The 144179-nt window shown below is 31.1% G+C and overlaps 7 protein-coding genes across 7 annotated transcripts; 4 read left to right on the forward strand and 3 right to left on the reverse strand.

Moving 5' to 3' along the window:
• Positions 1-3481: 3481 nt before the first annotated feature.
• On the reverse strand, positions 3482-25861 carry LOC134710635 (uncharacterized). Its single transcript, XM_063571019.1, has 16 exons — positions 25804-25861; positions 24602-24652; positions 23197-23401; positions 22198-22521; positions 20899-20983; positions 20542-20621; positions 15338-15430; positions 12803-12892; positions 11069-11101; positions 10289-10558; positions 9030-9347; positions 8096-8146; positions 6581-6606; positions 5849-6214; positions 3954-4431; positions 3482-3489 (listed from the first exon to the last, which is right to left on the reverse strand). Exons 2-16 carry the CDS (start codon positions 24635-24637, stop codon positions 3482-3484), a joined length of 2463 nt encoding a protein of 820 aa, XP_063427089.1. The 5' UTR covers positions 24638-24652; positions 25804-25861.
• A 2719-nt stretch (positions 25862-28580) lies between these two features.
• Positions 28581-38181, forward strand: LOC134711196 (sarcoplasmic reticulum histidine-rich calcium-binding protein-like). Its single transcript, XM_063571650.1, has 5 exons — positions 28581-28757; positions 31497-31568; positions 32776-32830; positions 33818-33854; positions 35461-38181. Exons 1-5 carry the CDS (start codon positions 28608-28610, stop codon positions 35543-35545), a joined length of 399 nt encoding a protein of 132 aa, XP_063427720.1. The 5' UTR covers positions 28581-28607; the 3' UTR covers positions 35546-38181.
• Positions 38182-44705: 6524 nt separating this feature from the next.
• Positions 44706-52861, reverse strand: LOC134709335 (CAAX prenyl protease 2-like). The gene is made up of 9 exons (XM_063569501.1): positions 52725-52861; positions 50942-51047; positions 50096-50170; positions 49278-49338; positions 48036-48094; positions 47627-47735; positions 47062-47133; positions 46578-46640; positions 44706-45089 (listed from the first exon to the last, which is right to left on the reverse strand). The coding sequence occupies exons 1-9, from the start codon at positions 52838-52840 to the stop codon at positions 44890-44892; spliced, it is 861 nt and encodes a 286-aa protein (XP_063425571.1). The 5' UTR covers positions 52841-52861; the 3' UTR covers positions 44706-44889.
• A 7208-nt stretch (positions 52862-60069) lies between these two features.
• LOC134711198 (carnitine O-palmitoyltransferase 1, liver isoform-like) lies at positions 60070-90275 on the forward strand. The gene is made up of 19 exons (XM_063571651.1): positions 60070-60532; positions 67136-67248; positions 68417-68533; positions 73243-73319; positions 75944-76034; positions 76859-76939; positions 77433-77519; positions 77842-77957; positions 78761-78822; positions 79733-79831; positions 81013-81062; positions 81956-82040; positions 83051-83157; positions 83753-83819; positions 84260-84349; positions 85025-85095; positions 85669-85918; positions 86507-86660; positions 87264-90275. The coding sequence occupies exons 1-19, from the start codon at positions 60212-60214 to the stop codon at positions 87368-87370; spliced, it is 2145 nt and encodes a 714-aa protein (XP_063427721.1). The 5' UTR covers positions 60070-60211; the 3' UTR covers positions 87371-90275.
• Positions 90276-98410: 8135 nt separating this feature from the next.
• Positions 98411-104031, reverse strand: LOC134709338 (trans-L-3-hydroxyproline dehydratase-like). The gene is made up of 4 exons (XM_063569503.1): positions 103577-104031; positions 101885-102034; positions 100979-101124; positions 98411-99648 (listed from the first exon to the last, which is right to left on the reverse strand). The coding sequence occupies exons 1-4, from the start codon at positions 104025-104027 to the stop codon at positions 99388-99390; spliced, it is 1008 nt and encodes a 335-aa protein (XP_063425573.1). The 5' UTR covers positions 104028-104031; the 3' UTR covers positions 98411-99387.
• Positions 104032-124455: 20424 nt separating this feature from the next.
• Positions 124456-127469, forward strand: LOC134709341 (uncharacterized). Its single transcript, XM_063569507.1, has 4 exons — positions 124456-124547; positions 125383-125465; positions 126216-126309; positions 127209-127469. Exons 1-4 carry the CDS (start codon positions 124496-124498, stop codon positions 127442-127444), a joined length of 465 nt encoding a protein of 154 aa, XP_063425577.1. The 5' UTR covers positions 124456-124495; the 3' UTR covers positions 127445-127469.
• Positions 127470-133931: 6462 nt separating this feature from the next.
• On the forward strand, positions 133932-137739 carry LOC134709339 (uncharacterized). The gene is made up of 2 exons (XM_063569504.1): positions 133932-134003; positions 135973-137739. The coding sequence occupies exon 2, from the start codon at positions 135983-135985 to the stop codon at positions 137654-137656; it is 1674 nt and encodes a 557-aa protein (XP_063425574.1). The 5' UTR covers positions 133932-134003; positions 135973-135982; the 3' UTR covers positions 137657-137739.
• Positions 137740-144179: the final 6440 nt, after the last annotated feature.

Here is a 144179-nt window from a genome sequence, read left to right on the forward strand (position 1 = left end):
GGGGTATCCATCCATGACACAAAATACAAATAAAGTCTACTGGCACCAACAAATTATACTGGCAAAAAATGATTGTATATTTAACATTAAATATCTTACATATATTTTAGTTTTAAACTCATTTTTAGTTTAACTATGTTCAAACTAGAAAAATAATTTACTTTTTAGTAATTGCTTCCTTCTCATAAAAATCTGGTGGTCACAATACACATGGGTCTGTCATTTCAATGAACTATTATCTGATTGAACATGTTATACATGTGCTCAATATCCATGCTTCTTTGTTAATTGTTTACTTTAAATTGACAATCATTCAACTCCAACACGAAAATTAAGTAGCTGCCATTTTTACACACAATGACTGACAGAGAGAATAAAAAATGACAATTACACCAAATATTTGCCTAAAAAATGATAAAATCTTGAAGACTGGGTTTATGATATATACATTTGGATGGAGAGTTGTCTCATTGGCACTCACATCACATCTTCCTATATCTATTCGTTTAGGAATTGGATAAACATTATTTTTCACCAGTCACTCTTTCATACAATTTTAAGTCCAATTTGCTTATCAATAAGCTCTGGAAAAATCTTTTCATTTATAACAATTAATCTTATTTTTTTCCAAACAACTGCTTGCAAATACTTCTAACATGTTTAAAATGTATGAATTTAATAGAAGTCACCACGTTGGAGCATTTGTTTGGTTACAAACTTGCTACAAGTTGAAAACAGTGTTTTTGAAAAATATTATGCAAATAATGCCTATAAGAAGATCTTATACCACATCATAATTGAAGTTCTTATTATGCAAATCATCAAAATTTATCAGAAAATATTGAAGGTTTTAAAAACAACAACCAAAACAATAAACACAATAAACTTAACTATCTTCATTCAAAACAACCATATATAATAAAAAAATAAGTTACAATATTCATAAATAATCAATCCATATTGTTATGATGATGTCCACATTGTCACAACTATGAAGTATTACAAATGACCTTTAAAAAGTATAAAATTGTAGAAAATTCTTTGGAATCTGTATTTGTAAAGCAAATCAGTACAAAAATTAACTAACCTCACAACCAGTTTTTTTTATTTTTCTATCTCTTTTTTAATAGTGTAACCTGGTTGATCTGACCCCAACAACCTGCTTTAACCCACACATTTTCATAGTCCCAAAATATGCCTTTCCTTGCAGAAAAAACTTAAGTTTTCCGACACCCTGCTTTATCCAGCATTTTTTTCTGGTCCCTTAGTGTGTCGGATTACACAGGTTACACTGTACTGATAGTTATAAAACAGTCAACAATACATACAAACAATTAATTTTAAAATCTTTAAGCTACTGCATATTCTCTTCTATGGCACAAAGTTAAGTATAAAAATATTTCTTTCTCCTATTGATAAATAATTTATGGAAACATAACTGAACCAAATTCAGTTTAATGAATTTCAGAACAATTGAGGGAAATTGACAGTAATAACAAATATTTGATGATACATCTATTAAAATTCATTTTTTAAGAGATCAATAAAGGCACATATAAATGTGATAAATATAAAAGTCTCCTTTTTGCATAATTTTCTTCATTGTTAAAAAAATGGTATGATGTTTTCTCTTTATTTACAAGAAATAATTCTAAAACCACCCATGAAAAGTTGAGCTCTAATAAAAATCTTTGGGCAAATGTATTGAATACAGGTTTGGCACTTGTTATTGAGCAATGGTATCAAATACCATCTTATTATCTACAAAACTCTTTAAACTGTTCTTTTACATCTAGATTAATACTAAGTTAGAGTGAAAATTCTATTCACTTTGACTCTCTTGCATGGTAAAAATTAAATTGATTACAATAATTGATTATCTAAGGCTTAATTTTTTTTCTTCATTTTAATGTAATCAAACTTATTTTCAATGAAGATCACATGTTTCCCTACAAATCTGTAAAAATAATAGTGATTTAAAAAAAAATGTTAAATGGTATTTTTGGCATAGATTTTATGCATATGTATATATTGCATTTTAGTTTTTCTCACAACCTTTGAACTTTAAAATATAAAGTCATTTATAAGAGAACATGTATGTACATTTGTTTTTAAACAAATGGTTTTAAAGCTCTGTAATCTATGGTCGTCAAATGTAAAAATTCAAAATAAAAACTTTATGATTAAATTAATCTAAAAATCTGTTAAGATTATATAAGATGAATAAGAATACAAAATTGTGCAGCACTGCAAATCCACTTATTGCATATTTTCTATTAGATCTAAAATGAAGTTACAATGAGCAGTTAAACTTTGTTACACAAAGTCATGCATATTCATGAGATCAGCAGTTGGCAGTGTGTTTGACACTGGGTAATTACACAATTAACACACACATTCATATCACAACTGTTTAATATAATCTTGAAGTAACCTGAAAAACAAAAAAAATAATATACTGAAGTCCAATATTTCATATTATCTTGTAGTACTAAGGTTTTTTTCCTACTAATTAATTAGAAATGTAACTGAATATCATAAAGCTTTAAAGAATGATTACCATGCTCGTGCAGAAACACAAATCAACCAATCAAAATACTGGATTTAGTGTTTTGAGCACAAATTTTGTACCAAGTCAGGAATTTTTCGTTTGATGTGTTTGAGCTTTTGATTTTTCAAATTGATAAGGGACTCTTTTTGGTATTTTGTATTCTAGTACAAAGTAACATGTTTTCACCAGGTACATATTTAACTGTTGACACAGAAAGATGTCTTGCCTGTATGTAGTTTTGATAGTATAAAGCAAATATTTAAATAAAATTGCATCACTTTAACATGCAGAACTAAAAAAACTACAACTTAGGGTGGAGGGACTATGATATGCCACCTGTAATAAAATTGCATACCAAATATCATTCATTTGCTGGTTCAATTTGACGACAAAATCATAAACTATTACAAGTAAAATAAACAGAAGTTTCAAAGTCCTGACTGAGGGATCAGGGCTATATACTGACCATATTTATTAAAGGTGCACATGCTAATACAACAGCATGTTACATATCACTAAATTATCATTAATGGAATCAAATAGAATTAATGGAATCAAATAGAATTGTATGCAACTGTCATACAAGAGAGAGGTTTAGCTACCTATATAACTAGATTTAATCCACCATTTTCTACATAAGAAAATGCTTGTGACAATGTACCAAGTCAGGAATATGACAGTTGTTATCCATTCGTTTGATGACGGTTTGAGCTTTTGATATTCCACTTTGCTTAGGGACTTTCCTCAGAGTTTGGTAATTTTATTATTTACTATTTACATACTCAATCAAATAAAAGTTTCATTAACTGTATTTACTGCATAGAAAACTTCAAATCATCAGAATGATTGCATTTTGAAATATATCACAAATTATTACCTATATATTAAAGTTATCAAACTTGTGATTGTGTAGGGTAAAGTTTTGCTGGATCATTGTTCTGAAACAGAGAAAATGATAAATAAATAAGCAGTATATAATATGGATATACAATTTGGCATTGGCAATAACAAAAAAGTTTATTTGTGTCAATTTAACTAAAATTTCTTTTTTTTCTTGAATTTCAGAGAGCCTAAAGAGTACAAAGAGAAGTTAACGTAATAAACATGTATGTTGTACTACTTTGTGAACCATAAAATAAATCTATACTAAGAAATAAATAATGAGATATGATATGATTTCATATGAGATAGCTATCTACCAATAGACCAAAGGAAACAAATGTAAACTTCATGTCACAACACTACCTTCCATAATGAGCATATTACAAAATGTATAGAAAGTTATAAAAATGGTATGGGTAGTTTATAAAAAACTGTAAAGTTGTGGTTTTAAAAACTGTACAGTTAGTTATAAAAACTATAGGTAGTTGTATAAACTGTATATAAAGCTATAAAACTGTACCTTCTTGAGATAATAATCTAACATAGTGTAAACTGTCATGAATAAATCCCAGATATACTGTCTCAGTTGAGCTTGCAGCAGGGTATTTGATAAAGTCATTGGGTGTGCGAGTTGAAAGAACCCAAATGTTAACATTAAAACAATGGCTGATAGCTCTTACAATGATTTCATCCCCGTATTCTCCTAACTTACACATTCCTTCTAAATACTTTGTCCATTCTTCAAGTCTTTTGTTTTCGTTACATGACAAAAATGAAGAATAGCTTTCTCCATTGGGGGTCTTATCATTGTTTTTCAAAAAGTCTACTATTTTTTGTCTCAGCTCCTTCGATTTTTCCAAAATATGTTTGCTGATCAACATAAAACAGAGTTGATAAGCCACTGCATGAAACAAACAGTTTCCATCAGCTTGTACATTTTTCACAGTAAATTTCTTTCTTTCTGCTATCTGTTTAATGCTTGTTATGTCTATATTATTCTACAAGGGAAAAACTTCAATTACATTTTATTTTAGGGTGGTATTTAACACTACAGGGAGGTAACTCTGTAAATGTCAGCTGAATGCCTTAATCATATTCTATTGTTAATGGAAATATTAAGCATCTCAATGATCAAAATTTGGATTAAATATTTTGTAAAAATTTTATGAAAATTAAAAGATCCAAATCAATTTTAGTCAAGGTGTTTGGTACAACCTTAAATACTAACATACAGAAAAGATAAGATTTTGTCATTCAAGGGTCTTTCTAACTTACTATACTGTATGGAATTTACTCATTGTTAAAGGTCTTTAGGTGAGCTGCAGTTCTTCAAGTTCTTGCCCTATGATCTTTGGTAGATAGTTGTCTCACTGACATTTTTTGCATATCTCCTTAATTTATATAATTAGCTATTGTGTGATGAAATGATAACTTTTAAAATGTACAAATGCCAAAACTTTCTATTTCTTTCAAATGTTTGAATTTCAAAATTGAAATTGTCTAATAATAACCACTTTTTTCATTACATCATCCATATATTTGGATAAGATATTTATGTAAAGAATTATCTACACCATCAATAAATGTGTGCCACAAGTGAGCATGTTGATGTTGTTCATAAGTATTTTCTTTTTTATATAGATTAGACTGTTGGCATAAATCCTGGGGAGAACACTGCCATTCCTGTTTGAAAGGTTTTACACTGGTAATTTTTGGGGCCCCTTTACTTGCTGTTCAATGTGAGCCAAGGCTCTGTATTGAAGGCTATTCTTTTACCTATAATGGAATATAGGAAGATGTGGTATGAATGCCAATGATACAACTCTCCATCCAAGTAACAATTAATAAAAGTAAACCATTATAGGTCAAGGTACGGCCTTCAACACGGAGCTTTGTCTTACTTTTACAAATGGCATGGATGGAGAGTTGTCTCATTGGCACATCTTCCTAAATCTATGTTTTACCAGTGATAGCTTTTCATTTGTGTTGAAATTGTTTCTACTATCCACTAAATAGATGATGCAACCCGCTTGTAGGGACTTGACTCAAGAACAATAAAACTGAATTCACCAAGGTTTGAATATTGTGGTAATAAGCATTGTGTATAAGTTTCATAACATTTGGTTGAGGCTAACTAAAGTAAGGGAAGAGAAACCAAAATTTTAGCAATTTTTGTTTGAAAAGGTGCATAACTCTAGGACAGTATATAAGTGATGCTACCCTATTTCAAATAAATCTGTGTTTAGTGGTAATAAGCATTGTGTTTGTGTTTTATAAAATTCTGTTGCGGCAAACAAAAGTTAGAGAACATAATCTAATTTTGAGGGTTTCATACAGACGAACGAGGGTAACACTAAATGTTCCCTTAGCTGGGGCGGGGGCATAAAACTTTGTTATTACACATCACATACTTACTGTGACTGGTATTTGAGATAGTAACGTAGATCTTGGTTTATTTACATCTAACATATTATCACTGTTTGTAGCCAATTGATTGCCGCCTGCTGTTAAACCTGAACTGTTTGTATTGACCATCTGATGACTGCCTACTGTAGAACCTGAGTTATTTGTATCAGCTGCATTTTTTTCATCAGAATTGCTTCTGATCAATCCTTTCTCACTAGAATCTGATTCATTGCTATCACTTTCAGAACATTCACTTCCTGAGGAACTGCTTTTTTCACTGACGCCACCTGGGTTGCTGGATCCACTGATGGCTTTATTAGCACTACCATTACCCGTACTGTTTGTCTGCATGAGGTTAACATTTGTATCATTTCCCTTAAAAAGAAACAAAGGTGATTATACAGGGGCGAATCCAGCCATTTTAAAAAGGGGGGTTCCCGACCCAGGACAAAGGGGGTGTTCCAACTATATGTCCCCATTCAAATGCATTGATCGGCCCAAAAAAAGGGGGGGTTCCGACTCTTTCGCAATGAAATATATACACACACTATGTAATACAAAAAGAGTATGATTAAATATTCTGTACTTATGGGAATCACAAATCCATGAAGTAAATTTCTTCACATTAAAAATCATTAATATTTGACCTTGACCTTTGACATACTGACCAAAACTTTAAAAATGTCTTGTTCTTTCCAATTGTGTTTTCAAGCTATGTAAGAAAGATCAAGATTAACTTACCAGATGTACGTTTTCTGCCTGGTTAACTGCAATTAGAAATAATAAAATGAAATTCAAGTTATTCCTCTGTATCAGTGTACATGTTTATGGTCTGGGGACACAGTTATCTTACTTGATTTTTTATGTCTACAAAACTTCATTTTTACCACTGAACCATGAAAACGAGATCAAGGACAATATATATTATATATGACAGACAGAAACTTTTATTTAATACAATGAAAATTAATGTTACAAAGCTCAGAATTTCAAATATTCTAACAAACTGAAGACTCTAAAGAGCTTGTGTCACACACCTTGATCTATATGCATCATATTTAAGAAAGACCACTCTCAAACATTATACACTTGAATGTAATTTATGACCAAGGTATCTTTTTTGTTGATCTTGTGGTGCTAATAATTTTTTCTATACAGAGTTTCTCTCTAGCTACTATATGGTTTTTGCAAAAAAATGATAAAAATAACTTTTAATGGAGAGGCCTTGGTGGCTAAGTGGTTTAAGAAGTTAAACTGCTGAAATCACTAGCCAGTCAACACTGAGGTATTGAGTTTGAACCCTGTCCTTGAGGATGCACTTGACTCTAATCTTAATTGACTATGATTGTCAGTTTTCCTATCGAAGGTCGATGGTTTTTCTCTGGGCAGTCCAGCCCTCCTCACAAAAAAGACCTTGATTGGCACAAAATGGCCCATAGTGGTGCCTAAAGGTGGTGTTAAAACACCAAAAAATCGATCAATCATTTAATGGAATTACCTCCAAAAGGAGTCTTCAAATGGTTTTAGTCATAGAGACATGTTTGAAGGTCTTGTATTTCTTTTCATTTCTGCTGTTTACAGATTTAATCTTTCAATTATACTTCTTGAGATAATAGGCAAAAACAAAAATAGATACTTACAAGAATGTGTCCACAGTACACAGATGCCCCACTTGCACTATCATTTTTTATAATAAGTGGACTGTAAAATTGGGGTCAAAACTCTAATTTGGCATTAAAATCAGAAATATCATTGGGTACATGTGTACTAAGTTTCCAAGTTAATTGAACTTAAACTTCATCAAAAACTACCTTGACCAAAATCTTTAACCTTAAGTGGGAAACACAGGCTAGCAAACAGATGGATGAATGAATGGACGGACGAACTAACAATTGGACGGACGACCGGATTAACGAACGAACGAACAAACAAATTGACACACAGACAGGGAAACATAATGCCCCTCTACCATCATAGGTGGGCCATAAAAATCTTTTTTCAGGACAATAACTCCTAAATGGGCCATCAAACTGTTTGGGTCATACATATTGTATACACATTTTTGCAGTTCTTGTATTTTTTACTGTTTACAACAACCACCTTTATTGACATACCAAAATGAGAAATACAAAAAATTTTGAAACACAAAAAAAATCACCCCTACAGTAGTGTGGTAGAAACAAACGATGACAGACACCAAGTGACAGCAAGCTCACTTGTACATCTGAAACTAGAATATATTAATTATTATCTTACTAGTAACATCTGTTTTCTTGGCTATATGCTGATGAACTATTCCACCTTGACCTGAAATAAAAAAATAGTTTTTACTGCTTTACATGCCACATTTGATTAAACTATTCTGTGTCAGAGATGAGTAGATCTTTTCATAATAAAATTTACATCTACAAAGTTCTGCTATGAGCTATCCTAAAGTTACCATGATTTATTTTTCCTTCAGAATTTTCGATGACAGATTCACAGACATCATGGCCATTTACTGTAAATTTGTGTTTGTTCCGCCAATATTTCCTTCAACTGGCATTGTTATAATTTTTCGTACAATGTATTTAAATTATATTTTAACCATGTTGCCTTTTTCCACACGTATGTCATGTAAAATTGAAAAATACATTAACTTATCATAGAAAACTATGTAGTGGACCTTTAGTTTTTTGTTCTTACTCTTTATGTTTATGTATAGAATAATGTCACATGTAACATCATAAAAAGACTGACTCTAAATAAATGTGTGTCCTTCCATATTTTAGAGGAAAATAAGTGAAACATTGATACAAAATGGATTGATATGTGACATTTTTTTTGTATCTAGTCAAGGATTCACTACTAAGTGATAGGACAGCAGTGAATAATCAAACAAAATTATCATAACAAGAATGTGTCCATAGTACATGGATGCCTCACTCCCGTTTCATTTTTCATGTTCAGTGGACCGTGAAGATGGGGTCAAAATTATAATTAGAAAGATCATATCATGAGGTAAATGTGTACTAAGTTTCAAGTTGATTTGATTTCAGCTTCATCTAAAACTACCTTGACAAAAAACTTTAACCTGAAGCGGGACAAACGAAAGAACGAAAACTGAACAAACGGACGAACGAACAGACACACAGACCAGAAAACATAATGCCTTTCTACTATCGTAGGTGGGGCATAAAAAAATATTTACCTTTGTTCACGTTGACCTTTGTCATTATTATATTATCTATGTCAGCAGGAACTTGAAAACTTGTTCCACACACTTCATAAATAATCCAACATGAATAGTATCCTTCATCATCTTCACATATGTTAGAAATAGTTAGATATTCTGAATCTGTATCCTCATATTTATCGCTAGGTTCTAAAATCTGGTCCTGATCATTACGTCCTTTCCTCTTTTTCCAAAACACTATATATTTTGAAGGACGATGTTCAATAGTAAAACCAAGAGTTAGGTTGTCACCACAAATAGCACTGTGGATTTTTGGTAATGTTATTACTGGTTCTACAATGGAAACAAATTCAGTTCAAGATCAATAGCCCATGAATCGACATATTAATTGTACAAGACACATTTTTTTTTTATCTGGAGATATTTAATTCATAAAACATTTCTTCAATTCCTAGTAGATGGTAGCAGATTATTGATGTATTAAAAACTTACCATAACTATTATATAAATAACACAAAGCTGAGAGACAGATAGAGCTAATTGTTACCACAAGGAAACATTATCAACTGAGGCCAAGCCAATGTTATCAATGTTATTTTGAAGGATAACAATCTTCTCTATCACCCTCTCAGCTATGTGTTATTTGATTTATTATACTGAATGTCCTATCATTATTGTCTATAACTGTTGAATATTATATTCAAAGTATTTTACTATGACTTCACATACATGACAAATTTACAGAAAAAAATCAACAGAAGTGAAATAAGATGTGTATTTATCCTGCAATTGGGTGTCCTATAATACAGATACAGCCCTACAGATATTGCTATGCTGTATCTGTATACTATACAGATATTGCTTTAAAGCTCCACCCACTGCTGGACTGAGTATTGTATGAACTTGTGTGACCTAAGAATGTGTATTGCAGTTGCATTCAAATGACTTATTGTTTGAACTTATGAGAATTAAAGATTACTTTTAAACGTTCTGTTTGTTTTCAAACATTTCTTTATAGCAAAAAGAATCACACCAATTTTCTGATAACATACACACATGATGATGAACAGGGGTCTTTTCTACGATGACAATTATCCATTTCAAAACTTGAATGTGTATGATTGTGTAACAAAATCAACCATGACAATTTCAGCATGCATGTTTAGTGAATGTCAAGTCTGAAGTCGAACTGAAAAAAATGGCAGATTATATTTAGGAATTTATTTCGATGAACAACAAAATATAAGTTACAAAAATGTCAAAAGTAATCTTACCTTTTACTGTCACTGTTATTATTGAGCTTTCAGTCCCATCAACTATAATGCTATAATGGCCAGTGTCATCTTTAGTGATATCATTTATGGTCAAAGATGAATTTGAGGTGGTTGTAGTTTTTTTATATTTTCTAGACCGGCTAGTCTCAACTGTGTTTCCATCTTTTAACCACTCCACTTCAAAAGATGAAATGTTATTTCGACTCCCAATTTTAAATTTCAGAACAACTGAACTTCCAACCATAGGTTCATGATGAAGCAAAGCTGGATCTGAAGAAGATTATGAATAACTATAAAAGTCAAACAGTATTAGAAAACATTAGATATTGTAAAGTGGGAAAACTGCAAAGACCTCAAGGAGCAATGTATCCCTCATCCTTCATTTCTAAAAGCTTGGTTATTTAGTAGAATTTCAAACTTAAGGTTCATGATAAACCACTACATAGGCCATTATGATCTTTTTATATTTATAGATTATCATTGGTCATCTCAAGAAGATTGATTTTCTGGCTTGAGCTGGTGGGTAGAAAGTGAGACAAACAATCAAGCTGAGATGACCAATGATGATTTGTTTATTGCTATTTTACCTATGACAAAATTGTTATTTCTTTTGACCATGGCACATGTGCCCTAAGTTTCATAGAAAAAAAAATCATATCACTCTACCGTGCTGAAAAAGGAAATTATCTGTCATTACTTAAAATAGTGAAATCTTGTTAAAATCCTGAACAAAATAGTAACTAAAGATGGCTATTTTTCTTTATTATACATTGTACTTACTTATTTCTTGTATTAGAGGATAATTAGTTTCACCTGTAAACATAATTAAAATCATTCAACTATTTTCTATATTATAATGTAAGAAAAAGTTAGTGTACTGTATTTATGCCATAATGCAATATTACCTAAAAACAATTGACACAGTATACAAATGCTATAAACTTTCTTACTAAATTCTACTAAATAGTGGTATGAAATCTGTTGAAAATATGAGAGGCACTGGCAAAGACACTGATATATATTTTTATGTGAGGCAAAAAGACTGATGCACCTTTTTATGTGAAACAAAGAGACTGATGCACCTTTTTATGTGAGACAAAGAGACTGATGCACCTTTTTATGTGAGACAAAGAGACTGATGCACCTTTTTATGGGAGGCAAAGAGACTGATGAACCTTTTTATGTGAGGCAAAAAGACTGATGCACCTTTTTATGTGAGGCAAAGAGATTGATGCACATTTTTATGGGAGGCAAAGAGACTGATGCACTTTTTTATGTGAGGCAAAGAGACTGATGCACTTTTTTAAGTGAGGCAAAGAGACTGACACCAGCAATTAATTCAGGATAATTTGCGATGGTGATGTTAAAATCCAATCATTATGGATTTTGGTGTGCATTTTTGTAAACCAATAATAAAAAGAAATTTTGACACAAGGAAACAATCAGGAATCACATATGTCTATATCATATATTAATTGTGAATGGCATCCTACCAGATACTTCTTAAAATTTGTTATATCTTAACTTTCAAGTTTTTTTCAATTTTTTTTAGTTTGTCATTCTAATATGATGCTCTTTTTTTTATTTGGGTAAGATCCATGTTCTATTTCCAATAAAACATGGGCTGTTTGATTGATGTCACAACTAAAATTGCAATGTCAGTTGAATTTCGATTACAACGCCAGAGATGAAAATGGAAATTTTTGTTGCTGTTGCTTCCTAGGAAATTAAATAAAATCATTCTTAAAGTAAGTTTAAATGTACCTGTTCAATTTTTATCGCTAAACAGATCATTTTCTATATCATTTTTGGTTCATTAAATCTATATGGCTGCTTCTCAAGCAATTATTATAGGTTCTCTTTTGAGTACAAAGTTCAAAATTTTCCTATTAGAATCTATAATACCATGCTCTCTGCCCATTTTAACATGGTCAGCATAATACTTGTCATTACATTTAAGACCCTGCTAAGGCTTGATATTAAGATATTGCCAAATATAATGCATACTCATGTTCAAATAAGAATAGAGCATGGCATGAAAGAATAATTTCTTAAATCACTTTGAAATAGCTCGATACACCTATATATATATCAGACATTTGATAAAATTTAGGATTTTTTAAATAAAAAACAAATCGTTTTTTCATTGTTTTAAACAAACAATGAGTAGAATTTTACCAAAATATAATATGCATTCAACGTGCTATGCAAAAAAGCTGTCCAAAATTTCCTTGGCTTCCTATCTTCACTTTTAGCGTTGTGTTTAAAATAGACCATTCTCAAAATTTGTGATTTTTTTTTTACAAACACATGCATAAACACATAGATTTTACCAATGAGCAGAATTTCACTAAAATATCATATTACACAACAACTGTGCAAAGATTAATTGAATTATATCTAAACTTTTAAACATTTTTTTTCATAAAACTTGTGGATAATCAGTATAAACAGACAGACAGACACATGGATATTATAAGTGAAAAATGTAATTAATCTCAGCATAATACTTACTAATTCTATTTTTAGAACCTATTATGACATTTTTCAAATCAATATCAGATGTACTTGCATCTGTAAAACAGCATTTAATACTCTGTGTTTCTAAAAAAAATGATAAAACTGTTATCAAACATACTGTGGGTTCATTTATGTTGTCGATACATTAAAGAAAAAAATGTTTTCCCTAAAGTTAGCATACAAGCATATAGAAAATAGAGCTTTGTTAAATATTTATTTTTGTGGTGACCCTCTTACCATAATTTTTACGAAAATTGGTATACCACAAGTAATGACCATATGTAATAAGGAATCCACAGTAAATTCAATGCATTATTCACTTAAATCGCATCTGCTGTGGCTGATAAAACAGCCACTGTGGAAATGGCACACAAGTGTGAATAAAACAAACAAGAGGCTCTCAAGAGCCTGAATTGCTCACCTGTAATTTTTTTCAATGATTGATTTTGCTTCAATATATATATATATGAGTGGCTTAAAAATTCCATTTATTGCAAAGCCTATCATAGTTTTTCACAGATTCACCTGCAAGTTACCTGTCGATTTAAACTTTTGTAAGTTCTATTGTCCCATCTAACAAATACAACAGGTATTGTTCTCTGTATAGTTTATTCACTGGGACCTTTAAATTTCTTCTAGGAGAAATATATCACTCATTGATTAATTTACCTGAACAAAAAAATGAACTGACAATGCTGGAAATATATGTACAAATAAGTCATTATAAAACTGCATATGATGTTGTATTTATTCAATCAATAACACATTTTCAATTTGTTTGATAGAAACACTGATTTAAAGTTGATTTCTGATCAAATTTCAACATTTTACCTATTAAAATTTGCTATTTTTTAGTCTGTTCACAAATAAAAACTTAAAATGAAAATGTTTAAATAAAGGTCTTCATAAATGTATTCTTTATAACTGAAGAATCATGAAAAACATGCAGATTCTTTGAAACATAAATGCATGCAGTACTTAAAAAAAATCAGAAATCAACTTTTTATAATTAAATCAGTGCTTATATTGAACAGATTGAATATATATTATTGATATTGAATAAATACTGTATCACATGCAGTTTATGTGAGTTTATACATGTATTTCAATCAACAAAGAAGATGTTTTTTTGGTCAAGCAAATTAATCAATGAGTGATAGATTTCTCCTAAAAGAAATTTAAATGTCCAAGTGAATAAACTTCACCAAGAACAATAGCTACTGTATTGATTCAATGGGACAGGTAAACTTGCAAAAGTTTAAATACCTTGGTAAAGAGCAGACGACTCTGTGGAAAACTTTCATTTGGTTGGCTATAAATGTTCTTTGTATCTGTTATATTTTTCTTCAAAAGCAAAAAATTGCTTTTTGTAGGTCTTACTTTGCTGAACACTTTTACTGTTCACCAAAAACTGCAAAATTTCCTTAATATTACCAATTTAGTGACAGCAACCTGATAATGGGTTGTTATATTCATCAGAAAAATTCAGTGGTGATAGAACTTAAACCTAATGAACATTTTTACCTCACATCCGATTTGCTCTTAATGCTTCAGTGTTCGATTTTTAAGTCAAAAACTGCACTTTACCCCTATGTTCAATTTTTAGCCATTGCTGCCATGTTTTTTTATGAAACAGAAAATAAACAAAAACTTTAGATAAACTAAGGATCATTCAGCTTCAGTTTGGTTGGAATTAGTTCAAAAGTTTCAGAGGAGAAGATTTTGAAAACATGATAAACAAATGGTGTAAATTGTACATGTCCTAAAGGACAATAATACCTTAAGGGGGTCAATAGATAATTATGGTCATATAAACTAATTTGTAGCAGCTGTTTGTAGATCTTACTTTGATGAACATTTTTTCTGCTTACAGTTTATGTTTATCATTAATTATATCAAAGATGATAATCAAAACTGCAAAATGTCCTCCAAATTGCTTATTTAGTGGCAGCAACCCAACAATGGGTTTAAGATTCATCTGAAAATTACAGGGCTGATATAGAACTTAACACTATGAATACTTTTACCCTCAAAATGCTTTGGTTTTAAGATATAAGCCAAAAACTGCATTTTACCCCTTATTTTCTATTTTTAATCTTCAAGCTATATACACTAAGGATCATTCAGCTTAAGTTTGGTTGGATTGGTTTGGTTCAGCAGTTTCAAAAGAGAAGATGTTTGAAATAGTTTACAATGTACAGATGACAAGGAACGATGACAGACAATGACAGACGACGACGGACACCAAGTGATGGCTTAAGATTGAAGTTCCTTCAGATCTGTGAGCTAAAAAGCTATTTCAATGGCATCTTTGACTAAGAATTTACAAGCTTTTTTCGAAAGATTAAAAACATGGAAACCTAATCAAAATACGATTTTTCAGTTTTGGAAAATTTCATGACTTGTCTGAGAAGTTGGCTCCACTTAGTGTTGCCTAATAAGTTAAGTAAACACAAAAGTATTTAAAATTTGTGTCATTGGCTCTACATTTTTGGAATATTGGTCTAAATGTATTCAAAATGTACTTACTACCAGTTTTGATGAGTACTACCAATACAGCCACAATTACAATCAATAATATTAACATGATTGATACTCCAACTAATGTAGTAATGTTTAACTCTACAATGAAGATAGAAAAAATATTTCATTATCTTATTCTAAAAAGCATGTTTGAGTATATATGTACAGTAAACCAACTAATTTCTCAGGTCATAAGCTTAAGAGTCTGTTTTTAGTAAAAACAATTGATTACAGGTGTCTATGTGACATTATATGTTGTCTGAATCGGAAGAAATCTGTACTGCATGAAATCAATCCCAAAGTATTAAGAGTGCAGCATGTTCTTCTTTGTAACTTTTGCAGAAAAATAATAATAAGTGGGCGGATGAATGCATTGAGTTAAGCCTTCCAATTGATATTTAAGTGTGTCTTTCTATGTTATGATGTTATACTGTTGTTTCAGAAAAGGGAGAAGGTTCGGTAACACTAAAACGTTTAAATTAATCCCGCTGCAATTGTTTACACCTGTCCTAAGTTAGGAGTCTGATGTTCAGTGGTTGTTGTCTGTTTATGTGGTTCATAAGTGACTGGAAAAATTTCCCCTTTTTTAGGAAGTCCCAATACTCCAAAATGTTAAATCAGAAACTTTTAAAAATTGAAAGTGAACTTATGTCAACACATATAAACAATTTACCAAACTTTTATGAGTTAAAGGGTTACTAGCTGTCAAATTCATGGTCACCGATTTGACTTAAATTCTCATATTTGATTTATAACAATGTAAAACATTTATCCAAACTACCAAAAATCTAAAATTAACAGTATACAGAGCATGGTATAGATAATATGTAGGTTCGTTTCGTGTGTATGTTAGTCCAAACACCATCTAATTAACTATTGATTTGACCTCAGATGACTGTATAAGCGATGTAAACATAAATAACAATATGAATAGATTAAACTAACACTTGCAATTGGATTTTTATAGGTCTGTTTGATTTTATCTTATAGATTAAAAATTTATGTGTCTCATTGTTTTTAACCCTATAAGAATGATTTTATATAGATCAAATCAGTAATCAAATGATTTACCGTAGTTTCACTTTCATTGTTGACATTCTTTTTCTTTAAATAACCTGTATAGTATAATGCATACGTTGTCAATCTCTAGCGAGGGGTTAAATTGAAGTTCACATGAATACGGATTTAATGAGGTCGGCTAATTCACTTGCAAGTGAAACAGTAATTATCAATGTTTCATCGCTTAATTTGACAAAATTAAACCATTTTGGCTGCTAAAAGCGAATTATCATTTCACTATTTCACTTTCATTATTGATTGAACAAAAAAAGTCTTACTTAAGACTTTTTATATATCTCGTAGGTAGTGCCCTTTTAAAGTAAAAAACTGGAAAATGCTGCATTTTCTATGAACAAAATACCAAGGAGGAATCATAAAATCTAATAAATTGCTTTGCTGAGCGCAGCCTGATGCGAAAACAGATGTTAAACCCTGAACAGTATGGGCAAATTTGGAGACAATATATTCAAACTTGATACTGTCTGAATTTGGATTGTGATCACAAATTTTCAACAAACATAGTATAGGTTTCTGAAACATAATAAATGTCAAGATCTTACAAATCTATTGTGCAATACTGTGCAATTAAAGATTCTTCTTGAAAATTTAAAAAAAAAATTAATTTGAAAAATTTGGATAAAAATATTTGAACCCCTTTAAAGAATTAGAACACCCAAGCCCCCCCTAACTTTTGAATCTCCCTTTAATCAATTACCCCCATACTGAATGCCAGTCTTTCCTTTCTTCCTTTGTAGTATGGAACCTTGTAGTACAATTTCAGAGATATCCATACTCTTAAACACTAGTTATTGTTTCGAAACTAGAAAGGTGCTTGTTTTTTTCCCTTTTTTGGCCCTTAATTCATGCATGAATTGGGCAATACCCCCATACTAATTCCTATTCTTCTTTTTGTGATATGGAACCTTGTGGTACAATGTCAGAGAGATCCATCAATTTACACACAAGTTATTGTCGTGTAACTACAAACATGCTTGTTTTGGCCCCTTTTTGGTCCTTAATTCCTAAACTGTTCGCACCATAACCACCAAAATGAATCCAAAACTTCTACTTGTCATATCAAACATTCAGGTACAATTTTAGAGCAATTGAAATACTTATACAAAAGTTATTAACCTGAAAGTAGAAAAATGCTTGTTTTGGCCCTTTTTGGCCCCTAATTCCTAAATGGTGAGGACCATCATCCCAAAAATCAATTTCAAACTTCCTTTTGAGGCATTGAACTTTTTCTTAAATTTCATAGAGATCCATTGACTAAAAGTAAAGTTATTGTCCTGGAAACCATATGTGTCTCCGGACGACGCATACGACAAAGACACAGACAACGACAACATCATTCCATCATACGATCCCAAAACATTTTTTTGCGGTTATATAAAAATGGAAGCTTATGAATATAGATATAAACAATTCACCAAAGTTTCTAAAAAATCGGTAAACAAGAAACTCTGTAATGAAGTTGATCTATTATCAGAAAATTAAACTAGAGGCTCTAAAGAGCCTGTGTCGCTCACCTTGGTCTATGTGCATATTAAACAAAGGACACAAATGGATTCATGACAAAATTGTATTTTGGTGATGGTGATGTGTTTGAAGTTCTTACTTTACTGAACGTTCTTGCTTCTTACAATTATATCTATAATGAACCTTGCCCATTAGTAACAGAGAAAAATATTTGGTAAAAATTTACATAAATTTACCGAGTTAATGAAAATTGTTAAAAATTGACTATAAAGGGCAATAACTCCTTAAGGGGTCAATTGACCATTTAGGTCATGTTGACTTATTTGTAGATCTTACTTTGCTGAACATTATTGCCGTTTACAGTTTATTTCTATCTATAATAGTATTCAAGATAATAACCAAAAACCGCAAAATTTCTTTAAAAATTACCAATTGGAGGGCAGCAAGCCAACAACCCATTGTCCAATTCATCTAAAAATTTCAGGGCAGATAGATATTGACCTGATAAACATTTTTATCCCATGTCAGATTTCCTCAAAATGCTTTGGTTTTTGAGTTATAAGCCAAAAACTGCATTTTACCCCTATGTTCTATTTTTCGCCGTGGCGGCCATCTTGGTTGGTTGACCGGGTCACGCCACACATTTTTTAAACTAGATACCCCAAAGATGATTGTGGCCAAGTTTGGATTAATTTGGCCCAGTAGTTTCAGAGGAGAAGATTTTTGTAAAAGATAACTTAGATTTATGAAAAATGGTTAAAAATGGACTATAAAGGGCAATAACTCCTAAAGGGGTCAACTGACCATTTCGGTCATGTTGACTTATTTGTAAATCTAACTTTGCTGAACATTATCACTGTTTACAGTTTATCTCTATCTATAATAATATTCAAAATAATAACCAAAAACAGCAAAATTTCCTCAAAATTTCCAATTCAGGGGCAGCAACCCAACAACAGGTTAACCGATTCATCTGAAAATTTCAGGGCAGATAGATCTTCACCTGATAAACATTTTTACCCCATGTCAGATTTCCTCTGAATGCTTTGGTTTTTGAGTTATAAGCCAAAAACTGCATTTTACCCCTATGTTCTATTTTTAGCCGTGGCGGCCATCTTGGTTGGATGACCGGGTCACGCCACACATTTTTTAAACTAGATACCCCAATGATGATTGTGGCCAAGTGTGGTTTGATTTGGCCCAGTAGTTTCAGAGGAGAAGATTTTTGTAAAAGTTAACGACGACGGACGCCGGACGCCAAGTGATCAGAGCCTGTGTCGCCGGACGCCAAGTGATCAGAGCCGGACGCCAAGTGATCAGAGCCTGTGTCGCTCACCTGTTACTGTATTTACTGATCTCGGTCATCTTGGTTGGTAGGTGGGGTCATTAGACACTTTTTTTTAAATAGATACCCTAGTAATGATTGTGGCCAAGTTTGTTTAAATTTGGCCCATAGTTTCAGAAAAGAAGATTTTTGTACAAGTTAAAAAAATGACGAAAAGTTGTTCAATATTGACTATAAAGGGCAATAACTCCTAAAGGGGTCCTCTAACAATTTTGATCATGTTGACTTATTTGTAGATCTTACTTTACTGAACAGTATTGCTGTTTACAGTTTATCTCTATCTTCTATAATAGTATTCAAGATAATAACCAAAAACTGCAAAATTTCCTTAAAATTAACAATTTTAGGGCAGCAACCCAACAACGAGTTGTCGGATTCATCTGAAAATTTGTGAGGGGATAGATCTTATTCTGATGGACATTTAAATCTTGAAAGATTTGCCCTAAATGTCTTAGTTTCAAAGATATAATTCAAAAACTGCATTTTACCGCTATGTTCTAATTTTAGCCATGTCGGCCATTTTGTTTGGTAGGCGGGGTCATCGGACACATTTTTTAAACTATATACCACAATGATAATTGTGGCTAAGTTTGGTTAAATTTGGCCATGTAGTTTCAGAGAAGAAGATTTTTGTACAAGTTACAAAAAATGACGAAAAGTTATTAAAAATTGACTATAAAGGGCAATAACTCCTAAAGGGGTTGACTGACAATTTTGGTCATGCTGACTTATTTGTAGGTCTTACTTTGCTGAACATTATTGCTGTTTACAGTTTATCTCTATCTATAATAGTATTCAAGATAATAGCCAAAAACTGCAAAATTTCCTTAAAATAACCAATTCAGGGGCAGCAACCCAACAACAAGTTGTCCCATTCGTCTGAAAATTTTAAGGCAGATAGATCTTGACCTGATCAACAATTTTACCCCATGTCAGATTTGCTCTAAATGTTTTGGTTTCAAAGATATAAGCCAAAATATACATTTTACCCCTGTGTTCTATTTTTAGCCATGGCGGCCATCTTGGTTGGATGGCCAGGTCACCGGACACATTTTTTAAACTAGATACCCCAAGGATGATTGTGGCCAAGTTTGGTTAAATTTGGCCCAGTAGTTTCAGAGGAGAAGATTTTTGTAAAAGTTTACGGACGACGGACGACAGACGACGGACGACGGACGACAGACGACGGACGACGGACGCAGGACGACGGACGACGGACGCCAAGTGATGAGAAAAGCTCACTTGACCTTTCAGGTCAGGTGAGCTAAAAATAGCTTTCAATCACATACATTTGTATCTTAACAGAGTATATATATACTGGTACCTGTTGGGTAAATCATATTACTGCTCATATCATCCTTTATATCTTTGGTTGTAACGTCATTCTTAGTGGATGTACTTTGTCTGTAGGTAAAATGTACTAATAATATTATTTCTAATGATTAAAAGGGTAATTTTTTAAAATTTGTATTTTTCATTGATCATACCATTGCTTAACAAAATCAAACAGAAAACGTTGTTGTTGCATCTATTTGAAAATTTACGATTATAAATGTTTTAAAACCACATCAATTTAATTCATTGTTTATTGGAATTTCATACATTACAATAAAGTTTATTATTTTTAAATAAAGTATATTTTCAAGACAAAAACATAATTTTTAAAGCTTCTTGAACTTACGAGGTACTTTCAGGCACTACTTCACAATCCATTGTTCCTTCTGGTCTATAGAAGCCTGGTTCACAAACTTTAACACAGTTGTATTCTTGAAATACAATAATAGATTAAATTAATAATGAGATTTATAATAATTGAAGAAGAATGTATTTCAAGACAATATTGCCCCCTCTAAAGCTTACTTTTCAGACAAAAATGAAATAGAAAGATGAAAGGAAGGAAAAAAAGACAGAATGACAAAGAAATAAACAGCTGGACTGTTAAGGGTAACATTAAATGACCCCTCCGCCTTATGGCAGGGCTTTAAAAAAAATCCCTGAATTCTGGAAATAAATCTCCTTATACAAAATTATATGAAAAATAGTTCAATTATAAAAGCATGACCAGATTCAGGATAAGAAAAAATTGACATAAGTTGGTACAATGTATTGTCTAGCTGCAGATTCATTTATTTTTCATGGTCTGAGGAAAGCTTAGCTTGCATATTCTTAGATATTTGATTTCATGGTTTTGCCTTTCTCTGCAAACAAAGCCTATATAAAATTTGTGATTCTATAAACATTTGAATTTGTGGTTCTCATGTACCCATCTAATTTTTATATGTAAAACATTTAAGAATAAAAAACGAAAAGAGTCTAATTAGCAAGCCAAAACAGTGTAAAAGTCACTAAAAGAGGGACGGAAGATACCAAAGGGATAGTCAAACTCATAAATCGAAAATAAACTGACAATGCCATGGCTAAAAATGAAAAAGACAAACAGACAAACAATAGTACACGTGACACAACATAGAAAAGTAAAGAGTAAGGTTCTCCTTTCATTATCCTGTCAAGTTTTACACAAATATATATTCTACAATTGAAACAATATTTCTCCACACGATATAGTTAAATTTGCAAATTTAAATTTGTGAGGCTTGCCGAGTATTTCAAATATCTAACATTCAACTGTTAATTAGTGTGGAGAAATATCATACTGCACAAGATTTGGTGGTAGAATCTGTTTCTCTAATGATTTTTTAGAGGGAAGGGATCTCAAGACAAACTTAATACTTCTTTTCAAATGATCAACAAAACAATGTGCATTTTATATGAATGGCCTTCAGGCATGGTCACTTTGTTTCAAGAAGTTACATAATATGAAGTTCAGTGAAAAGCAAGAAAATTTGACATCATAATGAAATTTTGATCAAAAAGACTTGAGATCAAATGAAGGACATGTTGTTTAAATAAAAATGATCAACAGGTCAGAAGAAAGATAAATCTGAGAAGAATTAGAGAAAAATATATCTTTATAACTTACTCATGTTTATTTCTTCATTTAAACCCGGGCATTCCATTGTTGGCAAGCATCTAATATCTCTTTCGTCAAAGCATGGTTCAGTGATTTTAATGTCTGGTACATACTTGTTCATATAATCACATTTACATGTTCTATCACTTGTTGTATTTCCGTCTGAACAAATTTTCATGCCCATCATGTTACATTTACTTTTCTCATATTGACAATGTCTAGGTCCATTACGGAGAAATTTATTTGAGGGCCATGCTGATGGCATATAATAATCAATTTCACAGTCTATTGCCTGAATCTCATTTTTTATTGTGTTGTACTGTGGATACTGACCTGAAATAGAAATTCATGTATTAAACTGTTTGAAAATATTTGTGCAACATTTCGTGATATATCTGGTCTTTCTGACACTGATAAACTGTGTGAGCTTCTTTCTAAGCACAAACTTATCAAACTCGTGGCAAATTTTATAGCAGACTGTTATCATATCAGAGCCTTAACACTATGATCATTTGATTTGAAATTATTTATCTTATCTTTTTTGGCAATTCCCTTATATATATAACATGACACTAAATGTTATGAACAATGATAAAGTCTCTTAATTATATGTATGTTAAATAATGATTCAAACAGTTCATCATAAGCCTATTTGGCTGGCTGAAGTTTTATATTCTGTATTTAATGTAACGATATTCTTTATATTCAGGTTGCACTATAATAAACAATTCTTCTTCATCTCTATTAGTTTCAGATTCGGGCATCCTCAATTTTTGAGTTCTTTAATTTTTAATGTCATTTTTCTCTACTCGTTACATTTTTTGTCCATTATTCTTTATTCTCTATATTTACACCTCCTTATTCGCTTTGATTTTGTTTGTCAGCCTATTCTAAAACAATTTTATTAGTTGATTTTTCTCAAAATTTGATCTATTGTTCTCTTTAAGAGGCTTCAATATTCTGACACATATTTCAAATACTCAAATATGGATGTATTCTAAATTTTACCTGCTCCGATAGTCTTTGGAGTCATGCAACATTCTACAAGCGTGTCTGTTTGTGTAACTAAACAGTGATACAAATCAACTTCATGTTTGCAAAGATTCTTTGCTTTTAGCCTCCATATATGGGTATTTTTAGGGCATGATGCTAAAGGCAATGGCGTTGTACAGTTTCTAGATCCATCAATGACACTTATCAAAAATACAAGAATCTGAAAAATTATAAAATAAATTATAATGTTTGTTCACTCTCAACTCCTAATGCATGTGCTGCTCGAAAAATGCAAGTACAGTAGTTTAAGTTCTCAATTTTTCAAAGGAGTGGGTTGGATGAGACCCTAAAACTGCCCTTATTACTACATGTAGCTAAAATTTCAAATTAAAATTCATTGCCAAATATCACAATGATTCATAGCTTAATTCTTAATACAATGATACAAAAATATGACTTTTTGTTGAAAAGGAGTAGGTACGATTAAGACCCCTTTTTGGCCCCAAAATATAACAGTTTTACAAAACTGTTAAAATGTGAACTTTTAGTTATTTATTTGACAGTTAAATGCTTCTGCTACATAAATATGGGCTGTTTTTGACAATACAATGCACATATATCAGGTTGTAGCACCATTAATTCATGCTAAATTACTGAAATCTTCAAAATTCTAGAATTTTAGTTAAAGTTTAGACGGTTTCTGTGTAAAACCAAAGTGGCCGCATTCATGTTCGTCCTTAATATTGAAATGTAAGTTTTATTTTATGATAATACATAACATATATAAAGGTTGTGGATGAACACGGATGCGGCCACTTTCATTTTTGACAAAACCATCTGTAAAGTGAAATTTTTCAGCATATTTGGTAGATTTTTCATATTTGAGCTTGAATTGGATCGTTTTTAATGACTAAATCAGTTGAAATCTTTCACATAAACTAATTGAATCAAGTAAAATAGACACTTAGGTGTTTAAAAAGTGGTCAAAATCGTTCGTTAGATGAACCTGAAATTTGAGGCCAAAATGAGTCCTTACTGGACCTACTCCTTTGATTACTTGCATTCTATTCATAACAGAACAAATAGTACTCACTCATTTTGATTTTTCTTGAAACATTCAATAAATCAGGTGAATTAATTTCCATAGAATTTTTGTGGACAGGAAACAAGATGCTCATGGACAGAAAAAGATCTTTCATCATAGTTTTAGTTTTAACATTTTGAATATATCTAACTTGAATATATAATGGGATGTAAAAATACATGCTCTAAAATGCATCTTTCTTATATATCTTTTTATCAGCTTAAAACACTTTTTATTTTGAAACATTGAACTTAATTATCTGAGCCATATCTTGCCTGTACTGAAATTATTCTTCTCAAGTCAAAGTTAAAACCATGTAAAACATTTTTTTCTTACCAGCAAGATATTCTTTCTTTCTTGGAAGATCATCATCTGTGTATTTCATACCTTAAATCAAATTTGATTCTATCAAAACTATGGATAAATCAAATAACACAATCTGTAACAAACGATTTAAAGATATTAAAAATGTACAAGAAAATTAAATGCTCATCTTATTATATATAATGAATGATTGATTGATTGATTGGTTTTCATTTGCTTAATACATCCAGTCAAGCTTGTAGCATATACATTGTACATTAGAAAAATAATTTTGGTTAATAATGCTCTTCAAATTTTGGTCACCCAAATCAAAATTGGTAATTGATTAAATAGTATTGAATAGACAGAAATCTTCTTTCACATGTTCACAAAAATTCACTTACAGATGAAAAACAAAAAATGAATTATATGATTATTATTGTGTGTAAAATTGAGAATGGAAATGAGGAATGTGTAAATTGTAAGAGATAAAAACCTAGCTGAAAACAGGTAACCAATTTGTCTTCCAGGCAGCAAGGAACTTGTACCCAGAGGCTTTTGGACAAGCACAAAAATGGAACGAAGTATGTTTTAAGCGTTGACTGAGTCTCAACATGCTGAAAATTTACTCGAATCTTTTTTCTTTCAAACTTAATCCAATAAAAGCAGGAGTAAAAAATTTCTAATTTACCTTCAACATTCTTTAAGTTGTATATATATATATCAATCAATACACATGTAGCATAATTAAACTACATTACTTACACGACTTAAAGTCTTTTCAAACATATATATACTTTATTGTTCTTAGAATTTGATACTAGTCTACATTATCATATTGTCAACACAAATGTAACTGTTGTCACTAAAGTGAAAGTAATACATAACAAATTAAAAGTTTTGACTTCTTAAACATGTCAAGAGTTGTTCGCAATTTTTTTCTTATTCCGCATACATACAATCTACTTTTCTTCAAATATTTGGTGCTCTTTAGACTTATTACTGGAAATCAACAAGTATATATAATGCTGTTTTCTGTGTTTATATGAGTCAATGACGTTTCTGGGTACTATTTTTAGAGGTGTTTTTTTTTTTTTTTAAGTAGCAGCAAAAATTCAGAATTTGGACCTTTTTTTTTGCTTGAATCGATTATGTCATGAGTATATGGTAATCTTGTCTGTATGTAACATCATAACAACACCATTAAACTTTCATTAAATTCATAATATTCTTACTTCAAATGGTTTATTTCATTAGATATAATCGACACTCACTTTCATTTTGTTTTCCAATAGCTACTTTCGTTTTGATAAAAACCCGGTCTCACTAATTAGCGACAAGAAGCGTCCAGAAGCGACAAGAAGAAGAATATTAGCGAGAAAGCGACAAGAACACTTTTTTTTTTTATATTCAAATTACTTATTCCAAATAAATAATAAAAGAATATGCAAAATGCATTATGTGTGTGCATCATTGTCCTAAAAATACATGCACAAATCGTGAAATACAAAAGAACTGAAATCAACCAAGAGGAAAACATTATATTTAAAATGTGAATATTTTTCATCATTTTATATAGTGTAGTGCCTCATTTAACGATATTTATCATGTTTATGCATATTTGATTGAAGATTAAAGGAAATCAATGACAATCTTGAGTTTTCAATAGGTGTTCACTATTTACAATGATTGTATTTTCTGGCACGTGTAATTGTATAGTCTGACGGGTGTACAAAGTTGAAGGTGTTAATTGGATGTTATTGTAGCAATAAAAACAAGGGACACGCTCCTCGATCGTTAATCTCATGTCATGTGATGTTCTACATTGTGTATTACCTTAGGGTGAAGTCACAGCTAACGTTGGTCCTATCAGGAAAAAATAATTGACTTTTGTACAGATAGAAAGGAAATGATATTTCATGTTTTTGTTTCAATAAAACCTTCAAAGATCTTCAAAGGAAAGGTGAAAAATCTTTGTTTTTTATTTTCATTTTATAGCGTGCGCATTTCCTTTGCGCTTACAAATGTTTAATTTCTTCATAAATAATAATAATAATTTATTTTATTAAAGTGTCACATACTTGTCTACAGATTTTTATACATTGCACAATAATAAAATAAGACAAATACCCAGCCTAGAAAGGCTTATGAGACACTATATATACAAATATATATCTATTTAACAAATACAAATAAAAAAAAACATAATAAAATGTTAAAAATCTTTAAAATTATCCGGATATTTCACATCATAAAAAAAATTTAAATAGGTAATTAAAAAAACATATCTTTTAAAAATAGAAATGACAAAATTAAGTATGACGTAAAAAAAAAATGATATGTGATAAAAAGAATATATTTTAAAGAGGATATAAACAGATTGCGAAGAATAAAATGAAGTTATCTTGTTGTTTTATTAAAAACCTCTCAGTAAAACAGTAAATAAATAGAACATGATTGAAATGAATTTAAAAAATATATATATAAAAAATTAAATGTAACTTTGACTTTTACGGAAATACACAATCATGAATAAAAAAATAAAAAAATAAAAAAAAATAAACATTAGCTTTGACTTTTACGGAAATATACAATTAAGAGTGTAAATTGCTTTTCATTGCACGACGTCTTCTTATCATATTATGCACCAAGATAGATAACTTTGTCTTTATTACATGTAATATTTCTTGTACTGTTAAGTCAGGGTTTTTTTTTAAAGTTATTCTTTTGAAGTGACTCTGTGGTTATGTAAAACATCATACTTTGAACGACAAAATTATTTCATTTATTAATAATACTTTTACTTATGGATCTTGACATACTATGAATGACAAAACTATTTTATTCAATAATACTACTTTTTCTGTTAAGTCTGTTTTTTATGATATACATTTGACGTGAAACTGTACTTATGTATCCCGTCATACTTCGAACCACACTGTTATTTTATTAATTATTATTACTTTTACTGTTAAATCTGTTTTCTGTTATATCTACTTTACGTGACTCTGTATTTATGTATGCCGTCATATACTTTGAACGACAAAATTATTTTTATGTCTACCTGTACGAATTTCAAACGCGCAATTTTACACAAGTACTGAAAACCTTCTATCCTTTACGGGTAGACTTTACATAGATAAATTAAGTCATATAAGAAAAACAAAATGAGTATGTTAAATTTGATGTATGCCTTTTTGTGCTTCTTCGTTACATTTGTTGTTTTTACAGTGATATTAAGATGATAACACAATATTGACTGCTGTACCCCTATTTTTGACATTTTTACTCTTTGAGTATGTTTGTTTTGTTCATGCATCGTTGAAAATGTAATAGAATTTGATGCGACTGTCATACAAGTGAGAGGTTTAGCTAGCTATAAAACCAGGTTCAATCCACCATTTTCTACATTAGAGAATGCCTGTACCAAGTCAGGAATATGACAGTTGTTATCCATTCGCTTGATGTGTTTGGACTTTTGATTTTGCCTTTTGATTTTTGATTTTCTTTTTTGAATTTTCCTCGGAGTTCAGTATTTTTGTGTTTTTACTTTTTTCGTATTGTAATTCAGCATTCTGAATTAAAAATACAAATTGATTAAAATCTGACTTTGTACAAAAAGAATTATCCATGACCATAGCTCTGTGAAACAAATTAAACCTTAAGTCACTGTAAATGTCACAATTAATCAAAAAGTGTATCTCATATATTCATATAATATACTTCATATATTCATATAATATACTTCATATATTCATATAATAATAAAAACTACACAATCCCTTCATCATAAATGTTTAAATTCTTCATCTATCAATATAATAATAAAAATTATCAATTCATTTCCCATTTATTAAAAAAGACTACATGCATATTTTTTTTATATTTAATAAAAAAAAAAAAAGTTTTCTTGTCGCTAAATAGCTTCTTGTCGCTAAAATTATTCTTCTTGTCGCTTTTTGACGCTTCTTGTCGCTAATTAGTGAGACCCTAATAACCGGAAGCAGCCACGTTAGATAACTCCGTTTACTAAAGGAAGATGGCTCAGAATTTTTTCATTTCCCTACTTTTTTGTTTATTTGTTATTGCTTGTTGTATAGCAGACAGTCCAAAAGAGGACGTGAAGGTTGATGATGAAAAAGTAGAATATGCGAAGGGATCTGTCTGTGGATACTGCAGTTACTGTAAAGTAATTGATATTGAAATTTTGTATAGAAGCAGTACAAGGAGGAGACAACTCCAGTTTTTCTAAAAAAATATATAATTTGTAATTACTGTCGATGTTGTTATGTTCCTAAACTTCACCCTCAATTATAAAGGAACATCATCCTCAATCTTAAAATTATTTGCACAATTGATGCAGGTTAGACCAAATCTTTTTGGGATTCTGTGTCCTGAGCCATTTTCTGATTTGGTCAGCTCTCTAACATCATGAACATGTAATGTCATCATATATCACATCATGTATTTACAAATTCCAACCCCATCCCCCTCCCCCTTGCCCGACTCAAAATTTCAAATGGGATGATGATTGACCTTCATGTATATATGAGTTGTTTTATCGCTAGTTTAGTATTTGTAAAGGCCACACCAATTTAATGCCTTGTTTGATGGACCCGCCCACAGACATTTTTTTCAAAACGTTATTATTTTTTTTTATATTCCCGCTTCCCACATTCAAAAATCAATTTGTGTCTTTTTCCTGCATCATTTTTTGTATGCATTAAAAAGATAAAAACGATAGCAAGAGGGTTTTAGTCAATGTCAAATGCGACACTTTAAACTGTTTCAGACATTAACACAAATTTATAATCAAAATCAACAAATAATGCCGTCAGGTGTTTGATAAAAGAATACAGTATGCAAAAGGAGAAGTGTTGCATTCAATTGCAATATCATTTGCCAGCAGAACAAAACTATCCACACCCGCTGCATGTTTATGTACATATCCTGAGTCAGGACCCTGTTGTTCAGTATTTGTCGTTTGTTGGTGTGGTTCATAGGTATTTCTCTGTTGGTATATATATTTACAATCGTTGGTTTTTCTGTTTGAATTGTTTAACATTTGGTGTTCTTTATAGCTTGTTATTTGGTGTGGGCCAAGGCCCTGTGTTGAACTGTATAACACAAAAAAAACTAGAAAGTACACACATTTACAAATACATGTAGCTCTACCCTGCCCCCCCCCCCCCCCCCCCCCCCAAAAAAAAAAACCCCACATGGCTGTGTTGCTAGGTAATGGTCATGTCCTGGCCTAGGAAGAAAGAAAGATATCTATCACATGGCCCGAGAACACAGTTATTTCGTAGTGCATTTCTTTTAGACAATAAATTCAAATTAAAAAAATCACACCTGCTCTTTCTCGAAAATATTTTTACAGTGTAGTGTACTACCAGTGAGACAAATAATATCAAAATTATAGAAACTTCTCCCAGCTCTAACTCAAAATATAGACAATTCTGTGTTAAGGGGGTGTAAAATTCAGTTCGACAGCTTCAGACGTGATAAAATTTGACCTTTTAGAACTGGACCAATTCACTACTTAACATAAAGTTTCAGCACCCAAACTTTTTTGACATGTAATTTCATCCCCCTTCTTAATATTTCATGCATTTAATATAAATAAATAAATTGGGAAAGTGTATTAAATAAAACATGCAAGTTATACACTGTTTACACTAGGGACTATATTCGTAGACAACGAAAACCAAAGGACGATAACTGTGTCCTTGGACCACATGACAATGCAATGGAGGTCAATTAAAGCTGTTGAAATAATTATTCAATTCAAGATATGATACCTCACTGGGTCAGAAACTAAAATTAAGAGAACTACCATTTGAAAAAGGGGAAGGGAGTATATTTTTTTAGAAAAATATCCTGATCCCCAAGTTGATGGAAAAAATTATGAATCGAGATTTCCCCCTACCTTATATTGATAAATATTAAAAAATACAGTTTGATTGAAAAAGGCATTGAAAAACTTTATTGAACCCCATTGAAGTTAAATGGTTGCCTTATTAATACATGTAATACAAGAAGTCATACATGTGCTTCAATATTAAAAGTAGACAATACATGTATTATGTATTGGTGAACAGGGGAAAAAAAGCACTTGGCAGTTCAGATAAAGTCAAGAAATGTCAAACACAAGTGTGATCAAGTTTTATACCATCTTATTTTGATTATTGTCAGAACCTATAGTTTTATGTTTACGAAAAAAATATATAATTGCTCGCCTTAACTTTTCAAGCTTCGCCTCAAAAGTTTGTAAATTTATTTTATTTTTATTTAGATTTTCAAATCGCTTGCTCGCCCAAATTTTTTTTGGGGAAAAATCTGTAGAACAAGAAATTAAGTTGGTTTTGGCCTAATACTATTTGAAACTTGAACTGTTCAACTTCATGCCATACATGAGTCAGGATGCAACATTCATATTTGTTGCGTCAGACATTTTCTCTCTTCTAATGTCAAATTTTTGGGAATGCGTTGATTGTAAGTAAATTAATGGCAGTCATGGCAGTTTAATGAGATATATTCTGTACCTATAAAGGTTGCCAAATAAGAAAATAGCTAGGGCTCAAAATAAATAAATTACATGCCAGGGGACAACCATTATATTTAAGAGATATAGGATGGGTTGAGGAAACTAATTTAAGCATGTATCATGTGTATAGCAAAAGATAAAAAAGTTTGATTGATGATCGTCGATCTGGAAAAATCTTCACTTTCATCATGTTTATGTGAGTGGCAAAATGACTGAAAGGGAGCTTGCAAGTTTAATAAAACACTCAAAGGATCAAACAACACTGTCATAACTATAGATTACTTTATATCAATAAAATGAGCTGTAATGGTTGTTCAATTGTATGGTCCAAACTAGAAAAGATTTTTATTTCAAATATATATATATATATATTTATTTCAGTTCTGTAAATTGTGTGAAAAAGATTGTCCATGTGAAACAAGTGCATCAAAACCCAACTGCAAAATGTGTAAAGTAAGTATTTTTGAAATTGTTAATGGCAATGTGGAATGAGTGAAAGAGAAAACAACCCGACCAAAGGGCAGAAAACAGCTGAAGGCCAACAAGGTTGTTAAAAAAAGCAAGAAAATCCAGCACCAGGAGGCTGGCATACACATTTCATCATATTAATAACATTCATGTAGTTTCATAATTTTGAAGTAAACTGGGTACATCAACAATAATCTTTCAAAAGTTTATTTTAAAAGATATAAAAAGTAGAAATAGTATGTGTTAGTACCAAACAGAAAAAAGTATCAATTATTTTTAAAAGTTTATTATTTATAAATGGTTTTTTTCACATTCTGCTACTTTCATAACTATATGTTATAACCTAACAAGTAATATTATTTGATATTAAAAGAACTAATGAGGATGGGATCAATGAAATCACTTCTGATCTGTGAGATCCAATATTTTTTTTATAACAGCTAAAACAAGCACTGTTCCCCTGTTAAAATAAAATTTGTCACTTGTATACTGTTTATAAGTGGTCAGTATAGTCAGGGTAGTACATTGTATACTGTTACTTGCAAAACTTTTGTAATGTTTACAGTTGTATATAACAGGCTATAGTTGCGATAGGTTTCTTCTGCTGTTGTTTTTTCTATGGTCGGGTTGTTGTCTCTTTGACACATTCCCCATTTCCATTCTCAATTTTATTCACAAGTATTTGTATGCATTTTTGGGGTGAAGATTGCAGGAAATGCTATTAAAACCCTATGTGACTGACTCAATATCTAAATCTTCTTAGGCTGATCACTTCCTTTTTTGATACAGTGGATACACAAAATATAGTGCATTGATCATTACATTCTATCATCCTATACACGAACATTTCCAGGAGTTTGTCAATGTAATACATATGCTCACATATTCAAGTCACAAAACCAAATCTACTGAATTTAAGGGGGTATGTGGGTAAACTTTGTTATTCATGGATTTTGCTCAGTCAGAATTTTGGAAAAAAAAGTTTTCTTACTGTGAAATGTCATGAGATGGACAATGAGGCATGTTTATCTTTTTGGTGTCACAAAAATATAAATATATGAGAAATTAGCAACAAAAACCCTGTCCGCATCAGGAATTAGCTATTTCTAAGAATATTATTGGACTTTTGTCTTATTTACCGCAATATCCTTTTTTTTTTATTTCAATGTAAACATCCTTTTTTATTTTTCAGTACTGTAAATACTGTAACCTGTGTTCTGCAGTCTGTGATACTATATGTCAACCAGGTAAGTCAGTCTGGATCAATAACATTATATATAGAATAATAGGTAGTTTCATTTTTGTAAGATATTTCAAATGATATAGTCAGTATCAAAAACGAAACTACCTATTATTCTGTTTATCGGTAATTATGACGTCACACAATGTATTGTCTAATATTTTCAGTGATACAGCCAGTACGTTGATATTCGAAAATATTAGGCAGTAAGATCAAAGGAAAAATATATGAATGACCGATATATACATTATACTCAAAAGTATTTTAGATAAATACAGTAAACATGAGCTTTAGAATAAATTTAGCAAAAACTACATGTAGTAAGACATATATCTATTTGTATATTGAGTCCTTAATGTAAATTATAGTCTCGACATTTTTTGTATTTTATCTCAGTAATTCTATTATTTGCAAGGTGTTGGTTTCACCCTCATCTTTGAGAAGTATTGGGTTATTCAGTAACAGGTCACTTTAGCTGATGGTTATTCACTGCGAATCAATCTAATTTCATCATGCTGATTGTGATTGAACTCTGATTTACAACCATAAAAACTCATCATTGTTATGGAATTTGATCTGAAAAACGCTGTTAGTACTTTAATAATATGGTAACCAGTGGTTCACCAATTGTGCATTTTAGCATGAGTAAAATGTACAAAAAGAAACATCTTTTGTCAAATAAAAATATAACAAACATTGAGAATTAAGTTAAACCATTAACATAATCATAAACAATTATATTATAATGTATAAAAAAAGATGTAGATACATATGATTGTGTATGAGAAAAACTCTCCACGAGAGACCAAATGACACAGAAAATAACTATAGCCTATAGGTCACAGTGCAGCCTTCATATTCACATAAGATGATATTTTCTTTCAAGCAAGCATTCTACATGGTATAATTTTAACTATCTATGTTCATGGCCTAGATCATAACATATATAATGCACTGACTGATTTCTAAATGAGATTTTTCTTTTCTTTTTTAGGAGGAATTTTAGATAAAGTATCAGCTGCTATTGTGGGGTAGGTTAAAATATTTGTAAGACACAAATCACTTTTGATGAAATATGTTAAAATGCACATGTATGTGTATGCTGCATAAGCATACACATCTTACACCAACAGACTGAATAAAGTGTGTGTACATGAACTGTAATGTATTCATTAAAAAGTCAGCTTATTGTATGACTATATTCATTTATTTTAACAATGTTTTTAACAAAAAACAATCTAAGTCTGATAATGGATTTTCCATTAATGCTATTTCTTGCAAAAACCTACAAGAGTGCAAATTATTAGTTTTCTCCTTATTCTTTTCTTAATAATGAAATTTGTAAAACATCTTGGAAATATTCTTTAATAGCTTAAACCCATACAGGTAAATCTGTAGACAAGTTTAGACTTTTGTTTATTTTTAAAATGGGAGTATGGTACATTAGTTTCTCTCTATATACTTGTAATGATAAGGGAAGAATGATTGCCAATGAAACAACTTCCCACCAGAGACCAAATTGCCTTAATTGAGGCAATGATAGGTCAATGTTTGACCTTTAACAAAGAGCAAAACCCATATCTTGTAGTTAGCTATAAAAGGCTTCAATATGACAAAAGACAAAACTATTTAAACAAGGAAAAAAACAATGACCTGATCTGTATGAACAAAACAGGAAACAAAATCAAATATAATAGATTGCAATGCATTCAACAAGATCCACACAATTGTCCCTGATCCCGGGGCAGTTGGGTAACAGCACAATGCAAAGGATAACTGCTAAGTATGTTAGATTAACTTTACTGGATACCATCCCAGACTATGTAGCTTTTCTTCACAGTATATGAATGTCTAGATTTAGCAATCTTTTTGCAAGAATGGATTTGCCTTTCAAAGTCATGAATTTTCTAAATTATATATTCATCTTACTGGTAATTTTGGATTCAGTAGTTTATTTGGTGATTTGGTGATGGTTCAAATGTTGTAGAAAAAAGTGTTAACATGCTGACATCTTATCAAAACATTCAAAAGTTGATACGAAGGAAAATTTTATACCAAAAAAAAGAAGATATCCTTTGAAAATAAATGTCATAGAATTACTTAGTTATTCAGACAGTGAAATTCATATTCAAAGTAGCAAAGGACATGTGCCTATGAAATTTATTTTCATGTACATTGTATTTATAGCCATGATAGCAAAGATATTTGATTGACCATATGCGCTTACTGTAGAATTTCCACAGTCCTTCTATGCCCAGGCCAAGTAAATGGACATTCGGAACTGCTTTCGATAAGGTCACAAGCATTCAAAACAAAACAAAATGACAAGTAAGATGCTCTTTCAAAGTGGAATAACGACACACTAGAATTCTTATCGCAAAATAAAAGAACACTAACATTAAAAGAAGACCCCTCATCTTGCAACAGTACCTGATGCTATAAATATGGGAGTCTCTAGATGAGACCAGGGCTAATTTAATAAAAACACAAGTAATAATCTTTAAAAATAAAGACTTTCAAAAGAATAATTGAACCTTTGCTGATAATTGCCTAAACCAACTTCAATGGCAATCATGCCACATTTTCTCATTTTTATAGCCATGTTCAGAAATTACAGAGTTTTGATTTTATTTTCAGTGCTCTACCTAGTCACGATCCTGATGAAATCAACAAAGATATAGATTCTGTAAAGGAATATATTGATAGGAAAGATGAGCTATAATCCAAGAAACAACGACCACTGCAGCAGTCTCCTCATAATTTCCTACATTTTGGATATTATTCAAGAAACAAGAACAAAGACCTGGCAGCAGTCTCCTCGTCATTTTCTACATTTTACTTTACTCTTGTTTAAAACTCTTTTTTCTAACAGTGAGTTGTCTCCGATTGTTGCAGTGGTGTAAATTTTGAATAAATACAATTACATAGAATTTTATAGATTTTGGAAATATAAATTATTCAGTCAAATGCAGATTAAAATAATTGTAGCAAAAAAGAAAAATAAGCACAGTCTGGCTTCATAGGGGGGAAATGATTAAGAAAGACAATAGAATGAGTCTAAAATTTCTGTAAATAACTATCATAATGGGAGATAACTCTTATGCTTCATCCTTTTTTTATCTAATGCATAATGGTTACTGGTTTTAACTGCATACATCAAAATATTGTGATTTGTTGATCCTAAGCAGTTAATTACATCTTTGTTTATTATTGTGCATGAAAGACTAAGTTATCTTGGAACTGGTTCTTATTGTAGTGAGACTTTTTTAAGTAGATTTTTTTTTTTTTTTAGATATTACAAAAAGTTTGAGGAGATGGATTTTTCTTATATTTATCTGTATGTTAGATCTTTATCAAAGACATAATAGTGATTCCTCTGTTAATTTTGTGAATTCTGATTCTTATAGATTACTAATGATTATTTTCATGTTGTTCAGTCTATTTTTAGATAACTGTTTATATGGATGTCATTCCATAATAAGAAGATTGTGAAGTACTGACTAAGTCACATGTATCAAATTTTTAATTTAATATCAACATTTTGATTTACATCAAAGTATACACTTCAATTTGTACATATTTAAGGATGAATTGCTCCAAAAAATCAAACAGCATTTATATGAAATGAAATGGTTTTAAGTGTGTTCATAGCTATGGAAGATTTTATTTCCTGTATTTATTCAGATGTTTATATTGAATGATGTGATCCTAATAGTTTTATATGACATGAAATTAGTGTGTAAAAGTGTATCTGGTGAACTTAAGTCCCTCAAGAGTTGTCTAACATGATGTTTAAGTGTATGCTTTAACTATAACGGATTGTGCAGGATCTAATACTAATAATTCAGAAATTATTGCAAACATTTATTATTGCCATATTTGCAGAATAAACAAAAATGTGAGTTTAATTATTACAACTGAAGAAAAAGCTGCATACAGATGGCATGTGCATTTGATGCAAGTTATTAATATGGTTATTTGTTGGACTAGTCTACTCTTACAGTACTAGTAGCAAGCAAACCAAATATATTTCCTTTGGTTACACACTCAATGAAGTCAGCTGTAAAAAGTTCACATTAATCAAAATTTGCAATCATTTCTGAATTGCAGTTCTGAACAATGTTTTGATCCTGATTCCGTATTTGTAGATTAGTATTGTGTTGTGATCTGAGTACATTCCTAAGATCTGCTGTGATAATCCATCCATTATACTGTGGATTCATTTTTATTCGTTGGAAACACATTTTTCGTGGGTTTTGTGTGTACAGGTGAACCATGAAATCAAACGAATATCATATTTTCAATAGGCTTTGTATACAGATATTGGCAAAATCAAATATCCATGAATATGCAAGTTTTCAGCAATCCATGCAAATTGATACCCATGAAAATAAATGAATCCACAGTAGATCTTTTATATTTATACATGTAGTGCTGTCTAATGACAAGTCTGGCCTTTTCTACAAACATACCATATTAATTCTATTCAAATCAACACTTCTTAAATTCATGTATATGAAACTCAGGGCCTGGTTGCACAAATGTCATTATTGTTTGATAAGGTTTAAATTGTTGGTGTTGTTAACAGTTGTTGTATTTGTTTATGGTTTAATTAAATTTAAAAATTAAATTGTTCTTCAATGTGAACTGACATTTAGAAAAACTCAGTCCAGAACAACACGAAATATTTATTCACAATTTGACTTATAACTTTTATCTTCAATCACATATTCATATAAGACAATATGTTGTTTATTTTGAATTTACAACATAACAATATGCATTATTACAGCTTGCCATTTTGTTTAGTTTAGATTTTTTCATTGATGATTTTTTTTTTTTTATAAATTTAGACTGGTGATTGTTAAATATTTTTCTTAATCTCTTTGGTTAGAGATAATTTGTCATACAGTATTCGTTATTCTTCATTGTTTTGACAATTTTAATTTCTATTTACTATTTATGTTTCAAAAAAATATCAAAATGTGTATGCATATTTTCTTACTCAAAACAACCATAATTTTTGGCTTAATTTAAAAAAAATTGTTATTTACATATTGCAGAAATAACTTGCAAGGAAAAAAGTCTATCATGCATTACGGTGTATATTGAAATATTAAGGGGTGCCAATCAAAAAACTTTTGTCACAAATGGTAACAGAATTATTTAGGTCTTAATGAATATATAACAAACTATTTATCTAAGTGACCAATAGCTGGATTTATATTTATATACTTTATTTTCATTTGTTCATTATTTTCTATTTTTATAGTGTATGTCACTGTTTGTATGTGAAATCCTGAAGAACAACTAACGTGTGTTAATGTGATGTAACATGGAATAAAAAGTTCTAACTAGTCTTAAGTGTTATGTTCATCAAAAATACCTATAACCAATATTGTTATAGATATGCTATTGTCTTCTCTGTGAAAGATGTCCCTTATGAAGTACATTAAGGAATTAAAGAAAAGGGTGTTATTTATCCAAACAAGAGTAGCAGACTGAAATGTTTCTCGAGTGCTACTTAAAATGATAACTCATGGTTCCGTCAAGTATAAAAAAAAATATTCGTCTGACTATTCATCAGTCTGCCTGTCAGTCCTATTCTTGTCATCGCAACTACTCAGAACATGCAAGACCATTGCGAAAAAGAATTAAAACAACAGTTTTTCACATCAATTTTAATTTAACATTTCATAATAGGTTTAAAATAAAATAGTCATACAAACAAAGACTAAAAACAACTTACAAAGTATTAAGAAGACATTATAGAGTCATGAATATATGTAAAATTACCAAATGTTTTCTCTTAGATGCTTAGAAACAAGTAGAAATGGAAGCTCCCTTTAGTCGTCTGACATGTGTCTTGCAAAGTAGAAACAAAATTTACATCCAAGACATTCCCTTTTTGTCGAGCCTTCGACTTTAGTCGAAAAAGCAAGACTAAGCGATCCTACTTTCCGTCGGCGTCGTCGTCGGCGGCGTCCACAAATATTCACTCTGTGGTTAAAGTTTTTGAAATTTTAATAACTTTCTTAAACTATACTGGATTTCTACCAAACTTGGTCAGAAGCTTGTTTATGATCATAAGATAGTATCCAGAAGTAAATTTTGTAAAAATAAAATTCTATTTTTTCTGTATTTTACTTATAAATGGACTTAGTTTTTTCTGTGGGGAAACATTACATTCACTCTGAGGTTAAAGTTTTTAGAATTTTAATAACTTTCTTAAACTATCCTTGGTTTGTTCCAAACTTGGACAGAAACTTGTTTATGATCATAAGATAGTATCCAGAAGTAAATTTTGTAAACAAATAAATCCATTTTTTCTGTATTTTACTTTTAAATGGACTTAGTTTTTCTGCAGGAAACATAACATTCACTCTGTGGTAAAAGTTTTTAAAATTTTAATAACTTTCTTAAACTATCCTGGGTTTGTACTAAACTTGGACAAAAGCTTATTTATGATCATTAGATAGTATCCAGAAGTAAATTTTGTAAAAAGACAACTCCATTTTTTCTGTATTTTACTTTTAAATGGACTTAGATTTTCTTCCAGTGAACATGACATACAGTCTGCAGTTAAAGTTTTCAAAACATTTATTAGATTCATTAATTATTCTAGATTTTTACCAAACTTGGACAGAAGCTTCTTACAATCATAAGATAGTATCAAGAGGAATATTTTTATTGATTTTTTTTCCTCATTTTTGTTTAGCCTGTGATTTACAGCAAAAGTAGGCGAGACACTGGGTTCCGCGGAACCCTTACAAATTTTATTATGCAAAAATTACTGGTAATCATTTTTGAAGACCTGCTTTCATAATATTTCTAGATCTCGGGGCCTTTAACTTTTGTAGACTTCATTTGTAAAGGTTACTGTAACACAGATTTTATGTTCAACAACATTTGATTTGAATAAAGAGCAGAACTTGTAAAAAGTATTAAATCAACTAACCATGAAAACTTTTTTTTCTTATTTTTTTTCCCCAAAAAATTGGTAATCTTTAAAATTTGATACCAATAAGTCTTTACTCATTCATAACAGAAAAATCTAATGTAAGATTTTGTTGGCAAAGTAATAGCTTTTTAGCAGTCGGTGACTTATAACAATATACAATTGTAAATATATTAAGTCAATATTGAACATTTAAAAACAAACACAGCATGGTTACAGTAAAAGTACATTATGCATAGAGAGTTATATATATGATATGATTAAAGAAACATGAAAAGCACTGGGTTCATTACAATATCGATTGATAAATAATCTGTCAGAATAAAAGTACTTTTGGTATATATCAATCGGACAGCAACCCAGCTAAACCCTTAAAGCCCTAAGAAGATACAACTTCTTCAAAAATGAAATATAGATTTACTATTGGCATCTTTTATACATGGATAAACACAAAATGTATTGTCAAGATGCTTAACCAAATTCTATACCATAAATTATTTCCTTTCAACATGATGTCACAATTTCATTTATTTCACATCTTTAAATACTGTGGAAACCAATTTTTGTGGATTGATGAAAACCTGCATTTTCATGAATATTTGATTTTGAGTTTTAGCAAAAGTATGCATACATCTCTATAGTAAATTTGCATTTCGTTTAACATTTGAATTTGTGGTTCACCTGTTCCCACAAGATCCACCAAAAATTGGTATCCAAAGAATAATAATGAATCCACAGTATACACTGTTATTTATCATGCCAATTTATTATCATGTGATATGAAATGCATAAAAAAGCCATTCAAAAAAATGAATACATAGTTGGAATTAAATATTATGTCTAACATTTACTCTAAGAAACACTTATTAACCTACATTTTCACATGAAAGCTCACTGACACAATATGGCAATAGGACGGAGACAACCAATCAAATGATGTACAAAATAGCATGTGATGAACAATAAATTAGAAGCACTAAAGATGGTTACTAGGAGGTAAATCTAATTTCACAACATTGATGTTTCTTAATAAGGTACATTTATTGGTTGTTAATATTATACACTATTTTCTAAGGTCAAAAACAGTTTCTTGACAATTTTAAATACTTTCATAAAAAAAAGGACATTACAGTATTTTCAAAACCAATGAAAAAGTGCATCCTGGGTAAAATTCTGAAAGCATACACCAAAAAGTTGTGATTAGCTTACAACATTTAACATTGATACCATGCAAACAATGAAGTATCATTAAATTTTCAATTTATCAAATTACACTATTGATATATCAGTTGACCTCTGTTTATCTTGGCACTAACCCATCTGTGAGAAGAGGAAGATTGATGTATAAAAAGTGCTGACCATTGGCCTAGACTTCTCACATTCATTAAATAATCTATAATATTAAACAGAAGCAAAAGTGGTTCTATATATTCAAGAGACTTCAAAACAATTTTCAATTGGACGAAAAAACACATGAAAAATGAAAAGTATTGCAAAGACATCTTGTTTACTACTGGAAGAAAATATGCTGAAAAAAAAGAAGTATATATTTGGCATTCTTTTTTTTCTAAATATTTAATCGTAAACTGTTAATATAAAGTTATTGTTTGTTTACATAGACAATTTCTATACTTAAAATTAGAGTAAAACAGACAAAATTTTTAAATATTCAAATAATTTTCCAAAATTTCAAATATTGGTATATTTGTATCATAAACTTATAGTGAAAGTTTTCAAAATATTACCTAGAATGCATCACAAAAGAATGGATTTTCAAATATAATTGTAAAAGCTATTTAATCTTGCATATATTACATCATATAGTTGTCTTAATTAAGGTCATAAATTCCTTGTCCAGAAAATATTTTCTCAAATTTTGTATTTATGGAGAAACTACCTTTGAAATATGAATAAATTCAATAAGATCATAAAAGGGGTTCTTCACTGAAATATTAGGAATAATTTCATAACAATAATAGCACAAAGGAATGTCAGTATGGTTGAAAGAAATCCTTAACAATATCTTTTGTTAGTAAAATGGAAATTTGTTAGGATAATAAGAATTTAAACTTTTAAAACCACCATTCCCAACCAATTCCCATAATCAAAACTAGCTTTAAATTTAAATTAAATAAAATACCAATAAAATCAAAAAATCAAAAAAATCATATAAAGTATACAATTAGTTGTTTGCTTACAACATATATTTACATATATGATACAACATTTAATCTTTTGCCAACAATAAATTTACTATTAGAATGAATAAACAACAAAGCAATATAATTATGTTGACCTTAAAATGAACAATGATCTTTCAATGGTACTTTTAAATGCTGTGAAATTTCATTAATGCTGATTATGTTTTTGATCTCTCTTTCTACAATTGCATATATTATCAATTTGTCTCTCTCTTATAAACCATGATTTAAGAATCAGGAGTAATTATATGACAATAATATTGTACCCTATTAAATCAGTAATATCTACCATTGCAGTCTAGTATGTCATTATTGAGAACTAATTTTATGCTTATGGCACATGTTTTGGTTTTGAAAAATGTCAAGGTTTTTTTTCTTCAAAATTTAACACATTATGAAGAGTCAGGTCAAATTGTGATTTATGCAATTTATGTTCTTTTAAAGTATTCTGTCATTTAACTATCTATAAACTGCATTTCAGACACTTAAAATAATATCACATTTAAATTTCACTTCAGATATATAAATCAACATGATCAATATCTAAGTCACAAACTATCAATTTACATCTATCAATTGTTTTAAAAATGATTAGGACTGTTCCATCTAAACATACACAGTACACAGGGAAGGCACATTCAAAATGGAGTAACCACCCATAGGTTAGATTTTGAATTTTAACTTTCACTGAACTCGACCTCCATCCTCTACCCCTAATTAATTTCAAAGTGCCTTCCAAGGGTCAATTGTATGTGCAAGTGGAACAGCCCTGGCAAGCATTTTGACCTTTCTGAGTTTGATATCCTATAACTGTTCATCATGGAATATCATTTGATTTTTCAATATTAAGATCTACAAGTATTACACTTAATAGTATCTAATATGTAAGATGACCAATTTGCTAAACCTGAGAAGCTGCCTAACGATGTGAAGACTTAAATTTATCTATATTTGCATTCATTAAATAATGAAAATACACTGATTTCTCACACACAAAGAACCAGAATTTTTATATTATTACATCACACTTTTTTCATAATATATAAACTAAGTATTGATTCATCAGAAAACATCATGGTACAAAATGTACTATGCAGAAATATTCAGAGTGGTTAAGAGTAAGTTTTTATCATTCCAAAGTGTGAAAGTTGTATTTTAATCATATTCTTACGTCTCAATAAAAAAATTGCACCAATAAGGAGGTTGGTTCAGGCTTAGGGATGTTTCAAAATAAGACATTGGGGAGAGGAGGCACTTTTTTAAGACCCTGACCACCCATAGTTCATTTTACCTACAATTCTTAAAGAGTTCTAAATAAAATGCAACCATCCATTTTTGATAAACTTGAGTCCTCCCATTCCCCCATCTGATAAATTTGGAAACAACCCTTTTTTCGTGTAGGATGATGAACAGATTTTTTTCCTTTACATGTTTATATTGTAAATCTTAAGTGATTCTTTTAAATAGCCAAGAAATATTTTTTGATGACTATGGAATCATTTTTATTTCATTTCCCCTCTTTTTTACTGCTATCATTGTAATTCCATTTAAAACAACTTTCTAAAACCACCAAATCGAGATGATGAATTATGAAACACACCTTTTTTACGAGCGTACACATGTTTTTTAACAGTATGTATAACTTTTGACAACAGCATTGAAATGTTTGAAAACAGAGTGATAATTTCTAATTAACATAAGTAACAACACCATACATTAAATAATTGGTTTCATAATTATTATACTGACACACAATACAACATATCTTAAAAATCTATAAATATAGAAACAAAATCTACCCATAATCATACACATTTTTGAACTAGAAACAAAACACATTCAAACAAAATGTTACTACAACACAAATTTACAGTAAATTGCATATTAACTCAACTTTAAAGCATAATACTTTAACACAAAATACAGGGTTACTGCAATTATAATGAAATAAATGTGCCAAGGAATATATCATATTGCATAAATTTGCTTTTTTTATATTTTGCACTATCCCATTCAAAATTAAGTACCAAATTGTTCATGCAACTTACAGACAATAAGAAACAAATTTTTGGTCCAATATAATTGGTAATTCTCATTTTCCTTTTTATGTTTTTTTTTATGATTTGTCTCATTTGAAATTTTTAATAAAAGAAACTATCAAAATTGCATTAGCTACATAATCCATTGCAATGTGATTTTCAAACATGGTCACACAAATCAAAGCAGATCTTCAAAATGCTTTTTGTTTCTCTAATTTTGCAGTCCTTTTCTTATTGTTCGTATTATAATAAGTTGCAATGAACCTCTTAAAACCCTACCATATATTGAATCAAAATGAAACTATGGAACTATCCTTTCAGTGTGCAACATTTTTTATCAAATAGGAAATACTCTAGCTTCTAGGTATTGTTAAAAAGAAATGACAGGTATTATTGTTGAATTTTGTATCGTCATTCAACTAAGGAATTTTCTAGAAATATTTGGTGCAATATAATTAGAAAAACAAATTCAACTTTGATATACAAATATTTTTTGGTTCACAGTTTCCTATTTCTAATTATCCTTTTTCTAACAGGGAAGGTTCTGTACCCCTCTGCCCATTTATCCCTCAAATTTGGTACATTTGTTTTCTAGAAAGAAAATACTTTTCTGTTCAGTACCACCCAAAAAACATTTTAACTACACAAAATACCATCAATCCAGTAAAAAATATTTCTTCATTCAATTCATTTCAATTTTTTTTTATCTATCATGTCTATACACATGGTCTAGTTTCTCTTCTCGAACAAACAATCACACTATAATATGCTCTTCATTTTAAACTGGTACCTTTAAATTCTAACTAAAACACTGATATCTGACTTCAATCATGACTGCTAAAGGCTTTTCACAGAACACAGTTCACTACTATGAATCATAAATATAATTAGAATACAGAAAAGGAGTAGTAACTGGATAGAACAGTACAATCCACATGAACAGTCCCAGAATAAAACTAGCAATAAGTTTGTGTTTAACAGGCTGTGGATGTCCCATCACTTCACCAAACGATGGAAATCCCATGTGATTACAGAAAGCGTGGGCTATCACAGGTGCTATCAGGTGACCTGAAATAAATATCATAGATATTAAATTTAAAAGCAATTAAGTATGTGCTCAAATAAATATTTCACAGAAGTCAAGTAATATCAAGTGGTCTAAACATAGAATATAACAAGAATGTGTCCTCAGTACATGGATGCCCCTCGCACTATAATTTTCTATGTTCAGTGGACTGTGAAGTTGGGGTAAAATCTCTTAATTGACATTAAAATAAAAAAGATCATATCATAAGGAACATGTTTCAAGTTGTTTGGACTTCAACATAATGGAAGCACAGACAAGAAAACATAATGTCCCTCTACCATCATAGGTGGGCATAAAAAAAACATGGTATTTTAATTCTTATGACTCTCGAAGTCACTGCTACATCCAACTTTGTACAACTTCTCTAATTCTAAATGAGGATACCTGTTTTGATGTGTGTCAGTTCTCCTTTTTACAGATCAAATGAATTAATATGGTTCTCTACCCTTCAAATATGCAAATTGTAGATTGTTTCTTCATGATTGATTGTTGATGTGAAATGCCTTTCAGCCCTCTTGGTAATAGTTTTTGATTGGTCATTGTGAGAATCACAATATACTGCAGGAAAAACAAGCAATCTAAGTGAGTTAAGATTGAATTTGAGTGCACCTATCACAAGTCCAGTTCAAACTCACAGATCAGGAAATAATTGTCTTTTCTATCATTTTTCTATGACTATGTCAAAAGTTATATTTTACAACTTTGACTTTAATATAATTAAACATAAACTATTAAGGCTTTTCAATTTATAAATTTAAGAACATTCAAAACCCTTATATACAATGATATATATTATTCCACTGCATGTTGATTTTGATGGTAATATCAACATTTGATTGGTTGAAACTATCACATGTGATGTCGAACAAAACTTCATATTCCCCTCTGAACATCATATTCCCCTCTGTAGATCGGGACCTCAAGAAAACAAACGTATACAAATTAATATAGTATACTCAGTAAGTAAACGAAGCATAGGCAGTGGAATAAAACATTCATTTCCCTAAGCTTCAAGAGATATGAAGATTTGTTCACCCTCGAAAAATCACATTTCCTTCGGGCAAAGCCCTCGTGAAATATGAATATTCTTGGGTGAACAAATCTTCATATCTCCCTCAGGAACGGGAAATAAATGTATATTATTGCATAGCAATATAACATTTCCAACAGAAAATAACCAAAAGTTAGCATGCAATAAATCTTCAAAAATTACTGACATCATCAAAGACATAATCATAGTTTAAACCAATTTTTACTTTCAATTATCATATTTCTTTACAATAAAAGGGTTATTGCATGAATATTGGGGAATATTGTCCCTCGTAGAACATATATTGCACTCACAAGCTGGAACAATATAAATTTCTACTTGGGACATTATTCCCAATATTCATGCAATAACCCGATAATATTGCAGATACCACACAACTAAATATTTGCAAAAATACAATAATCAATATAAATCTTACCTGTTCTTAGGAATAAGAATGCTGAATAAATACCAAATAGGGTTGTGTATGTTAACTGGAATACTGAAAAATATAATTCTAAAGTATTGCAGTGGATTTCAATTATCAATAAAACACCTATTGCAAATTTGTTTAAACTTTGAACACCTTTATTCTATTAATGGATATTGCTTATTTTACACTTTAATACTTACTTATTTTTTTATAAACAAACATGATTTAAAACAATGATTAAAGAAGAATGTATCAATATAATAGTATTCACTTACAAATATATGTAATACATGTACATATTATTTACATTTTACTCCAAGTTGTCCATAAAAGGTTATCCTTGTTTTAAAAATTCCAATAGGGAACATACTTTACATATTGGTGGTATTAAACCATATTTTAAGACATTTCTTATTGAAACGTCTTGAAAAATGGTTTAATACTACAATTACATAAAAGGTTAATAGAAATAATACACATTTATACTTACATGACTGTTTACAAGCTGTTTTGACATCTAATCCACCTGTTGTCACTTTCTCTATCATGTGATGAACATGTGCTAAAATTATATAAATCCTAAATAATTATGTTCATTAATTTTACAAGGGTATTTTCAAATGTGTTTTAATTTCATATCCTGACTTGTGTAACTGATTTATTTCATTATTTTGGCATTTTAGTTCCACAATAAACTTGAATTGCAATAGACCAAAAAACATTTCAAGAAATTAGCAGCATAACAAGTGCTACTAGTGAGACAGGAATTTCTCACCCTCCAGAATACCTGTGTTCAAAACCATTTTATTTTAGTGTCTTGTGTGAAATGTTGACTCTGTCTCTTGTTTTTGGACAAAATGTGTGTCTTTGTTTCAAATTGATAAATATAAAACTTTCTTTATATTTAGTCATTGTGATACCAAATTAAACTCTTATCGTAGTTGTGTAATAAAACTGATACTTTTATCATTTTCAACAAATCAGAGGGTCTGTAGTTACTAAGGACAATACCCTAAATAGATTTTTGTTTCCAAATTTATATTTAATATACCTACCTACTCCAAAGAACAGTGGACAGAGGAACACAGATAATCCTTGACCAAAACAAGGAACCAGTAATGGCAGCATACAGGCTCTAAATATAAATTCTTCTGAAAATGGAGCCTGTAATTTAAACATATTGATGTTCTAAAAACAAAAAGATTTTTTAGTAAAGTAACCACGTAAATACTGTGTCTTTGCAGCCTATACTTTTATATACTTGATCAAATAAACAGTGAAACAAGCTTTAAGGTCATCTTCCTTGAACAAAAAAAATCAAATTTATTTTGTACCTAATATTAAAGGCTCTCTTATAATTTCATTTTATAAACCAAACTTTTGTCAAGTGTTTCTATGTTGTGTTGTTTGTTTGCTGTCGTGTTGAAGCATACCCCTGTTCTATTCTATTTAAATTATACTTACGACTATATGGTTTCTTAACCAGACTAGATTTGTGGCACTTTGTGTCCAATACTTTGGCTCTGTTGAAAAAAAAAAAATACATTTGTCACAATTATTTTTGAGTATTTATTATTCATCATTTGGTTCCATTTTTTGTGAATTTCAAGGTAAAAGATTTTTAATGAATAAATGCATGTGTTAAAAGAAATACACATTTCTTTTAATTAAGATTAAAATAAAAAATAATAATTTCAAATGCCAAATAATAGCATAATTATGTTTCAGTCATTTTATCATTTTTGATTAACTGAAACCTTAATATCTAATTTCTATGAAGTTTTACATATCTTCTAGACACTTGCCCACTGTCAAAGATACATTTTATGTAAATGCTACCCAGAAAACAACAGTTTAGGTTTAATTGTGCTATTGGGTTGCTGTCTTGGAGATGTTTATCCCAAATGACTTTTCATCTATGGTTGAAGTGTACTTATAAATTTTAAAAACAAATTAAACTTTACCACATCAATTAATTTGTTATTTTTTGTTATCTTTAACCCTTTCCTCCATTGACATTTTTTTTACACATACCTGATTCGCATAGGATTTTTTCAATTTAAAAAAATCATCAGGTTTAAAGTATCAATGCATTGAAAAAAGGAATATTTCATCAATGAAATTCCAGTCAAATATTCTCTTGAATATCCTTGTTATATTAGATACAAATTTTATCAGGTCTGATAAAGATTTTTCCTAGGTAAGACATTTCAACTGAGGCACTATACAGGCGTCATTATGGAGTAAAGGGGGTGGCGTCAAAAAGCGTCATTATGGAGGAAAGGGTTAATGACGTTTCAGTATGCCACGTTGAAATAATCAAACATTAAGAATATTACCTTTCAGTATACATGTATATGTGGTACTCATGGTAAGCCATTTTAAAAAGATAGTACCATCTAAAGAGGTAAGTACCAGGTAATAATTTCACTTACATTTTCATTGTACTAGCCTTGACTTATTAACTTTTACATCATTTGGTCTTGGTTGGAGAATTGTCTCATTTGCATTCATACTATATTTTCTATTTTTTTTATACAACCCAATAGTTGTGATTTCATATCGATCAAAGTGCCTTCCCTGAGTCCAATATATGATTTAATGAAAAAGTCAATATAACTTTGAGTTATTTTTTTACTAATTTGTTCGGAACTTCTGTGTATCAGTACTATCTATCTCAATTATGATAAATAAATCTATTCTCACCTAAGTACAAACCGAATACACCATCCATGTAATGTAAGGTTAATGGTCCTGTGAATAAAATCTAAAATAGAAATATAGAAAGTTATTTAACTGCTGTATGATTTGATACTCTTTGTCTTCATATCAAAAATGCTTGCTTCTAAATGTTCTTCATTTTTTATACAATTAATAAAACTTATCACAGTGTTAGTTGTAAAGATCATAAATTTGAAAAACAGTTTAAGATGCTAATATTTTGCACCTACATTTTATACATACATCACATACTTTTTAAAACAATCCATTTTCAAAAGAAGAAAAAAACTGTAAATTCAGAAATTATTGCATTTATTATTGTGATTTCCCCCCTCTCCCCCACCTAAGATTGATATTTGCTGCATATGTTATTATACAATTATTGACTTTTGATGAGGTTGATACAATGATTTATCAACCCCAGAGATGTGATATTCACCAAGGCCAACATCCCTTAAATAGCTAACAAGAATTCCCCGTTTCTTTATTTAGGTACAAGGACGCTGTTCCAAATCTTATATTAACCTCTCGAGATTTTTGCCGCGGTGAATATAATGTTTTATCAAAGACGATTTCCTATGCTTTTAGCCAATGAGAAAACAGAAAATTTATAGTCATATAATTTAATAATGTACTTGATAATTAACTAGATGTGTAGTAATCTGTAATCTTTCACTATATATAGTGCCTAGAAAATCAACCTAACGATGTTAGAGTAGATCTGATTCATAACTTCCTCCCATATATATACATATATAGAAAATAATAAAATTAGTCCATAAGACAGATTATTCATTCATTACCATAGTAAGACCAAGTGGAATCAACAATGCTGGAAAAAATCCTCTGAATCTTATTCCCATCCATTCTAACAAGGTCTGAAAAAAAAGGTTTTTTAGTTTTATATGTGCATACGGTATGCTATCATAAAAACAACTGTGAAAAGTCAAAATAATTCCACTGCTGTATTGTTGCAAATATAAATATATATCATTATAATTAAAAGTGTAATGATATAACTAGCATTTATCAAGACTGATGATTATTTTTTGCTAAATGTTCAAAGGCTTTTTTGCTAAATGTTCAAAGGCAAAACATTTTATGTGTTTTAGGACAATTGTAAAATTATGTAAATATACAAAATGAATTATATCAGTTATAGTGGTTAATCAATTGCAGTTGGTAAGGGATGGGAGGCTATATGCTATTAAGTTAAAAGTCTATTTTCCAAATTTACCCTGTAACAATGTAAACTAGAGATCCATTTTATGAATGGGTTACCTTAGGAGGGTCATAAATTGTTTTAGAAGAAAAGTGATATCTATCATGTCTATCTGTGTCTAATGTGTGTTATCTTTATAAGGTTTCCATTGCTCTTATACCATGTATACCTTACTGTATAGTACAAGTTTTGTTCATTATTTAAGGCAGTATATGATCTACATCATTTGGACTCTGGTGGACAGTTGTCTCATTGGCAAACTTATCACATCTTCTTAATTGTGTTGTAGGTGAAGATGTAGCTCAGATATTTGTTTTCTTCTTATTCTAAAAATGTATATCTTTCTAGCATCAGAAATGGCCGACTGACTAGATATACATGTATATCATATAAGTTTTGCAGTATTGTAAGGTTTTTGATAAGATACCTCCCCTTTGCTGGATTCTGTACCAAAACAACATAATAGTAGTGGAACTATGACAGATATGACAGCAACACTCATAAATCTCCTTTTAATAACATCAGGATGGTCTCTGAAAAAAAAGATACAAACAATAAATCACTTAAATAGGAACAACATTTGTTCATGATCATTTCAGGAGTGCATTAGGTGGCCATGTGGATACTGGAACAGAAAATATAATTGAGACAGGGACTTTCTATACTTACAGGACTGGTGACTTATAACTATGTCTATACAAATTGTCAGACCAAACTGTGCGGACGCTGGTGTCACATGGTTTTATAGCAAATCATTTGTGTTCTTCATACATTGTCATAACTCTATGTTCAAGTTTTAATAATGAAGTAACATTTTTATGAAATTTAATACATTTTGTCATTGCAAAATGCTGTTTTTGAAAACATTCCTCAAATAGTTTTTAAAATATAGATCTTTGAACTTTGGGGCAATGTGTTAGTGAATTTCGAGTGGCTGCCATCTTGTTTGATATGTAACCCCTTTTGCAAGACTGGAGTGTTCTTTATAATATGTCTCAGTTCAATCATTTAACATTCTTAAATCTTTTAAAATCTTATATTTTTTGCCATGATAGATGGATATAAATAAGATTTTATATCAATGGGTTATTGCATAAATAGTGGGATATATTGTCCTGAGTAGAATTTTATATTGCACGAGATTGGGAGTGCAATATATGATCTACGAGGGACAATATTCCCCAATATACATGCAATAACCCTTTTATTGTATAGCAAATTTATCATGTTTATTTTGGCAATATAATATTTATAAGTAAAAATTAAAGATTTTGACATTGATCATGTTGATGAAGTCATTAATTTTGAAGATATATTGCACTAGTACAATGTTGGAATTTATTGCACGCTAACTTTTGGTTACTTGCTATGCAAAAATAACACATATTACACTGTATTAAATTAAAATATACTTTGAAATACGCAAATAACTTCTAGCTTCATATATATATATCTAAGTTTATTGTTGGGGTGTAGCTTAACATGAGCGGCTTGGTAATATTAAGGTAAATCAATAGAGACAAGTCCAGTTTGTATAGAAAGTCCTGGCTGAGACAACTCTCCATAAACATGAGATGATATATATGCTGTTGCATTTGAAACAGATGAAATAAACAAGAATAACAATCATATGATTCACAATAAAGATAATGACGAATGGCTGTTTTAACATACAGTGCCAAACTAAATGCTTACTAGGGGTTGCAAACATGCATATCATCGTGTAATAATCTTTGTCTCCACTGGGACTTAGCACAGGACCTCTGAGTTACAAACATGACAAAGGAGTGCATATATAGACTGAGCTATAGAACTTCTTCCTTAGCTCAACCACTTACCGCTGACTTAGTATCTACTTCATTTTCTAAGGGAAGCAATCCTGTCACTCAATCAACAAATAATTCATGTTGGAAGTAAAACATGAAACATGATCTCTTTCCACATGTTACATGTTTGATTAAACTTCCTAGATTTAAATTGTGTTTTAGAATTAAACAGATAACCTTGTGTATACATCAATCAGTGTGCATGGGTTGAAACGTCGAATCAATTTAATAACAATGAAATTTCGAACAGAAATCTAGGTAGTAAAAGTTAAAAAAAATGTTATATGTCCCTGTATTTTTTTTTTGCCAAATTTTGGAGTGAATTTGACTTTGAAACTGCATGTTGAAGGATCCCAAGCTCTTATAAGCTTTTTAATTTATTACCTTGTTTTATTTCCAACACTTGCCCAAACATATAAACTCCCTACATAAATCAGGGCAAACAATAGACACAAAAGAACTGCCTGCCAAGAGGCAAGCGAAAATACAACCAGCGCCATGAATCATTCTTCCTTCAACGACGTGAGTGAAATAAAGGGGAATAACTTAGGTGCGTTCGATTTACCATCTTTCGACATCCGACACGACTGTCGGATTATCAAAATCTATATCTACCTTCCAAATGTTCTCCACAATTATAGTATAGCAGATCAACCCTATACATTTTCAAGTTTCACGACTTTAATTTATAATAATGTAAATCAGTACAGAAATGGAAATTCAACTTATTCAGAAAAACATGAAATTCTTTAGCTATCAATTTGTTTTATCAAGTTTTTTTATTAGCCTAAATTAATAATGCCAATCCCAACCAGGGACTTTAACTAAATAGTTTAGGCTGTCCCTGTCCTAATAAATAACATCCCGCCGGTCCGGCGAATTAATTGAAACCCGTTGACATCTTCTTCTTTTTTTTGGAATAGCAATAACTGAAAAGGCTTGGTGTTGAATAATTAACGTTTTAATCAAACCCATGCAGCCAAGTGGAACCATATTGAAACACTCTCTGTATATTTGTGCAAAAACGAATGTCTATGATCTTATGATAGCGTACATGTGTTATATAATTTCAGTATCGTATTTTTAATGAGTTAAAACAGAGACACATATATATAACATCTACATGCCTAATATATCATGTACTGTAGTACGCCGCTAGATTAAAACTGACGTGGAAAGGTAACACATGCCGCGAAAGCATATTTACAGATCTAACATTGTTGGGTTGATGTTTAGACGAGTTATATACACATATATATATATATATATATATGTCTCTGGTTAAAACAAAAAGACGTAAATAATAGATACATGAAAAAAACAAAAAAACAACACCAAACACTGTCAACAAACAAAACTAAAGACTAAATGAAACGAAAACCAGCAAAAAAAGAAAAGACTTCTTTGATACAACATTAGAAAGAACTAAAACTGGTGAAGACTAATGTGAAAGCGCTTAAAACAAAAACAAAACATTATCAGGGTGTTACTGTATTGATTGGTTTTTAGAGTCACATTAATCAGTATTGTGCTTTTTCGTGGCGCGGTCGGTTTGTATTGGCGGAGAAAGCCAGAGTGCTCTCAGAGAAATTCAAAGAATCACCGACCTTCCGTCTTTTCAACAAGAATTTTCCTGATAAGTATATGTTCTGTATGTATGTACTGTCCAAAGTCAGTAGCCTGTTATTCAGCGGTTGTCGTTTGTTGCTGTGTTACATATTTGATTTTCGTTCATTTTTTGTACATAAATAAGGCCATTTTCTTGTGTGGATTGTTTAACATTTGTCATTTCGAAGCCTAAAAAGTTACTTTGCTCATTATTGAATACCGTACGGTGTCTTATAGTTGTTAATTTCTGTGTCATTTGGTCTCTTGTGGCCGAGTTGTCACATTGGCAATCATACCACATCTTCTTTTATATATATATATCTTAATTATTTATTTATTTTTCTTTAGCTGTGACATGATTGCCAAATAAGAGAACTATCCATCAAAGACTTAAGGACAAGAGCTTAATGAAGAACCTTCAAAACATAACACGAACGAAACAGATTTAACTATATCTATAATATAAGAGTTGTCTCTCTTTTTACAGATACAAGTGAGAGGTTTGGCGCTATAAAATCAGGTTCAATCCACCATTTTCTACATTTGAAAATGCCTGTACCGAGTCAGGAATATGACAGTTGTTGTCCATTCGTTTGGTGTGTTTTATCATTTGATTTTGGCATTTGATTAGGGACTTTCCGTTTTGAATTTTCCACCGAGTCTGAGACTACTATAACATGTATATATGTGTTATAGTAGTCTCAGACCGAGTTCAGTATTTTTGTGATTTTTGTTTATTTTGTGCATTATTTAATAATAGCATCATGATGAATAACTGAGTTTTCTGTGAAATATGTGCAAGTTTTTTTCATATTTTTTTCATTTCTCTTGATTTAATGATTGTTAACAGCTCTTTGTTAAGGTTACTGAAAAGTTTGTAGTTGGTAACAGACATTTTACATTGTCTTATCGGGGCCTTTTAAAGCTGACTATGCGGTATGGGCTTTGCTCATTGTTGAAGACGGTTGTACGGTGACCTATAGTTGTTAATGTCTGTGTCATTTTGGTCTGTTGTGGATAGTTGTCTCATTGGCAATCATACCACATCTTCTTTTTTATATCGTGGTAATATTAACCAATATAATTCAATTCATTCTATCGCCGTATCTGAACTCTCGTGCATGAACATACAACTAGACACGTGTTAAAAACATGTGAAACAATTCAAAGTAGACAGCTAGAAAAAGTGATGCCCCCGTACTCCACTCCGAAGTAATTGTATTATAACAAAGTCAATGTAGGACTTATTAAAGAATAATATTGTGTTTGAGAGACACAAATAATGCCCGCCCTGCAGATGCAAAGTGTTATTTTTAAATACACCAAGTGGAGTATGGGAGCATGTGATCTATGTGATCTATGGTGTCTATGGTTCATTGTACGATGAGTTATCCGAAAACGGTACATGCACCGGCTTATGCAAGTATTTTATATTTTATACTCCAAAAGTTTCAAACTTCAGCTATCTCTCCGAAAAGAGCAAATATTAATGAATATCAAAACCCTGATCACATGCACACTTTCAATATATGTACTATAAAATATTAGTGAAAACTTTCTAGCATTTTAACTGTTGGCAGAGTTATCTGGAAACACTATGCACCTCTTTTGAAAGTATATACTCCAACAATGACAAACTTAAAAATATCTCTCAGAAGAGCAAATACCAATGAAAATCATGGCTAAACCTTGAGCACATGTACACCTTCAACATATGTAAAAACAGCCAGCAAAGTGAAATCGTCCTAGCAGTGAAGTTAAGGAAAGTTCTCTGAAATAAAATTGAGAATGGAAATGGGGAATGTGTCAAAGAAACAACAACCCGACCATAGAAAAAACCCAGCAGAAGGTCAGCAACAGGTCTTGAAATACCTATATACCAAATTTTGTACGATTGGACGGAAGGACTGACGGACAGTGGTAAAACATTACCCCTCCCGAATTACTGTTGCGGGGGCATAGTAACTACTTTCCTGTGAACCAAGACTCTGTGTTAAAGACCGTACTTTGACCTTTAATGGTTTACTCTGACGGCCACGGCTGGTTTGTGTTTACGTTAGATGATCTTGGTTGTTTTCTATTTTGTATCCATCTGATGAGTTAAGCCCGTTTTAACTGATATCTATAGTTCGTTCACGAGTATGTCGTACTGTTAAACCTTTGTACATATGGCTTTTCTTTTTAAAAGATAAATTTGTTTTTGTTGTTGGCGAAACAGATATTCTATAACGGTCAACCAACTCGTGATGGCGTCTGTGAAATTTTGAAAGAGATGACTTCAATTTTACCACCTGTTACCGGCTTGGTTCAATGGCGTCAATATAAGCAGTAATCCTCTGTCAACAAATCATGATAGGAAAGGCAAGCTTTTGGAATATCATAACCATGTAGAATAAGTTTATCATGATAGGAAAGGCCAGGCAAACTTTTGGAATATCATAACCATGAAGAATAAGTTTATCATGATAGGAAAGGCCAGGCAAACTTTTGGAATATCATAACCATGTAGAATAAGTTTATCATGATAGGAAAGGCCAGGCAAACTTTTGGAATATCATAACCATGTAGAATAAGTTAATCATGATAGGAAAGGCCAGGTAAACTTTTGGAATATCATAACCATGTAGAATAAGTTTATCATGATAGGAAAGGCCAGGCAAACTTTTGGAATATCGTTACCATGTTGAATAAGTTTATCATGATAGGAAAGGCCAGGCAAGCTTTTGGAATATCATAACCATGTAGAATAAGTTTATCATGATAGGAAAGGCCAGGCAAACTTTTGGAATATCATAACCATGTAGAATAAGTTTATCATGATAGGAAAGGCCAGGCAAACTTTTGGAATATCATTACCATGTTGAATAAGTTTATCATGATAGGAAAGGCCAGGCAAACTTTTGGAATGTCATAACCATGTAGAATAAGTTTATCATGATAGGAAAGGCCAGAGGCAAGCTTTTGGAATATCATAACCATGTAGAATAAGTTAATCATGATAGGAAAGGCCAGGCAAACTTTTGGAATATCATAACCATGTAGACTAAGTTTATCATGATAGGAAAGGCCAGGCAAACTTTTGGAATATCATAACCATGTAGACTAAGTTTATCATGATAGGAAAGGCCAGGCAAGCTTTTAGAATATCATAACCATGTAGAATAAGTTTATCATGATAGGAAAGGCCAGAGGCAAGCTTTTGGAATATCATAACCATGTAGACTAAGTTTAGCATGATAGGAAAGGCCAGGCAAGCTTTTAGAATATCATAACCATGTAGAATAAGTTTATCATGATAGGAAAGGCCAGGCAAACTTTTGGAATATCATAACCATGTAGAATAAGTTTATCATGATAGGAAAGGCCAGGCAAACTTTTGGAATATCATAACCATGTAGAATAAGTTTATCATTATAGGAAAGGCCAGGCAAGCTTTTAGAATATCATAACCATGTAGAATAAGTTTATCATGATAGGAAAGGCCAGAGGCAAGCTTTTGGAATATCATAACCATGTAGACTAAGTTTAGCATGATAGGAAAGGCCAGGCAAGCTTTTAGAATATCATAACCATGTAGAATAAGTTTATCATGATAGGAAAGGCCAGAGGCAAGCTTTTGGAATATCATAACCATGTAGAATAAGTTAATCATGATAGGAAAGGCCAGGCAAACTTTTGGAATATCATAACCATGTAGACTAAGTTTATCATGATAGGAAAGGCCAGGCAAACTTTTGGAATATCATAACCATGTAGACTAAGTTTATCATGATAGGAAAGGCCAGGCAAGCTTTTAGAATATCATAACCATGTAGAATAAGTTTATCATGATAGGAAAGGCCAGAGGCAAGCTTTTGGAATATCATAACCATGTAGACTAAGTTTAGCATGATAGGAAAGGCCAGGCAAGCTTTTAGAATATCATAACCATGTAGAATAAGTTTATCATGATAGGAAAGGCCAGGCAAACTTTTGGAATATCATAACCATGTAGAATAAGTTTATCATGATAGGAAAGGCCAGGCAAACTTTTGGAATATCATAACCATGTAGAATAAGTTAATCATGATAGGAAAGGCCAGGCAAACTTTTGGAATATCATAACCATGTAGAATAAGTTTATCATTATAGGAAAGGCCAGGCAAACTTTTGGAATATCATAACCATGTAGAATAAGTTTATCATTATAGGAAAGGCCAGGCAAACTTTTGGAATATCATAACCATGTAGAATAAGTTTATCATGATAGGAAAGGCCAGGCAAACTTTTGGAATATCATAACCATGAAGAATAAGTTTATCATTATAGGAAAGGCCAGGCAAACTTTTGGAATATCATAACCATGAAGAATAAGTTTATCATTATAGGAAAGGCCAGGCAAACTTTTGGAATATCATAACCATGTAGAATAAGTTTATCTAAATGTATAGATATTCATATAATACCGCTTGCTCAACATGAAAGCGGGTAACTGGAGACTTATTTGTGTACCTGTTATTTGTACAAAAGTGAGCTAGTGGCAGGATAAAAATAAATTATACTGCACTCGTTCTATTTGAGCAGTCAAAATGCGTTGACTGTATATTTCTACAGTCACTGACCCGATATCACTTTTCCTCATGAATATTCAAATAGAAGTTGCCGAAATCATATCCTTATTTGACATTGTTGCTATAAGATCCGTATATATATAGTGCATTGACTTGACATATCAGTCGGCACAGCCTCGCATTTCCCCGTTTCTAAGCCTCATCATTATATTGTTGATATATGTCAAGTCAATGCACTATATATATACGGATCTTATAGCAACAATGTCCTTTAAGGATATGATATGCCGTTTGTATGAAAAGCTTTTCGACATGTTTCCAAACTGTATCTCCATATATCTATAACAGAATTTGGTAAAGGTTTTAACAGTACTAACTTTGTTGTGATGAAAATCCTAAACTTAATTATTCACAAGTGTTAAAAGTGATTTACTCATCTCTTCACACTTCACGTCACTAGAGAGACAGACATATCGAACGAATTGCATGCGTGGGGTTCGATATTTATACACAGTAAGATGGGGACAAAAATACCACCCTTAGGAAAAGTAAAGTGAACAAAAGGAAACAAAAAGTCGACTCTTTCGTCGTAAATTTTAGAATGAAGTTTCCCGTATAAAGCAGAAATATATAAATCTAAGAAATGTTATAGTTATTTAAGCTAGTTCCGTTTGGTAAAATTTCGGTACAGTATAATTTGCGATTCTTGTGTGTGGGTAGGACTTAACTGTGTAAATAGTCTCAGCACTGCAACATATTTGGTGGAGGCATCATTGTATATAGAAAAGATCACTAGTTACACATACAAGCGTGTGGTTCTTCTACAAAGGGGGTTAAAGATACAGAGGTAAGCTAAGGAATATTTATCGAAACAAATTCAAATGCACCGAATCGGAAAATTAAAAAAAAAACGATTTTGGGAAAAAAACGTAGCAACGGCCGAAACAATGTGTCTAATTTGTTAGTAGATATAAGAAGATGTGGTATGAGTGCCGGTAATAAGACAACTTTACGTCCCCCTAAAAAAAATCCCCCCAAAAACACATATGATATAATCCACCAAAGAACACCACACCCACACATGTACAGCTAGGTTTCATACCCCCCCCCCAAAAAAAAAAAAAAATAAACCCAAACATTTTTTGAAGTTGAATATAACACAGGCCCTTGTCTCAGAAAAAAATAATCCTATAGGTGGTTGATAATGATTGTTCAAACTTTTCTTGTACAGTTGTAGACTACATTAACGTTGCCGTAAGTCCCCAGACAACATTTTCTTTTTTAGCTATTCAGACACTATTGATTTTAATTTCTTGACCTAGTTTTATTTCCTTTATCATAAGATTTCTCTCATAACATAACTTTCATATCTTATCCATGAATGAAGTGACAAATTTACGTCACACTAAAATTCAGGTCAAATCTATAAATAAATCTGTAATCGCCAAAGGTGTGTTTTGTTTAACCAATTGCGCCGTAATAAAGAGGGCGTTGTCTTCACTTTGGATTCCAATGTACTGGTTTACTAATTCTATTCAATGCTTTCCCTAAAATCTGATATAATCGTAACCAGTCTAGTATTTACGTCAACAGCGGAAGTTTATTGGAGCACCTCGGAGTTTTACTCTAACCCTGGGATACCAATCAATAAACAGCGAAGTTGTCTAATAAGAAGGGTTAGTTAGGACTTGCGTCTGGCCGCGAAAAACCAAAATGCCTAGTCCAGCAATAGCACCGTTTCTTGGTGCCACTGGTAGAATGATGCAGTATAGAAAATACAGTGAAGCTTCAGCAGTTGGCTTTTTATCCGCAATATTATTTACAGTTTTCTCTGATCCAGTCAGAAGTTACGTTGATTTTGGCGAAAAATGGCTAGAACTGTCTGGACTGCCTTATCAGATGAATACCGCATTGCTTGGTTTTATTGTTGGGTTTGGCACTGTGAGGATACTGCTATTGATGCGGCTACAGCTTTTCAAAATGTTGTTGAACTATCGTGGCTGGATGCATAACCCTAAATCAACCACAACAAAAGTAAGAATATGTCATGTATTTGTAAATTATACTTATAATTTGCCCTTCTTTGTAAAATGGCCTGTCTGTCCTGTCTTTAGCAATAATTTACCTGTCATTGGGAGATCTATATGACAATTGTCTTTTTAAACATTATTAAATTGTCATGATAGTTCAAATAACATGATGACATGGTTATCATACATGTCATTTATGCATACATGTAGTAACATTATAAATACTTGTCCAAATAATTATGCGGTCTTGAAAGGGTATTTTAAATTGTTTTTTTCTGTGGCCTTTATACAACCTATTTTAATGATATTTTCTTTAAACCAATTAACATGTTACAAGGGAAAGAATGCACTTTACCTTCAGGTGTCAACCAGTCATTTTCAGCAACTGTTAGCGGTCAATTTGTTAAAATCATACCGTTATTCCACAAAATGATAATATCCTTATCTTGATTCATCCGAGGTCTCATATAACATGAATAATAATTGTTTCTGTTTAATATTTAATTGATGAACAAAAATTAGGTGTTATTGGTCAAAACTAAAAGAATGTGTACATTTTATGATCATCTACCAAAAAATATTGTTAACGTCATTTGGCAAGATTTTTTACCGTTATTTATACCCCCATTACAACCTGCACATACATTACCATGTATTAGTCCAAGTACATGTACATGTATTTACATTTATGTGTATATTCTTATGTTGGTGTTGTCAGATCCTTATTATAATAAATAAAGAATCCATGAAAATATATGAGTTCCATATTTATAAAAAATTATTATGATATATACCAGTTAAGTAAGATCTGAGAGGATATACATGTATCACAAAATGTATCATGTACAATTGAATTCTTACATTCTCGCGTAAAGTCATAGTTTTCAAACAATGCAGATTGATTGTGAAACAGGGGTCTCTTCATGCTCCTGGTGAAAAAAATTCTTGTTGGTTAAATTATCCCTTAATAATGCCTAAATTTCATTTTTAAAGTAAAGATAATGATAGATACAACTTGTAAAAGAGGAAATGCAGTGAAACCTTGAAGTTAGTTTATTATATTGCTAATCTTTTTGATACCAACATTACAATTTATCATTAAGTTGTACTTGGTCATGTTGATAAACCAGAATTTGAATGACTTAGCTTCAAGTCCAAATTTCATGGGCAGAAATAAAGATATAAATGTACACATATAATACTATTTATAATTATACATAGCAATTTTAAAATTATACAAAGTTGTATTCATACATACATATCAACATTTCACTTTTGTCATATGGCAAACTTATATTTTCAACAAACAGTGCATCTTAACTGAAATTTCCTTCCTGAAATTATTTATCATACAAGAATTGTTTAACATTATTTCTTACCCTAATTATATACTTCAACAATTAATTTACATAGTAGAATTTGTCGGATTAAAGACGACCAGTTTATTTCTTACTGCATCTTGAACATATATATTGGAAAATATTATACATGTACATGTAGCAATTAGGCTTAGGTCTGGTCAGGGATCAAATTTGGATTATGATATATGAGAAATAGTCAGAAACACCAGCTTATTTTCTCCTGAAGTTTTATTTTGATCTTTTAAGCATTGAACTAACAAAAAGTAATTATAACAATACTAGATGACTTGTAAGATTCCATGGAGTATGCATGTACATGTACAAAAATGTATGTGGCCTATTTATTAACTCCTTCAGCCAATGGAGATATGTATGGAATTGTTAGTTTTGATAATGTAGCAATTCAATTCATGGTTATACAGGGCTTACAAGTTAAAAACAGAAATGATCCAATCACAGAAATATAGTCCAACATCTAAATTTAGATTGTAGACATCGTCTTATAATAAGTATTTGATAATTATTGAAGTTTCTCAACATCATGCTACAAAATGTATGACTCATGCCAAAAATTAATGTAGAAAACACTTAAAAGTTCTGATGAAAAATGAAACAATCTTCGTAATGGAAATATGTTATATTTATTATTTATAACTATTACTGATACTTCAAAGCATGAGATAGAAATAAACATGCAATTTGAACATTTGAAAGCCACTTTCACATCTTATTGATTTATCGTTTATCAAACTTGACTTAGCTTTGATTTTATCAAATAGGTGAGTTTACCTAGTTTTTAAACCACAACAAACCATATAAGTCCAAAGTCCATTGATTAAAATTGTTAAGGTCTTATGACCTCAAAATTTGTCATTGGGTCATGAATAGGTTAATTATTATCATGATTATCACCCATTTCAAATAAAGTTTTCAGATAAAGAAATTGTATGTCACAAATTTAAACCTTGCTTTGAAATTATTCTTTAAAGGCATTTCTGACCTAAAGTGGAAAGACATTAATGTAACTACAATGGACAAAAAAATATATATACATTTATTAAAATTAAGGCATAAGATAGAGTTGTGTACTTCATAAAAATATTTCAGTATAATGCATAATTTAAATTTTGCTTTTGGCTCTGTCCTATTTAATGATAATTTTATGAGAGGTACATTTCATTTTTTCTTTTACCTTTTTAGCTCACCTGGCCCAAAGGGCCAAGTGAGCTTTTCTCATCACTTGGCGTCCGTCGTCGTCGTCCGTCGTCGTTAACTTTTACAAAAATCTTCTCCTCTGAAACTACTGGGCCAAATTAAACCAAACTTGGCCACAATCATCATTGGGTATCTAGTTTAAAAAATGTGTGGCATGACCCGGCCAACCAACCAAGATGGCCGCCATGGCTAAAAATAGAACATAGGGGTAAAATGCAGTTTTTGGCTTATAACTAAAAAAACAAAGCATTTAGAGCAAATCTGACATGGGTGAAATTGTTTATCAGGTCAAGATCTATCAGCCCTTAAAATTTCAGATGAATAGGACAACCCGTTGTTGGGTTGCTGCCCCTGAATTGGTAATTTTAGGGAAATTTTGCTGTTTTTGGTTATTAAATTTTGTCATGAATCCATCTGCGTCCTTTGTTTGATATTCACATAGACCAAGGTGAGCAACACAGGCTCTTTAGAGCCTCTAGTTTTTTTTTGGCTAGCAGTCACTTTACAATTGTAATTGAATTTCATTTGAACTGTAAGGAAAATATCTCTAGATCTTACATGAAATGTACATTTTTGTGTACAATATAAAGTATTCCAGAGCAGCTGAGGGTTGTCATTTGTGTTATTTTTTTCTTGATCATAGATTTCTTTGATGTGTTTTGTGAATTATTGTTCGTCTTTATTCCCATGGCCACAGTGCAGTAACAAAAATGTACTTTTAAACGGACTGGAACTGTTTTGAAAGAACTAGAAATAATTTGATATCTCCTTTTTACTTATGCAATAAAGGCATACTCATAACTGTGACCTATAATTGCTTATATCCGTATTTTCTCATTGACAATCTTACCACATCTGACTGCTTCATTTTTTGTACATAAAAAACAAATGTTACCACAGTTGCAAATATTACATAATGTTCAAGGCGTTTATTTGTTGTTTTTAAATGGATATATATTATAAAAACTAATACCTTGAACAAATTTTAGCTTATTTATACATATATATATACAAGTCTAAATTGAAAACAACATTCAAACCTATGATTGTGTTGGATAAAAAGCACATTTTTATACTTGTGCATGCAAAACAAATTTCTTGGTAGAATACATATATATATCTTCAGATTTGTTTTCTGACTTTGAGCCAACCAGCTGTTTTTTTCTCTAAATGAGTAGTAACAAAAAGATGTATCAATATTTAAGACTTTTTTTCCATTGTGGATAGAAGCTAATGTTTTTCATACCTCCATCAAGCTTAAATATCCCCATTGTTCTATTTTTTTGATGATTTAACACTTCAATGAATCATTATCCCCTATTCATTATATTTGGTCCATTATGTATTTTTAATTTGTTTGTATGACCCTATAAGCTAACATATGGTTGAAATTGGAAATGAATAATTCCTCGTATTATTCAGTTTTTGGTTTTCATACATGTATGTTGATCAATAGGAAATGAATTACACTTAGAAAGAAAGAAATTACGTAAAACGATAATATTTTATTAGTTCTTTATTGCATGTTTAATATATTCATTTATATTTGTAAACAAGATTTTTTCTTAACATGGAAATTTTCACATTTAAACATGACAAATTGTTATTATTTACTTGAGTTAAAAACAATGGGAAGATTGAATTGTTATTGATCATGTGTTGTATAAAAAAGGTCACAGTGACATCCCCGCCCCCTCACAAACACACACTTAAAAAAAACACCTCTAGAAATAAAATTTAGTAAACCTTGTTCAACTATTGATTTTTTTGTTATCTTCCTCCCTCACAAACACAGTGACACACTAAACAAAAGAAGACTAGAAATAAAATTAAGTAATAAGTTGTTCAACTATTGATTTTTTTTATCTTTCAAATTCTTTCAAATGGTATGTTATGTCAATGTGACTTAGAAAAGGGTTTATTAAAGGTTGACTTGGGTGACCGTGTATACTTAAGGATATATTATCTTATCTTTACATCCTTTTCCTTTTTTAAAAGAGGAAGAGATAACATTATTTAATGTCTAAGCTTATCATGATCATGCTTATTGCATTGTATTATTTATAGAATAATATGTTGTACATTTTCCTTTTTAAGGGGGCAGCGGTCTAAATCAACTTTTTTTTCTAATGAGGATTTTGCTACTTTTTTCTATGAATAAACTTTATCTGTTATCTGCTTATACCTAATAGAAATATAAAATAAAAATATCGGGTCACCATTCATTTAAGCTCACAATATTTCTCCAAAAGAGGCATATGTTTTTGTTAATGTTCTTTTTTTCTGTTGAACTAATAGGAGAAATAGTGGTAATATCGAAATAAAAAAAGAACTAAATTACAGAAAACGCTTAAATTTTACAATTATTTAGTTTAAGTACAGCTTGTTTGAAAACAATAATAAAAAATATAGGTCAACGATGAGTTAAAAAAGATATTTCAATTTAAACGTCAAAAAATGACATTTTTGCACCAAAGGGAGATACTTTGGAGCTTTTTCAATGATATAAACATTTTTGAGGTCATCTATGGCCAAACCAAATCGATTTGTCTGGGTTATTTTTGTACCATATTATAAAGTAATAACTTATAGTGTAATAAATAAAATTTGTAATGAAAAAAAACACACACACACAAATGTTTAATTTTTTGCTGATTTTTTTATACCCGCGAGAGAAGAGATAACATTATTTTGTGATTATTTAATGTCTAAGCTTATTGCGTTGTATTATTTATAGAAGAATATATTGTACATTTTCCTTTTTTAAGGGAGAAAGAGAAAACAGTATTTAATGTCTATTTAAGCTTTCAATGTAGTTATAACATGTATAAATAAAATAAGATGTTTAAAAAAAAAATAGAAATGGTCTATTGAAGTACATACTTAGTTTTAATATTTAATTCTGCTGAATGGAGAACTTTTCAAATATACATTTGATACATGTACATGTATAAGGGTACATTTGGTTCAAAATTGAACTTTCTTTTATACAACATTAAAAGCACTCAGTTTTTGTTTATCCCTCAGATATTTGGACCTTGAATACATTGTTGCATAAGCAAACATATCAATCAATTTCCATGTCATATTCTAGGAAGTAAACTAATAGGCTGTACTCTGTAGGTCTATATAAGATAATTATTATATAATTATTGTGTAGGTCCAGTCGTTCAAGGCTATAAATGAAAAGTTGTTTTCTTGGGTCAATTTTTTTTTCACCGGATAGTCTGGTATTACAATTTATAACTTTATTTGTTTCATTTATATATCCTATATATCTGCATTTGGCATGTTATAGGGGTAACAGGGATATGATATATAGAAAAAAGGTCCTGTATGCAGTTGTCTGTCATTGAATACTCATCCTGAATAAAATACTGTATATATATTCATTGTACTTTCCATTCTATAGACACATTTTTTTGGTAATTGCCTATGGGTAGGATGAGCCAAAAGGCTGATTTTTGGCCAAATTGTAAAAAATCTTAAGATAAGTTGTAGTGATGGTTAAGATGAGGGTCCACATATTATATCCAATGGTCAGTTTTCGATAAGGAGGGTATACATATAGGTTAACTACTTGTCCAAGTGTTTCAGGGCCTTGTTGACCAAATGGTCCAAGTTGTTCATTTACACTTTATAATTCTAGTCTGTCAGCATTGAGTATGTGAGTTTGAGAACCTTGAGTCATGTGAGTATCTGGTGCACTTGACTCCAGTCTTAATTGACTCTTAGAAACAAACACACTTTTACTATAAGAAAATTGTCATGTTTGATTAGGGGCCTGATGGGTCTCATCACGATTCACGAGTTGATTTTTTGTCACAGAAAACAAATTTCCATGATCACGGATCACGAAAATATAAAATAAAAAAAAATCTGTAGAAAAACGGATCATGATAGTAAAATGCGCCAATCACGAATAATGAAAATAACCCCTCTTTGATTTCAACTCGTGATGCCTAATACATTTTAAATTCAAATGCACTTAAATGTCTTATTGAATTAAAAAAACATTTTATTTTTTCCAGATGTGGGGTCTCATGTTAAATGGTATGAGAGGCAAGGGAAACTTTCCAACATACTACTTCCAGGAGGTATTACCAAAGTTACCTGTACCAGACCTGAATACATCATGTGACAGGTATGCTAATCATGATGTCATGTGACACAGTATTGATGTCATGTGATGTTTACATCATGTATAATTTTTCAATATTTGATTTTTGAGTGCTTGATTAAGGTATCTTGTGACATGTATATATACATGTTACGATGTAATTTATACATCATCTTGTGTCGCAAAACATCTTGTGACAGTTAATTGATATATATATATTAATAGACTTGTAATGATATTAATTTAGGGTACCAATTTTTCTGCACTTTATGTGTATTTTAACAATAAGAGTCTCTTCAGTGATGGTTGATGCCAAAATATTTGATAATCAAGAACCTATTATAAAAAGAAGGAGCTAATAAACCACAGAGGAAAAAATGTAAATCCAAAGCTGGGCAAGAAATCACAAAGTTGCATGAGGGAGATATATTCCTTATTTTGAATCATTTAAAAATTTTGTAACAGCAAATCAGAATATAAAAAAAAAATCTGTATTACAAAACTACAAGAAAAATGTTTTAAAAAACTACAGAACACAGGTACACACAAGATTAAATCATTATGTTTTTACAAACTCCATTAGTGCCAGGTGTATTGTTAAACTTCATGAATGCTGTTGATTATAGTTAAATCACTTTGAAATATTTCTTAGTTTTTTTGTATTAATAATTAATTTCAGTTAGAGTGTGTTATAAATCAGAGTGTTATCAACTTCAAACACAACAAACCACCCTGTTTGATTGAAAATAAAATTCTGTCAAATTAAATTATTCTGTGACAAGTACATGTAATTCATACATCATGATCATGTGTCAATTATGATATTTAATTGAATAATAAATATGTAAATGTTATATAATATACAAAGTTTATAATCGATTTGAGAAAAATAATAGGCACTTGTAAAAGAATTGCTTAAACACAAAAAATGCAAGATGAAAATTTAAATTAATCCTTGCATTAAGTTATTACAACATACAGTGACAATCCATGATAAAACAGAAGTGACCATTTTGGGTCTGTTCTGGCAAAACTTAAAATTATGTTTTGACAATTACTTCAAATTTGTAAAAAATGTTTTGAAATGCATAAAATCAAAAAATATAAATGAATTATTGGGGGAGGGGTTGAAACAGAAACCAAACAATGCTTAATAACCAGAAAAGAGAATTAGATGTATTATTCTTTACAGATTTCTTGCATCCATGAGACCCATACTGTCAGATGATGACTACAGAAATTTAATGACAGAAGTTATTGATTTTAAAGAAAAGGATGGACCAATTTTACAGAGTTATCTTTTACAAAGGTGAGATATTAAGAAGATTGAAAAAGCATAAATGTAGTGACCCCTTTCTTTAGAACCTTTTAAATTGTTGTTATGCCTGCCCTCACCTTTTTATCAGAACCTTTTAAATTGTTGTTATGCCTGCCCTTATCTTTTTATCAGAACCTTTTAAATTGTTGTTATGCCTGCCCTCATCTTTTTATCAGAACCTTTTAAATTGTTATGTCTGCCCTCATCTTTTTATCAGAACCTTTCAAATTGTTGTTATGCCTCATCTACGATAGTAGAGGACAATTATATTTTTCAGCGTGTGCCTCTGTCTGTTATATATTGGGTTTATTTGGGTTTAAGATAGTTTGTGGTCACATATACATGAAACTTACATGTAGCATATTCGTGTATAAAGTGAACAATGTGCCAAATTATGGTTTAGACCTAAATTCTGGAGTTAGTGAACATGGAAACAGAATAATTGGAGCATGATATAGTGTCCATACACATATATTCATTTATCTGATAAAACAAGCCAAATGACAATAATTATACAACTGTAAAATAAATATGAAAATATTATTCAGAAGTTCAATCCCATTTATCCTCTAAAAGAAAGGAAAACAGATACTTTCAAGGAAATAATTATATATATATGTATGTGTATGTATTGGAATTTGGCTCCAGATAGGTTTTTAAAATATTTGGATTTATCTGTTACTATGGTAACAATCCAACCCAGTATTTTTCCATTGTAGCAGAGTAATTATATGCGTTTTGAGATTTTTGTTTGTCTTCATAAATCATATGTTTGTGAATTTAATGGAAAAGCAATATATGTTATGAGGGGTAAATAAATAGATCCAAACAGTTAGAGAATATAAAAAAGAAGATGTGGTTTGATTGCCAATGAGACAACTATCCACAAAAGACAAAAATGACACAGACATGAACAGCTATAGGTTTTCATATGGCCTTCAAAAATGAGCAAAGCCCATACCGCATAGTCAGCTATAATAGGGCCTGATAAAACAATGTAAAATAATTTAAACAAGAAAACTAACGGCCTTATATATGTAAAAAAGTGAATGAAAAACAAATATGTAACACATAAACAAATGACAACCACAGAATTACAAGCTCCTGACTTTGGACAAGCACATACATAAATAATGTGGCGGGTTAAACATGTTAGCCAGATCCCAACCTTCCCCCTAACCGGTTTTATAAGCATAAAAAGGGATGTGTTTCTATTTTTGATAGATGGATACTTTCAATAGGGTTGATAATTTAAATTTATTTTTTTACAATCTTCAGCTGTTTTTATAAAAAAGAAGATAAACATTTTACAAGTATACTGGTTTAGAGAGGGATAGATTATGTTACATTTTACACACATATTGCTATTTCCTTTTTAACTTGTTTCAAGTATTTCCCCTCCTTAACTCCTACATCTTTTTTAACCACTTTTCTAGTTCAGAAGTTCAATGCCTCCTATTTACAGTATTATGAACTGTTAATTATAGCGTTGGTAGGGGTTTGATCTACAAATATGGATACAGAGTTTGGTTAAAAAAAAAACACATTTCTTAGTTTCATACATTGCTTTATGTTAAAATCCCACCCATTCATATATTTCATAGGAAAATCACAACCCATTTATTTTATTTCCCTAGCTACCATGGCATCTTATAAAGATGTTAACTTATTGGGATCGTTCATATAATAAGATTAAAAGACACAGTATTTACAGACATCTTAACAGAATATAAACATTATTGACCCATTGACATAAATTTCTGCTACCCATTGATATTATAGTCTGTGAATTTGTATCCTATTCCTATCTTTGACATTCCAAAAAAGTTACCCATACTTGTGTTAGGTCTGTATTTACTCTACTACAGGAAGAGACTAAACCTAGTGTAATTTACACATTATATAAGACTTATATTTTGCTGCGTAATTTGGTTGTGCAATGATACTTTTAAAAAATCATTTGCAATGCCTTTGAGTTATGAAAGTAAATATTTTTAGTCAAGCCCCAGTAATTCAACTTTGTTATAGACATGCATATTTAATAAACGCCTTTAATACATTATTTATTTAGCAACATAAAGCAAATTGATTTAAAAGATTTAAATCAAATCCTTTTAAATCACATGGTATAATATACCTATTTCATGTATTTGGTTTTCTTACTTTATAGGGATCTCTTATTGTTATTTTTTCTTGCTATAAATTTTTTTTTTTAGGTATAAATATTCAAATCAATTTTCATGCTTGAAAAATCATACTTCCATAAAGCTGGAAAATATATACTTTACATAAGATTTGATCTTTAAAAATTGGCAATTAACATCGGAATTTCATGGATGGTGTCACATGCAATAATTTTACAGTGATTACCTGTATTTTCAGGTATAAAATGTCAATATATATCTGTTGCTAAAAATAGAAAGTGTTGACTTTTTTATTACTGGCAATTCGTTGTGTGTATGTCTGCTTCCTTAAAACCATCCTGATTACATTTCAATACTTTTTTTTATGTTGAATATGATTTCAACAAGGATTTGTATAGTAAGATACAACAGTAAGATACTGCACAAATTTCAGGAAATAACTTTTATCAGTATATTATGTTAATTGTAGACAGAAATCCATGGCAACAATTATAAATTACAATCAAGAAAAGAAAAGAAACAATTTATATATATCTGAATCCAAAGATGCTTTATTTATGAATATATATTTTAATAAAGTATGAGAAGGGGAGATGTGGCGATGTAAAAAAAATAAATACAATACCATTACCACGTTTGGAGGTGGTCACACTTCAGCTGTTAAAGGGGGATTTTTATATTGGCACCATCCTACTTTAAGTAGTCCACTCCTGTCCACTCCAATTTTACCTAGGTTCCCCACGGTTTATTCCCGATTGTCCCACTTTTTAAAATTTTAGAGTTCTGATTGTCCCACATGAAAAGTTCTGATTGTCCCACATTATTTTATGTAGTAAAATGTTCTTAGATAAACAAGGTAACTGTTGTTTGTTTTGCTAAATAAACAAGAATTAATTATTGCACATTTAACATTAATTTTATAAAAGTATAAAAAAAAATGTTTTTTAAATCATTAGATTGATACACTTTTGATTAAAAAATATAATATTTCTGATTTATGAAATAGATCTTTTAAGGTCTTGAATTAAACTTTTTTTCTGAACCTGATTTTGGGGTTTATATATGACTCTAGAAAAAAAATTGGTGACGAAAATGAGATGGTGGTGCACTTATTTTTGCTGCAGCCATTTGAAAGTACCCAATTCTGAAAATTTTCTCAGTTTTCATCAAATGTTATCCATTTTTGGGCTATTATCATGAAAAAAAATCACAGTTTCACAATTAAACTTTACTTTTTTTCATACTTTCAATAAAGATAGAGTGGACCAATCTGAATAGATCTAACTTTTAAAAAAAAACTAGAAGTAGGTGTTACTATGATTTAAGAAAGTTTTATAAAATTTTATTGCTTTTTTGTGTCAAATTGACCATTCTGTCAATTTGTCAATTTTGGAATTTTCTCTTTTTTTAGAACACAAATCTAATTATTTCAACCTCTTTGTTATAATTCATTGAAAAAATACATATTTGAGAAATTTTGAAAGATTTTTTTTTGTATATGGGATGCACATGCTTCTGGTAAAATCATTTCTTGTACCCCCATCTACTTTCTCTAAATTTGCTGCTGTCTATAATTTTTTCAGATCAGCCTTTCCAAGAATCACTATTAAAGGTTGTTTTTCCAATTTTCCCATTGTTTTTGCAGTCAACAGTCAAGAAGATGTGGTATGATTGTCAATGAGACAACTCTCCCAAAGAGACCAAATGACACAGCAATTAACAACTATAGGTCACCATACGGCCTTCAGCAATGAGCAAATCCCATACCACATAGCTTCAAAAGGCCCAAAAAACGACTAATGTAAAACGAGAAAACTAATGGCATAATTCATGTACAAAATAATGAACGAAAAACAATTATGTTACACGGCAACAAACGACAACCACTGACTGACAGGCTCCTGGCTTGGGACATCACCACAATAAAGACACTAAGTACAGATCTGAGAGTACTCGCAGTACTGACTAAAAAAAAAAAAAATTTTAAAAGACTTCATTTAATATTATATGATACTTCAATTGTACCTACTATGAGCAAAATAAATATGTAAATATTATTATTTGTTCTTATTTTGTTCATATTTTATAAGTTACATTGATTAGTAACCTTTGATTAACTGCAACACGCTATAAAAACAAATTAATCATTATAAAAACAGTTCCCAATTGTCCCACATTTAAACTTCCCAATTGTCCCACAAACATATTCCCGATTGTCCCACAAAATTTCATTACCTTTTTACCTGTAATAAGTGGGACAATCGGGAAGACACCTTCCCCACACCCTCTCCCCTGAATCTGTGTGTTTCACTTTCTATTATGAATTTTGTATTGATGCAACTTTGTTGATGCCACTTATTTTTAATCAATTTGAACATAGATTAAAACACCACCTGTTATAAATAGTAAGATTTCACTGGTCTCAAGGTGTTACAGTATATATGCAGTACATTGTATTTGATATATATCATTCCTAATTTCTTTTGTTTAATATTTAGGAATTGTTTATTTTGCAGTTTGAATATAAGAAATTAGTCATTTTAATTATAATTTCAGGGCAACAAGAACAAATAATTGGTTAACAGATATATGGATGAATCTAGCATATTTATCTAGTCGCAAGCCTATTGCAGGTAAAAACAAATTATGTTACCATGTGTGGTCCTCTAAAATCATGAAATATGCCTATATTTTTATGAAAAGTTTTCCTGGATGGTAAAATGATCTTTTGTTCTTATTACATCATTAGCTGACTGTTTTAACTTATAACCATGGTAACTTTCTAATTTAAACAAAATAACATAGGGATCAAATTGCCAGGTATATATGCAGTTAACTTTATTAGATTTATTATAATAGCATAGTCAGAGAAAATCAATCGCTATTAAATAGGATATCTGAGACTGAATTGGTTGCTGCAACATTGATATATCTACAACACAAATGTAAATACAGTCAATAAATAAATACCAATTGTATTCATATCTCCATAGCAGTTAGTAAAGGATAGGGAGAAAAAGGGTTAGCTACATGAAAACAATGAAAAGACGTAATCATTATCTCTCTTTCAAAATCCTTGCAACGTAAACCAATTATTCAAAATTTGTATTCACATATCTCCATGGAAATAGTCAGGGATAGCCATAGGGAGGAGAGGGGTTGACTGCAAAGGAAACAATAAAAAAAATCATAAATCCAACTTTTTCCAAAAGTAATGTAAATTAGATTGTGATTAAAACAAGTGGAAATACATGTTGTTAAGTATAATTGAAGAAATGAAATCAGGTGATCTTAATTGCAAAGATCTGATCTTTCTTCCAAAGTCCATGCAACGTAAATTAAATTACGAAATTTATTGCTAGGTTAGTGAAAGGTGGAAATAGTTAGGTATGAATATGAGTAAACATTGATAGGTAAACAAACATGATATTCCGATAATAAAGGTAGATCATCATCATTGATCTGTTTGGCTATATCACTGGTGTTTGGCTATATCACTGTACTCAATCCCATATGATTATAAATGTGTCAATGTCTTTCCCTAGTTTATGAACTTTGGCCTGGAATTATCGGTCTGATAATTCGAACATTTGTACTTGAATTTAATCTGCTCTAATTTTAATCTCAATATTGAAAGTTAAATGTCTTTATTATCTTTTTATTAGACAAAGAAATCTTTTCTCGCTTTAAAATTCTGTGTAACTTTAAACTCTTTAGTATTGTTTACATTAAAAGTAAAATTCCTAAAGAATAGTTGATAGAATAAATTGGTCAGCGTTAAGATTATGTGTTTGGCTCCATTTCTCAGATACTTCTTAGTCTAAGCAATAAGTATATGAAATTATTTGTCAGGTGTCCATGTATTGGAAGGGTTCATCTGACTTGATCTCATTTTCATGGTCCATTAGTCAGTGTTGGGTCACACGTTGAATGCTATAAACAGTGTTCTCCCCAGGTCCTTTTAGCATCATGGTAATGTGATGCTATAATCTTAAATGTGATGCTATAATATTTATAAAGAAGATGGTATTTCAATTTCCCCTGTTTACTAGGATGCTTAATAAAATATCTAGGGAGAAAACTGCTATAAACTATAGGTCAAAAATATTTTATGAATAAGTGTATGGAGTACATTTGATGTATAGTTGTCTCATTTACATTCATATCACATCTCCTTATTTTTATATCAATCTTATTATCATGGCTTATTGGTCAATTTTACATTATTTTTTTATGGTTAGGATTATTTCTTAGATACTCTAAGCAGTTAGTAAACTGTTCTTCTTGTTTTTAATGTATTTAATGATTGTAAATTGTACATATCCATCTGGCAGGGTTCATTTGACCTTGCACTCATTCACATGAATTATTGAGCTTAATTTAGCATATGTGAAATATGAAGTAGAACTTTTTATAAAAAGACTTTAACTTTAAATTAAATTATGATCAGTAAAGCTCAGTGGTGGATCCAGAAATTTTCATAAGTGCAGGCCCATTTACTACCTAAGTGTGGGCCTGCTCTGGTCATGCTTTAGTGAATTTTATTATAATAAATATAAGACATTGGCCCCCAGGCCCCCTCTGAAGTTTACTGTAAAAGCAGGCTGGACATCTTAGCCTGTGTAACTTGTTTAATAAGAGATTTTAGATTGTCTTTTTAGAAGGTAGAATAGGCACACCCTTCTTTACATAATAGCAAAGCTGGTATTTTATTAAAGTTGAAAAGTTCATAATCGGTAAATTCTTCACATTAGGGGTCATACATGTCATTAGTGTAAATATAAACAAATAGTGGTCAATAGTCATATGACCATGATGACAGGAAAATATGGAACATTAACACAGGATTTCAGATTAAAAAAGTTTATTCACCTCTTGGTCTATGTCACAATGCAAAGTCTGATATGTTGACTTCAGATACCCTTAACTTATCACTGACATCATAGTCTGACCCAGCATTGACTCCTAAATCAAAATATTATTATAAATCAGGTGCAACTGTTCTGGCTTTATCTTAAAATAAAAAAAAACATTTGAAAGTCAGTAACATATGTATCATTTTTTTTATGTCTTCTCTTGTTAGCTTATAAAACAAACAAAAAACTATTATTTTTACATGAAAACCAAGCAAATACACTCCAATAAAATAATTGATAAAAGTGTTATAAAACTCATATCCTAAAATGTTTTGAAATACCTTCATGGCTTCATATAATTTGAATATTTAATGTATTTAAATATAATATTTATATTTCAGTTAATGTGAACTGTTATGCCACAGACAGACTTAATATACCAAGTACAAAACAGAAGGCAAGAGGTGCTACTCTTATACACTGGATTCTCAGGTAATAACAAAGTGTGTCTGAACTATTGTGGATTCATTAGGCCAATAAAAAATATATGTCTGTTTCCTGTTGCCAAGTCAAATAAATCAGGGTCGGTAGGTCAGGATTTTTTAAATTTTTTATTTTCACTCCCTGTCAGATTTGCAGTCTATTCAATGTCATGTCTGGTTAGGGTTCTGTACCCTAAAATGAGTTAACCTCTTTGAAGAAGCTATAATTGACTTTTCCTCCCAGTGCTGACACTTTTGAAACCTAAATTGTAGCACATTTGTTTGGGCATATTAAGATATGGATCTGGATCGGACTGGAAATGACTTTTCCAGACCTGACAATGATTTTTTTTCCAGAATTTAAAGAAAAAAATCTAGGATTGGGGGTTTTGAGTCAGGGTCGATCGGGAAAAGGAAATAGACATATATTTTTTTTTGGGCCGTACTATTAGTTGAATACTGATTTTCATGGATTTCATGGGAGCAGGTGAACCAGGAATTTTAAAAGATTAGAAATAAAAATTTTCTTCTGATGATCTTCTTCCAGTTGTCTTCTGAACTTGAATATTTTACATTGAAAATCTTCAGGACCTTATTTAGAATATTTAGCTTGCTCAAACGATATATGTATGCTAGGTTTAAAAAAATGTAACAACATTTTCTGCTGTCTTTCACTAGAAGACAAAATCTGCAAAACTTTTACAGAACAAATTAAATTGACTTTTATGGCAAGTTTAGGAGCAATGTACAGGGTATTTTACAAACTTCAGACTGTTATTGCCAATTTTGGAAGTCTGAATTATTTTAAGACTGTAAATTATTTCTTATTTTCAGATTCCATGAACAATTACAAGATGAAACACTGAAACCACAATACATGCAGGACATGATTCCAATGTGTATGGAAAGTTATAAGTAAGTCTTAGACAGAAAATTTTGTTTATTAATCCTTTCAGACTTCTAGAGGTTAATCATGCAGTTTTCAACTATAAAGATTACTTAACATATGACAAGCACTAAATTGGAGGTCATAACTCTGAACTCTCTAAAGGTTAAATATTATATATGGAATATATGAAAATGGATATTTCACGTTGACTCACCCAGAGCAACCAGAATTCACTATGGAAACATCTTTTTTTTTACTGAATACATTGTGTCAACTCAAGTTATAAAAGATATAACCTTATTTCATGTTGACTCACCCATAACAACCAGAATTCACTATAAAACATCTTATTTTTTACTGAATACATTGTGTCTACTAAAGTTATAAAAGATATAACCTTATTTCACGTTGACCCATCCAAAAAAACAGAATTCACTATGGAAACATCTTATTTTTTACTGAATACATTGTGTGTACTCAAGTTATAAAAGATATAACCTTTCTTGATGTTTTTTTCAGAACTCAATTCAGTACAGTAAGAGTTCCATGCCCAGGGATAGACAGATTGGATACATACAAAGATTCTAATTACATTATCATTACAAGGTGAGGATGAGTGTTATTTTACACTATATTCAAGATTTAAGATTCTTCAGTGAATTATTACACATTCAGATTAACTCATCCTAATTTCAATAGTCATGATACATCCTTATTAACAATGGACAGGTTTGTTATTTTTATGTCCCACCTACTAAAGTAGGTGGGGCATTATGTTTTCTGGTCTGTGGGTCTGTTCATCCGTCCGTTCATCCCGCTTCAGGTTAAAGTTATAATAATGCAATTAAAATTTTGTTTGTTTTATATTTTTAAACTGTCAATATTTGCCATATTTTAAGCATTACATTCAATGCATTTTATTTTGTAGGAGAGGATTATATTACAAGTTAGAAATGAAGGCACCTGACAATGATGGAAAAGACAGATTATTGACAGTATCCGAAATATATTCAATATTAGAGAAAATATTTGAAGAAACAGAAGGTAAACTATATTTTCCACTGTGATGGAATGTGGTATTAGTTTTTTTTCTGAATTTAAGCATATGTGTTTGAGTAGATTATGTTTAAACATTCAATGTTTTTAAAATTATTTCAAAAAATTCAACAATTTTTGTTAACATAATATTCCAAAGTATATTTTTGCTTAAATTGTTTTTGATAAAGACAATTCCTCCAGTTTCTGATAAGGGAGACAACTTTTTAGAAAATACAATGATGGGATATACATCTGCCTTAACATCATTGAGAGGCTAAGTGAAGCAAGGGGCATAATAGTGATTTATTTTCCTGTTCTAATCTTTCATATTTCGGCACTTTTTAAATGCCATTTTCCTGTAACATGCAAACATACTGAATTAACTTTTATCAAAGTTTCAAAAGCTTTTTGATATCTGATTGCAGTGTGCTCTGGAAACCTTAAAAATATTGTGTCGATGTCATTTTCAGTATTTATAAGATTTAATAGGAAAGTTTTAAATGCAACCAATGCATACCTGCCAATTTTTCAAAATGCCCATGGGGGTTTTGCGTGCAAGATGGCTGTCATAGTCCTAAAAAACCTTCAAGGAGGCCTGCAAATACATTTTAATGTTGTTTTTTGGCTTCGTCATACTTTTATAAGCCTAGAGTCATTGTTAAATTAATTGTTTTGTTTAAATTGTGGACAAAATTGCTCTTTCAAAATTTCAATTTGGGAGTCTCCATGGGGGAAATCCCCCACAAATAGTGACAGTTGGCAGGTATGCCAATGCAGAGAAATAAGTTAATTCAATTTATTGATTACAGCCTCAGAAGAAAGCCACCAGGTGTCTATATTTACCACACAAGATAGAGACACATGGGCACAGGTAAATACTAAAATAATTCTAGGTTTTAGTCATCCTCTCTTTTATTTCTTTAAAAAATTGCTAATGATTGTTAGATGTCATACCTTTAATTTTGCAATACTCCTGATCTTGTATACTAGAAAGATAAAAATAACAAAGCATTGATATAGGTTAGTGCCATGTATATTTATCAACCTACCCAATGTATTTATTGTGAACTTAACAGGCTATTATTTGAACTTGGAATTATTTTTAATTATGGAATTTGCATAATTTCTTGTGTTTGAAATTTTAAATAAATTTCATGTTTATTTGGTATTACATGTATAATCTTTTGAGGTGTTAATAAAACTTTCCATACAATGTATTTTGGTTAGAGAGTGTTGTGCGTGGCACAGTACATTCTATTAAAAATATACTTTTTTCTTTGTAACAGAAAGTGTTGTGCGCAGCACAGAACATTTCAGTACAAAATAAACATGGAATTTATAAAAAAAATCAATAACAAGAAATTATGCAAATTCCATAATTAAAAATAATTCCAAGTTCAAATAATAGCCTGTTACTTGTTCTCGTCCTGAATATGCATGAAATATTTGCCACTGGACAACCAACAATCAAATGTATTTTTTTCACTGTTTATTTCATATAACTTGTATAAACCTTGTTTTTATTAAAAAAAAATTATCTTGAGGTCTTTATATCTGATGAGATTTTAATCCTCTGTACTAGTATATGTAGAGATGTCCGAGGATTAATCCGTCATTTTAGTCGTAACTTTGTTGTGAAATGCTATCAAAATACTGTGAAATAATCAATATATCTAAGTATTTATAGTTTCTGTTCTTTTCTTTTAAATTAAAAAGACAGAGATATCTGTATGTTTTTGTTAAACTAAATTTAGTTGCTTAGTTTTCACCTCATATTTCAGAACCGTGTAAAATTAATGGAGAATCCTACAAATAAAGAAAGTTTACATACTGTAGAAGCTGCAATAACCGTGTTCTCTTTTGATGACGAAAAACCATCAGTAAGTATTTATAGAAAATCAAGACATTTATTTGAGCGAGAAACTTCAGTTAGTGGATGATTTATATGGAAATGAGATAGGATATCATTTTCTATTTAGTTTCCATTTTGTATGCATAGCCTGATTGGTCTCTCTTGTGTGTCTGTCATAATTGTAAACAAAAGTGCTTACATAAATACTTAACTGCCAAGTTTATATCCATGACTAAACAGGTTATTGGTTTATTCATGGCTTAGTCAAACCAAGAACTTTGATGGTAAGAAATCATAAATTTAATATTGGCTGCTTTATCAGCAGGTATATCAATGTTGTCATCCTGGCTTGTAACTATTATTTGATTCATCAATCATGTAGATGTTCAAATAAACTCAAAATATTTTGTTTGGTAATACTTAAATTTTGTGTGAGAAAGAGATGTGGTGTATATGGAAAGCAGAAGTTATTTAAGCTGCATAATGAAAAAATAATATTTTGTAGAAATACAGAGATTTATTAACAATATTTATCATAAACTTAGCATTAATATGATAGCTTTTGCATATGTGTAACAAACGGAAGTACACAAGCCATAATTTCCCACCCAGGCTGATAACCCATATCAGCCCGGTCTGATATCCCATATCAGGGGCGTCTCATGCAAAAACCCATAACAGTGCTTCTCGTGCAAGTTACTTCCGGTGTTTCCGGTATCGGTTGTTTATTTTTCCATTGTGACGTCAGATATTGATGACGTTAAAATTTACGGGACCTTTTGTTGGGATAGTTTAGTACTTGCTAACAAATGCCATTGGCAGTTATGAATCATTTTATAGTACAACAAACATGGAGTAATAATGATCATGAAACTCTTCCAAATATTCAATGTTTCAAAATTTCTCTATAGGAAATGTAACCATACAATGTACATATATATGGAGGAAGTGATGCTGTTGGTTGACAATTATAGTATATTGGATTTATAACTAAACTTCTTTATAAAGTTTTTGACTGTTTTAGTTGTTGCATTTGGTTTTTTTTTTGCCTTACATAAAACTATTGTGGGAAGTATATGATAAAGAGATTAATACATGGCCTTTTCCATATCAGCCTGGGTATCATCCCGAGACCCCCATATCAGCCGGAGACTGGAAAAGGCCATGTATTAATCTCTTTATATATATATTTTTTTTTTTCAATTTCAGTCCATTGATGAAAATGGTTTATTTACGTTATGTGGAAATGGAACAAACAGGTATGTTGAATAGACCACTTTCACAAGTTTGTCCTTCACAGGTAAAAAATCTTAAATATGCACTATAAAAAAGAAGATGTGGTATGATTGCCAATGAGACAACTATCCACAAAAGACCAAAATGACACAAACATTAACAACTATAGGTCACCGTACGGCCTTCAACAATGAGCAAAGCCCATATGCCTTTATAATGTCATTTACCAGATAATGGGGATCGCTTGTATCCCTGCACTTTTAGCGTTCATCAAGTGTCTTAGTAATTGTCTTTGTGCAGGATAAACTAGACAGTATCTTTGTTCCATAGGTACCTAATCAAAATAACATAATGACAGCAGTGGTGATTGTCAATTATGAGAATTCAATTTGCTGAATAATTCATACAATATAGTATTATAGTTTTCCAACCACTCGCTCAACATAGGAATGCAAGTGGCAATTCCTCTGAATGCACAATTGATGTAAAATAAAACCAAAGTTTTTGACGGAAATGCAACGAACTGGAAAGTTGTCTTTTAACAAAGCTAGTACTGAAAATTTTTAGTTATTTTCATCACTTCATTATTGTCATGTTGTTTTAAAAAAAGGATAAACATTATCATCATTTTTACAGGAATATAAGATGTGGGGGAATATGTCAATGAGACAGCAACCAAACAATATTAAAAATACCAAAAATGGTTCAATATATACAGGGTTGTTTTTAATGATTTACACTTTGTATTTATACGCACTTAGATATGCACTTAACAGTTATCCAAATAATATTTTTTTATAGCTTTTTTAATTCAAATATTTTTTTTGTTTTTTAGCAAAATGTATTTAATGAATAGAGTTTGTTATAGTAGGATTTTCAAATTTGATTATATATTTTGCTATTTATTGTTTTACAGATGGAATGATAAATCGTTGACGTTTGCTATATTTTCTAATGGAGTTGTTGGTGTAAATGCTGAACATACAGCTGGGGATGCTACAGTAAGTCTTCTATTTTTATAAGTTTCAGGAGTCGATTTCACAAAAGAACTGATGACTTAGATTGATTGTCAGTATTCTGACTTGTTCATGACTCAGGATCAATCTTAGTCATCAGTATTTTTGTGAAACAGACTCCTGTTCTCTCAAAAAGGAGTTATGCTAATAGGTACCAGCAAGTTTTGAAAACAGATTGCCAATAAAAAAAATTAATGGCTTGTAAATGGGAAGAATACTCATTGTGCTATTAAACTTTTGAAAAAGCCTATTGTTAAATTGTAATTATATCAACTGCTGAAAAGTAAATAAATAGTACAAAAAATTCTGTTTTATGCAGCTGCAGCATTTTTTTTAACATTCCACATGCTGCTATTTTATATAATTATAATTATTATCAGATAGGGGAGATAACTCAATTGTTATTAAAAATCTTAATCATCAAACCCATTATTATTTGTGCTTTTAAGTCATTGCTTTTCGCATCAGTAGAAAATTGCACTGTTGAGTTAACTTGAATTTGCATTCAAAGGACGTGTGCTCTTAAAATTCTAAATAACAATTTCTTAAATGCCATTTGTTCAATTGATTCTATAATGTATAATGCATCAAAATTATGAAAATATAAAGACAGATCTGAAAACAAACAGGTTTTTGAAAAAACAAATATACTAAAAGTTTGAATTCTTAAATGGAAAGCGTGTTTTTTGACTTTTTCATGGAATATTTGGAAGGAAAAGAGTATTTGAGATGTTCGATCGTTTTGTTTTTTTATGCCCTAATTATGAGCATTATATTTTCTGGTCTGTGTGTCTGTTTGTTCATCCATCCATCGGTTCGTCTGTGGGGCTTCAGGTTGAAGTTTTGAGTTGAGTTAGGGTTTGATGAGAAGTTTCCTTTTAATGTAAATGAAGAAAAAACAGAGAGGTTACAAAATATTAATTTGAAAATTGAGACATGACTGTCTTGAATTACTACTTTTCCTTTGCTCATCTGTAAATGTTTTTGTATTGTAGTTACCAGGAAGAATGTGGGAATTTTTTATGCAGAGTGAGATGTATACAGCTGAAGGAAACATAATCAGTGAACAAACCAGAAAGAAGAAACTTCCTGTCCCTCAAAAGTAATTTATTTGCATCATTAATCAATAATTCCATTTTGCATGTATTGGCTAAGACCCAAAGTCTAAATAGATATCCAAGAGAAAATTTGCAATTCGTCGATCATTACTCATTAAATTGAGAATTTGTGGTTCCCGTCCAACCATAAAATTAGTGAAAATTGGTATTCAATTGTTTAAAAATGAATCCACAGTATTCTTTAAAATATGTTTAGATTCGTTTGAATAATTCCTACAATTCTGATGCATCTTGGTACACAAAACATTTGTATGTGTAAAATTCACATAACAATGTTTTCTAATATGTTCACTGGTATAAAGATAATGAGTATAATAAAACACAAATAGTTCAGTGTAAACAATATTTTGGTTTTACATGTTATATTTTATACCTGTAAAAAACAAAATGGCTATAAAATGAAAATTATATTAAATGAAGTCTTATATACAATTGTACACTGCATATTTTGACATGATCAAAAAGGTGGTATAGCAAAACAAAGGTCTAATTTGAACAAAATAACAAAATTGTTAATCCCAAAGTTGTTTTGATTTGAAAGATTTCACTGCAATATTAAAAAGATTTAATTCTTTTCAGAATAAATTGGGATTTGAAATACATGGACTCAGAACTAGAAACTGCAAAGGAACACTTCAGAAAATTGGTAAGAATTTATTTAGTATATTTTCTTTCAAATTGTGAGATAGGTTTTCATATGAATAAAAAAAAAATATAATAAAAGAAAAGTCACATTTCAAAGAAGTAGTATTTTGAAATCTTTTAAACAAGAGTTGCATTAACAAAAGTATCTTTATTGTACAAGTGGAAATAATTCTATTTCTGTATAAAGATTTTCATTTTTGAAATGAACATCTACAAAATTGAGGAAAATAGAACTTCAAAAACATTGTATGCAAAATACAATCATATAATATTATGTTCATGTTGTTATAACGCTGTGCAAAATAAATTCAGTGTACCCTTGAATATTTTGGACAAATTTAAAGCGCCTAATTGGAAAAGAGGAATATACCATTGTTAGTGAATACATGAAATAAATGTACCTTATCTCGGCATTGATATGATATCTTGCTTATTTTATAGAGTCACAGTTTTGAACTAGTTGTATCATCACCAGAATATGGCAAAGGATTTATTAAAAAGAAGAGAATGAGCCCTGATGGATATATACAGGTGAGGGCAATTTAAGGTTGTACCAAACACCTTGATTAAAATCAACTTGGCTTGTTTGATTTTGACAAAATGTTTACTTTAACCCTTTGACAAAAATTAAAAAAAAATAAAAAAATGAACCAGACACATTATTGGAATAAAAAATGGATGTATATCAGTTTGACCAATACTAATTTTGATCATTGAGAAGCTCCATATTTTCCTAACAATATAATGTGATTTAAACGTTCAGCTGATTTTACGGTGTTATCTCCCAGCTGGCGTGGTATGTCCCACCTAAACCTGACAATTAACAAATGCATAATCATTCATTTTTTTTGAAAAAAGACAAAAATATTAAGGAGCACTTCTTATCTTGAATTGGGTGTCATATTTTATTTTGCTAATTTGTGTGTGTTAAAACACTGTCAGGTTAAAAATGTCAGATACTACAGAAAATTCTTTTGACAACACGAATAACAATATGATTTAAATAATGCTTTATTAAAAAAGATGGATTAATTAGTGTACACCCAATATCTCAGGAGGCATGTTTTACATCACCAATGGCAGACAATGGTTAATATATAGCATCATCATAATTGATAAACTTAGTAGTGAATCTTTGACTATATACTTTTCATATTATCACTATATTTGAATTTACAAATAAATATCAATTAACTATATTTGTAGATGGTACTGCAGTTAGCCTATTACAAGTTATATCAGAAAGTACCAAAAACATATGAATCTGCTTCAACAAGGTAAGGAAGGAAGCAATAACCCTGTCTGTTGTCGTTCAGACCCCCTAAAAATTAAAGTAACCAAATTTTATGTTGGTCCCAAATCTGACAATGTTAAATAAGTATTTAAAACTTTCTTGTAAATAGATATATTTTACAGTACTCTTATGATCAATTTCTTGGTTAGTAAAATAAGCTGCGTCAGATAGAATACGACCTTATGCAAATGTACATATACATGTACATATATAAATATACATAAACATATATAAATATACATGTACATATATAAATATACATATACATGTACATATATAGATATACATATATAAGGCTTTGATTGATTTTGGAAATTCAAATATGAAATATAAGATGAGTTTTGGTATGTTTTGTAGATTTTCTTACAACAGTTTAATTTTTGAACAGTTACAGACTTTTCACATACATTTTTCAACGTGACATAGGTTAACAAATATATTAGTATTCATTAGCATATTTAAGATTGATTTCTATCCAATGTGGCTAATATGTTGTCACAAATCATAAGACTAGAAAATTGGCACAAAAGAATAATCATATTATTATAAATTGCAGAATATTTTCTGAAGGAAGAACAGAGACAATCCGTCCAGTTTCAGAATACTCAGCGCAGTTTGTGAAAAGTATGTTGAGCGAGTCTGCAACACGTGAACAAAAACTCATGCTTTTAAGAAAAGCTGTTCAATATCAAACTCAAATTAAAATGGATGCCTGCTGTGGATTAGGATGGGATCGCCATCTTCTGGGATTATTTGCCTGCTGTCAAGAGTTGAAGAGAACACCTCCAGCACTCTTCATGGATAAGGTATGTACACTGTTTTCTGTCTCGTGTCGAAAAAAGGAAGTATTAGGCTTTCATTTTTTGGCGGTGGCAGCATCAACAATGCATTATTTTGTGATTAAGTCAAGTTTATGGGGAACCATTTGTGGCAGGTCAATGATTTTTGGTATGCAATTGTATAAGTATTGGCACATCTCATTGCCATTGAGATTATTTTACTCACCCCTCAGCCATGGTATATTGACTTCATGAATAGTTAACATGTATTAGTTAAATTATTGAAATATTTTTGGCTCCTCCTTTCAGTAATGGTTGATGAGTTAATTTTCAACAAAATACAAATTTCCTATAGGCTTACTTGCAAACGATCTAAAAACTTGAAAGAAACAAATTTTTAAATATTGAATTTTCATTCACAAAGCTTCCAGGTAACCTCTAGTTACTATTTGATTGTAATAAAACATTTAAAATGTATTTTTATATGCCGGTTTACATTATGGTATACCGTTCTGTCTGTCTGTTCGTCTGTCATCCACATGTTGCACAATAACTCAAAAATGCTTGAACCAATTCGCATGAAACTTGGTAAATTGTTTATATCTATTGTTTCAGAATTTCTTTGCACCTGATGTTTTGAGTACATCTCAGACCCCAACCAATTACACAAACAAATGGACCATGGAAACATCCTGCATGGGAGGTGGATTCTTTGCAACAAATTTTGAAGGCTATGGTGTATCTTATATGATATATGGTGAAGATCTCAGTAAGTTGTTGTGTACCATTGTATGATTAATACTTATTATTAGAGCTTAGTCAATACACAGTAAACATTTGGTTCTCGAGACAATAAAAGTCTAAAGTTATACACGGACAGTTAACCAATTATAAATCGTTTGAAAATTTAACATGATTCTTGCTGTTTTATCTGAGAATTTTGGTCAGATCATATGTTTTCATACATCATATGCATGCTTTTTTAATGGAAATAGTGATGTCACAACGCATTCCTAAAAGCACGAAAAACCCATGAGAAGAGAATACTTTTTTCAACAACAAGCAAATTTTTAAAAAGTTCTGGAAAAACAGTGAGAAAATTTACTGACATTTGAATGGTTACTTTTGTGAAGTTTATCAACAGGACAACCTCTTAAAACAGGGTATAGGGAGTGTAAGAAACTTGTAAATGGTGTTAGATTTGATATTTAGTTTAGACGTCTATCATAATCAGTTGTTTGTCAAATTAAATTGTTTGTAAATATAACAAATTAACATTAAATACTTGATAGTATACAATAATTATTACTAAAAGTTAAATTATCATACGTTTATTTAAAGTTATAACTTATTTTCCTAATTTATTTTTCAGTAAAATTCCATGTATCATGTAACACAAACTGTCCAACTACGTCAGCAGCCAAGATGTCTGATGCAATAAATGAAGCCATGAACGAGATGAAAGAGATTTGTTCGTAGTAGTTCACAAGAGACACGTTCATACTGATATTGACAGAAACTAATCTGCATAATACAGACTTCCTATTTTGTTGTTCATATGTAACTTTCATATGTCTAATTTAATGATGGATTTCACAACATCTAATACATGTTACATTTTTTGGCGCTAATGATCTGTGGACTTTTGTACTAATTCAAAACTTTTTCTGTCATGGGAGGAACTTTTCATTGTAAAAAAAATGTTTAATGAAAGAGCATAAAATGATTTGTTTCACAGTGGAAAAGGGGTTCATTTCACAGTGGAAAAAGATTTCATGTCAACAGTGGATAATGGTTTCATGTCACAGTAGAAAATATTGCATGAAACAGTGGAAAATATAGCATGTCACAGTTGATTTTTTTTTTTCCTTAGTGGATATTGTTGCATCAATCAGAGTAAAATCTTGCTTTTCATTTTCATTGGAGAAAAGTATTTTATGCTATCTGTTTATTCAAAGGAATGAGAATTAATCTATAGAATGACAGTAGAAAGATGAAATGTTTATTGTCTTCAGTATGAAGGAATGAATTGTTTTTATTAGTTTAAATATCTTTTACTAGATACAATATTCAGGTCATGTAAATTTTTCATATTTTTATGAAAATGTCTCTTGAAGCCAAAAATGTCTAATGAGCTATTCAACAATGAAGCTAGAAATAAAGTGGGCACAAAAATTGAAGTATGAATATTAATATGACCGGTGGTGCTGAAAATGTGAATAGTTAAGCTGTTCCCTATTGTTAATGCTCCCTTTTTGTGATATGTAATATATACAAAGTGACCAGAAAATGTATAATGCTGAAAGAAATGGCTTGTAATTTTAATGTATCAAAATTTAGAAGGACTGAGAGGTCATTGAGAGTTGATTGAACTTGAAATGAATAATTACGATAAGAAAATTGGTAAAAGTACTTATTTTATATTTTTTTCTTTTGGAGAAATATAATGAAATGGTGTTTTTTTATGTTTTTATTTAATATTTGTGGAAAGTGAAAAGTATAGTTGATGATTATAAACAGTTATATAGATGTTGTTTCAATCAAGTGTTTAGAAAACATTTATTTTTGCTATATGTATCTTGGCTTTTTTACCAATCTATAGAGCATATATTCATAGTTATAGAAGTGTTTTATGCCATTTTATGTATTTTAAGCCATATAAACAAGCATTTGAAACCATTGTTTTTCCTTTTGTTCAACCTTTCCAACAAGAAATCAAAATGTCTTGTAGACAATGTTAATATATTTTTCTAACTAAAAGAATATTTATTTTTGTTTAACTGTAATGGAATGATAAATGATGTACAGAAATAGATTATTGAAAGTAAAAGTAGGGTGATTGAAAGTGAAAGTAGGAGAAGTAGTCCTTGCAAATATTATGAAAGTTGGTTAGCATGGATTTTCTTATATTTCTTAATTTATTTTTATTAAATATACGAGTTATGTTTTCATAGTTACCAATGGCAATGATATTATTATTCATTTTTATTTATTGATTTCTACATTATTTTTATGGTCATGGGTTTTTAGAAAACTATTTATAGTGTAAAGCTTTAGAATAGAATTACCTCTTCATGTAAATACCATATTGTTTCATAATTTTTTCACTCATTCTTGAAATAATTATTTAAGTAAACAAGTTAAGAGAGTTATTTATATAAGCCAGAAACATGCTCTAATGCCTTATATTTGGATCCCTCAAAAATTATAATTTGAACACAATAATCTCCAATCCTGTCATGCTGCACAAGAGTAATAGTTAGTATTGGGCAAAAAGATAATAATTTTAGATACAAATGTTTCTACTGAACTTAGAAGCTTGTTTTTTATCACTACTATATTCTAAGATAAGTTATGTAAATTGCTACATTTTTTAGTAAATATTTAGTTAAAAAAAGAAGATATGGTAAGGAATCAGAATCTCTAAGGGTTAGTAAAATGAAATATTTCACCTGGATATTGAAACTACCGAAACAAAGATATCAGGAGATGATGGGCATTGAGTGTTTGAATTTTCCCCCTTAGGTGATAAAGGGGAATTATTTATTATTTAAGTAGGAATTTAAGTCATGATGTATGTAATTGTTTGATTTTTCTCATTATCTGCAGCAAAATTGAACATAATTTTGTTTAAGAGAGGTAACTCTATAAATGAAGCGAACATGCGAATGACATTCTATTGCTAAAGAGATATCAAGTTTCTCAATGACCAAAGTTAGTGTTTGCTATATATTTGCTAAAATTATTCCTGTTTATTATCTTGAAAGTTTTTGATTTTGTCACCAGGTCAAAGTAAATATTTTTTTCAACTTTTATGAAAATTGAATCTATTTTAGTCATAATTTTGGGAAACCCCTGAACATTTTTAATTTTGATAGTTTATCATCATTTTAGGGAAAGTCATATTCTGCAATGATGTGCAATTATCTTTTTGAAAATGTTATTTTGTGCTTTTAATCATTATTCATTATAAGATCATGAATTTCTTTAAGGCGTGGTTCTTTTTGTGTTTAAAATCATTATTATTTTGTTTTTAATTATCAATTTTGTTTATATGTTGCACTTTTTGTGGCAAGGTTTTTGTTTTAATCATATGTCAATTTTTTATCTTTTCATTTGGTTGGTTTTACACAATTACTAGGTTATAATTATTTGTTGATTTTTTGTTATTAAATCATTATTAAATCATTATTTATATATTTTATCATTTGAGCAAAAATGAAATCCTCATTACAACTTTGTTTTCTTTGTAAAGTTAAAAAACAGCAAAGTGAAATTTGTGTCTTAAAACTATTTGTATGTTTCAATGTATACATTCTGTGTCTGCTTTTGAAGTAAATAAAAATTAATGTTTTTGTGTAAAGTTTCTTTTACACATGATACACACGTTTCTTTTTATTTTGTTCTAAATGCTTACAAAAAAATGAGTTCTTTTTAAATCTCTTTTAAGGAAAAGGGGTTTATATTAAAAGACTTATCACAAGGACGATTTGAAAGATTTTGAATTCTGAATTTATAATAAGAAATATATTATGAAAACTAACTCAACGTTGGGGGTTGTTTACCATTTGTGCATAGCATTAGCGAAGTATTAAGTAATTTCACTGATATTTCAGTAAAAACTAACTTACCTAGTAAGGTTAATTTTCATCATACATTTCTAATCAATATTTTATAATTAAAAACTATTCCCTATCGAAATAATTGATTTATGATGATTTGGAAGTATATAAGGCCAAACAATATGGGTGTGGTAATGGTTGCCCATAAAGGAGGAAAAGTAGCCAGGACGATTTTTTAATTAACTGGTCCTACTTATATAACCTTTAGTTCATGGAAGACCTGGAATTTTGTCAATTAAGATTTACCACCAAAAGTGCAAAAAAAATAATTAAGGAAAACAAAAAAAGCAAGGAAGGAACACCCTCAACAAGAAAAGATATGTCAATTGAAGTTACATATTTATAACTTCATGTTATACACACAATAGATATAGTACAATAAAAGGAACGATAAGTAACTCAATTTATAAAGAAAACTTAGCGATTGAACTGGCAATTTCTATAATGAATTGTATTATGTAATGGGACCACACACTAAATCAATAGTATTCATATATGAGACTATGGATGAGCTATGACTTCTGTCTTACATTACAGGCCATTTTTCTCTATTCCTTATTTTTGTCTATTTTTTCTATTCAGTAAACCCGATTCAGAACCTCATATATCTTGAAGGGTATTTCAATCAACCACAGCATGAAAAATTGAAAAAAAACCAGAATTACACTTGATACTGTTTGATGCATGAATTTTTTGATTTATCAAAAACGATACAGTTAAAGTAAAGATAAAAAAAAGAAAAGGTATGTCAAATTTGAAGACGCACTCCTTTTTCCCAGGTCCTCCCCTTTAAAAATGGTTTAAGTTTTGGAAACTATTAATAGTCAAATGACAAGGTGAATTCAGTTGGGGGAGTTGAACAATAGTCTAAAATAAAAAACTGACTAGAAATATGCTAACATTTTATATTGAAATATTAAGTGTTGCATATTTTACGTCAGTTTTGCTGCCACATAAGTTGATCTGTGTTTGAAGCTAGGATTACTATGAAATGTTTGGTTTCCAAACATTTATTCTTTGTTTACAGGAATTAAGTGCCTAGTGTGTTTTTGATATATTTAAAGCTAGTTGACACCAGGTTTCTTTTGAAAAGTGTCATATTTTTCAAGCTTTTTTTTGTGATTATAAGACTCAAGTTTATCAATGCAAATATTTATGTAATAAAATCTTGAGTTATAAAGTCGTATTGTATTTATTTTTGAATACAAAACGAAGAGTTATTTTTCTAATCTCATTTCCTCAAAGTACTATGATCAAAATACTCTCAGTAAACATTGTCTTCTATATTAGTCATTATGATAAATTAAGGAAATCATAGTTTCCTCTTATACATTTAGTTCATGTGTTTCCCTTGGTTTCGGCTTGTAACACAGATTTGTTTTCTTTCAATTGATTTGTTGCTTTTTGAACAGCCGTATACTACTGTTGCCTTTATTTACTGATGTTCAAATCTAGTAAATTGATAAAGAAGAGACAAGTGAAGATAACTAACAAAAATCAAAAATCCATAAAGGAACAAGACTGGATGGGTTTACATAGTAAGGGTCTCCTACATCATGCGTGAAAATAACAAAAAAATGTTGTAAAAGAGAAAAAAATATTCCCCTATATCTGACTGCAAAAAAAATAAAAAAAAATTGGTCATATATTAGTATCACATGGCCATCAGCGTCTTCCAAAGACAGATGGTTTCCAGATATTAACTTTAGTATTAGTAAATAGAAAGTAATAAAATTTGAACACAATGTTTATAAACACAAAAGGAAGGTTGGAATTGATTTTGGGGGTTATCGTCCCAAAGGTTTAGGAAATAGGGACTCAAAACAAGCATTTGTCTAGTTTTCAGGACAATACGTTGTTTATAAGTATTTCAATTGCTCTGAAATTGTTCCACAATGTTTAATATCATTAGTAAAATTGATGAATTGTTTTTGGTGTTAATTTCCCCGAGTATGTAGGAATAAGGGACAAAAGAGGACAAAAAAGAAACATTTTTCTTGTTTACCGACAATAACTTGTGTTTAAGTGTATGGATCTCTCTAAAATTATACTACAAGGTTTTATTTACTACAAAGGATGCCTGGAATTAAGTTTTGGGTTCTTGCTCCAAGTGGGGTTTCAATAAGTTGGGGGCCAAAAAAGGGACCCAAATAAGCATGTTTGTAGTTTCCAGTCAACAATTATGTATAAGTGTATAAATCTCTGAACAAAACAAACGAAGTAGGTAAAAATGTCAAAAAATTGGGATTCAGTAGTCAACATTATGTTATAATCTTTATCATTATAAAACAACATGCTTTAGATCGAACTTATATATAGATATAGGGAGATGTTGTGTGAGTACCAATTAAACAACTCTCCATCCAAATAACAATTTATGAAAGTAATTCATGCCCAATTTGAGCCCAATTTGAGCACTTCGTTAAAACATGTAATAAGAAGAATATTAAATTTACTAGATGTGCGTTTAAATTGCCATATTTGAACATTCAAATAAAATGGGTATATCAAGAGTTAAAAAAAAGTTGCCGAACCTGATGTATATCATATGACTCTTTGTGTTATACCTACTATTATGGAGAAAGGAAGATAACTTAATTCAAAATATAAAGTACCTTTATATGATATTTTACTAGATACGATCCAAAAAAGTTTAGTTTTCAGTGCAAAATAAAAAAAAATCTTTAATGTCTTAGTGCTCACAAGTGCGTTAGTATGTGTCGCTTCTCCAAATCGAGATTGATTTAATCTATATGTGACTGTATCTTGACGCTACTATACTCGGTGTAGTTTGTTATTCTGATAAGTAAAATATGTGTATAGAAACGAAAAAAAAAAGATTTTCAAACAAAAGCGAACAGCAAAGTTCCTAACGAGAGATTAACTGTCATAATCGTGTTTATAGATTAAACTTTAATTTTCATATTTCAATTTTAATATACTGAAACGTATATCAAAATTACAAGAAGTCGAATCAACAATGCATGGATTCGATAATATAAATCAGCATTCGTGTTTATTAAGGTCTATACACCATTTGATTAACCACCGAGATGACCTCTGGATACTGCTAACGAATATATATATATCCCGATAAAAACATAAATATTAATAGGTGTCGAGCCTTCGCAATTGGATTTTTCTCAATCTTATTATTTCTATAGTATTGACTACTATTTTTTCTACAGTTAAAGATGGGCTTCAGAAATATTGTGAGGAGATATATTCTACCAGTGGTGTTAACCAGATGTTGATTCTCCAAAATTCGAAAGATCTACTGCTTAACCTTCGATCACAATCTTTGCAATTTTGCAGCAATATAAAAACTTTTGATTTTTCTACGCTATATACTACTATTCCCCATGTTCAGTTGAAAGATCGACTTCACCATCTCATAAAACAGAGCTTTTTCTATAAAAATGGGAATCGTAGATACACTTTTCTTGTTTTGGGATACAATAATTCATATTTTGTGAAGAATCACACTGAATCTTCCAGAAAATATACTGAAGATGATATTATTAAAATGCTGGACTTTTTGATCGACAATATATTTGTTGAGTTTGGAGGATTTATATTTCAACAGACAGTCGGTATTCCAATGGGTACTAATTGTGCACCCCTGCTGGCTGATTTGTTTTTGTATTCGTATGAAGCAGAGTTTATTCAGAACCTTCTAAAAGACAAAAAGAAAAAGCACCTTGCGAAATTCTTTAATTTTACTTTCCGATATATTGATGATGTTTTATCATTGAACAACTCATACTACAGCCAATACTTACATCTCATATATCCCAGTGAACTTGAAATTAAGGATACTACTGATACTAGAAGGACTGCTTCATACCTTGATCTTTTCCTCAATATTGACGTAGATGGACGACTTTACACGAAAATCTATGATAAACGGGACGATTTCAACTTCCCAATTATCAATTTCCCATTTCTCAGCAGTAACATACCCTCTGCCCCTTCGTATGGTGTTTATGTTCCGGACCATATGAGTATTTGGACCATACGCGTATGGTCATGACCATATGGGTATATACTCATATGGTCGGACCATACGCGTTTGGTCGGGGTAATTAACACTCTGTTACAGTTTACTTTTCATACTTCTAAACTCTTCATTTGGTATGACCGTTCATTCAAAATACGCTATCATATAGGTAATTTTATCATTATATTATAATAAAAAGATAAGCTAAATAATAATAAGAAGTTTCACATAAATACTTAATTTTACTTAATTGTCAAATTTAAAGTAAACACATTTTATACCGATGGTCTACCGATTTGTTAATACGAGTAATGGCAATATGTCGACTAAAAAATTAAATTCCAAAAATTTCTTAATGAACTGTTACATAAGAAGTCACTGGAAAGTAGCATACTATTAATTTATTTAAGTTGTGTTGTGAAGATGGTGTATTGCAGTCATTTTACGATATTTGAGATCTAGAGCTTTTTAAAAACACCGTAGACATCAGAATTGCCAAAGACCTCGGTATCACTGAACGCAGCTGCAAAAAAGGCTTGTTTTTCACTCGCAAACAAAATGTGTAAATGAAAAAGATCGTGCACAAATTTCTTGCAAATGCAAAAAAGCTATGATACCGTGTGGAAGTGAATGTCATCCAAACCTAAATGCAGGAATGTAACTAGCGATGAAAACTAACTATGGCATCAATATTAAATTTTTACGCAGTTTTTTTTATTATAAAATTAAAAAAATTGTCATTTTTTAAACCATCACTGTTTTTTTAGATAAAATTTTTGTATTATTGAAACGTTTATAATGTAATTTGAAAAAAATATATATACCTATATGGTCCGGCCCGTTAATAACCAAACGAGTATTATACTCATATGGTCCGACCATACGCGTACGGTCGGACCATACGCGTATGGTCGGACCATATGAGTATACGCATATGGTGATGACCATACGCGTATGGTCCAAATACTCATATGGTCCGGAACATTTACATATCACAATTGATACGTTATTCACGTGCTTGTTCACACTATCCGGACTTCATATACAGGAGTGTGCTCCTTACGCAGAAACTGCTCCAACAAAGTTATGAGGAGGACAGATTAAAATTGACACTCCGTAAATTTTATGTACACCATCACGAATTGGTGGATCCATATGATGTCTCTTTAACCAAACTATCTAAGGACATTTTTACCACATGATAGATTGTGGTTTGTCATTATGTCGTCTTATCTTTTAATTACCAAACGTAACTTATTCCCGATTGATTTTTTCGCTGAATGTGAATACGCATTACTATAAGACGTGTTTCTGTACTTGTTTATCCCAAATTCATGTATTTAGTTTACATGTTTAATGTTATATTTGTAATTCTCATCGGATTTTGTCAAATGTGTTGACGTCTTTTTATTATATTTAGGTTTTACGGATAGAAAAATTAATCACTGCCTTTATTAATTATATTCAATTTTGTACGATTATTTACGTTTGAAGTTGGATTCATAACAAACTGGAATATATATATTACAGTTAATTGCTATTAATAAGTATTGCAATATGCATTTTGTTTAAATGAATTATCAGTATTTAGTTCTAATATAATCTTAAATCAATCCTAATTCTATCTCACTTTTGAATGATAGTTTTTCATATGTGACGTCAAGCTGTTTCTAAATTTCATAAATTCAAATGTGGCATAACGTTTGTGCCTTTTCGCCATCGTATGTGACGTCACATTTTTTTAATTACGTTGACGCCTGGACGGATTCGGTTGTCAGATTCGTGTGTCTATTCTGTGTTAAACTTTAAGGAGTAAAACAAGTAGGAGGTACATGGTATAACGTTATTCGGGTTTAGTTTTCTGTAATTAGTTAATACTTCAGTTTCATTATGTTTATCTCTTTCATATTCGTTTGTTAATATTTACTGTTTGCAATAGCATGAATTATTCTATATAATAAGGATGTTCTTATCCTGGGCATAAAAACAATGCCGTATTTGGCAAAACCTTTTCAACTTTTGATCTTCAGTGCTGTACAACTTTGTACCTTTTTTACTTTCGATCTTTTATATCTGGGCATTATGTATTCGGGTTTAGTTTTCTGTAATTAGTTAATACTTCAGTTTCTTTATGTATATCTCTTTCATATTCATTTGATAAAATTTACTGTTTGCAATATCATGAATTGTTCTATATAATAAGAATGTTCTTATCCCGGGCATAAAAATAATGCCGTATTTGGCGAAACCTTTTCAACTTTTGATCTTCAGTGCTGTACAACTTTGTACTTTTTTCACTTTCGATCTTTTTTATCTGGGCGTCACTGGTGAGTCTTGTGTGGACAAGGCGCGTTTTTGGCGTATTGAATTTTAAACTTGATGCTTTTTGTTATCTATTAATCATGTTTTTCTTTGTCTAATATGTCCTCCTATTTATTTGTATTGTAGTCCTGTAATATTATGTTGTCATTTCAATGTTATACTGTGGATTCATTTATTTTCGTGGGTAGCAATTTTCGTGGATTCAGGGAAACTTACGTATTCGTGGATAAGTAGTTAATTTCGTGGTTTTATCGAAATCTGCATACACGCCTTCGTAAAATTTGTCATTCGTTGAACATTTAATTTCGTGGTTTGCCAGTACCAACGAAATTCTTGAAAATTCGTATCCCACGAATAATAATGAATCCACAGTATTTAACTTTGCCATTAAAGTGCGAGGTTTGGCATGCCTCAAAACCAGGTTCAACCCACCACTTTTATTCCCCTTTAAAAGTGTCTTGTACCAAGTCAGGAAGATTGCCATTGTTATATTATTATTCGTTTCTGTGTGTGTTGCATTTTAACGTTGAGTCGTTTGTGTTTTCTCTTATTTTTGAGATATTGAGATAAGACGTGGCACGGTACTTGTCTATCCCAAATTCATGTATTTGGTTTTCATGTTATATTTGTTATTATCGTGGTGTTTTGTCTGATGCTTGGTCCGTTTCTGTGTGTATTGCGTTTCGGTGTTGTGTCGTTGTTCTCCTCTTATATTTAATGCGTTTCCCTCGCTTTTAGTTTGTTACCCCCAATTTTGTTTTTTGTCCATGAATTTATGAGTTTTGAACAGCGGTATACTACTGTTGCCTTTATTTATTAAAATTGAATCCCTGCACTCGGTAATTTTTTATGCTTGCTCGCTGCGTAGGAGCTCCCATGCATCGAGCAAGCATAACTAGGTTAGTACAATATGTTAGTCATCGTTGTCTGTATAATATTTTTTTTTTTGATAACATTTTGAACAGCTCAACATGTCCATGTCATGCATAGGCAATCTCCTGTTAAGGAGTTTATTTGAAATCCGTATTTATGTTACATTAATATTGATTTCAAATAGGTTCAAGTTATTATTTGAAATTCCCAATGCGTATTTGACATTTATGTTTTGTTTGTCTTTAAATAAATATTCGGCTGCTATTGTAAACACTCCGTTTTTATTTTTAAATTACAAATATGTACTCCTCGTGTATAAATGAAGAGACATTGAAATGCACTCCCAGAATTTGAAATTGGTACTGTAATGGACGTAATATTTGCTTGATAGCATACAGTTTGTACAGGATATATCGTTTACTTTGACGGTTCGAATATTTGCATTTATTTCAACCAGCTTACTACGTTAAACAATTAAATGGAAGTGTTATCTTTTATCATTCTAAAATACAACATTGAATATAAAAATCGTATGATTCATTGTCGGTAAAAGAAGGGTTTTTTTTGCAGATACAGCATTGCTTTTTTCTTCTCTTTTTTGTTTTTGAATGTTGATGACTTTATACACAGGTTAACTATAAATAAAACTAAATTCCACTAAAATTATGATTAATATATATAATGTTTTCCTTAGTTTATTCAATTGACACCATTTATTTTAGCAATTTCATTTTTTGTTAACAAACACATAAACGCTAAATGTACGTATTTATTTTAACTTGAAATACTGAATAATAGAATTGTATGTTTACAAAATGTGTAATTCATATTCATTTTAAATTTGATAGTTTTTGTCCCATTGAAAAATCTACCTTGTGAAATGTATATAATTTATGTCAAACATATGTTATTCCCATGATTTGAATGCCTTTAAAAGAAGATGTATACATCATCAGATAATCGAAGTCAGGCGTCTTTCTACACTTACATAATCTAAATGTTCATATTAGATATACATACATGAATAATTGTACAGTATACATAATACGAATGGGATGAAGAATAAAAAGATGTTGACCCCTACATGTCACCGTAAGCTGTAAACTGTTGTGGAATAAAAACAATTGTGAAAAAAATCTAAAAGAAATTATCACGACTTGATTTAAGCTGATAACATTAAATGAAAAATAATTAAGACAAAAAATATAATGGATTTGTATGCGACAGTCCAACAACTAAACGTTTTATCTAGCTATAAATCAGGTTTTATTCCCCATTTTCTACATATAAAATGCATGTACCAAGCCAAGAACATGACAGTTGTTTATCATTCGTTTTATGTTTTTGAGCCTTTGATTTTGTCATGTGTTAAGGGGCTTTCCGTTTTGAATTTTACACGGAGTTCTGTATGTTATTTTTTTTACTCTAACTACAGACCCTAAGATTTGAACATGCAGATAAGGATTCTGTGGGGTTAACCATGTATGTCATCGAACCGATCTCCAACGTAGTCACATGCCGAATGACACGAACGGACAGAAGTCGTGATTAAAAACGACAAATGTAATATGCAAATAGCATGATAATAACAAAGCAAATCTGATATGATACAGCTAATAATTAAAAAAACAACTCGTTCACTTGCAAATGTAACAGTCATAGTCTGGGATATTTTTTTATCATGACATCAAAAATCCTTTTCCTATTTCATCGCCTTCTTCTAGTGAAAATGAAGAGGTTCCAGTGTAGTGTCCATTTCCTGAAACCTCTACAACGACAGCATCAAAGTCTCCACATGACACTGCTTTTACAGGTGTCGCTCTGTATTTGCCTCCTGTTCTACTTTCAAATATCCTTGTTTGATCCAGCTTTATCAGTCCCCTACTGTACTGTTGAGCTATCCTAGCAGACGATCCTGACCCACATGGTGCTCGTCCCACCTATATAAATAAAAAAAATAAAAATCACAAAAAGACTAAACTCCGCGGAAAATTCAAAAAAGAAAATCCCTAATTATATGGCAAAATCAAAAGTTCTAACACATCAAACGAATGGATAATAACTGTCATATTCCTTACTTGAAACAGGCATTTTTTTGTGTAGAAAGTGGTGGATTAAACCTCGTTAAAAGCTTGCTTAATCTCTCACCTGCATGACAGTCGCATCAAAATTCCATTATATTGACAACGATGTCTTAATCAAGTTTACACTGTATTTCGAATTTTGAAGCTATGATATATCTATTGACAATTTAGCACTTTTAATTTTATTCCCAACGGTTCAACGAAATCATTTGATTTTTCTCCAATATATAACACAGTTGTATTCATTTTGTAACAAGGTTTGTAATAAACCTCTTTGTAAATTTCTATTGTTTTTATTAATATCTAAAAAGTGAAGACTATTTGAAATTTAAAGATTTATATATCCATACCCAAAAAGTAAAATAGGTTGGAATTACTACAGGAATAAGATTATGTGAATTAAGGAAGTGTTACAAATAAAAGCAGTATGATTGTATGCTGAATCATGTCAATAATGGAGAAAAATACCTTTGGCTAATCTCATATACCACCTTTTACTCTAAAGTTATTCTAAAGAAAAGAAAATGTATGATAAGGTCACTTTTTGACCCATGAATTCGAAAAATCAAAAAATATTAAAAATCTACATATTGCAAATATTCAGATGTACATTAGACATTAATTTGTCGGACTTGAGTAGTTATTATTTTTAGATTTTGACTCACATTTTGGCAGTATGAATTAAACTTTTTGAAATTTAGTGCGAAGCAGCTCTAAGTTCCGACATATGCTAGTTTTAGTATCTTGTCTATAATATTTAGATATGAATAAAAACTTTACCCAAACATGATTTGCTAATAAATGATACAAAAATTCTTTTTGGGTAGGTGTTGCTCATGTATATATCACGCACAAACTATGTCCTAAGTTGCAATTTCAAGTAAATATGCTAATTTCGACAGGCTAATGACAAGTGTACTCAAGTTTCCGGATTATATCAATAAAGAATCAACATATTTTTGAAAGATTTGAAAAAGTTTACTTGTTTTACGATTTGAGATGACACATAATTGTCTCCCTCAAAGTTTCCTTACATTTAGTTACATACATTGAATTATGCAATAATGAGTAAATTCGGTTTCTTCACCATAAAATTCCAGTATTACACTGAGTATGCACAACATGACGCATTCAATATAAAAAAAATAACGAAAACACGATTATTTTTTAATAATGAGTACTATACCGCATTATCTGCATATAAAGTAAAGTTTGTTGTTACTTCTTCGTTGTGTCCATCCTTCCCATCAGTGACAATAATTCCATATATGTACGAAATGTTTGCATCACTATTTTCTGGGTGTTTCACTTTATAATGGGTTCTCAGCTCGCCTGAAATCAATCACAATACAAAATAAGTTGAACATTTTTGTGACTTTGTCAGTGTACGGGCCATACAATTTTACCGATGTTCGACCTTTTTGGCTATTTAAAATCAATCTTTTTTTTCACGATGCCTGCATATTTTAACATCATTAAAGTACAATACGTGCACTAGGGTATACTGAGACCTATAACCAAAGTGTTTCGTTATGACTGTCCGAACTCTGGCAGAATTATAGTCATTGGACGTTCATGTATTGTACTGATTCAAAGGTTTACTTTGTAAGGTCTGTCGTTTTTGAGCTGAATATTTTGTTCAAATTTGATTTGAGTTGCATTCCATTCAAAAGACGTTTGGCGAGGATTTATTTTTTAATATATTGATATGGTGACTACAAAATCGAGTTTCAATTATGCTGATTGACCTACTTTTGCAAGCAGAGTATTCGTTTAAAACTAAAACATCTAGTGTAAAAAAAAAACCGTTCAAAAATATTTTGAAGCAATGAAGGTTTACGATTACAAAATTGTGATATTTCAAAGTATCACAATCGATTGCATGAAAATATAAATTGAAGAGTCAATATGCGGAGAGTTAAACAAAACAATTCATGTTAGTCCAAAACGACAGACTCTTTTATGAATATCAAATAATACGACCGGAATAGTATTGCACGAACCATGGGCCATTCTCATCCTTATCACTGTTGACAACACATCGTCGATAATATTTTGCAACAAAAATTTCTAATTTGACGACAACAATTACCTAACAACTTTCCTGAAGCCTCTTTCATCTTGGCCGAAGAACAATCATTTTTCAATTTAAACTGTGAAGAACGAACAATAGCATAGAAACCACCACCATAGGCAATATCGACAACAATTTGTCCAAATTCTGATACATTAACAGACAAATCTGTAAAAAAAAATATAAACATAATAATAAAGCGCTATATAAATAAACTCATCATAGATACTAGGACTTACTTTTTTTATATATACGCCAGACGCGCGTTTCGTCTACAAAAGAATCATCAGTGACGCTCGAATCCCCCCCCCCCCCCCCCCCAAAAAAAAGGCCAAACAAAGTACGAAGTTGAAGAGCATTGAAATCCAAAATTCCTAAAAGTGTTGCCAAATACAGCTTAGTTAATCTATTCCTGAGGTAGAAAAGCCTTAGTATTTCAAAAAACTCAAAACAATATTTTAACAGTTTATTTATACATATAACAATATCAATGATAATTGATGTCAGCACAAAAAGTGCCGACTACTGGGCTTGTAATACCCTCGGGAAAATAAATCTCCACCAGCAGTGGCATCGACCCAGTGGTTGTATATAAACTCATCATAGATACCAGGACTAAATTTTATCTATCAATTCAACATATCGTGGCTGTGCATGCATCAGAAACAGAAGATGCCGGCTTTTCTATAAACAATTATGTCGTTTATAATGTTTGTTTTTGTGCACACATTTTTATCAATACTAGTATATATATTGAATTTTATACGACTGTCATACGAGTGAGAGGTTTAGCTAGACGACAAGATTGCATCCGCCATTTTCCACATAAGAAAATGTGTGTACCAACTCAGGAATGTGGCAGTTGTTGTCCCTTCGTGTGATGTGTTCAAAAGTTTGATTTTGCCATTTAATAAAGGACTTTCTGCTTTGAATTTTTATCGGAGTTCTGTTTTTTGTTATTTTATTTTTAATACTTTTGAAGGTTTTTGTTTTGTTTAATTATTCAATTTCATGTCAGCGGTTCCTAATTACAATTGTAAGTTAAAAAAGTCTGACAATGTTTAATTATTACGAAAAATGCAACCCAACAATGATAGAATATTTATATTATTAATAAAAAGTAAAATTACAAAAATACTGAACTCCTAGCAAAAATTTAATCGGAAAGTCACAAATCACATGGCAAAATCAAAAGATGGTGTATGAGTGCTAATGAGACAACTAGATCTGTTAGTAGTTTGTTCTTATCTGTTGTGATTTTATATGGCTTTTTCGGGCCTGGAGCCTTCAACCCAGTGGTTGCCGTTTGTTACTGTATATCTTATCTTTTTTGCTTTTCGTTTCATGTTTTGAAAATAAATCAGCGGGTTATTATTCTATTACAATGGTCATGTAAATGCATTTTAAAGCTTGCTATGCAGTATGATTTTTCTCATTGTTGTGGATCTGATGGTGATCGATAGTTGCGACTATTACGTTTTTTGGTCTAATGTCACAAGTAAAACACGTTTTCTTATTTTGATATTCTGCACTGAATTGGGCAGTTTAATCTACAACATTCATAATGAATTGGCGACGTATATTTTTTCTGAAAGCCTCACTAAATAAAACATCCGCAACAGGATCCTCGATCAATTCAGAGATCCATGCAACGATTAAAACTAATAACGAAAGTTTTAACAGGGTGTATTAATTTTTAAAATGTTATACCTTTTGCATACAAAAATGAAGGAACACTTAAAAAGCTTACAGCTCCTGTTTTCTTTCCATTGTTCTGGACACGGACCTCGACAAGACCACAGGGGCATTGGATTTTCACAACTGTTTGGGGTATAGTAGAATTTCTAACTATGCCTTTATCTACTAAATATCTTCCTAACGACATAGTAGCATCCCCACACATAGGTCCATATCCTTCATTATGCATAAAAATAGCACCAATGTCAGCATCGGGATGATCTGGTTGAACCAAGATTACACCAATCAAATCAAAGTGTCCTCGTGGTTCCCACATCAAGAGCTTTCGGAGATGATCATGGTATTGTATCAGATAGTCCATCTTTTTTCGAAGTGTGTCCCCATGTATTTTCGGAAACCCTTTTTCTACTATTCTGATAGGCTGTCCACAAGTATGCATTTCAGTTGTAACAAAAGTAGCCATGTCTATAATCTTCAAACAAATAGATCAAGAAATATGTAGAGGATATTAAAATTCAAATTAGTCGCAAGATTAAACAATCAACTTTTTTTGTTGATAAACACATACAAAGGCTAATACTACCTACTCAATACTTGATAATGCTATCTTTTACCTTTAAAATATATGTGACTAGAAATATGAAGATACAGAATGAGAATGAATGCACGCATACATACATGTTTGTACGATTTGGTTGTTTAAGAATAATAGAAAATAGATAAAGGAAGATGTGGTATGAGTGTCAATGAGACAACTCTCCATCCAAGTCACAATTTATAAAAGTAAACCAATTATAGGTCAAGATACGGTCTTCAACACGGATCCTAGGCTAAAACATTTCTAATATCTATATTGGAAGGATAGAGAAGCCAAGCATGATAATTTGTATTATATTCAAAAGTCGTTATCTTTTATTCTGTACGAAGTCAGGAATATGACAGGTGTTGTCCATTCGTTTGAGCTTTTGATATTGTCATTTGATAAGGGACTTTCTGTTTTGAATTTTCCTCGGAGTTCAGTGTTTTTAGATTTACTTTTTTATATTTCAGTCTCTTTCATTAAATTTGAAAACAACTACTATAAAGACATAAGAAGACGTGATATGAGTGTCAAGGAAACAACTCTAAAATATAGCAGTTTTATAAAATTGTTCAAATGTAAACTTTTAGTTATTTATTAGACAGTAGAATGCTTCTGCTACATAAATATGGACTGTTTTTGACAATACAATGCACATAGTTCGGGTACTAGCACCATTAAATCATGGTAAATTACTAAAATCTTCAAAATTCTTGGATTTTAGTTAAATTGTAGACGGTTTTCGTGTAAAATGAAAGTGGCCGCATTCGTGTTCATCCTTAATATTAAAATGAAAGTTGTATTTTATGATAATACATAACATATATAATACAAAAACCATCTGAAAAGTGACATTGTTTGGCATATTTGGTAGATTTTTCATATTTCAGCTTGAATCGGTGCGGTTTTTTTTTAATGAAAAATCAGTTAAAATCTTTTACATAAACTAATTGATTCAAATAAAATAGACATTTAAGTGTTTAAAAAGTGGTCAAAATCTTTCGTCAGATGAACCTGAAATTTGAGGCCAAAATAGGTCGTTACCGAACCTACTCCTTTGAATTTCTTTAGCTTCATTAAATATCGAATCATTCTCAATTTGATATACCGGTAAAACTGGAGATATGTAATAGTTTGAAAATAAGACAATACATTGAAAAGGTGGACAATTTTATATCTGTAATTTGTTAACACTTCAAATTTCAGATCTATATTTAGGCACACTATCCGCAAAGATTGTTGGAAACGAATCATTATTTTTCAATTAGTATTTTGCTTATTACCTGATTCAAACAGAGGCAAAGACATTGGTAAGTGAAAAATATTCAGCAATTTTAAAAGCTGTAATTTGTGTCCGTCTTTTGTCGTCGACTCAAAGTGACACGCTTTACTTTTGTATTTGCCATTTATTGCTGGTTAGTAAGAAATTTTAAACCGTCAAATTAGATCATTCGTTTCCTTTTTTATGTATTTTGTGCTATCATACACATATTGACATTCTGATTTGTTTTAGTCTCTCGCCAATATTAAGTATCAAAATAATTCTTGCAGAATAAATTTAATTAGTATATAACACATCAGAAATGATTGTTTCGAATAGAATACTAAGTGATTTAGGATATTAATTTTACAAAACTCAAAACATTCATATTTAATTTTCTGAAATATTTTTGTATTGTACGGTTTTTTCAAGTAATAAAAAAACCAAAAGGAAGTAGCGAAAAACGCCCCAAAGGCGATTCATTTGAAATAAATTTTCTCTCTATTTATTTCCCTATTTTATTACGTGTTTAGCATCCTTAATAATTGTAAAATTTATACGAATTGCATTTTTTCGGAAAGTCATCACTTACCGGCTGTGTACGTGTTCTCCACAGTAACAGATGCGGTATGCAGTTCGTGTTTCTTGAAGCATATAGTTTATTCGCCCCAAAACTGGTTATTAGATAGGATTAATATTCAATTCAAACGAATTTTAAAAAAAAAGAAGAGATATTGGGTATAATATGTTTAATATGTAAATCAGTCAGGACGTATAAATAATCTAAAAGTATCGAGAGGTCAACAACATACAGTCTACAACAATATACAGTTAATTAAATAAACACTTTCCAGTCTCTAACAAAATCAAACTATACCAAACAAGTTTAAAAGAGACTATGAAAAATTATCGTTAATATAGTGTGCATTCAAAACATTATCAACAATAACACCCGTAAAAAAAACCCAAAACATCATATATAAATCACATGTGGAGCAGGTAGTTCAGTCTCTCATAATTTTTTTCATGTATGGTGTTTTATAGACTGTTGTTTGTATTTTATGTGGTCTATTTATCGCTTCGATAGTCCCAGCTGTGTCACTTAAAAAAACAAATTACCATGGTGTTGATAGAACAGACATATCGTCCTTTTGGAGGGGTAAATAGGGAGGAATGAAGTCAACAGTTTTACAATATATAAGAATAAGAATAACTTCAAAACTAATGGATAGTGTATGATGATAGGTTTTTAATTTTTCACATTTATCCACACCAGCAAGGAACAGTGATAATATGTATTTAGTCACCACAGCCATATAGTTAATTATCAAGCACAGAGAAAAGGGCATGTTTATTTTGCTTCGCACAATACATTGACGAAAAAGGACCAGAGAGATGCCGAGAGAGCGAGAAGTCCTCAGAAATGAACAGAAGTAAATATAAGTAAGAGTAAGTTAGTTATTACACGAAAAAGTTACACCTATGTATTGTGTTGAACATCTGACATCTTACAATATATATGTGCTAAAAACCATATAACTCTGTACATCGTAGTAAATTAAAACATCTTAATCAGAAAAGTGAGGGGTAAATTATGAAGCATGATTAGCTAAGCTATTTCTTATATGATTGTCTCAATGCAGCTTAGAAAGCTTACGGCTGTGCATTTCTGCCACGTGGACATTTTTTTCTCACAACTGTGTCGGTAACATTAGGATTCTTCACAATGTATTTATTACCCATGTAAAGACCTAACGATGTATAGCGTGATCACATAAGACTACATCCCGCATTATTAACTTATAGACATTGTAACACAGATACCATCTTCGCTAGCCAAGGGTTACGATCCACTCCCGCTCTCGTGAAGAGAACGGGAGTGGATCGTAACCCTTGGCTAGCGAAGATGCACAGATACAACCTCGGGATGATTAGAGGAATCCAGAATTGTCAGGAATATATCTCCTCGTGGTTCAATACTTTTGGAGATAACTCTGATGGACATATTCTCTGTTCAATGTTATTATGTTAGCCAGAATTGTATCCAGGTATCCAAGTTTTCATGTGACTTTTTTCTACGATTTTGAATTTTTAAAAGCTTTCAGAATGCATTTCAAATATGTAACCATGTCTGTCTGTGATCGGTGCACACATCTTAATTCAGATATTAAAGACAGCTAGGTTTGTCTTCCATTATATCATATCCTATTATGTTATATAAAGATACTGAATTACATATATTCCTATAAACATGCAAAAAAGGGACATATACTATTTTTTCATCCGCGTGTATTGCTAATACAACATTTAAAAGGTAAATAGACTTTTTAGTTTGTTTTTTTGGTTTGATAAGTTTGCTTTTTTGCCTTCGCGTAAACTCGTTCCGAATTATGAGTGCTGTAAATTTTCTTATATTTCTTCTATGCCGCTCGTATAATCACAAATAATCTATATTCATTGATTGTGCATCCTTCCAAACATCAGACCGGTGCACGTTACGCCTACAGCAGCACTACGTAGTCATGAAGCAAAAGAACTTATAATCAGAAATATTTTCTCTTGTTTATCCGATTATTAAAATTTCGGAAATGTCTTTTTTTCACGGTACTAATTGATCCATAATAATATATGCATATCAGTCCCTTTATACTCGTTCAAACAGAAAACTCAGAATAAATAATTTTGTTACAAATAACGTTAACCACCGAGACTGCATCGCTAGCAACAAGTTTCTTTGCATCTTGTCGCTTTTTTTTGGCATACTTGTTTTCATTTCAAAAAGAACAATATGCCATTGAAATCCACATGTTCTTTATAATTCACTGCGAATGCTAATCAAAATGTTGTCGTATAAAACTGCTCATATCATATCGAAAAACAACAAATCAATTATAAAATAAGTACCCAATAAAAATAGAAATCTTGTGGCTAAAATTATTACAGCGAAAGAAAGTCTGTTGAAAGTACTTTGTCCTGGATTTTTTTTGGTGTAATGCTTTATAAAATGTTTACATCCTCTTTTGTAATAAATTAGTAAAAAGATTCCGCATTATAGAAAGTCTGACTTTAAGAATTGTATAGTATTTAGATTTGGAAAAGGAAAATGTATTTGTCATTTCAAGAATTTGTTCATTTCATATAGCAAAAAACTTAAATTCTGTTGTCTATTCGATTTATGATTAATCATGATTTTGCTTGACATTTGATTTTTTTTAATAGTATACATTATATTTAGCAGTTAAAATTTATTTCAATCAAATTTCTCTCTCTAAAAATTACAATTATAATAGAATAATGATAATAAACGATTTTCACAATTGTAAAAAAAATCTAAACTGTGTCATATGGTCATATTAGTCTAGAAATTTACTGTTTACAAAATATAATAGTTAATTACATCAACTTTATTGAAATAAATTACAATTAATAAAGAAATCGTTTTTTTTCTAATAAAAAATTTCTAAAATATTTTTGTTTTTTACGTTTTTCTCCAGCAATCAACAACCAACAAACAAGTAGTCAAAAATCGAATTGAATAAAAGTTCATTGAAACTTTGTGTTCTCTTTCTTTCTTTTTCTTTTCTTGTTTTTTTTAATTAGCACACTTTAAAATGTTATATGAATTTCGTTTTAATATCAAGACTCATCGGCTGTGTGTTATCCTTCATTCAGGTCCGGTTTTCTAGAAGCATAAAGTTTATTCACATCAAATTATAAGTAAATGGGTTAAGTATTCAGTTTAAAAATTTATCAAATATTGACATTGGATATAATAAGTCCATCAGACAGGAACCGAGTTTATACAATAAAAAATATCTAGAGATAAACATATAGTTTACTACAATAGAAGTTGAATATAATTATGTCCCATTTATGGGCATTATGTTTTCTGGTCTGTGCGTCCGTCCTTCCGTCCGTCTGTCTGTTCATTCGTCTTTTCGTTCGACCGTTCGTTCGTCTGTCCGTCCGTGCGTCCCGCTTCAGGTTAAAGTTTTGTTTAAGTTTTTGGTCGAGGCAGTTTTTGATGTACTTGAAGTCCAATCAACATGAAACTTAGTACACATGTTACTTATGATATGACCTTTCTAATTTTAATGCCAAAATAGAAATTTCCCCCCATTTTCACGGTCCACTGAACATAGAAAAAGTGCGGATGGGGCATCCGTGTACTGGGGACACATTCTTGTTTTTTTTATGCTCTAACAATAAAAAAGGTGAAAATATATCACACGTTTAGAAGAGACTTCTATATATACACATGGAAAAAAGTATTGCAACACTTTGATTTTTCAAAACTTGAAAAATCAGCCTCTTTTTTTGGATGATATATAATAAGATATTTGTATAATATTATTGAAACATAGTTTATGATAACACTGGCATTGAAACGAACAAAAAATGATTGGAAAAAAAAATGCAATTTACAACTTTGGCTGTAGTCGAACTTTACAATGTCAGACATTTCAAAATTAATCTTCAGATGACTGTTCACATCACGGTTAGTCGTTCTACGCCAAATAATTAGCACTTTGTGCGCAGCCTCCATTCAAACGGATAGCTGCATCTTAACGGTACATGATTCCTGCCAAAAATCGACTAATATGTTGCTAAGGTAGCAGCAACCATTTCTGAAGAAGTGCATTGTTTATTTCATGATGTGTTTGAACTGGGGTGTCCTTTCGCGCACTTTCCGCCCAACAGTGTCCCATATATGCTCGATATGGTTCAAATCGTGGCTACGATCCGTCCATGGAAGATGACCCGAATTCCATTGGAACAATCAATCTTCCTCCACGATGCTAATTTTCAACATTAGCGAGCTCTGAACTACATTGGATACGGAAAACTGTGTGTCTGTTCGTAAGCAAAGGTCTCCGAAATGGTCTTATCGCACGATAACCAGTAGCGATGAGTCGATCTCGAACAGTTCTTGTTTAAAGGCTCCTGTATGCCCACCGCTCTCTTTTTTAGATTGTATTGTATGCAATGAGTTTCCTTCTGACCAACCTTTATTATGCTTGATTTTCCCTAGGAAATGGTATAGGAGGTCTTCTTTATCTCGGAAGGTCTTCAACATCGTTTAGTGCCCTTTTTTATTCTCAACACGACTTGTAGTGGAATGGTGATGACCAACAATACGTGCAGTTGTTACAGCGACATCCCTGCTTCTCTCATGCTGATAATCTGTCATCTTGCTGCAGTTTAGAGTTGTCGAGGGCCCATTACAAGGTGTCAATCACATAACTTTAAAAACTTGGTTATTTAAAGTGTTGAAAACAAGGAGGATGAAAACATCTGTTTTGCTGTTTTGTTTACGGGTACAGTAGCTGCATGTGCAGATAAAAACTTACCGAGTCGATATTTATTGATTAAACTCAGGTGATACTTATATAATGATTGAGTAGTACTATTTTACCAAATTATATCACAAAAAAATTAAAAAGTGTTTTTTTTTAAATTCAATTTCAATTTGGTGTGGCAATACTTTATTCCATGTGTATATATAAAATAAAAAGAAACACACAAACACAAAACCCACGAAAAACAAAAAACATAGATTATACACAAGATGAGCAAGGTGTTCAGTTTCTTTGTATAAATTATGTAGTTTCTAGACTGTGTTTGCATTTCCGTCGTTTTTATTTTTCACCATGGTGTTTTCGACATGATTCAAATTGTTATCCGTCTCATTTTATTAAAGATAAGACAAAAAGAAAATTAGCAAACATACCGAGTATCTGAGGAAAATTCTAAACGGAAAATCCCTAAGCAAATGTCATACTCGAACGCAAAAACAACTGTCATATTCATGACTTGGCACATATATGAACTTTTCACTTGTATGACAGTCGCAAAAGATTCATTTATATTGACAACATTTGGTAAGCAAAAGAAACTAGGTTACTGACTTGGGAAAATAAATAAAAAAGGATAAAATGTGGATCAGTTGCCAATTAATGACACAGTTTGCCAGTAGAGACAACGTTAAGTAGAAGTTACCGATTAACCTTGCAGCTATAAGTAATGATCAAAAACCCATACCGCATAGTAAGTTATTAAAGACCCCCACCCAATTTAAAATGTTCATATACATTTTTTTTTTTAATTTTTACTCTTCCATCCATCTACCTCAGTCAGTGGAATTACAAAAGTTATATTGAATAACACATATTTATAATTTCTGTAAAACCTAATTTTTGATAATTTTTGTTGAATTTATTGACCAGGTGAATTATCATTTAAAACAATATATCAAACAAATTAAACGAAAAAAAAATACTGAAAAAAATTCTTGATATCCTAAAAAGACAAACAGAATTAGAACGTCCAGAAAGTTTAATTGGTTTAGGATTTAATGGTACGAATTTTGCCTTTTGTCATAACATATGGATCTATGGCATATTGAAGTTTTTATTTTTAATAGAACTGAACTGTAAGAACATGTCATTATAAGATTAACAATGACTCGCATTAAATATAAAAAATCCTGTTGTATAATTGTGTATTTGGTACCAAATAATATTTTTTTTCCTTTTCTGTTATTCTGTTGACGTCTCCAGTGCCAAATCATTGAGAAATACTTTTGTCCTATGTAACTCTAGTTGTAGGACTTTGTAATCAATTTTAAAAATTTAATTCCATTTTTTGTAAAAAATATTATGTCTGGACAGAATAATGATTTCCATTTGGAATAAACGCGCTTCAAACACTGTGTTTCTACTACCATGTGACATTGTTTGTATTTGGTTATTCACCTGACACAGTAGAATAACATAGTGAACACGAACATTTTTCACTGAGATCATGAATACATTTCATATCTGTTCTACTTCATTTATTTAGAAAGTATGTTATAACTCTTATCTAATCTTTATATTTTTCTTATTTAACAAAATTAACATAACCCTTATTTTTGTATTCAACTCCCTTATTACTTCCTTCTTGTGGATTGATTCGTCAAAATACCACAGAGAAAAAAAGTGAATATATATGACAACACTATGGATAAAAATAAAAAGACAAACAGACAAATAATAGTACAGAAAACAAAAGACTATAAAGCAACACGAACCCCACCCAAACTGGGGCGATCTCAGGTGTTTGGAAGGGTAAGCAGATCCTGCTCCCGTCGTGTAGCTTATGTTAATAGTTCAAATCCGGTAAAAAGTCTAATTCGGTAGGTCACATTCGTTAAAAGGGAAGGGTATTGTAGTAACGGCATAAGGAACATATCCGATATCATCTGTGAAACGTTTATTCAATACAAATTACATGCATGGGTCGCGTTTTATTAAATAAAGGCAACAGTAGTATACCGCTTTTCAAAATTCATAAATCGATAGAGAAAAAACAAATCCGGGTTACAAACTATAACTGAGGGAAACGTATCTAATAAACGAGAACTACGACACAACAGAGATACAACAGCGAAATGTAACACACACAGAACATTTATATTGAAAAGAGGTTCTAAAAGTTCATGTCCGATATTTCCCGGTTTCAAATTCCGTTTAATTTCGAAAGCCTCGGTCACACTATAACAGATAGCTGGAACAGATGCATAACGAATAACTTTTTTTCAATCCGTTCATGTTCGTTAGACGTCCGTTCTTATCCGTTAGACGTCCGTCCATGTCCGTTTAGCGTACATTTTATCCGTTAACGTTCGTTCTGTCCGGTGGCAAATTTTGAGCATGTTCAAAAGGTTAAACGAACGTCCAACGGATGAAATGTCCGTTGAACGTACAGTAGGCGTCCGTTTTTTACGGTACTCGTCCGTTTCGTTTCCGTTTTGTATCCGTTATACATCCATTGGAGGTCTGGCAGATAAATTCACCAACGGACTTCTCACGGACGTCTAACGGATAAAACGGATGTTGAACGAATGTGAAACGGACTTCTACCGGACGTATAACGAATAAAACGGATCTGAAACGGATAAATGCCAATTGAAAATGTCGCGTCAGAAATGCCAATTAAATTTCTTAAGGTTTATGAAGTCTTATTATTTATAATTGATCTTAGAGTAAGGGCACGTCTTCACAATTAAGCAGCTCTCATTCAGGCCAGACAGTGCCTTTGGCGGCATTTTGAAGAACAAACCAAAACCAGTTGCATAGAATTTTTTTGAATATATATGCGATTTACATGTTTTCTTATTGTCGCCTTGAATTTTTCCGTATATCTTGTTCATCCGTTTTATCCGGTAGGTGTCCGTTTAATGCGGCACACGTCCGTTGGATGTACGTTCGACATCTGTCCTGTCCGGTATGTTTCCGTTTCCGTACATTGCACATACGGTGTGTGTCCGTTATGCATTCTTTATGCGTCCGTTTTATTTGGTAAGTTCATCAATGGACTCCCAACGGATAACAATTTGTCAACGGACAACTTTTATTTTCAACCTTTAGGCGTCCGTTCGTGTAATCCGGAAGGTATGACTGAGGCTTCAAGAAAAAAGTCGCCATTACATTAAATGAAAAACAGTAAATGTGTACGTTACAATACAACTAAGAGCCATACATGCATAGAATTTTCAATTAATTTACAGAAGAGAAAATTTTTAAACCTTGATATATAATGTTTTTCCTTTTTTCATTACCAGATTTTTTTTTAGATATGGCTTCTCCAGTTCGATGTGGACCCTGTGGTCACGACGGCATAAACAAGAATGCAGAGAAATGGTGTACCGATTGCAACGAAGGGTTTTGTAATGGATGTGAAAAACCACATAAATCAATGAAAATATCGAGAGACCATAATTTGATCCAAATCGGAGATTACCGTAGAATTAAAAATGTTAAGGTTTGCTTAGAGTGCAGGGACCACGGATCCAAACTTGAGATGTATTGCAATTGCATGAAATGCCTATTTGTTTGGCATGCTTTCCAGAAAACCACAAGAGTTGTTTCGATAGACAATAATAGTGCATTGACTTGATATAAGGATGAGGCTTAGAAACGGGGAAATGCGAGGTTGTGCCGAGCATTTTTCCCGTTTCGGGCCGAATCCTTATATCGTTGATATGTCAAGTCAATGCATTATTATTGTCTCTATACTGCAATCTAAAAAAAAAATTTCAATTGTTGTTAAGTGTGTTAATGTTATTTATTTGATTTAAATATTGGGAAAAATCCTCCTTTAAAAAGGCCTCATATCACACAGGCGGAGAAATATACAACACGATGAAATATGCATCATTACCTGTTGAAAACCGTTTGTTTACAGACTAAAATATCAACAATAGACATAAAACATAATGATTTAAAGGTTGCAAACGAAAAATATTAATATAAAGTGAAATATGTTTTCCCAAAAATTGTAAAATAAACAAGTTTGAGGTTGAAGAGGTCGTATGAATAATTAAATATAATTTGGACAATTTCTATTTTAATTTTCATTAGGAAAAGTGATATCAGGTCAGTGACTGTATATGACATAGAAATATACGGTCAACGCATTTTGTCTGCTCAAATAGAACGAGTGCAATATAAATGCTATTATTCCTCTAGCTGAAGCTGCAAAAAATGCAAAAGCATCGACTTCTCTTGCGAACATACTATTAATATAATTACAAAAGAGGGACGAAAGATACCAAAGGGACAGTCAAATTCGTAAATCTAAAACAAACTGACAACGCCATGTCTAAAAATGAAAAAGACAAACAGAAAAACAATAGTACACATGACACAACATAGAAAACTAAAGAATAAACAACACGAACCCCAACAAAAACTAGGGGTGATCTTATGGCTTCCGTCCTAATAATAGATAACATACAAGAATGTTTTAAAGAACGCGATAGCTACAGAAAGAATAGAAACGCAAGAAATTAGGATTAGAACATTTATCTCCATTACACGACAAAATATGAATAAACATTTAGATGAACTGGAAAGCAAATTATTAAATGAGTTGTCAAAGACATATTCATCTTGTAAGTCAAAATATCTAGATTTGATGAACAAACTTAATACACTTGAAAAGGTTATTAAACGCTACAGGGAAAAAACATCTGACCTTAAGCGCTTTGCTCCCGACCTACATGTTTTCCTTAGCACGCATCAGATGAACAAAGAGGTTCACGATGACGTAAAAGCCATACAAGAAGCCATAAGTTTCATTGATAATTATAGCATAGAAATTGAAATACACCAGGGGATAACTTCACTATTGGAAGATGTCGACTGCTTTGCTAAGATAAAAGTGGACAAATGTACCGTCAGCTTTCCATTTAAAGATGCAAAGATTGATCAAGCTCAATTAACAGCACAAATTAGAAGATCCGTTCATAATACAAGGCTGGAGTTGAGAAAGAAGATCACGATTCAGCAAAGGGGAAGTAGCATGTACATTTCAGGTAGTACTATTTTGTCAAATGGTAACTTATTGATTGCAGATTACGAGAGACATAATGTATTATTAGAGTATAACGATGACGGTAAATTTATCTGTGATATACCTGTCTCTTCAAGGCCTTATAATCTCTCATTGATAGAAAACGATCGCATCGTGGTTTTTTATGGTGTTCAAAGGTACATTGAGATTATAGATTTGCATAAGACAATCGTTATCAAAAGTATAAAATTAAAAAACAAATGTTTGGGAATATCATACGGTGATGGAAAGATTTGCGTTGTAGTAAGTGGTGAGGGAATAGTGGTGTTGGATATGGAAGGAACCATAGTAAGGACAATCAATTGTGACAACAAAGATGTTGCCATATCACAAACAGCAAAATGAGAATCTATTATACGGGACGCAATCGGAACACTGTTTACTGTTGCAGTTCAACTGGAGAAGAAATATGGAGTTTCAAGGATAAGTCACTTTTATTCCCTGGAGGAATTGCCGTTGATCCTGACGAGAATGCGTTTTTTTTTAGGTAAATACTCTGATAAGCTTCTGATGCTACAAGATGGTGGAAAAGCCAACAAAACACTACTAACTAAAGCAGATGGAATAATGCTTGTGTGCAATTGCCAAAACAGTATTTTTTTGTTCAGTGTTATTTAGCTGCAATCCGATTTGTTAAGGCTGACTTTACAAAGGGTATACAAACGTGCACGTGCTAAATATTTGATTGATGGTTAACGACTTTCTCTATGTCATGAACATGTACACAAACAGTTAACTATGCCACAAAACTACTGTTGGCACGGTTTTGACTTTGGTTAGGCATTGTTTGTGGCGGAGAAAATATACGTAAAAGAAGATGTGGAGAAAACGTTAATGAGGCAGCATCCAATGACTAAAATAATTAAAATAAATTCTGAGAGTAAAATACAATCTTTTCTACCTCAGGAATTAGAAAACCTTAGCTGTATTTAGAACTCTTTGTCTTCAAAGCTATTCAGCCTCGTAATATATTTTGGCCTTTTTAACTTTTTTAAATTCAAGTGTCACCGATGAGTCATTTGTAGACGAAACATGCATCTGGCGTTAATACACAATTTAAACCTGGTCTTTATGCTGAGTATATTTATAAATTTTGTTCTTTCTTGAATGATGTACAGTACCATATAATTGTTTACATTCCGTCCTTTTTTTTTAACACATATACAATTTTTCCCTTAGAAATTCATGTATACAATTGCCTTAGGCCGTGTTCACACCAAACGCCGTGTAGAGTAAACATGTTTACAATTAGTTTAGTGTAGTGTGCACTGGTTTCACATTACATTTGTTCACATCTATACACCTTGTTTAGCTACCTGTACATAAGATTTGTTCTCACTTGTAAACTATGTGTCAATTAAATGTTCATTACGTAGAACTGAATTCAAAATTTTGGGACAATTTTTATAGCGGTAAGGGAACAACCATTTGACTTCAAAAGGGGGGTGGGGTGGGAATGGAAATATTCCGATCCCCAATTTGATAAAAAAAAATGATCATACAGATGATAAAAGAAATATTCTGAATCAAAGAGTTTCCCCATACATTATAGTGTTAAATATTGAAAAAAAAATGTATTTGATCACCAGCATCGAAAAAAAAGGAATAAAAACGTACGCGCGAAAAAAAAATCTTACTCAGATAAAAAAAAATAACCCTCCCCCTTTTTAAGTTAAGTGGTTACTACTTTATGAAAGCCATTTTTATAATTTGCAGTAGTTTGAATAAACTAGAGATGTCTCGATTACGCACTAGAAAACGTTAGCTGCAGCAGCGTGCTTACAGCCGAAAAAAAGGATTGAGTTATTAGGGATCTCTAAATTTTTATCTTTTCTGTTTGTTTCAAATGGTATTTCTTCTCCAAGGAGTATTTGGTAAAAGAATAGGGTAACGTTTATTTTTTGATTTATTTTAAGTGTTATTTAACGGATCTGAGATACTAGACAAACATATCATTTACCCCACACTGTTTTTAGTCATGCATTTATGCGTGAATCGTTGTTTGAGTAAAGACCAGTGGCAAATATTTCTATGTACGTCAAGTCGATTCGGGAAGACCTTTTCAAATGAATTAGGCAGCAACTATTTACTTCATTTTTTAGGGAGGGAAAAGGGGGGAGAGGGGCGTGGGCTATTGATTTTTCCAGGACAAATTTTGGTGACAAGTCGAAATCAATTTTAGCATTATATATATATAGTGGCAGCTGAGGGTGAAACAAACCAATTTTTTTCAGGGCCAAAAAATGGAAACATTTTTTGTTTCCAAAATAAAATCCATAGCTCCCCCCCCCCCCCCCCCTTGCCTTTATGTTTTATACTCAACTATAATAGCCCTATCCCCATGCCTTTATGTTTTATACTCAACTATTATAGCTCCCCCCAACAAAAAATCGACAACAATTTCTGTAAAGAACTATACTAATAATTATCAAAAATATCAATTTTACTCAAAAATAGTTTCCTCCTTAAATATATACACGGTAAAACTAATGTCCTAAATGCGTTTTGTGTACACTTAACCCACACAAGGCCTACATTGACTATCGACTGTGTGTAGATAAAACATGATTTAAACTACATGTAAACATTGAGTTTTATCAATGGGAACGCAATTGTGTTTAGTTTACGTGTGAGTTACACTAACACAACACCGAATTTAGGTCAATGTGAACACGGCCTTAGTCGTACAGCCAACAGACTAAGGGTCCTTGTTTACAAAATTAACCATCTATGCAGGGGTAATAGGAGACTAAAATGTAGTCAACTTTTCACTTCGGATTTACAATAAGCCATCAAAATATGTCCATATAATGTTAAAACATCTAACAGTTCTATACATTAACTTCAACATAGTAAGTACTTACTCAGATACTCAAAAGATGAGCATTTACTACAACACACTTGAACTCTTTTTTGTATAAGTATGTATATATTGATAAAATCTATACTCTCATGATAAACCATAAAAAAATAGCTTTGTCTTAAGTTAATAAATATTTATTTTTTAAATTTTCCTTATCACCAACTTCAATCTTGTCTTTTCGATGTGGTCAATGCCTTTCAAGAAGGAGCGAAAGATATCAAAGGAACATTCAAACTCATAGATCGGAAATAAACATGACTAAAAAGGAAAAAGACAAACAGACAAATAATACTACAAAAGACACAACATAGAAAACTAATAATCTTAGGTACTCAGGGAGGGTAAGCAGATCCTGCTACATACGTCGGTTTTGTCGTGTTACTTAGGTAGCAGTCCAAAGTTATGTGTGAGTTTTCGCATTTTTGTCCCTGTGGATTTGTCAAATATGATAGCTAGTGTGCATTAAAATGATTTTTGTGTAGCCTTCATTGTATGATCATAGGAACATCAAGAATATGTTATGTACTAGTATGTAATATGCTTTGTTTTCTGTATGACAGTCAGTTTTTTCATATCAATTACCAGGCATTAGTCCGGCAATTATTGTAATGTGTTTTCCAACTTTTTGTCGCACGAATTTTGTGATTAAAATTGACGAAAAAATGAGTCGAAAGACACCCATTTTTTATTTGATCAATTGGTAGATTAATGTCAACAGTTTCAGAAAAGGTACCACTCGAACCAATTGAAATTCTATATTAAACCTTTTTGGGGAATGTGACATTTTCACACACCCCTTCTTTTGTGCAATATTTTATGGTAGAAAAATGCAGAATGTTACCATGGGTATACTTAAAAGGAAGTATATTTTACCATTTTAATTTTTGAAAATCAATTCTTTTGAAAATACTAATCACATACATATGCATAAGTTGGATAAATGTATTAGAAAGCAAGGAATGGAAGATGATTAAACATTTTGTGGTGCATTTTCTATCTATTAAGTGCTACATTATGTTATTACAAATCCAGGATATATTCTAATTCGGTATTCACATTTCGTGAATAGGGAAGGGAATTGTGGTTACGACATAGGAATCATATCCGATATCATCTTGAAAACGGTTATTCCATAACGGTACACCAACTCGTGACGGCGTCCGTAACATTTACGAAGGGGTGATTTCAAATTCACCATTTGGAACCCTTGGAATAATAGCTTCCTTGTGAGCATCAACCTTCTATCAAGGAAATCATGAAAGGAAATACAAGCCCGGAAATATCGTATCAATTGAGATATATATACTCCATATGCAAGCGCTACTGGAATGTTGCTACACAAAAATGGAAAGTTGACAATTGGGAAGCTGAAGTCATCTCTTTTGTCGTAAAGTTTTGTTTTCAACTGACTCCCTTTGAAAATTTCTAGATGTGATTCAAGATATGAGGCATACTTAACTGAATCTGTAGTATCCTTTATCTCTAGTTCAATGGGATATATTCTTTCAACAAAGTCACCAAATTTTGAATTACTGTACTAGTAAGTAGTAAGAGAACATCATCTTATAGTGGAAAGAAAAGTTAAAGGATATTGCTAACTTCTTATTTTTCTTCCTAAGAATTTCTTGTATGAAGTCAGCCTCATCATATAAAGAAACAAGTCGTCAAGAAGAGGGGCACAATTGGTTCCCATCGGAATACAATTAAGGAATTGAGTTATATTTTATTAAAGTTCTAATTTACCATAGAGTCTATTTAAAATATATGAAAATAGTGTTAAGAAAAAAATCAAATTTAAGTATTCCTGTGTTTTTACATAACAGCATGTCCTTTTCAACTATCGGATTATTTATTCCTATGTTTTATTTGATAAATATTTCTTGGAGCTTGTTTCTTATTAACCGTAATGAACTACAATTAAAAGATAAGTGTTGCAGCTAGGGTCTCTATGTTGATAAAAAATAACAAACGAATGGACTACAAATGTCATATACCTGACTTGGTACGGGCATTTTCAAATGTAGAAAATAGTGGATTTAACCTTGTTTTATATCCTTAAACCTCTCACTTGTATGACAGTCGCATGCATCAAATTCCATTATATTTACAACGATGCGTGAACAAACAGACATACTTGGTAGAATTAATTGTCAAAGTACAGCAGTCATCGCTTTGTCACGATCTCAATTAGAACAAAAACAAATAAATATTTAACAAAGAAGCACAAAAAGAATCTATCAAATTTAGCAACCTCATTCATTACTTACTTATATATGTATTTTATATGGTGGTATACAAGATTGAAAAATCAGTTTTGTTAGAACTAATTTCAGAAAAAAAGACTGAAATATTCGAGCGTCTTTTGAAAATTAACCTACATTGAAAATGAATGTTACATTCGAAATGACACGTGCGCCCGGTTTACATACAACATGTGTTTCAGTCAACCCTTTTACACCCAAATAAAATAGCAAAAAGAAACATTCATTTCTTAAATGATGAACGACATGAATGGTGAGATTCTAGGCTGGGAACAGGCACATGAAATCTGATGGGTTGTTAACAGTACCTTTCCCTTTTTAATTCAACTATCATAAAGGACCAAATTAACGTTTCTTATTTCTTGGCATCTGTTGTCCAGCCGCCGTCGTCGTCGTCTTCCGTCGATTCTTACAAAAATCTCCGTATCCAAAATATCCTGTGGTGTTTGTCGTTCATGAAATATAATTGTAGTTTGCATGTTGTGTCGCCTATTACATTATTTGTTTGTCAATTTCTCAGTGACTACTGTTCTTTTGTGTGTTTGTGCTGTATGTCTTTAACGTGGTGTTGTCATTATAGCTAAATGTGTTTAACATTGTCATAAAGCGGGAGGTTTGGATTACCATTAAACCACGTTCAGCCCACCATTTTTTTTTAATGTCCTATACTAAGTCTGGAATATGACAGTTCTACCAAATAGTTCGTTTCTATGTAAATTAAGGTTTTTGTTTGTTCACTTCAGTGTTCATGTTGTCCGTTTGTTTTCCTCTTAAAGGGACACTATCTACGAGATATATCAAAAAACTAATATATTATTTTTTTGGGCTCAATCAGTAATGAAATACAAATAGTGAAATAATAATTCCTTTTAAGTAGCCAATAATGTTCAATTTTGTCAGAATAAGCAAAAAAACATTGATTATGAGTTATTCACTTGCAAGTGAATACTTCGACCTCATTGAATCCGTATTCATGTGAACTTTAATTTAACCCCTTAGCTTGAGATGGATAACACGTAAATTGTATGTGTAAAGTTGTGGAAAGGAAGAGAATGTCAACATTGAAAGTGAAACAAAGGTAAATCATTTGATTGACTAATTCGATCCACAAATAAACATTCTATTACAGGTGAAAACGATGATAAACATTTTTTTTTATCTTTTATATGACATTAAATAGACCTAGAATAATTCAACAGCACGTGTTTGCTTAATCTATTTATACCTATATTTATGTTTACATCGCTTACATGGTCATCGGATGACTTTAGGGGTCAACTCTGACACCTTTACAACAAAAGCATCATATTTTCCATAGTTCACCGCTTGTACAAGTGTAGTTCTATAACTACATCCCGTTCTACTTTCAAATATTATTGTTGGATCCAGTTTGAGCAGTCTCCTACCGAATTGTTGGACAATCATAGCAGAAGATCCCAACCCCACCTATTAATATGTAAAGCGAGTGACTTAATGCCGTACCATCATATTAGCTATGATTGATGAAGTAACAGTTAAGCATGTAGTTATGTTTTTGGTAAATGGTTCACATAACGATGACGAGCCATTTTTATAATAATCATCAGTAAGTGTTTTGTTTTGATTTAAATATTTAAGTTACTTTAAGTTCATACGTTGTTTTACCTTTCATTATTCCAATAGCAATGTCAGTTCGAATCGTTTGCACTTTGTTGTGGTTAACTTATCATGTGGCAATAACATTGAAAACAAAATGCGTTCGAAACGATTTTCTGGCTTAAATTCATAAGGAACGCACAAAGCCGAAAGATAAGAATTTATAACCTAAACAATCGAGGAGCTATATGACCAGAAAGGATCTAAAAAAATAAAAAGCTTATTTACTCGAATATAAGTATGTTTTCCATTTCAATTCTCAATTTAATGTATCTAGTAGAAGTCATTTACCACATAACTCAGACGTATACATAGTCCAGTCAATCTAGCATAAATTTGACCCTAACCTGAAAGTAATTGCAACAGAAGATTTTTAAGTTTTAATCTTTAGTATTATACCCCAAATATACACAGAAAAAAGTCCCATAAAATATAACTTGAGGAAAACTAAAAAAATCACCATTTAAAATTCCTATGGAGATTTGCATTGAAAAGGGAAATAACTCTTGCAAAAAAGGCAGAAATATCAATACAAATTGATACAAAATTATAACTTTACCCCTTCTATTTATCAGAATGTATTGATTCTTGATATTTTAGAGGTCTTTAGAGTATAACAAACAACTCTAAAGGTGTGTTCATATATTTTAACAAGCTATAATCTAGATTTCGTAATTTATTAGATGACCATTTATTGAATTTTTCAACATGTCAAGGTAAAGAATCTCAAATTTACTAAAAATAATTAAGCATGTGTTCTTCTTTCTGTGGTTTAAAATTTCTTAAGATAAGTAAGTTACTGAAAAAATATAATATACAGATATAAACAATACCAAATTTTCATATTATTTTTTTAAAATGGTTATAAAGCTTCAAATTTGCAATTTCTTTAAAGAAAAATGTACGAAAAAAATAAAACTACCCATAACACCTCGGTTTTGTACATTTCATGAGCAGAAAATTACATAATTAAGTCAAATACAAACTTATTACCCCATCAAATTATCATACTATACATAAATTTCAAGAAAAACAACCAAAATCTGACCAAAAAAGACCAACTTTTGCAAGAGTTATCTCCCCTCCCAATGTTAATTTCCATAGGAAATTTAAAATGCTGATTTTGAGTTTTCCTCAAGTTAGATTTTTGGGGACTTTTTTCTGTGTATATAAAGGGCATAATACTATAGATTAGACCTAAAACATTTTCTGTTGCAAATAGTTTGAGGTTAAATCTTAGTTTGACTGGACTAACAGTGTTGAATAGAAATTCCATATCTGCACCAGAGAAACAATCAATTAAATATAAGTTAACACTACACGTTAAAAAAGACATCAATACCGAAATAAGCATGTTAAAAGGAGGGGATCACAAATAAGACTTTGGCTACACTTTTTGGACCTTTTGGATTGTAGCTCTTCATCTGTTATATAAGCTTTTGATTTCAAATATTTTGGCCACGAGCATCACTGAAGAGACATGTATTGTCGAAATGCGCATCTGGTGCAAGAAAATTGGTACCGTTAATTATTTTGGACCTTTAAACAGATGTCAACACGATAAATTAATGCTAATAATATGGTATGGTACATTAAAGGCCTGTTAAGTATTTTTAGGCAGACCGGCACCCCCTTTCGAAGGAAATAAAATGGTTGATTATATAGGGAATCACTGGAGCATGACTGGAGCGGCCCCCTTAGGTCAGTCAGCGCCCCCCCCCCCTTTATGAAAAATTCTGGATCCGCCACTGACTATTATTGCATCGATGCTATTAGTTTACAAACTAAATCGTACAGTAAGAAAATGATACCGATTTTTCAAAATCTGTTACTATCGTTAAAATGAAATTTAATCAGATATATAAATACAAAAACTACTGTTAATATTGACTATTATCTTGGAAATATCCACACATTCAGCACGACATTTACCATGTATTGTTTGTTTGTACTATTTGGACTAGTTTTAGTTTATTGTCATGCTGGTATGGTAATATTTTGTTGATGTTTATTTTTTCTATACACAATTTTTTGTATAAATCTTCCCCTATGATTGTTTTACAATCCAAAATATTTCATTTGATAAAGGATAATGGCGATAATTCCTTCTCAATAACAACTATTTTTTTATTTTTTAGAAAAATATAATATTTAACAAATGCCACACGGACCTTTTCAATGAAATATATGGGAAGAGATTGGTTCAATTTGACAGTTGTGAAAAATATAATAGAAATATTAGGAATTGCCAAGTATTTGACACGTGTTTTTATTTATATCTAATTTGTAAAATGCATTAGGCATATGTTGGGAAGTAATGGCGATTTTTTGGACAAAACTTTGTTTGCATAACATAGACATATACCAAGAGAGGATATAAAAATCATTAGACAGACCAATCCGAATACGATGAACTGGGATAAATCAAAACATATATCAATTCATATCAATTTTATAGAAGAGGGAAGGAAGATAACAGAGGGGCAGTCAAACTCATAGATTGAAAATAAACTGACAACGCAATGGTTAAAAATAAAAAGACAAATAGACAAATAATAGTACAGAAGACAAAACACAGAAAACTAAAGACTTAGCAACAAAAAATGGGGCTGATCTCTGGTGCTCCGGAAGGGTAAGCAGACCATACTCCATATGTGGCACCCGTAGTGTTGCTTATTTTATTACAAATTCATTTTAAAATCTTATTCAGTAGGTCACAATTGTGAAAGGAAAGGATATTGCAGTTACGACATCAGGAAAACAAGGTTGATAAGTCTCTCTGTTTCATCATTTTTTTTATTAACTTATCTTATTTTAAAGATGAATGCAGTTATCCGTACCGACGTGTTGGCAAAGGATGTTATCTTATACAAAAAGATTTTGTATCCGGTGATACTGCTTTTGTAAGTTATTAATAAAAGTCGGCATATTGTAAACACTCATCAAATTTAGTCAAAGGGTCACAAAAGTCACATCAAAAACTTGATGAATATAAGTTGCTTGTAAGCGATATTCAGCATATCAAAACTAGCTTTTAAGTGATTGTTGATCACAAGCGCTTATTTTACTTACGTGTCGATAGCGAGTATTTACCTTACAAAACGTCTGTATTTCATAAAAAGTCTTTCTTTAATACCGAGTCATATGAAAAATAATCCCCGTTTTAATGCTAATATTTTGTTATTAACTTGAACAAAAAAAAAAAAGGCAACGGAATTGTCTGGGAGGAAACAGATTATTGTGTTCTAGAGTATATATTACCCTCACCATTGTTTTTAAATTAAAATAATTTATATTATATTGTATGTAAATGTACTCTCTGCAAATGTTTGCACCTGTCCTAAGTCAGGAATCTGATGTACAGTAGTTGTCGTTTGTTTATGTAATATATACGTGTTTCTCGTTAATCGTTTTGTTTATATAGATTAGATCTTTGGTTTTCCCGTTTGAATGGTTTTACACTAGTAATTTTGGGGCCCTTTATAGCTTGTCGTTCGGTGTGAGCCAAGGCTCCCTGTTGGAGGCCGTACTTTAACCTATAATGGTTTACTTTTTAAATTGTTATTTGGATGGAGAGTTGTCTCATTGGCACTCACACCACATCTTCCTATATCTATCTTAAGCTTTTTGTGACTTTTTAATATATGTTTCAGGCAAAATGCCTACGACGAGGTGCATACTTGGCAAACTTTGAAACTTTGAATGAAGCTATGTTGATGAAATACGAACTCCTTAGAATGAAGACAGGTATTTTATCTTAAAAGACTATAAATCATTTTAGCACTTGTTTAAGATGATGAATGCATATCTTTCTAGACAAGCTGTGAAGTGTATATGAATATGTTAGTCAAAGGTTAACAACCTAAATTTGGTCCAATCTGATAGAGCACACAAATAAGAAAGAAGTACATAATTTACACAAAATATCGTTCCTACGCAATACTTTATAACGTTATAAAAAAAAATGTGTTTAAATGTTGTATTAAATGAAAACTCGAAATCTTGAGACTACTCTAGAACACTTGTTGAAAGTGTTTTGGAAGAAGATGAAAAATTAAACTAAGCTGTATGTTTTGTATTACCAAATTTCTGGAACCCATGTTTCTTAAATGCATATATAGGTATGTTCAATTGTTAAGCACAAGCAGGAATAAACTGTGTTGTTATGTACTCAATTTTGCTTTATTAATACTATATGCTGATGAGCAATAGGTTCTTGCAATTTCCGAATCTAAAATGGATGGTAACGGGACAAGAGCATGTTATTGTAATGGCTATTGTTAAAGTAAATGATAACACAAATGTTTCTAAACTTAAAAAAAAAAAAACTCGAATAAACTTGAAATTATTTTTGCTAGATATGTCGGTGGTATGTACAACGTTTAGTTTTTGTTTGTTTTATATGCTTGAATTTCTAATTACAAGAAAAGTTATTCGACAGTTCTTCATGAACTATAGTATAGAGTGAAAGCCAGAAATGGTATTCTCAACGTACACATACAGATACAGATACAGACATATAGTTGAGAAGCGAAATTGACACATTTTAAGAGAATTATGCATATATACTTCAGACATTAGCGATAAGTTCAAAACGAATATCACATATCATATAGTTGTAAATCGGTTTTATTTCCACTTAAAAGATGTGACCTATTATGTCGGCGGACGTGACATCAATAGATACAAGACCGGTGGTGATTGGAGATGGATCAAGAAGGACGGAGAAATGGTCAGGATGACGTACTTTGCATTTGATAATGGAAAACCAAATGGAACATTTAATGGTGCACAAGATTGTATGTTCTTCTTTGCTTCTAGAGGATATAGGTTCCATTCTGTCAGTTGCGACTACAAAGCAGGTTATATTTGCGAGAAATAAATTATGATTTATTAAATTTTACAAATGTTTATTTTCATTCAAATGTATGCATTAAAGTTCAGCACGGTTAAATTATCTTTAGCGGAAGGTAGAATTTTCCTAGTGATAGTCTTTGTTCTGTACTGAAGTTGAGCTGAGATCATTCTGGACAAAGGGATGGCAGTTCGCTGATTTATATCTGAATATAGCTGAATTCGGATAGTAATTTAGATAAGATGATGGAGAAGTATGTCTGTTGGTTAGGTGTTTTCATGGGATCTATTCCCTGTTCTGCGGAATTTTCGGCCAATCTGTTTCTTTTGAAAACTTTTCAGTATGCTTGTCTTATTTCAGATTAAAATCATTTCTGTAACTTATTTTTTTTACAAATAGTAATGTTAATTGGTTGGTCTTGTTAAAAACAAGAGACAGATATTTCATGTCTTTTCTTAGAAACATCATAAAATCATATAATCAATGCAATAACTTCTCAAAGGTTGATCAACCCGAAAAAAAAAGTAAAATAGTAAACATAATTTGAGTAAAATGGAAAGATTTTTCGTTCATAAAAGTCCGTTGAGGGGGCCATTATTGTTTAGAAATGGCTTATTTTTAGTTAAAGATGATTGCATTTTCGCAGACAAGATAACCCATTGAACGTCTACGTTCCATCCGGATCTGTCTGCGGATTTCAACATCCCGCACAGCTAAACGGACGAGACATCATTATTGGTCCTACTTCTCAACCATTTTGTCTATATAAGATCAAAATGATACACGTGTTCGCAACTAAGGTTGTCTGTATTGCATTGATATGGCTTCTGAATGATTAAGTTTAACATAAATAAAAAAGGATTTTTAATTAGAATATTAAATTTAAAATCAAAAAAGTGATACAGTTTGTCGGTCCTAAATCATGTTACTGTGAATCAGTGGTGGTCGTCTACTTTATATTTTAGTTGTGTATCGTTTATTATTTTGTACGTTCGTCAGGTTGTTGGTTGCTAGTTTGAATTGATTTATATTTTGTCATGTTGAGAACTTGCTATTCGATTTGGGTAACGTTTAAAAAAAAACACTTGACAGTGGTCTATAATATTGCTATATTGTCACAATATTTTCGAAATGGACCAAATAGTCTTTTATACTCAACTTGCTTTTTGGCCAATGTCGAATCAAGTCCGAAAACGTGTAGAACTATTTTTTTACTAATTTAGTTAATTATCGTTGTTTTCGATGCTGATGTGTGCCCAATTAATGTCATAATTTTCTTTTATTTGGGTCGTACTTCTGACTATATTGCTTGTTTGGTAGTAAGCCAAGTGTGTGTTATCATCATTTTGTTTGTTTCCACTCTTTTCTTAAATTTAGTGCGATTGAAGTCCTTCGCTGGATTTACTTTCACTAGGAATGCTCAAACTCAAGTTTGAATGCCATTGATGTATGAAATTAGACAACGTTCGTGTTCAAATATAACAAAAAACGACACACGAAAAATCTAGGTTAAACACATGAACGAATATATATAAAATTCTTTCAACCAATTGCTTCTACGCTTTTGCGTAGTTGGAATAACTGATTGTATGGAAGAAATAAAACGGGTGTAAGCTTAGAAGGATGATCGTCTCATCCTACAGAAGCATGTGATATCAACCCCATTTGTAGGGTTCATACATATAGAAAAAAGATGTGGTATGATTGCCAATGATACAACCGTCAACAAGAGATGTGTGTTCCATGGTATGTTTTGTAATAGAGTTTTTTTGTCATTTGGTATTTTTTCGTTTCAAAGTGGATTTATAAATTATTTAGATCTGTAATTATGCTGGTTTAGTCGCCTTGCTACTTTACTGTTTTACATATCAGTTAGATGTAGCATAATTTCCAATGAGACAACTAGATCTGTTTGTAGTTAGTTCGTAGATGTTGTGCTTTCATTGCCTGTCCCTTCAACTCAGTAGTTGCCGTTTGTTACTATTCATCAAATATACTCCACTTTACGTTAAATGCTTTGTAAATAAATCAAGCTGTTATTGTTATTGATTTACAATGGTCATTTTGGATATATCCCTTATATGGAGCAGGATATGATTAACCTTCTCGAGCACCGGAGATCAGCAACAGTTTTTGGTGGGGTTTGTGCTGATAAGGCTGTATTTTGTATGTATATTTTGTGTACTATTGTTTTTTTTAACCATTGCGATACCTTTCGCCCCTCTTTTTGGAGCCTTTTAAACTTTGCTATGCAGTATGGATTTTTCATCGTTGAAGACCTGAAGGCAGGGTTCGAAATTAGGCTGAAGGTGACAGAGGTGCCTAATATAACGTCATTTGGTCTACGGTCGAAAGTTCTATCCTTGAAATCTTCTTACTTTAGCATTTGAACTGAATTTGGCTGATTTTCCTTCAAAAATCATTATGAATGGAAACTAATAAAGATTTAGAAATTTCACTTATTTCTACAATAAAGGCAACAGTAGTATACCGCTGTTCAAAACTCGTAAATCTATGGACAAAAAACAAAATCGGGGTAACAAACTAAAACTGTGGGAAACGCATTAAATATAAGAGGAGAACAACGACACAACATTAAAATGTAACACACGCAGAAACGGACTAAGCATTAGACAAAATACGATGAGAATAACAAATATAACATCAAAACCAAAAACATGAATTTGGGATAGAAAAGTACCGTGACACGTCTTATAGTAATGTGAATTCACTCAAATATAAGAGAAAATAAACGACACAACAGAAACACAACGTTAAAATGTAACACACACTGAAACGCACTATAATATAACAATGGCCATATTCCTAACTTGGTACAGGACATTTTTAAAGAAAAAAAAGGTGGGTTGAACCTGGTTTTGTAACCGCTGCAGAGATTTATGCGATGATTAAAACTAATAACGCAAGTTTTTACAGAGAGTACTAATTTTTGACAATTGTATACCTTTTTCATACAAAAACGAAGGAACGTTTAAAAAGCTTACAGCTCCTTATTTCTTTCCATCGTTGTATACATGAACCTCGACAAGTTCACATGGACACTGGATGTTTACAACTGTTTGACCTATGCTTGGGTTTTGGACGATTCCTTTATCTACCAAATATCTTCCTTATGACATAATAGCATCCCCACACATAGGACCATATCCTTTATTATGCATTAAAATAGCACCAATGTCAGCCTCGCGATGATCTGGTTGAACCAAAATTTCACCAATCAAATAAAAATGTCCTCGTGGTTTCCACATCAAGAGCTTACGCAGATGATCCTGTTCTTGTATCAGATAGTCCATCTTTTTTCGAAGTGTCTCCTGGTATATATGAAAACCACTTTTCTACTATTCTGATTAGCTGTCCACATGTATGCATTTCAATTGTTACACAAGAAACCACGTCTCTGGTCTTCAAGCAAATAAACCAAGACTATATGTAGAGGATATTCAGAAGTTTAGTCAGAAGATTATGTAATAAAAAAGTTTGTTGCTGAATACACATATACAGGCTTACAATAAAATCTATTCGTTCATTGTGTGTTAATTTACATTTTTTGGTTGAGTAAAGCCTTCCAATTGATATTTTAACGTATGTTCTTCTATGTTGTGATGTTATGCTATTGTTTCAGAAAAAGGGAGAAGGTTTGGTACCATTAAAACATTTCATCCCGCTGCAAATGTTTGCATCTGTCCTAAGTCAGGAATCTGATTTACAGTAGTTGTCGTTTGTTTATGTAATTTATACGTGTTTCTCGTTTCTCGTTTTTTATATAGATTAGACCTTTGGTTTTCCCGTTTGAATGGTTTTACACTAGTAATTTTGGGGCCCTTTATAGCTTGTTGTTTGGTGTGAGCCAAGGCTACGTGTTGAAGGCCGTACATTGGCCTATAATGGTTTACTTTTATAAACTGTTATCTGGATGGAGAGTTGTCTCATTGGCACTCACACCACATCTTCCTATATATATTTACATTTATATTCAATACTTGAAACATGTTGTTTTTACCTATAGAATATATGTGACTACATGTTTTTACGATTCGGTTGTATAAGAATAATAGAAAGACACTGTTTTCATAGCTATTATGAAAGTATGAAGAAGTCAAGCTCGTTAATCAGTAAAATAGTTCAATTCGCTATCTTTCATATTTCAGGCTTTTTCGTGAGTTTTTTAAAACAACTATTTATCAAAATATAATTTACAGGAAGTATATGGGTCCTACGCTTGTACCAATCCAATACCATCCATAACTTATTAACAGCGAAATCTTTGTCAAAACCCAGTATTGTGTATATTCAAACTCATATACAATGTTATGTCTGTAAGTTTTTACTGATTATATGTGCGGAATATTTTTTTTATTGGATACATAAGTCTAGAATTAATACATCAGTATTTACCCAAACAAAAATACTCAATGTTCTAAACATAATGGAGACAGATATACTATAACCCCAAAACAAGTGACACAATGACTCGATTATCAAATGCACACACCACCACACACACGTTACTTTTATAAGTATTTTCTATTGCGTTTCTTTTGTTATTTGCAATATATTATATTATACAATTATAAGTAAATAGGATAAGTATTCAGTTTAACAAATTTATCAAATAAAGATATTGGGTATAATATGTCTATCAGACAGAAACCGAGTATACTAAAATAATAATAAAAAGTATCTAGAGGTCAACATTTAGAAGTTTAATATAAGCCTTTCATGCTCTAACAATAAAAAATGAAAAAATATATCACACGTTTGTAAGGACTTCTTTTTAAAAAAAACCCACACCAAAAACACACAAACTCAAAACCCACGCAAAACAAAAACATATATTAAACACACGATGAAGGCTCATTTTCTACGTATAGTGTTTTCTAGACTGTGTTTGAATATCTCTCGTTTTTATGTTTTACCTTGGTGTTTCGGTACTTGTTCGATATGATTTAAATTGTTATTATTGCGTCTGTTGTCTCATTTTATTAAAGATAAGACAAAAAGAAAATTACCAAAAATATGGAACAGGCAATTTCCCTAATGAAATGGCAAAATCAAAAGGTCAAACACAATAAACGAATGGAAAATAAAAATTAAATTAACAAAAACACCGAACTCCGAGGAAAATTCGAAACAAAAGATTCCTAAGCAAATGGCAAAATCTAAAGCTTAAACAACTTTCATATTCATGACTTGGTATAGGCATATCGTTATGTAGAAAATGGTGGATTAACCCTGGTTTTATAGCTAGCTAAACCTTTCACTTGTATGACTGTCGCAAAATATTCCATTATATTGACAACATTTGATGAGCAAAAGAAACTAGGTTACTGACTTAGGACAACATATGAAAATGTTGATCAGTTGCAAATTAATAAGACAATGTGCCAGCAGAGACAACTTTACAGAGAAGTTACTATCTATAAGTTACCATGCAACTATAAATAATGTACAAAACTCAATATCGCATAGCAATCTATTTAAGACCCCCCACTCAAATAATTAAAATGTGAAACAAGCAAATTTACATATGACAGGTTTTAAAATAACAAAATCAAAATTTGTACTCCTCCAATCATTCACCTCGGTCAGTCGAATTACAGAAGGTAATACATCAAATGTATTTGATCAAAAGTGAGAGGGTTAGCGCTATAGAACCAGGTTTAATCCACCATTTTCTACATTTGAAAATGCCTGTACCAAGTCAGAAATATGACAGTTCTTGTCCATTCGTTTTTGATGCGTTTTGTTTTTTGATTTTGCCATGTGATTATGGACTTTCCAAATTGATTTTCCTCTGAGTTCAGTATTTTTGTGATTTTACTTTATACATATATTTTTGATTTCTTTAAAAGCTAATTCGTATTCTTCAGTAGATATTTGATCATTTCTGTTGAATTCATTGACCAGCTGATATTATCATTTATAAATATTACAATATACAAACCGAATGGAAACAACTGGAAAAAAATCTCTCGATATCCTAAAAGGACAAGCAGAAGTAGAACGTTCAGAAAGTTTTAATTGGTTTAGGGTTTAATGGTACTAATGTTGCGTTATTGTCATAACATTCAGATCTATGGCATATTGAAGATATTACTTTTAATAGAACTGAACTATAAGGACATGTCCTTATAATATGAACAATGATTCGTATCAAATATAAAAAATACTCTCGTATAATTGTGTATTTGGTACCAAATAATAGTTTTTTCAGTATTTTCTGTTAATCTGTTGACATCTTCGCAGTACTTCTCAAGTGTCATATCATTGGAAAATAATTTGTTTGCACATTTACTTTTTTCATATGTGTCTCTAGTTCATAAAACTTCATAATTCTTAATCAATTTTGATATTTTACTTCTTTTTTTCATGTAAAAATATTATTTCTGCACATAATGCTAATTTCTATTTTAAATAAACGCGCTTGAAAAACTATGCTTCTTCTACCATGTGATTTTGTTTGAGTGTTGTTACTACCATGTGACATCGATTGTATTAGGTTACTAACCTAACACAGAAGAATAACACAGTGAACACGAACGTTTTTCACAGAGATCATCGATTGGTAAGAATATATTTCAGCGACGTCTGGCGTATTAAATTATAATACTGGTACATTTGATAACTTTTTTCTACTTCATTTATTAAGGAAGTATGTTGTAACCCTTATTTAATCTCATAAATTTCTAATTTTACAATATTATCATTAACTTTTGTATTCAACTTCCTTATTACTTCCTTCTTACGGATGGATTCGTCAAAATACCACAGGGAGAGAAAGTGAATGTATAAACTTCTTCTTACTTGCGATCATACAATGCCTCAAATCTTTCATTTGTGATATAAAAAATAAAACATTCATTAAAGAAATATAAGTGACAAAAACTACAAAAGAATGAACTGCGATTCCTTAATTTTACATATACCGAGCAGGAAAAGAATGGAATTTGTTTATATGTTTATTTTTTATTTTTATCTTTAAAAAACCCAATGTTTAAAATAACATCGGTGATAGAAAATTACATGAGTTGATCTCTTTTATTTTTAAAATTAATATAAAAAAGGACCTAAAATTACATGTCCCATTTTATTGATTTTCAACGGTTTCAAATTCTGTTTAATTTCTAAAGAAGAAAGTCTTCATTAAAATAAATGAAGAGCAGTAAATTTGTACGTAACAATTAGGGATGTCAACTCGGTGAAGATTTACAAATCAATTACTCCGTGGATTTACCGATCGATACTCGAGTACTCGCTCGGTAAAACATTTACAAAATGTAAACACAAAATTATATCCATTATATGTATGGTGGATCGTTATCTTCGGATCGTAAAACACTCAACATTATTACATATAACTAGACAATAGTCCGAAAATTTCGTACCATAGTAGCTCATTTGCATTTACTACATGTACTTATTATGTAACTGGTAATAATCTTATCAAGCTATTAATAAATATCTATACAAAAATTATTACTCAAACAACAGTATTTGGGAAACGTAAAAAAATCACATGTAATGATCATCAAAGGGGTGATTAGACATCACTGATTCCATCAATTATTTTCTGAGGGTCGATACAGGGTGCAACGAATTTGTTCTTATTTGAAAAAAACAATCTTGTAAACTATTTTCTTGGACGTAGCAATTTCTCAAATTATTTAGGTAACAAACAGTCTTGCTGATGAAAATATATGCTCTGACTGTACAGAGAAGGGAGAGTGACTAAGATTAGCTAAAACTGTTAGCATTGGAAAAATGCTCTTGCTCATATATCCTACATGTACGGTGCACCTCTGTTTGGAGGATTTTTTAATGACTGTTAATCGCAAACATTCGAATCGTATCTTGGTATCTATGATGAATTCATATACCAGCACTGGGTTGATGTCACTGCTGGTGGAGTTTTAATTCCCCGTGGTAATCACCAGCCCAGTAATCGGCACTTCTGTGCTGGCATGGATTATCATTGATATTGTCACTGGCATATTTAGAAATTAAATGTTTACAAAACTTTGAATTTGTTAAAACCCAAGACTTTTCTACCTCAGCAATAGATAACCTACACTGTATTTGGGAAAACTTTAGTAATTTTTGGTCTTCAATGCTCTTCAAATTCGAACTTTATTTGGCCTTTTTTACTTTTTTGGAATCGAGCGTCAGTGATGAGTTTTTTGTACGTGCGTCTTGAGTAAATACAAAATTTAACTCCTAGTATCTATGATGAGTTCTAATTCTAATTTTCAATAATTTTTATTAATATATAATTTCCGGGAGGCGCTCTCAATAAAAATATTTCTAAGTTTTAACTTAAGAAAGTTACAACATTCTAATAAGAAACCGATTAGTCGTGTAACTGTATGATTAAGATAATCGATACTCGGTACTACCGAGCGATACTCGAGTACTCGTTGACATCCCTAGTAACAATATAACTAAGTGCAATAGATGCATACAATTTTCAATTCATTTACAGTAGAGGAAAATATTAAACATTGTTTATTAATGTTCTTTCTTTTTCTCATGTGCAGATTTATAGATATGGCTTCTTCAGTACCATGTGGACCCTGTGGTCATGACAGCATAACAAAGAATGCAGAGAAATGGTGTACCGATTGCAGCGAAGGGTTCTGTATTGTATGTGAAAAAGCGCATAGAGCAATGAAAATGTCGAAAGACCATAATTTCATCCAAATAGGAGATTACCGTGAAATTGAAAATGTTAAGGTTTGCTTAGAGTGCCAGGAGCATGGGTCAAAACTTGAGATGTATTGCAAGTTACACGAAATGCCTATTTGTTTGGCATGCTTCCCAGCAAAGCACAAAAGTTGTTCCGATGCCATTATTCCTCTAGCTGAAGCTGCAAAAAATGCAAAAACATCGACTTCTCTTGCAGACTTAGAACATACTATTAACAACACAATAGGTAACATACGAGAGTGTGTTAAGGACCGCGAGGCAGCAAAAGAAAAAATGGAAACGCAAAAAATTGGAATAAAGAAACTTATTTCAATAACGCGGCAGAATATAAATGACCGTTTAGATGATCTGGAGAGAAAATCATTAAATGATTTGTCAACTACATATTCATCTTGTACGTCAAAATATCAGAAGTTAACGAACAAACTTAATACATTTGAAAAAAATATTAAACGCTTCAAGGAAGAAACATCTCAGCTTAAGCGTTTTGCCCCCGACCTACATGTGTTCCTTAGCACGCATCAGATGAACATAGAGGTACACAACGAATTAATAGCCATACAGGAAGCCATAAGTTCCATTGATAACTACAACATAGAAATTGAAATACACCAGGGGATAACTTCACTATTAAAAGATGTAGACTACTTTGCTAAGATAAAAGTGGAGAACAGTACCATCAGCTTTCCATTTAAAGATGCAAAGACTGATCAAGCTCAATTACCAGCACAAATAAGAAGATCCGTTCAAAATACAAGGCTGGAATTAAGAAAGAAGATAACGATTAAGCAAAACGGAAAAAGCATGTACATTTCAGGGTGTACTATTCTGTCAAATGGTAACTTACTAATTGCAGATATCGATGGACGGAATGTATTATTAGAGTATAACGATGACGGAAAATTGATCCATGAAATACTCGTCTCTGCGAGGCCTTATTATCTTTCATTAATTGATTCCGACCACATCGCGGTGTCTTATGGTGATCAATGCTACATAGAGATAATAGATTTGAATAAGACAATCGTTTTCAACAGAATGAAATTAAAAAACTGTTGTTGGGGAATATCATACAGTGAAGGAAAGATTTATGCTGTAGTAAGAGATGAAGGCATAGTTGTGTTGGATATGGAAGGAACTATAGTAAATACAATAAAGTGTGACATAGGAAATGTTGACAATATCACAACTAGCAAAACTAGAATCTACTATATAGATATCCACCAAAACACTGTTTATTGTTGCAGTTCAAATGGAAAAGAAATATGGAGTGTCAAGGATAAGTCACTTGTATGCTCTGAAGGAATTTCCGTTGACCCTGACCAGAATGTGTTTGTTGTAGATTTTCGAAATAATAACCTTGTAATGCTACAAGATGGCGGAAAAGTCAGCAAAACATTATTAACCGAAGCAGATGGAATACAGCATCCAACACGCGTATTCTACAACAAAGAAAAAAGCCAATTGCTAGTATGCAACAAACAAAACAGTGTTTTTTTATTCAGTGTTATTTAGTTGCAATCCGTTTTGTTAGGGCTAACTATACAAAGGGAATACAAACGTGCATGTGTTAAATATTAAATTGATGGTTTCAATGACTTTTTCTGTTTCATGAACATATACAAAAAACAGTTAACTATGCCACAAAATTAATATTGACACGGTTTCTGACTTTGGACAGGAATTAATTGTGGCGGGGAAAACATATGTAAAATAAGATGTGGAGAAAACGTTAATGAGGCAGCATCCAATGACTAAAATAATCAAAACAAATAAATTTTGAGAGTAACATACAATCTTTTCTACCTCAGGACAAGATAACCATAGGTGTATTCGGCAAAACCTTTCGAACTTTTGGTCCTCAAAGCTCTTCAACCTCGTAATTTATTTGGCCTTTTTTTATTTTTTTTTAATTCGAGCGTGACTGACGAGTTTTTTTTTAGATGAAACGCGCGTCTGACGTTAATACAAAATTTAATCCTGGTATCTATAATGAGTTTATTTATAAATTTTGTTTTTTCTTGAATGACGTTAAGTACCATATAATTATTTACATTCCGTCCTTTCTTTACACATTTCTAAGAAACTCATGTACAGGGCCGTAACTAGCCTCTTTGAATAGTGAGGCAAAATATATTTGCCGAGCGTAGCGAGGCGAAAAATTTTTGGCGAGGGGTCTGGGGGCCGCTCAAGACCCCCAGAAGCTCTGAGAAAAATAACACAAAATCGTGCATTCTTAGCGTTTCCCGGACTCTTTCTTACATAGAAACGCAAATAATTTTTAGCTATTTTTTCGACAATATTCTGGTATAAAAAAAAAACATAGCTCCATTGTTATTTAAGAATTTAAGGTTTTACGGAAAACATGAAAAGACCGATATGTAGGATAAAGCAAAAATCGTAATTCTCATAATCATTAATACCGGATCTGTCTATCTGTTCTTGTCTTGTATTGTGCTGACTTGTGATTTTTTTATGACTAGATTTATATATAGTGACAGTGTGCAATCTGAGTAATATACTTTAAATACTAGTACTGCTTAAGTCTACACTATAGGGACCATATTGACTTTGTTTTACGGTATTTATGATTCTTTCATTATTGAAGACCCTCCAGCAACTATCAAGATGAAGCACAGGAATAAAAACTTTGACCATTGATCATTTGGTTTTTTTTCTCAATACATTGACATTGTGTGCGATTAGCTCCCGTGCACGTGTACTGCATATTCCTTTATTTCTGTTAAAGGGTCTGAACACGACTTAATGCAAATTTAACCCTTGATGTAAAAGGTTTTATGGCAATACATTGATGTTTTTTTCCAAAAATAATTTGATACCGGGAAATTGGTGGACTTACTTTAATTTAAACCATGTCACATATCTAGTTTTATCCACAGGCGTTTGGGTATATGAGTGATTTAAACGACTCAGAGAAAATACCCAATTTTACAATCCCTACCAAGAAAAATTGGGTATTTTCTCTGTGTCGTTTAAATCACTGGAAAATAAGTGAGACATGCACATAAGTGATAGATATGTATTATAAATATAGAAAATTGAATATTTTAATCAACAACAAGAAATAAAAAAAATATATGTATCATATACCCAAGAGTCTGTGGTTTCATATAGAAAAAAGGCAGTTTTGTATTCTTTGATATCAAGTTCAATTAATTCTCCTTGTAGAAACGACCATTTTTTTTCTGTGTCCAGCAGCATCGTATATTCTGAAAATATTTTCTCGCATAATGCCTGGACATCGGTGATCATGCAACATTTCACAGTGTGACACGTTTACAAATGAAATGATAAACACTCAGACTAGTCATTCAGTAGGACAATAAATGAACAAAAGACAAATCCGGGACACAGAAGTAAAAACAATAGACCATCAACTCTCAAAACCAAAAGTAAAATAGAAACATGGATTATGTAAAACATGCAGGGGCGACACCAGAGAGTGAAGAGAACTTGCTTCTTGCAAGACACTTTCCGTGGAAACAATTTGATATGGACAATCTTTTTTTTTTTTTTTTTTCGAAATTTAAAACATGAGGCATTTGCCTCATTTGCCTCAATGTAGTTACGGCCCTGATGTATACAATTAACACAGTCTTCCATCCAACAGACTAAGGGTCCTTGTTTACAAAATAAACCAAATAAAAATGTAGTCCACTTTTTTCTTCGGATTTATAATTAGCCTTAATAATATGTCCACATACTCATCTAACAGTTCTATACCTTAATTTCAACATTGTTAGTAATTAAGTACAGCTCTTTGTAAAATGCAGGCAGGGGGTGATTCATGACCCTTTCAAAAAGACATGAAATTTTATCACAGTAGTAGGATTAACCCCTGAAAAAAAGTTTTGGAACTTTTTTTCCAAAAATTGTACTGGTTGCCATGGTAGCCAGGGCAGTACTTTTACCTAAAATGGAGGGCTAAATATGTCAAAAATCACCAAATTTCAAATGTCAATATATTTTATTAGGATTGACAATAAAAATAAAACAAAATATGTTTTGAGCAAACCAATTCATACATTTTCATATTATATTATCAACATTTAAGTAATCGATATCAATAAAATGAAATAATAGATGTGAAAATGTGAAAGAAATAGCAAATTTGCTATTTCTCAAAAATTGTGATTTTTTAGGCTTAAGATCGTTTAATTTCTTCAGTTACCAGATTCAAATACTTAATTGATGCTATGCATGATACTATCCAAAGTATACTTGTTTAACAAAAACTTTCAAAATTTTGGGATCTGCGCCCATTTTTTGCTGCAATGGCAACAAAAATCGCTTATTTTTGAAAATCTCAAAAATGTGAATTTCACTACTTTTCCAAGAAAACCTATATTTTGTCACAAAATAATAGTATAAAAATAAGAAGGGTGCCTAATAATAATTTAAATATAGATATCACAGAAAGCTCTTAAAAATGTGATATATTACAAATTTTTGTTGACCTGGCAACAAAACCTCATATTTGAGATAATTGTAAAAAAACGAAATTCTCTTCTATTTTCAGTAAGATTATATTTTGTCATTAGATAATATTATGCGATTGGTGGTGTTCATAATAATCATATAAGTACAGACACTATTTGAAATTTATTTAGAAAAAATAATTTTAGAACCATTTCAGTTTCCATGGCAACAAAATCTATGTTATCAAATGTTGAAAGACAAATGAATAACACTACTTTTCCTGGTAAGATTTTACTTTGTCACAAAATCATAACATGAAATTGGTGGTGTGCCTTAAATTGACTAAAGTTTAAGACATAGAAATCTATATGAACCCACTACAAAAGGTAGAATATAAAACCTGTTTTTGTTGGCAACAAAAACCTTAAATTTTGAAAATGTAAATGAAATGAATTTAACTGCTATTTCATGTCACTAATATTTAAAACTATGCTTAATGACAATCAATATAATAAACAACAACGGTTTCAAAATGATTGTTGTCTCCTACTGATACTTTTAGAGCTTCTGCTCTTCACAAAAGAACCCCTAAGGGTGACTGAGGAATAGAAATATGGTCACTTGGTCTACTCCAAAACTACTCTCACATTATCAACAAGCAATTATATTTCTCTATATTTACATTTGATTTCATGGAAGGGTCATTTGGCAGGGGCGGATCCAGCCATTTTAAAAAAGGGGTTCCTAACCCAGGACAAAGGGGGAGGGGGGGGGGTTCTAATTACATGTCCCCATTCCAAATGCATTGATCGTCAAAAAAGGGATGTTATATCATAAATTTCACGCATGTCTGTCATTTTCTAATTTTAATTTGCCTCAACCAAATGTTATGAAACATATACACAATGCTTATTACCACAAAACAGAGATCAAGTTTGAATTTAGTTGACGTTACTTTAACTGTTCCCGAGATATGCCCGTTATGCGTTACTTTTCTTTGTTTGATACTTTAAAAATTGTTAAAACCGAGAACCAGATCAGTTTCATAGGCGGATCCTATTTGGTTGATTATATTGGGAATCACTGAAGTGTGACTGGAGCGTCCCCCTCCTACAAAAAGTTATGGATACGCCACTGAGTTTAGAACTGTATAGTTTACCTTAAATGACCTGATTAAGTAAAGAAATTTCTAAAAGTGACCATTTGATCTTGAAGGAAAAAATTTCTTGACAACGATTTGGACTAACTTGAAAACTGGGCCAATAATCAAAACCTAAGTACATGTTTAGATTCAGCACATCAAAGAACCCGAAGAATTCAATTTTTGTTGAAATCAAACAAATTTTAATTTTGGACCCCGATTTGGACCAATTTGAAAACTGGGCCTATAGCTATAATCAAAAATTTAAATACATGTTAAGATTCAGTCTATCAAAGAACCCCAATTATTCAATTTTTGACTAAGTTTAATTTTGGACCCTTTGGACCTTAATGTAGACCAATTTGAAAACGGGACCAAAACATTAAGAATCTACATACACAGTTAGATTCGGCATATTAAAGAACCCCAATTATTCAATTTTTGATGAAATCAAACAAAGTTTAATTTTTGGACCCTTTGTGCCCTTTTTCCTAAACTGTTGGGACCAATACTCCCTAAATCAATCCCAATCTACCTTTTATGGTCATAAACTTTTGTTTAAATTTCATGAATTTCTATTTAAGTTATGGTGCTAAAACCAAGAAAAATGCTTATTTGGCCCCTTTTTTGGCACCTAATTCCTAAATTGTTGGAACCGCAACTCCCAAAATCAATCCTAACCTTCCTTTTGTGTTCATAAACCTTGTGTTTAAATTTCATTGGTTTCCATTTACTTATACAAAAGTTAAGGTGCAAAAACTAAGAAAAATGCTTATTTGGGCCCTTTTTTGGTCCCTAATTCCTAAATTGTTGGGACCTCAACTCCCAAAATCAATCCCAACCTTCTTTTTTGTGTTCATAAACCTTGTGATTAAATTTCATTGATTTCCATTCACTTATACTAAAGCTATTGTGCAAAAACAAAGAATAATGCTTATCTGGGCCATTTTTGGCCCCTAATTCCTAAGCTGTTGGGACCAAAACTCCAAAAATCAATCCCAACCTTCCTTTTGTGGTCCTAAACCTTGTGTCAAAATTTCATAGATTTCTATTTACTTAAACTAAAATTATAGTGCGAAAACCATGAATGTGCTTATTTGGGCCCTTTTTAGCCCCCTAATTCCTAAACTGCTGGGACCAAAACTCCAAAAATCAATCTCAACCATCTTTTTATGGTCATAAACCCTGTGTCAACGGTCATAGATTTCTATATACTTATACTTAAGTTATAGTGCGAAAACCAAATGTCTTCGGAAGAAGACGACGCCGGATGACGACGCACAGTTATCAAACTTTGGTGACAGGTTTATATCTTAAATCATAACCTCCCTTTAGTTTTCATGAATTTGTGATACTAGAACACACTCAATATACTGACTGGAGAATTTCAGGAGAGTAATCAAAATTTCGTTGAAAGAAAATTGTTGCTTTTATGGGGAATCACTCAAGCATAAGAGGAACGCCCCCTCCCTGTTAGGTCAGTCAGCGCCCCCCCTTTTTCCCTTATGAAAAGTTCTGGATCCGCCACTGTAAACTAATTGATAATGAATAGCAAATATAATTCATTTTCGTTTTCCTACTAAAATAACCCAAACTGAAACACATTCAGCAAGGATGATACATGCTAGAACGCAAAATGATAGCAGAAAGCAAATTTATATACTTTATTCATAGTCTTTGTATGTCAAAGAAAAGAAAAACTCAAACTGGAAGTCTAATCTGGCTTAAAGTTTTGTCCAATGACGGGAAATTATTCGGACACTTATTTTTCGTTTTTATCCAAAATTACCCAAACTGAATGATCATAAGAATGGATGACAAATGCGACTATAAATGTTAACTTTAGTACACAGAGGCATGATGATTATTTGTTGTGGAAGGAGGGGAAGCAACACACGAAATGAGGTATTTCGTTTAGTAGTATAGATGACACTGAGAAGTTATTATTCTTAGAAAAAGCGACGGGCGTAACATGCGCTGTTTATTTTTATTTTATGGAATTACACTGTTAGGATCAGTTAAGAATACATTTGAACTTTGCAGTATATCTGAGGTAGTTGATTATTATGTACACCTTAGCTGTGCATGATCCTGATCTATGAAAGATTCAAACAAAAACGATTCAACCTCCACTCCTCCCCCAAAAAGCAACAGTGTATATATTTAAATTTGTTGAGTCTTTTCAATAAGCAAAGACAGTCATGACAGTACTGAGAGTGAAACAAAGCAAAACATGCAGTTATATTCCCCTTAGAAAACTGAACACTATTAACAGAATTATATGTAATTTTTTAAATAAACTATATGATTAAAATTTGATTGACTGGTATGGGTGATATATCTTACCATGGCAACTGTTGTAATATTACTTAACGATTGTAGTTTAGAGCTTTTATATGCTTCAATGCATGTCTTTTCATAAAGGTTTGGAAACAGTTGAGAACATTGAATTCCCTA

This window comes from Mytilus trossulus, chromosome 3, assembly GCF_036588685.1.
Source record: "Mytilus trossulus isolate FHL-02 chromosome 3, PNRI_Mtr1.1.1.hap1, whole genome shotgun sequence".
NCBI classification, from domain to species: domain Eukaryota; kingdom Metazoa; phylum Mollusca; class Bivalvia; order Mytilida; family Mytilidae; genus Mytilus; species Mytilus trossulus.

Coding starts and splice junctions, on each gene's coding strand:
- LOC134710635 (XM_063571019.1), bottom strand. CDS start 24,637: ATGATGATCTTCCAAGAAAGAAAGAATATCTTGCTG. Junction 20,984..22,197: donor AAATGAAGAAATAAACATGA/GTAAGTTATAAA, acceptor TTGTATTTCAAG/AATACAACTGTGTTAAAGTT. Junction 8,147..9,029: donor AAAGGTCAACGTGAACAAAG/GTAAATATTTTT, acceptor TTTTTATTTCAG/GTCAAGGTGGAATAGTTCAT.
- LOC134711196 (XM_063571650.1), top strand. CDS start 28,608: ATGGCTCAGAATTTTTTCATTTCCCTACTTTTTTGTTTATTTGTTATT. Junction 28,758..31,496: donor GATACTGCAGTTACTGTAAA/GTAATTGATATT, acceptor TATTTATTTCAG/TTCTGTAAATTGTGTGAAAA. Junction 33,855..35,460: donor GTATCAGCTGCTATTGTGGG/GTAGGTTAAAAT, acceptor TTTTATTTTCAG/TGCTCTACCTAGTCACGATC.
- LOC134709335 (XM_063569501.1), bottom strand. CDS start 52,840: ATGGCGCTGGTTGTATTTTCGCTTGCCTCTTGGCAGGCAGTTCTTTTG. Junction 48,095..49,277: donor TGTATTCGGTTTGTACTTAG/GTGAGAATAGAT, acceptor TTTTTTCAACAG/AGCCAAAGTATTGGACACAA. Junction 47,134..47,626: donor TCCACTGTTCTTTGGAGTAG/GTAGGTATATTA, acceptor ATATAATTTTAG/CACATGTTCATCACATGATA.
- LOC134711198 (XM_063571651.1), top strand. CDS start 60,212: ATGCCTAGTCCAGCAATAGCACCGTTTCTTGGTGCCACTGGTAGAATG. Junction 76,940..77,432: donor ATGTGTATGGAAAGTTATAA/GTAAGTCTTAGA, acceptor TGTTTTTTTCAG/AACTCAATTCAGTACAGTAA. Junction 84,350..85,024: donor GCCCTGATGGATATATACAG/GTGAGGGCAATT, acceptor CTATATTTGTAG/ATGGTACTGCAGTTAGCCTA.
- LOC134709338 (XM_063569503.1), bottom strand. CDS start 104,027: ATGGCTACTTTTGTTACAACTGAAATGCATACTTGTGGACAGCCTATC. Junction 101,125..101,884: donor GGCTTCAGGAAAGTTGTTAG/GTAATTGTTGTC, acceptor GATTGATTTCAG/GCGAGCTGAGAACCCATTAT. Junction 99,649..100,978: donor CTTTATATGCAGATAATGCG/GTATAGTACTCA, acceptor TTATTTATATAG/GTGGGACGAGCACCATGTGG.
- LOC134709341 (XM_063569507.1), top strand. CDS start 124,496: ATGTATTGTTTGTTTGTACTATTTGGACTAGTTTTAGTTTATTGTCAT. Junction 124,548..125,382: donor TTTAGTTTATTGTCATGCTG/GTATGGTAATAT, acceptor CTTATTTTAAAG/ATGAATGCAGTTATCCGTAC. Junction 125,466..126,215: donor TATCCGGTGATACTGCTTTT/GTAAGTTATTAA, acceptor TATATGTTTCAG/GCAAAATGCCTACGACGAGG.
- LOC134709339 (XM_063569504.1), top strand. CDS start 135,983: ATGGCTTCTTCAGTACCATGTGGACCCTGTGGTCATGACAGCATAACA.